The 144,179-nt window shown below is 37.4% G+C and overlaps 1 protein-coding gene across 1 annotated transcript; it reads left to right on the forward strand.

Annotated features, from left to right (window-relative positions):
• The first annotated feature begins 4,779 nt into the window (after positions 1-4,779).
• LOC149157953 (mitochondrial adenine nucleotide transporter ADNT1-like) lies at positions 4,780-92,864 on the forward strand. Its single transcript, XM_089436058.1, has 8 exons — positions 4,780-5,423; positions 16,344-16,392; positions 56,319-56,482; positions 72,034-72,071; positions 85,786-85,898; positions 86,077-86,190; positions 88,045-88,389; positions 92,319-92,864. Exons 1-8 carry the CDS (start codon positions 5,215-5,217, stop codon positions 92,400-92,402), a joined length of 1,116 nt encoding a protein of 371 aa, XP_089292184.1. The 5' UTR covers positions 4,780-5,214; the 3' UTR covers positions 92,403-92,864.
• Positions 92,865-144,179: the final 51,315 nt, after the last annotated feature.

Genomic DNA, 144,179 nt, shown 5'->3' on the forward strand with positions numbered 1-144,179 from the left:
AATTAATAACTTTTTTTTACTTGGACATAAAATTAATAACTTATGTGAAGGGGTTTATAATTTTTTTTTTTTATTAGAATGAGAGTGAAAATTATCCTATTTAATATCAACTTAAGAATATATAATAACAAGTGAAGGGGTTTATAATTTTTTTTTTTATTAGAATGAGAGTGAAAATTATCCTATTTAATATCAACTTAAGAATATATAATAACAAGTATTTATAAAAATATATAATAACAAGTATTTATAAATTTGGTTGCTTGAAATTAATATTTTTTTAGTTTTTATTAAATTAAACATTTTTATGTTTAAACATATTTTACTATTTCAAACTAATGTTAATTATTAAATTTAAATTTTAAATTAAATAATTTAATTATTTTTAATTTTGGTAAAGACTTACTGTATTGATGGTTTAATATCTATTTTAAAGATCTAAATAAAGATAGATATAAATAACAAATTTTAATATAAGTTAAAATCTGTACAATTTTGTCCATAAATTTTGGATAGATGTGATTGGGTGTTCTAATAAGACACTTGGTGTTAGAATAAGATACTCTTTGAATTGAAGTCACTGATTCAATTCCTAATTCCTCACCCTGATCCAGATAAGATAATATATTAGACATAATAAAAATATAATTCTTTCCAATTTACAAAACAAAAAAACAACTGTACAACTTTAAGATGGACCATATTAATTTTAGATTTTTAATTTTTAAAACCACCTAAAATCCATATTATATTAATTTGAATTTTCACAACCAAGCGAAACCCACATTCTATTTTATGCACGCCAAGATTAAAATATGTTACTTCAATATTTTCACGTTAGTGTAATTTATTTACTTTAATTATCTTTTAAGTAAATGCTTGTAAATTTAAACGAAAGTGTCCCCCGCTTTACACGTGACATTACATTTTCAATGAATTGTCTTATTCTTTTTAATGTATTATATGCTATTGTATTGTATTTTATATATATATATATATATATATATATATTATGGTGTATATAGAGTTGTGACATAATAATTTATTTATTTTTAATTGATTCGTTTATTTTATATTTTAATTTAAAAATTAGTTGTGTATTATTAGAAAGATTATTATTATTATTATTATTATTATTATTATTATTATTATTATTATTATTATTATTATTATTATTATTATTATTATTATTATTAATTTTTTTTTTTTTTTATTTTTTTTTTAATTTTTTTATTTTTTTATTTTAATGATGGTATTTAAAATAAATTTTAGAATTTTAATATATAAAATTGTTGTAGTTTAAATTATTTTTTTGTCTTGAAAATTATGGAAATCTAGGCGGGGTTTTTGTAAATTTAAGTTACAGTTGTCAAATTTTAAAATTTTGAGTGCCCCAGAGATTTTTGATAGCGATTTCTTGAATTTTTTCTGCCCAAATTCCAACCACTTTTGATAACAATTTATTTATTAAGAAATTAATATATATTTATTTTCATGTTTAAAATTTGGGTAGAGGATGTATAAATTTATAGTTTTTTTTTTAATCTCTTACCATGATAAATCGGTAATACACATCTTTAAATTTAATAGTCAAAGAAAGGGGTGTCATACACCAATTCGATATCCAAATTATTGTTTTAATTTAAAAGTTGGTAGTTTATTATAAAGATTAAAAATCTTATTATTTATATATTTTTAGCGAGTTGTCTTTAGTGAGATTTTTTGGAAGCTTTTATGGTCTATTTTTTCTAAAATCTGGCAGGAATTTATTGAAATCATAAGCTTGATGGATAACCCCTGCACAATCGAAGTACCCTAGGTGTTTTTCACAATGTTGAATCCATATATACAGTAAAAAACCAGTTTAAATAACACAAATCAAGATTTTACCTCACCTCACATTTTTCCACTGGATTCCTCGGGCGGAAAGTCCAAAAAGTCGCACTAGAAACCACTTCTATTTTAAGAATCATATTTAGAATAATTTTAGAATTTTTAATATATAAAATATTTGACATTAAGTTTTAAATTATGATAACAATTTATTTATTACAAATTTAAAATATATTTTATTTCATGTTCAAAATTCGGGTAGAGTATGCACACATTCATAGATTTATTTATTTATTTTTAAATGTTTTACCATGATAAATGCGTAATATACATCTTTAAATTTAATAATCAAATTACACTCCATTGTTTTATCACAAACAAATAAAAAGGTGTCACACACCAATTGAATACCCAAATTATTATTATAATTTAAAAGTTGCTAATTTATTGTAAAGATTAAAAGTCTTATTATTTATATATTTTAAGGATTCATATTTAAATAAATTCTAAAATTTTTAATATATAAAATTAATTGACATTAAGATTCTAAATTACGATAACAATTATTTATTAAAAGTTTAATATATATTTCTTTTCATATTCATAATTGGGATAATTGGGATAGTGTATGTACATATTCAAGGTTTTTTTTTTTTCATGATAAATGGATAATACACATCTTTAATCACATTACATAAATTACAAATTACTATGTGAAAGCTAATTTTTTTATTTCACAAACAAACAAAGAAAAAGGTGCCACACACCAATCCAATACCTAAATTATTATTTTAATTTGAAAGTTGGTAGTTTATTGTAAAGATTAGAAGTTTATTATTTATATATTTTAAGGACAATATTTAAGATAAATTTTAAAAATTTTAATATATAAATTTAATTGACATTAAGATTCTAAATTATGATAACAATTTATTTATACTAAATATTTTACAACGAAATCACATATCAATTTTAAAGTGGACCCGTTTTGAAGGTTCGTAGAACTAATAAATAATAAAGATGCTACATAGATGGATAGCTAAACCATAGAACTAATAAATAATAGAGATGCAAGATTAATGTCAACAGTGAATATATATATATATGTTAGAAAAAATAATAAAATCAAAACTAGAAAATAAAAATAATGAAAAATCTTGAAAATAAGAAATAATACTAGAAATAAAATTGAAAAGTAAATTAGGATTTTTAATTTTAATTTTATATTTGTATTAATTTTTTTTATTTTTTTTTTAATGTTCAAAACTAAAGTAGAGTATACATATTCATAGTTTTTTTTCTAAATCTTGTACCATAATAAATCAATGATACACATTTTTAAATTTAATAGTCAAATTACTGTGTGAAGATGAGTCTTTTATGATGTGTCATACACCAATTTCATACCTAAACCATGATCTAAAAAACAAATTATTATTATTAAATATAAATTTAAATAAAATAAACTAATAATCATTCTTTTCAATCATCATCCTCATTATATATATATATATATATATTGTTTGTCAAGTGGTCTGAGTTTATAAGAGATTTCTCTTACATCAAACTTGACCTATGCCTTGAGAAACCTCGACCTAAGGGACATCAAACTTGACCTATGGCTTGAGAAACCTCGAGCTAGGGACATTTAAGCCGTAAAAATCACCCAGAATTGCACCGCGCAATTCCCACACCTTGACCCGCACCCACCCTTAACATGACTAGAATCTAACCCACAAAATTTCAAACCGATAATCTGCACATAATAGAGTGACTTAACAATACACACTATCACCATCTATTTTACAAACCATAGACATTTTTATATTTTTATTTAATCTTTGAATAAACCTATTTTATTTTATAATAGAATATAAAATTATATACCTAATTATATACCTAACGTCCTAAACAAATAAGTGTAATTAAAATATAAAACTAAAAGTAAAAACGTCGATTTCCTAAAACTAGTCAATTCACGTAAGATCTAAGATTTGCTCCAATAATCGATAGATGAAGCTATATCCAACCTAATCGAAAGGGACTACTTTATCTTCTGGTCCAATTTTCAAGGAAAATAGGGATTCAGTAAAATAAAGAAAATTTAATTTAGATAAATTTTATTACAATTAATTGAGAATTAGATTGTAAAAATAATAAAATTAACATACATATATTCTCGTTTGTAAATTTAGATTGTAAAAATAATAAAATTAACATACATATATTCTCGTTTGTAAAAATAATAAAATTAAGCTACATATATTCTCAATTGTAAAAGTAATAAAATTAAGCTACATATATTCTCAATTGTAAAAATAATAAACTTAACATACATATTAAAAGTTTCCATGGTTATAAATAAATGAAATCAGCATTCAAATTTGACCTAACCAGTAACATGCTGAGTATCCCGTGAACAGTCTAGGGTTGAGGTTGGTGACTTTGACTAACGTGTTCACCTAAAAAAGAGTCAAGAAACACGCAACTGATGGTAAAAACAGATAAGAACGAACCAGGGTTCCGGGCATTGTGGAAACCGAGGTAAAAGTCTGTGATGAAATGTTAACCAGGGTAAAGTCTGTAATGAATTATTAACCACACCTTTCTGGTCTAATCTGATAATGATAATTATTTTTAGTATTTTTGTATGTGGAGAGGGGAAATGATTGATTAATGAAAGGTGCTGTACCATTCAGCGAGTTTATCTGCTACGGCATGATTCAAGCAGTGACATTTATAAGTTTTTTTTAAATGTTTGTTTCTCGTTGACGCGAAAGCGGGCAGCAAAAACGGCCCGAAAATCCACGGAAAACCATGAAAATGACGTGGAAATGATTCTATCCAGGCAATGGAAAAGAACACAGGTTCTCTCAATCTGACTCACCATAACAGACAAGCCATATCTCCCTTACGCTCTGTCTGACATTCCCATTTATCTCTGCGATACCAGCATTATTAATGAGCAAGTGTGACTGTATATAGCGATGTGATACCGTCAGTTAACAGAAATAGGAAGACCAGTGAGGGGGAGGGGGGAATCCCAAATGACGGAATCGACGAAGGGCGTCAATTAGGTATTAGGTAGGCCATATAAATGTAACATTATTTGGTGGGGGAAGCCAAAGAAGAAAGGAATAAAACAAAGGGAAGCCCTGGTGAGCGGCCGCGTGTATGGTTTCAATCCTTCCCGTGCGGAGGAGGGATCGATTCCACGACATTCAAGGAAGACAGAGAGGGCAGGCCAGAGTGGAGGAGGAGGTGGGGGCGATTTTTGAAGCCGCCGACGTTGGGTGGACGGGTGTATGTGCTTTTTAGGGTTGAGGGTTTTAGGGGCGAGTGAGTGAGGTTGTTTGGACTGGAATTGCAATTTCAACTGTAATGGCTTCCGATGATGTAGTGGGAGGGAGCAACGCAGTCGCATTCCGCCAAACTCCTCCGCTCTATGCAGAAAGCAAAGAAGCCGCTGTCTCCACGTTAGTGAATCTAGCCGAGGAAGCAAAGTTAGCGAGCGAAGGCGTGAAGGCACCTGGACATGCTGTTCTTACTGTCTGTAAATCACTATTTGCTGGTGGCGTAGCAGGTGGAGTGTATGTATCGAAAGCCTCCAAAATTTTTTCATCTTTATTTTTTGATTTTGTTCAAGTTAGTTTTGGACAAGATGCTTCCTATCATCGCTGTGCCGCTTTGGGTATATTACAATGCAGAATAGCTGGCTTACAACACTATAGGAAGATCCCTTGCAAGACTCTAGGAAGATCCCTTACAAAATCAAAATTAACTTTCGGTTGTCAATGAACGTAACCAATACAGTCCATGGTTTTCGGGGATGGTTCACGGCATGTCTAGCAATAGACATTTTTCCTAAAATATTTTCTCGTTGCCCATCTAAAATCCTCAATATGTATAATATAGTCAACATTGCAAAATTAACTTTTGGTTGCCTCTGAAACTAAGCAGTACTGTCCATCTTTTTCAGTGATGGTTCAGGGCGTGTCTATCAATGGACAAGTTCTTTGTTGATCTCCCATTTAAAAACTTCAAAAGTAAAAAATAAAGGTAACATTACTAAATTAGCTTTTGGTTGCCCGCTGAAATGAACCAGTACAGTCCATGGCGTCTCTGGCAATACATTTATTTATGTGATTTTGTTGATGTCCCATCTAAAACCCTTATTTTAAAGGCAACGTTACAATCTAACTTCCCAATGTGATACCCCGGTTGCTATGCCCGGCCACAGTGTGGTGAAGACATATTACTAGCAACCATGTAAGTTATTCGAGTGTTTTAAATGTTTCTACGATTTTCCAAAACCTATGTTGGAGGGATAATCTGCAGTATCTGCAGTGTGCATAAGTATGCATCTTGGCACCAATTTTCAGTATCTTTGCTCTGCCACAACCGGGAATTGAGCTTCACATTGTCTATGATTCCAAAGGTTGCTCTTTGCATTGAATTTAGTTGCCACACCCCTGCATGGTAGGTAAGCGCTTGGTGTGAAACCTTGCCAACCATTGTACTAAGTCCTTGGAAGCTTCTTTGACTCTGTTGAGTGGTCAGCATCCACCATCTATCATGAGGTGGGGCATTGTTTACAGCATGGCCTACTTAATTGCCACAGCGTCTATCATCAACTGGTTATCATCAGCCCTGTAGCAGCAGTGTGCCGGCCGCCTTTTTGACACTTCAAACCATGGTTGGAGATATAACAGTACCCACTTTCACCCAGCCGGTTATCTATGTCCCCACTTTCACCCAGCCGGTTATCTATGTCCTCACTTTCACCCAACCGGTTATCTGCTTACTCAGCCATTGTACTAAGATACTGTTCATGCTTGGCGTTGGGATCTTAATTTACAAGCAGGCATTGACTTGACTCTTGAGTTTTACTTTTCGATGCCTTTTTGCAGTACGCTTTTGGAGCTGATACCTACAGTATGGTAGTGCTGTTGGCATTTGATTCAAATATTGTGGTATAATGATTTCCAATCCTCAGGTCCAAAAGAAAGGCAGAACATTGGCCCGTGTTCAAATGCCCACTTAAAAAATCTGCTGTTTGGTATTCATGTGCCAGTACCAAATACCTGATTAGAAATGCCATTGGTATTGGGTCCATAACTTCAATAGTTATCTTGACTCAACTGTAGGCATTTGCAGCTGTATGTCCATAATGTCAGTAGCTACCTTGACTCAACTGTAGGCAGTTGCGGCTCTATTCCACATTACAATGCTTCTGCACTGTCATTTGCTCGACTGTATACACACAAAAACATTTCTTTATATCAAACTACTATGTTGGATGCATTGCATAACCCATTTTTTGATTCTTTTAGCTAAACATTTATCAGTGAAGTTTTATCCAGTCCAACGTTTTATGAAGTGGGGATGTGAAGCGTCATTTCCCAAAAATCTAGGAAGTGAAGCGTCTACTATATATATATATATTTGCATTTATATTAAAAAAAACATCCCAAATACCAAATTAGTTGTAGAAGACATGAAAACATGCATATTTTTACATAAATCAAAGATAGATATGGCATCCATGATTCCATTGTACATCAATGATTAATGATTCAAGCATCAACCATCTAGATTCTAGCAATTACAAACATACATCAAATTCTTAAGCATATCATAAAACATAAAACATTAGAAGATAAAATCATCAAACATTCAAGTAACTTATCTAGCAAGTGAGCAATTGTCAACGTGAGTCATGTCCGAAATTCAAATAATAATGTTTACAAAATAGGCCCACTTGGCCACCACCAAGACTCAAGTACACACTGAACTAGGAAGAGTAAGACAAAAAATTTCAAATTCACAACAAGACTACAAGTCTAATCTATGACAAAAGTAGTAAATTGTGAATATATCTACTAATCTCTCCTTCTTCCGCCACGAACAGCATGTGAGCCTCCACGTGGTGGCAATGAAGAAGATGGTGGCTCTGGAAGTTGTGGCACTGGCAATGGAACTGATGAAGATGAAGCCCCTATTGTTGGTGTTGAAGCATGGAACCTAAGAACCAAGGGATTAGATGGGGGTGGCGTCTAAACTCGATCATCATCATCCTGGATAAGAGCATCCTCCAATTGCTTTAATCGCAACACTCCATCCTCCAAATTGGGCTCCTCTGGATTTCTGTCTCAAACCTTAAGGTCTTTATTAGTCTTTGCATCATCACAGTTATGGGACAACAATCACAAGTTGTAGTGAACATAAACCAAGCTCTCTGCCCGGTCTAAACTTAGCCTGTTTCTTTTAACACTGTGGATGAAAGAGTAAGAGCTCCAACACCTCTCTGTAGAAGAAGTGTTTACCACTTGTGATAGCTCTCGCAATGCCAAAGTTTGTAGAAGTGGGGTAGCACCTCCATGTATGTTCCACCACTCAAGAGAAGAAAAATTCTCTTGATCTCTAATTGCATGCATGCTCCCAAATGGACCAATGCTAAGCGTATAGTTGCTCAAATGTTTCTGTATCATGGCAACCTCCTCCTCATCAGGGACTAATTTATCCATTGCTTTCATAGAACCTCTGGATCTAGGTGTGTTTTTCTCTAAGTTGCATGAAACGGGGAAATGGGTACGAGTTTCCGAAACGAGCATGGGTACGAAACGTGACCCCCCCAAATTTTGGAAACGGGGAAACACAATATATATATATATATATATATATATATATATATATATTAGGACATTTAAGAAATATGTGCAATCATAAAGCATATATGATACATTCTAAATTCTAATTTATTACATTATGATTAAATTGTCAATTGTCAATGCATAAACTATAAGTTTCTAAATTTACATCACATTTACTCATGAATGATCACATAATGAAAATAGCAATATCCAAAATCAACCACGAGAAATTTCTAATTTCTTATTTCGTGCTTGATTGGGAGTCTCCTCCTACATAGTTGAACGACCTTAGTGCTCTTGATTAAATACAAGTTCCATACCCTAGTAGCCTACGTGCTCTTGATTATTGGGAGTCTCCCCTGCATAGAGGGCTTGGTTCTCTTGATTAAATACAAGTTCGATACCCTAGTACATGACAAAATCCAATGGAAACATTGCAATCCCCCCAATCCTAAAATCCTGAAAAAAAGATAAGTCTGCTAGATTTTGAGTGAGATCTAAAATTCAACATTCTCCATATGAAATCCAATGAGGGCGAAACCACTCTCAAACATTCTGAGTCATTTCATGGTAATGTTAAAAATTTAAGTAAAAGGATGAAAATGAAAAATAAAGGAGAATGTCACTTTTACTTCAAGAATTTAACATTACCATGAACTGCATATCAACACTAGGGTCATAGGTTTGAACATTAGGCTGCCCCACTCAAAAAATCCTCTTTTTTATAACTTGAGAGGCATCTAGAAGCATCCAAAAGATATTTTAGTCGCCCAATAAAAGTCAAGTTAGAAGAGGAAACTCCACTGTACGACCTGGAAACGCGTTTCCGACCGTATTAGCCATGTTTCCTCCTCGAGAAATAGGCCAGTACGGCCGGAAACGAGTTTCCAGGCCGTACGATACGAGTTTCCTTGTTATCTGTTTTGTTTCCTGCAGGAAATGGACCCTTTTGCAACGTTTCCTGCAACTTAGGAACTTTTTCTCTTGCCCCCCCAGGTGCTGGTGTTGAGAGCCATGATGGATGATAATACTTAGGTGTAAGAGCATATGCTAAGGCATGCAATGGAACGTTTAGCATATCCCATCGTTTTCCACCTTTGCACGAATATAATTGTACAAGGTGATATCTCTATGCTCAACAATGTCTTTAATCTGCGCCAACATGCTATCCATTTGCTCATATTCCTCCCCAATTATTGGTCTATCTGAATCTGCAAACTTGATCATGTAATAAATTGGTTTGGTGAATTGCAAAACATATTTAATTTGTGACCAAAAGTATTGTCAAGAATAGTGTCCTTGTCTACATTAGCACCATATTTATCAGTGTTAATTTCCTCCCATGATTCAGAGGTCACCATATTAGTTAAAGCTTGTCTCACTTCATTAGCCTCTTAAAGGTGAGGTAATAACTTGCAAATCTTGTTTTTGCATAAGCAACTGCAACTTGGAGTAAATGCCATAAAAGTAGTTTACCCTTGTATGCCTTGTGATAAATGTAATGAGTTGCTTCCCTCTCTTGTAAACCTCATTAATCCATCCACATTTTTTATACTTCACAATATCATGCATCAAAAGGTTCAATGTGCAATGTGTCCACGAAGCACCTAGACCAAAAGATGTGTGGATGGGTATGCTCAATAATTTTTCTTGTCGCCTTACAATTCGCTGCATTATCATTGATCACTTGAACCACATTATTAGGACCAACATCTTTGATTGATTGCAATAGGAGATCTGCAATGTTTTGGGAAGTTGCACTGATGGAGAAGTCGTGACATGTAATAAACACTGCACCAATAGCAGAAACACCAAGAACATTTATCAAATGTTGGTTTCTAACATTTGTCTACCCATCTGATACAATGGATACCCCACAATCCACCCACTCATTTGTAAAACGTGTCAAAGCTCTTTGAACTTTTGCCTTTTCTCTTTCTAATAACATTGTTCTAGCTTTCTCATAGTTGGGGCTTTGTATCCTTTTGGGGTGTCATTGATGGCCTTAATCATATCATGCCAATAGGGAGAGCGAATCACATTGAATGGTACACCGCAAGCACAAAGAAACCGAACTATCTTTCCATCTACATCATCCCTCCCAACAAAATTCACGAAGATCCCCTATTGTTCTTCTACTTCTGGAGGTTGCAAAAGTACCATGAGGAGATGAGCTACCAAATCTAGAGGTGGCGCTTGATTCATAATGAGTTTTTTGTTTCTTGTTTTTTTGTTGTGCAACTTCCTCTATTTGGATGTATTTTCTTCTTTGTCCGGCTGAAACCTTTGGGCAAATTGTTATTCCCACGACACCCTTTTTGTCATCACTGTCCAACACCCCACAAAGATGCCTCCTCACACGGGTATATGAACCACTATATGGTTTTCCTCCATGACAACCATGAGGGCACAAAAACTTGTAGCTTCCACCACCTTTTCCCCCTTCAAGTTTGGTCACATAATTCCACAAGGGTGTCAATGCAGCTTTCCCCTCTAGCATTTCAATGTTCTCTTCATCCCGTTCCTCTTCAAAAACTTCTTCCTCTTCATACATTGGGTCACTCATATGGGGACCACTATCCTCTTGTTCTTCTTCCCTTCTATTCCTATTCCCGCTTGCCATCATGAAAACCAAAACTGGAATGATATATAGAAGCCAAAAGAACACCATTTTCGAATATGAATATAGATGGACAACCCACAATGAAATGAGCAAGAAGAAAGAAAGGGAAAGAGTAGGAGAGGGAGGAGAAAAAATACAAACAACAATGACAGAAAAATGAGGGGGTTTGGGGTTTGCACTTACCTTATCAACTCTTGTAGATGAAAAGCCATTCTTCACTCTTCCAAGCTCCTCCTTCTTCACTGTTCCTAGCTCCTCCTCCTTCATTCCTCCAAGCTTTCATCAAGACTATCTTCTCCAAGCTCTCTTCTCCTCTCCTCCTCTTCTCTTTTCTTCTCCAAGTCCTCTTCTCCTCTTTTCTCCAAGCTCTCCAAAAATAAAAGAGTGAGGAAATGAGCTGTATCCCCATGTATCATTTCCTTAACTCAACCTAAACCCACCCCTAACTCAATTTAGACAAAAAAAAGAAAAGTGTTTTTTTTTTTTGGGTCGGCCACGTGGAACCGCCCGTCGGCCATCAGATCCGCTTGGGATCCTTATGGATTCATGCCCGATCCAAGAACCGTGATGTCCAGCCCGATCCATGGTTATGGATTTCCAAATTGTGGATTCGAGAGTGGAACCCCCACGGATTTGTATGGGATGCGGATCTCGGTTTAGATCCGGGGGGAGGGGGCGTTTCGTGCAACACTGATCCAGTCTGACATGTAAATTGTTAGCATCCATCTGATCAGATCTTAGTCCATTTGCATAGGTTGCTAGAGGTATAGGGTGGAGGGGCCCAACTGAAGTGTCCATGCATTGGTGTTCACTTGCTGGGTATTTGAAGGGATGTGCAATGTTAGATAATTGCTGACACTCAACTGTCAAAATATACCAACTAGAAATGAGTTGACTTCCTTAGTTGTCCTTGATATGTGCATAAAATTGTGGCCTATCAATTATTCTGTTTCAAATCATTGGATCGCACATTTGGATGTTGCTTAGCAAGTAACAAAATGCTTCCATTAGACCCCCAACTTGGTGAGTCGTAATTGGGATAAGCAATTTATCTGTTTTGTTAGATTTTAAGCTTCTGTGGTTGTTTTTCGGAGTAGTATGATCCGGATTATCCACAGTATCATGTTCATTCTGTCGACGTTTCAAACCCCAAAGGGGGTCTTTAGAATATGATTGATAGTTCCTTGAGAGAAGAATCTTGCTACCAGAGTACAAATAAATAAATAAACCTAAATCTTGGTAAATTTCATATTGAAGGCAACATATGAATATTATAATAATTTAAGATTAATTATTTCAATTTTGATTTTAATATGGAGATTATTAATCATATTTATTTCCTTTGATTATAGGTTAGTTTTATTGTTTTAATTAGTTATCATTTCTCTTTTTATTAATTATTAATTTTCTCTTTTTATTTGTTTAACCAAAAAATATTTTAATTAATATAATTAATTCCTAAATTAATTTAATTAATTAATTTATAATTCTTTCTTTTTTAATATTTATTCAATATAATTAATTCCTCAATTAATTAAATTAATTAATTTATAATTCTTTCTATTGCTTTCATTTTTATTGTAGTTAATTAATCCTTAAGAAAGAAACATTATTGTTTAATTAATTCAATTAATTAGTTAATAATTTTATTTATTTGATCAATTAATTAACTAATTTAATTAATTTAATTCATAATTTTGTTTTATTTTATTAATATTATTTTCCTATTTTTATTTTAATTTTTATAATTTTATTTTATTTTATCAAATGTTATTTTCAGTTTTATTTTTATTTAATTTTTTAAAAAATTTAATTAATTAAAATTAAAATAATTTAATTATTTAAATTATTTTAATATAATCAATTAAAATAAAATAATTATCAAATTAATTAATTAATTAATTTAATTAATTAATTTGATTGATTAATTTAATTAATTAATTAGCTTAAAATTAATTAATTTATTAATTTTATTAATCCTCTAAATATCGAAAACCTATGATACTATGCTTCTAAAGGTTTCGAAGGATTTATATGTCTAATCAGGGGAAGCCAATTTCCACTAATCTCACTCCCATTGTCCCTATTGAGGTTTTGAGGAATTTTCATAATTTCGATGGCCTCTCTGATTTTTCTTTTTTGATAATTATCCTCTCTTGCAATTATTTTAGCGTCTTCTAGACACACATGATGTTTGGTTTTGGATGAGTGTTCTGCAAGGGCTGATGTACGTGATCTCCCATTCTTTATATCAGCTCCGTGCTCTTTAAGTCTTATTCTTAGAGACCGACCAGTTTCCCCAATATAACTCTTGCCACAAGAGCAATCAATCTTGTACACACCCTTGAGTTGTTGATGATCGATGTTATCCTTGACTGACCTCATCATTTGCCTTATTGTTCCACATGTTGTAAATTGAGTGTTTATGTTATTCTTTTTTAAAATTCTTGCAATCTTATCCGTAATCCCTTGGATGAATGGAAGGTATACTTTCCCACAATTTTCTTTCTCTTTCTTGTTTTCAGGAGGATTCTTAGAGTGGACCTTATCCTGAGCTCTTCTTATAATTTTTTAATATTAAACTCTTTGTATCCTAGGTCTTTGAAGACCGAGGTTAAATGTTCAATTTCCTCATTTAGGTGATCAGGGTCAGAAATCCTAAAAGCCCTAACAGCTAGAGTGTTTAAGACGCCAGATTTTTGGGAAGGATGATGGTATGAGTCAGCATGAAGATAGCTATCAGTATGAGTCTTCTTCCTATAGACCTGGTGCCCCAAAGTTCCATCCTCTTTTCTACTGATCAGAACATCAAGAAAGGGGATTTTACCGTCCTCTTCAAGCTCCATAGTAAACTTGATTTCAGGCGATATAGAGTTAAGATGATTGAAAAACTTCTCCAGTTCAGCCTTGCCATGAGTCCATTTTAAGTTTGTGTCATCAACGAATCTTTTCCACCAAGCTGGTTTCAACGAGTATGAGTCAAGGGCTTTTCTTTCAAAGTACTCCATGTATAGGTTGGCGACGATAGGTGAGAGCGGAGAACCCATGGCGACTCCCGATATTTGTTCATAATAATGGTCTTGAAAGCTGAAAAAAGTGGACTGTAAACAAATTTCTGCAAGCTTTGCTGTTTCAGGATCAGTGGCCATCTTTATAACATGAACAACTTCGTCCAGAGGAATCTTTGTAAACAAAGAAACCACGTCAAAACTTACTAGAATATCATCTTTATCCACCCTTTCATTCCTAATAAGATTTACAAAATCATTTGAGTCTTTTATAAAAGAGTTCGTGTTACCAACTAGAGGTTTTAGGATCTTAGCTACATACTTAGCTAATTCATAGGTCGGGGAACCAATGGTATTAACTATAGGTCTAAGAGGGACCCCCCCCTTGTGAATTTTTGGTAATCCATAGATTCGAGGTATAACTTCACAGGATGGGATCAACCTCTTTTTTATTTTATCTTCAAGGTTGGTTTCCATGATGGCTTTCTTGACTTGTTTTATTACCTTGGGAATAGGGTTGGAGCTGATTCTTCTATAACTCTCACAGTTTAAATGCTCATTCATCTTATGAATGTAATCTTCCTTATTTAACACAACAGTGGCCCCTCCTTTATCTGCCTTAAGAACAACTATCTTCTCATTATTACGAAGAGATCTAAGAGCCTCCCGTCCCTCTTTATTTAAATTACTCCTTGGCCGCTTAGATTTCAACATGACTAGGGAACATTCCTGTCTTAATATCTCCTTATTATTTAATGAGAGGCCCTGAGTCCCGTTCTCAATGTTGCAGATGATGCTTTCAAATGGAATGTTCTTAGGAGAAACCGCGAATCCCAATCCTTTACTAAGGGTATTAATCTCTTCAGGTGTGAGCATTATGGATGAGAGATTAACTACTCTCTTATCATGCTTCTTAGATCCTGCCTCATGCTGATTATCAACCGCAGCACTATCACTTATAATTTTACCTTCTATGTACTTTCTGCTCTTATATTTATAACCATTTACCTCATTTATGATTCTTGTAGCATTAGTGCTGCCATTTATTATGGTCCTAATACCATTTTTGTTTATGATTCCACTGTTCTCAACCCCAGAATTAACATTGCTGGAAATCACGCTGTAACCAGCCCTGTCATTCACAGCATTTTTAAAGAATTATGACTTTGAAACTGCAGGGCTTTAGTTTTCAGTCAACTTCTTCTAGTTACAGATAAAGTTATTCTTTCAGACGCCACTCATAATAGACGATAAAGCTAGTTACAGATAAAGTTATTCTTTCAGACGCCACTCATAATAGACGATAAAGTTATTCTTACAGATGCCACTCATATTTGCAACATAGCAAAATTTACGTGGGCGATAGAGCCAATTTTTTTCCTGGCAAATAGTGTATGTCTTCCTATACTATTTTACTTGGCATTTTAACTTAGATTTTGTTTTTTCTACGTGGTTCATGCTCCCCTGAAATCAGTGACCGCAACGTCCATGGAATAATTGCACCAGGCAGATCTACCCAAAATGATCACTTCCTGCCAGCTCAACCTGTGACCTCTCAATAGCATAGGTGCTTTAATGACAGGGACTCAACCAAAGTGAGCTAGCCCTCGGGGCTTGGATTTTAACTTAGATATTAGGGTGTTTTCTCTAAAAACTTATAGTTGGGTATTCAATTCTCATGGAATTTCACATTTGCAAGATATGACACTGTATCAACTCTTAAGTCAAATGCAGCTGTAACTTGCTTAGTGAATCTGGGCCTTCACTAATACTTATTCAGAGATCTTTGATTTGCTAATTGTCTCTTTACTCATGACTTGGCCTTGCCTACTTTTCTATTGAATGTGAGCCGTCTCCACCTTGGCCATGTATGGTAAAAACAAACCATGAACTCTAGATCATATCTGTTCTTTTTAATTGTTAATCAGTGAAGAGAGCATGGTGATTACCATTCCATATATTTAAGAAAAATGATTTTCAATGAAGTTTCAAACTGAATTGAAGCTGTTGCTATATGATGTTCAACCAAATTTTCTTGACCCATGTTCGTACAAGCTTTACATTTAGTTAAAAAACAACCGATTGCCATCTTAGTTGTAGTTGTTTTTTACTTCTACATTTGTTCATTTTTATCTGAATATAATGGCTTTACCCATGTAGCCTTTTTTATCAGAAATATTGGAACATGCTGTATCTGTCTCACTCATTCACATTTTTTATTTTCAGGTCTCGTACAGCTGTAGCCCCTTTAGAACGACTTAAAATTCTACTTCAGGTAGAGTATTTAGTGACTAATGTTAAATCATATGTATTGTGCTACTTTTGACATGTCCCTTATTTTCAAATTTCTAGTTGAAGGATGTCATTGCAGTGAAAGATGTTTTCTCAGTATGGTGGGTTAGTTAAAATTGTAGGAGCATTTCATAAGTTTTTTGACTCCTAAGCATTTCATTATTCTCAAAGCATTTAAACTGAATGATGTGTTGATTAACTTCCAAGGCTCTTATCATACCACAGTAATTCCTCAGTACTGAAATTTGTGTAACATTTAGTTAAAAATTATCATACCACAGTAATTCCTCAGTACTGAAATTTGTGCAACATTTAGTTAATAAAATGAAAGGATATCAATATCACAAATTACCAAAGCTTGAAAGTTATCAACCAGCCTGCTGAATACATCATGTATAGCACCTCAAGGGAAAACGTTTAGCATCTTTGACTAGAATACAAAAGTACAATGAGTACAATGCCCATAGACAAACTAAATTATAGATTGAATTTGTAGTATACAATTGTTTTTTCTTTATTTGAAAAAAGCTTTATATTTGATATTTCATAGAGGAAATCAAAACATACAGTAATAGCCTTTCAGCTCAAAAAGGTACAGCACCTGTCTTCCACTATCCTAGGAAAGTATTTATTAGTCTTCCCATAGAAGCTGACTGAACATGTCAAATCATCATTACATGCTTTGAGATAATGGTCTTCCAGACCCATAAGAATCTCTATCCTATTCAAATCAAATCCAGAACATCAATTTCTTCTTGAAGATTTAGAAAAGGAAATTTGTTAGTGTATGCTTGTTTTTGTATTGTAGTAATACAGTTAGTTCTATTGAATGGATTTTTCGCTGTTTGGATGTAGAAGTTAGCTAAATATACTATAAAATTTCAATATAATCCTTTACAAAACTCTCTTCATGTGTTTATGGTGAATCATGTAGAGGAGAGTGCTTATTAATGAAAAAATTAAAAAGAAAGTCCTGAAACATATGGAAAGTGCGGATGGAAGTTTTTGTTTTGATACATTTTGTTTAGGATGAATTGAGGTTGGTGTAGGAACTGAGTGGAAGTAGAAGTCTTTCTGCAAATTTGCTAGCGTCTGACTGTAAGGTGACTAGCTATTTTGGAATGGTTTGCTTCTTTTACTAACTATAGCTGTCCAGGTCAAGGTGCATAGAGTGTGTCAAGCTTGTATAACAACCTCTTTCAATGTGGTCAGCCTTTATGCTCATACATTCAACTTGTAAAGTTGTAATTGACTTAGTGAATTGATGATCTTTACAAAGTCCTTGTTGACATGGTACACAATGTCAAAAGCTGTGAATACTTGACATGTCTCTAACAAGGTAGTTGATGTATTGATTTGTGGTTGAGGTGAAATTCTTTTACTATGTACTTTGATCCCTTGTAATGAGCCTTAGGACTATCTCATGCAAGAATTCACGAGAATGTAGGCAACCATGTTGGTATATAGAGGAGATTAATATTTGATAATAGATAAAAGATGCAATGCTATGAAAATTGTCGAGTTGATGTACACAAATAAATATATAGGAAGGGACATGACCTGTCACATGATTTGAAGTTTTGAGGTCCTCCTAGGGATGCTTCACCATTGAAGCATAAGAGGAGATGAGATGAAAAGATTTTCAAAGCTCAAAGCAATACTAACATATTTTAGGTATATTGATCCATCTAAATTTAATTTTTAATGGAATTATCTATTGAAATGACATTAAAATAATGCTCTTGTCATTATCACTTCAAGAATTCTTTTGAAAATTGATCATATTATTATTTTGAGTACTCAGGCAGTGAATTTTTCAACTATTTATAAAATGATATGACTATTAATGTCTTGGCGAGTTAGAATGATTTTCATGATGGGGATGCCAAAAATGTTTAACTTTAAAATGTTTCAACTTTGTTTGTGTTCAAAAATGGCATTTCTATTGCAAATATAGAGATAACTGGAATATAAAGTTAAGCACAACAAAAATAAAGATTAAAAACACAAAAAATAGTTTTGGCACGTGCATACCCTTGGGTGGATTGCACATCCAAATGTAGATAATGGAGCAGGATTTCTCCACATAAACTTGTGGATTGTATTAAGTAACATGGTAGATACAAATGAGAATGGAAACCTCTATTTATACCAAAATAGGTAAAAGCCCAACCTTAAAACTTGAGTTACTAATAAAAGAGACGGGGCACTTATTACATTAAAGTGGCCTTTTACTAATATTGAAGTGTGGTGCTAAAAAGGCCTAGGATAAAAACCCTATCAAAAAATGAGCTTCCATACAAAATAACTTAATACCTTATGTTACGCCTTGTTGACCACTTTGTGTCAACGACCCCATAGCAATACACCCTTTTTTTTGCAAAAGGGATCTATCATGTTCGAGTGATCGCATCATTTAGATTTCATCATCAGTTGGTAGTTTGTTAAAGATGTAAACCCATTATGCATGGTTATAATGTAAATGATCTTAGCAAGACCATCATGTATGTAACGACCTAGGTAAGCATAGTATTTTGATGACGATTTCTACTTTAGGAGGTTTTTTGTCTCATTTATTCATCTATGTCTTTAGATACAAATGATCGACATAGTTTTTCCCTCCAACCTCACCCCAAAGCTAGGATGGATTTTGTCGTCAAGATATTAAGTGAGTCCTAGTGTTTTTTTATCGAGTCATTGTAAAAGTAATTTGGGAATAAACTTAGCTAATTGGCTAAATTATTTTATTATAGATTACGTGATCTACTAGATCATATTTTGTGTCGCAGAAATGGGTAAATTTTGAGGGTGTATGACGAATGGGTGTTCTCCCTTCATGTATTAAATTGTAAAATCTTCATGTAAAAAATATTTAGTGCATGGTCTCTCATAGTTAGACACCATGGTTGAATATTAGAGGGTTGGAAAAATTATTAATCCCCTCATCAGTTAATTAATTAAATTTTCTGGCAAAATTAAATTAAAATCCTTCGCTAGAAATTTAATTAATTTTGTGTCATAGGTAAAATTAAATTCTCCAATGGTGAAATTCGTGGGTTTTAAAGAAGTTAATTTTTGGAGGTCCTTGACCAAGGGAATATTGAGGAAATCAAGAAATTTTGGACCCTTGGGCCTTGGTGGTTAAGTCAAAGTCAAAATTTTGAGGAAATTAACTCAAAATAATTAATTTTGAGTTAATTAAAAATCAATTAAATGATAAATTCGATTTTTCCTCAAAAATTAAATAATTTCGATGGTGATGATTAAAGATTAATTAAATCTTTATGAACGATTGAGATTAATTTGACAAGGATCAAGCCAACTAGCCGTTGGAGATTTTACCTATAAATTAGAGGTCAGTGTCAGTCTGTCTTTTCATCCGATCTTTGAATCGTGTACTAAGCTCTCAAGCTCTCTTGTATACTTTTTTTGAATTAATGCAAAAGTCTTTGGGGTTTCAACGTGCGGTGGTGTTCCTCTTCATGAATTTATGGTAACATTGTTTTAATTCCTGCTTAATATTATGTGAAAACTATCAATCAATAGCTCTCTTAGAATAATCTGAATACAGGTATCTTATTCAGTTTGTGGGATCTAGGGTAACATTTTTAATTTTGAATGAAGTAGCATGTATCTTTATTTCTTCAAAATTTCATTGTTGTTCTATTTCTCTACTTGGTTGGATGGTTGATCTAGTGTTTGCAAGAGACCTCTCAGGTTTTCATTGAGCGTTTGGGGATAGTCCTTGGTTGGACAAGCCAACTCTCAGTATATATTTTCTGAAGAGTTTACTTCATATAAGCTCTAGGACTTATCTCAAGATAAATTCTTTTTCTGCAGGGTGTTTTTTTGGGCTAGTACCTCTCTAAAAACTAAAATTTATCTTTTAAATATTTGTGGAAAAATTGATAGATCTAGCTATTGAGAGCCTTAGAGAATCAGATCTGGGAGAGGAGTTGGACTCATACTCAGATTTGATAGATCTACAACCTTTGTGCATAGATCTATAAATTTTTTATTTCTGATCTTTTTTCTTTGTAACTTGGGTTTTTGGAGTTTTATTTATTTTTGTATGTATGGGTTATGGGTATTTTGTTTTTGGTTTTTTTGCAGGTGCAGATTTGAAAGAAAAGTTTAATTTGAAGCTAGATCTAGACCTTGGAGGGCAAGATCTTGCCTCAAGATCATTTGGCAGGGATTTTATTTAAAATTACTTTTAGTCCGAGGGTTTCAAATTCAGATTTGAGGTTTTTTTAGGAACAAATTTTAAAGTGGAAATATGTTGACTTGAAATTTAAATTTCTGGGCAATTTTTGTTTAAATATTTTCATAAATTTCTGGGATTCTACGGTTACCATTTGCTAGCCCGAAGCCCCTTAAAATTTTGTTGTGTCCTCTATCTGCATTTTTCCTCGTCTCTGCTTGCTAGCGTGCTCTTGTCTGCATCCTCCTTTTCCATGTCGTTTTCTCCTTTCTCCCTCTTTCGTGTGGGTTTCTCTCTGCTTGCGCTTTGGGATTTCTCCTCATCTCTGCGTTTTCCCTACTCGTCATACTCTCTACGATCGCTTACCTCCTCGGTCCCTTTCCCATGTCCGCTGTTAATCTGCAGTGCCTCCTCAACCCTCGCTTTCTTTTCTGCTCCTTCATCATTCCCTCGCTTCCATACTCCTCTCTGCAATCGCATCTCTCATTCTTCAACTTGCAACCTTCCCCTGCTACGTTCCTATCTGTTGCCTACAACTCCATCCCTTTCGCGACTTGCAAACCTGCGTATTTCCTTCCTTTGTCGCTGCTCGAGCTCCTTTGAGCTTTTCTCCCTCAACCCTGCGCTCCTCGAACTCTCTCCCTCGCTGTCGCTGTCAAGCCTGCATACAAACACTCTATTCACTTTTCATTTTTTTATTTTTAATGCTTTTGTGTTGATTTCGTTAGGGTTAGGCTTCTATTAATTCGGTTTTTTTTTAGGTTTGCTTTTCACATTTTGTTTTTGTTTTGACTTTTGTTTAATTTAAAAAGAAACTCTAAAATTTTGATTTTAATTTTTTTTAGTGTGTGACTTTGATTTTTTTAGGGATAGAATTTCATTTTATTTTTTATTTTATTTTTGCTGTTCCTTTTTGTTTTGATTTTTAACGACATTTTGATTTTGTTTGAGATAAAAACAAAAATTAAAAAAAATTCCATTTCCATTTTTTTAACGTGACTTTGATATTTTTAAAGAATTAAATCAAAAGAGAACTTTATGCTTTCACATTAAAATTTTAAGTTTTTATATGGCCTTTCGCCCATTAAAAATTTAATTCATTAAGTCTTTTGATTTTTTTTTTACATTTGTCACATTAATTTTATAAACTTTAGCACATTAAAATTTACCTAAGGAATAATTAAATTTATAATCTAAATTTCCTTTTTGGGTTTTTTTGTGTTAGGTGTTTGGGACTTTAAAATTTGAAGGGAAAGTTTTGTGGTATTAATTTTTTTTAAATTTCTCTATAGTCAAACACATTTAAATAATTTTTTAAATCGTCTCTAAAGATTGACTATAGGAAAACAACAATTTTTCCTGGATTTGGGTCATCTAAGAAAAATCATTTTAATTCTGGAATTGTTAAGTGTTTAGCATTTAAATTTCGTAGTTCTTCATGGTATTTAATTTTTTTCGAAATTTAATTGCTTAAGTCTTTGCATGCTAAGTTTTTTTGAACATTCCTAGATTGCTCTTCGTTTAAAGTAGCTCTAAGCGTGATTTAATTACTTGAATTATTTGATGTTTATTGCATGTTAAATATTTTGCAAATATTTGTAATTATTAAAGTACTCTATCATGGAATTGTGATAAATTGCATATCTTTTGTTTCCTAAACTGAGATTTTTTTGAGCATCAAATATTAAATTGTGAAGAAGCTTTTGTTCTCTTTGAGCTATAATTGCATTTGAAAGAATTTAGAAGATTTGAAGTAAGCTTGTGGTTTAATTGTGTTATTTTAAGAGGTTTATCTTTCAATCTTTGTCTAGTGAAGCGAACTTTTCATTTTGGTGATTAAGAGCTTTCATAGATTGTGACGTAAGCATTTCTAATCCTTGAATCTAACTTCATCTCATCTTCTAACCATATCGTGCACTTGCATATTAAGTTAGTTTTGCATAATTAAAATTTACTTTCAAACATAAGCTTGGTTGATAGAGAGATAGGTACCCATCCATCTTTGCTTGAGAAGTCTGTTTTTAATAGTAGTTAAAACGGTGACCTTGCAGTCGTCAGAGCCACAACTCTTTGCAGCGCCGGAGGCACCAAATATGTTAGATTTTCAGGATAGGTATCGTTAATCACACCTTAGTGTGCTTCACCTTATCTTCTCTGCCAATTACTACGAAATCAGGCTCAATATAGAAATGATCGAAGGGTTAAAACTTAGATAGGCATTTAACTAAAATTGACCAAGATTCCTGTATCTCACACTAGTTTTAGGATCTGCATTTCATATAAGATAGTTATTCATCCAAGCAACAGTTGCTAATCAATTACTTGGTTCTAAATTTCCTAGCAAGATTGTTGACTCCACAAGGCATTGGTAACAATTGTTAAAATCTAATCAAATCCTATAAGTCTTGCTAAATCTTAATCAAGTACTTGGTTGCTTCACTGTGTCTCCCGAACTGGTTGATTTCCAACTAGTTATGCTTCTTTCCATTTCCCTAGGGTCTACCCCCCTTAGTTTGCTGTAGGGAGACAACTTAAACGAAGAGATGGGGGATTAGGGTGACAACCCCTGATCTGAGCCATTGTCGTGTTGCCTGGACATTCTATGTGACAACATTTTTTGGCGCTATTGCCGGGGACCAATTTATTGGACCTTGGCTTTACGACAATTCTCATCTTCTATCCTTCATCTTTCATCTCAAGTGTCTGAGTTAGATTTTTGTCCAAGTGTCATCTCTACTTTAATCATTTCCTTAAAGTGTTTGCACTAGAAGAAATTCAAGTACCCTGATTAATCCCACTCGAGATCCTGAAAAGGATTTTAAAGTTCGATTAAACAGGCTCTCTTCTCGTGCACATCTTGATAATCTTAGACAAGAAGCTCTCTCTGATACCCATTCGCTTTTTTCAGATCCCATTCAGCAAGACATCATGGATGACTTGTATCTTCTTTGTAATTTTGCTAACATTCAGGGTTACCTGCATGGCCTTTCTAATACAGGGATGGATAAACTGCGTTCTTTTCAAGGCAATAATGCGGTAATCATTAAAGATCATCTTAATCGCTTTAGGCATTTCATTAACAAATGGGGTGGTGCTAATGTTGCTCATGAGGATGTAAGGATGAAGCTCTTTGTGCTCTCTTTGGAAGAGGATGCTTTAGATTGGTTCACTGAAAGACCTGATCATTCCTTCAATTCATTACAAGCTCTTACTAATGCCTTCAAGGAGAAGTTTGGAGATAAGAGGGAAGAAAGACATCTAGTTAAAGCCCTAAGTATCATAAAGAAAAAAGAAAATGAAACCGTTGAGGAATTTAACAGAAGGTTTAATGGTATTGTTAAGGAATTACCTCAAGATTATAAACCTCCTGATAAATTTCTCTGGGACTTCTACATTGATGCTTTTAACGCTGATACCTCTTATGAATTAAGATGTGCTAAACTTGTTGATTATAAGGAGTGTCAAAATTTAGCCGAAGAGCTTGAAAAGCATAAGAAGGTATCTGGGAAATCTGAGATTGCAGGATTAGATAGAGCTTCCACAAAGCTAAAAGAACCTAAGGGTATATAAGTTAAGGAATTTGAAGATGATCCTATGCATAAGTTACTTCAAAAGCTGGAAAGTATGGAGCTTAACAAAGCACAAGTAATCTCTAACCACGCTAAGGAGATAAGTACTCTGCAATCTAGGTTGGTCCAAATGGAAAGGTCACAAGCTTAAAGTTTCCAACCTAGAAATAATAACAATAGAAATAATAATGCTCGGCAAAGGAAAGGGCAATCCAGTGAGTAGAGACTGCCTAATCCGCTTGAATCTACTAATCTGGTCGATGAAGCTCCGCCTTATTGTAGGGCTTGTGATGCTCTTCATGAGGAGGCTACTTGCCCCACAGTTAAAAGAATTATGGATAGTGGAATGTTTGGGGCAAGTAATCAAATAAATGTTGTTGGTAAAGAATTTTCTTTGTCTATGGAAGATTGGATGGAGGTTAAGGAAAACAGTCAAGATGTTAGGCCTTCCACATCGTCCTTTAGTATAAATAATTTTGATCATGAAAAGGATGTAATGGTTAAATTATTTGGTGAAAAGCCTTCTCCAGAGCAAGTCATGGAAATTGCTAAAGATAAGGGTTTAACTTATCAAAGAAGGGATAAGGATCAAAGTGGAAATCAAATCCCCCCTCGAAGTTTTAACCCTGGTTCAAACTTTGGATTAGATGTCGATTTGGGAAGTTGGTTTAATAATGCAAAAATCTGGGTTCCTGTCACCGAGATTGTGAAGATTCGTTCCCAAAGAGATAAGTTATTAAAAGTTATTGAAGCTCCTCAAGTGAATGTTTCTCAACAAAAGGCACCTGAAATTGACTATCAAGATGCCCCTATATATTTGCAAAGTTTGGATTCAAATAACAAGGATCATCAACCATTCTTCATTACTTTGATGGTTAATGGATATAAATTGATCAATTGTATGCTGGATTCTGGTGCATCAACGTGTGTCATGACCAAGAGGGTCATGAAACAACTTAATTTAAGAGTTTCTAGGCCTTACTACAATATATGTGCCATGGATTCTAAGAAGATTGAAGTTCATGGGTTAATTAAGCATTTACAAGTTCATTTATCAGTTTACCCTGACATTATGATTGTTATGGACATTGTTGTTGTTGATGTGCTTGATGTTTGGGGTATGCTATTATCTGGAAAATGGGCCTTTGATCTAGGAGGAAGTATTCAGATGAATTGGTCATATGTTACGATTCCTTCTCCTAGAGGTGATGGGTTTGTAAGACTTAACAAAGACCTCGAACAACTTAATTTAAGAGTTTCTAGTCCTTACTACAATATATGTGCCATGGATTCTAAGAAGATTGAATTTCATGGGTTAATTAAGCATTTACAAGTTCGTTTATCAGTTTACCCTGACATTATGATTGTTATGGACATTGTTGTTGTTGATGTGCCTGATGCTTGGGGTATGCTATTATCTAGAAAATAAGCCTCCGATCTAGGAGGAAGTATTCAAATGAATTGGTCATATGCTACGATTCCTTCTCCTGGAGGTGATGGGTTTGTAAGACTTAACAGAGACCCCGAAAGAAGATTCCATGTTGAAGATCCTAAGAGACCCCGTAATGAGATAATTAAAGAACACTCGGACATTGGGAATTATGTTCTTCTGTCTAATTCCATAGTTCTTCTCGATGATAAGGTTGATGTAAAGATTGAGGATCTTAAGGATAAAGTATGGTACATGTATTTTGATGGTGCATCATCTAGGGATGGTAAAGGTGCTGAAATGTTCTTAAAATCTCCCCTTAGTCATGTTTTCAAATTTGCCTATAGATTGGAATTTGAAGCGACCAACAATGTTGCCGAATAGGAAGCTTTGTTGTTGGGTCTTGAATGGGCAAAGGCTTTAAGAGTTAAGTTGCTTAGTATCAAGGGAGATTCTGATTTAGTTATCATGCAGATTAAAAATAAATTTACATGTAAAAATCAAAGGTTAAGGAATTATCGAAATGATGTATGGGATACTATGGAATACTTCGATGCTCTTGATCTTGAAGCTATCCTAAGAGAGCAGAATAGTTTAGCAGATGAGCTTGCCGTAGCTGCTTCTACTTTGCAGTTATCTGATGAGTTGATCAAGGATAAGATAAAAATGGAAGTTATTTTCAGACCTTTTGTTCCAGATAATTCAAAGCATTGGCAAGTTTTTGATGATGAGAAACAAGTGATTCGTTTTCTTGATAATTTGGACGAGTTTGAAAATTTTCAAATAGATTCTAAGGAGGATGGATCTGATGATCATGAAGATATTATAAATCCTACTCTTAAGAATTTTGTTGCTTTAGAGCAACACATTGATCGACATGATGCCACAAAGATGAAAGAGGAAAATAAAATGGATCCAGGTGAATTCATTGAAGTAAACGTTGGTACCTCTAGTGATCCCAAGATTGTCAAAACTGGTAAGTGTACTAATGACATAAAAAGGAAAAAGTTAACCAATTTACTTCGTGAATATCGAGATGTTTTAGCATTTTCTTATGATGAATTAAAAGGTTATGGGGAAGATGTCATGAAACACACTATCCCTTTGAAAGATGAAAATGCTAAACCCTTTCGTCACATGCTTACACAAATAAATCCTAAGTTAGCCCCTTTAATTCAAAAAGAGTTTTCAAAGATGTTTGCACCCGGAATTATTGCTCAAACTAGGCATTCAACATGGTGTTCCAACCTGATGATTGTTAGGAAAACGAATGGCACAATTAAACTTTGTTTCGATTTTCAAAACCTTAATCTAGCATGTAAATAAGATAATTACCCTTTGCCAAACATGGAGTCAATGTTGCAAAGAGTAATTTGTTCTAGAATGTTGTCATTGCTAGATGGTTTTTCTGGATATAATCATGTATGGGTTAAGGGAGAGGATCGTCACAGAACTACATTCACCGCACCATGGGGTACTTTCAAATATATTAGAATGCCGTTTGGACTAACCAATGTTGGGGCTACTTTTGAAAGGGCTATGGATTATGCCTTTAAGGGTTTAATTGGGAAAATTATCAAAATTTATCAGGATGATCTTATTGTATTTTCTACGTATGTATTAGTCATTTAGGTCATCTTAGGTAAATTTTTGATAAATGTAGAGAGTATGGGATCTCCTTAAATCTGGCTAAGTTTGTTTTTGGAGTAACTGAAGGGAAATTACTTGGTCACATCATTTCTAAAGATGGGATCAAGATTGATCTTGAAAGAGTTGAGGTAATCCAAAAGATTCCTCTCCCTCATAATCTTAAATCCCTTCAGTCTTTTCTTGGAAAAACAAGTTTTTTTAGAAGATTTATTCCAAATTATGCAGAAGTAGCTATAAGCCTATTCAATGTTTTCTGAAGAAGGATGTAAATTTTTTATGGAAAGATTATGGCAAAAAGGCTTTTAAGGAAATCAAAGGTGCTATTGCCAAAGCTCCTGTTTTAGTTAGTCCTAATTATTCGAAGGATTTCATGATTTTCACTTTCGCTTCTGAAGATATCATTGTTGGTGTCTTATTACAGAAAAATAAGGATGGTCATGAGCAACCTATTGCTTTCATGAGTAGAGCGCTTCAAAATTTTGAATTAAATTACACTACCATGGAAAAGCAAGCCTATGCCTTAGTTAAATCTCTTAATTATTTCAGAAATTATGTGGGTTATTCCAAAATCATTGCTTTTGTACCACATTCTATGGTTAAAGATATATTAACTCAAACTGATTACTTAGGGACTCGTGCTAGATGGGTTACTAAAATCCAAGAATATGACTTAGAGATTAGACCCACCAAGTTAGTCAAAGGTCAAGGCTTCGCTGAAATGATGATTGGAGGTAATGAGAAAGCTCTTGGTTTGATTTGTCGTAACAATTCATCTTCTCTTGAGCTGCAAAGATTAGGAGAGCATGAGTGGTACAAGGATATTATTTATTACTTGTTAAATTTTACATGTCCTAACCATTTAGTTGCTCATAAGAGAAGGGTTCTTAGATTAAAAGCTACTAAGTATTGCCTCATGAAGGATGACCTTGGATGGAGAAATCCTGAGGGCATAGTACTTAGGTGTGTTGATGAAATTGAATCCAAGAAGTTAATTTCTGAGTTTCATTCAGGATTTTGTGGTGGTCATTATGCTGCTAAAATTATTGCCCACAAAATTTTGAGAGCTGGTTGTTATTGGCCTTCAATTTTTTCTGATGTGCATAAGTTTGTTATAAGTTGTCAAGCTTGTCAACTGTTCACTGGGAAACAAAAGCTTGTTGCCCTGCCCTTACAACCTGTGGTTGTGGAGGCACCTTTTCAACATTGGGGTCTGGACTTCGTTGGGAAGTTTCATGAACATTCTAGCAATGGCTACTTATGGATTTTGACTGCTACTGATTATTTCACTAAATGGGTAGAAGCCATCCTTGCTAAGAATGCCACTGAAAAGGTCATTATGGACTTCATTGAAAATAATAACATTACTAGATTTGATGTCTCTGCTAAGATCACTATTGATAATGCCAAGGCGTTTAGTTCTTCAAAGTTTTCATCTTTTTGTTTCAAGTATGGCATTGTCTTATTTCATTCATCTAATTACTATCCTCATTCATTAATTATTTTGCTGTTCCTTTTTGTTTTTATTTTTTATGACACTTTGATTTTGTTTGAGATGAAAACAAAAATAAAAAAAAAATTCTATTTCCATTTTTTAATGTGACTTTGATATTTCTAAACAATTAAATCCCAAGAGAACTTTGTGCTCTCACATTAAAATTTTAAATTTTTATGTGGCCTTTTGATTTATAAAGTCTTTTGATTCATTAAGTCTTAAAAATTTAATTCATTAAGTCTTTTGATTAATTTTTACATTTGTAACATTAATTTTATAAACCTTAGTACTTAAAATTTTTCCAAAGGAATAATAAAATTTTTAATATAAACATCTAAAATTCCTTGGTGTTTTTTTTTTTTAGGGGTTTGGGACTTTAAAGTTTATAGGGAAAAATTGTGGTATTAATTTTTTTTTAATTTCTCTATAGTCAAACACGTTTAAATAATCTTTTAAGTCGTCTCTAAAGATTGACTATAGGAAAACAACAATTTTTATTGTTGTTGTTGTTGTTTTTTTTGCTTTTTGGATTTGGGTCATCTAAGAAAAAATATTTTAATTTTGGAATTGTTAAGTGTTTAACATTTAAATTTCGTAGTTCTTCATGGTATTTAATTTTTGCGAAATTTAATTGCTTAAGTCATTGCATGATAAGGTTTTTGAACATTCTTAGATTGCTCTTCATTTAAAGTAGCTCTAAGCGTGATTTAATTACTTGAATTATTTGATTTTTATTGCATGTTAAATATTTTGCGAATATTTCGAGTAATTATTAAAGTACTCTGTCATGGAATTGTGATGAATTGCATATCTTTTGTTTCCTAAAATATTGAAGTAGGTCAATGGGACTATGATAGGTACAATGATGTTGGTATAAAGCGGGAGTGCTAAAGTGGCTCTTGTATAAGATAAAAAATTAGAAAGAAAATGAGCATAATACATACTTATATAAATCCCTAGACAATCAACTCCAAAGAATGAAGAGGTAATCCAAGAGAAGGATGTACAAGATGAGTGGCTCATTGATCTATGGCGTTGCTTGTATGAGGTGATCCTGGATCACTAGAGCTCTCTCTCCTAAGTTCTAACATCTAAGGTTGAATGGAGAAAACTTAGCATAGATGTTTGCCCTGAAGATTAATGGGGTGGGGGCTCAAGCGCGTATTTGTGTGAGTGTTTGTAGGGAAGAGCCCATCGCCGAGGTCTAGAAGGTTTCAATGTGATGGATTGGAAGAATAACGTCAAAGGTTTCAATGTGCGACTGAAATGATTGTTGGAATGAGGTTTGGTCTATGGGCACCTATGGGATCTCACCAGGATAGGAATGGAGCCCGGTGTCCTCACTGATCTAGAATCATTTGTCTCCATCTGCTGCATGGTGCCTTGAGTCGGGAGCATCATAAAAAAGGAGGTAAGTTGTCGAGTGGAAGTTGATCTTTGGAGTGGATGTGGCTGAAGGATGGAAGCATGGAAATAAAGAGCCTCTTGCATGTATAAGGCCAAGCATTTCTAGTCGGGGTATCTAAAGAATTGACCAAGTGTTTGTATCTCATGGAAAAGACAGTGGAATTTCCCTCAGATCTCATAATAAATTGGACATCAGAAGATGAAGTGTTCCTTATTATCTACCATCCTAGAGATTGCACAATTAGCATATCCTGTTCCAACGACTAATCTGGTGGGCGCTCTCAATCCGTAATCTTTGAGACCTAACTCTAAATTGGCCCAGGGGTATTCAAAAAGCATGCATCTAGTGGCAATATGTATAATGATGTCAATTAATAAGTACATCTCTTATAACCATCAAGTGCTCAACGTAGAAGGCCATCTTTCGGCGTAACCCACCTTGAGGGTTAATCCAAGTGACCCTCACAAAGTGCTTGTAGATGTTCTCTTTGATGATCCTATTTAACTCTTGTGTAGATAGAAGGTGACCAAGTGCATCCAACGAATATTTGAAAGGGGGGAGGCAACCAATTATAATGCCAATGGATGTTAGAAGATTTGAGACACCAATGTACCAACATCGGGAATGAACTAGAGAATTGATGGATGTAATGGACATCGATGAGCAGTAGGCCAAGTATGGGCACTGGTCCCGTCCCTTTGTAGTATCAACTAAGCTCCAAATATAGTGACCCTCACAAAGTGCTTGTAGATGTTCTCTTTGATGATCCTATTTAACTCTTGTGTAGATAGAAGGTGACCAAGTGCATCCAACGAATATTTGAAAGGGGGGAGGCAACCAATTATAATGCCAATGGATGTTAGAAGATTTGAGACACCAATGTACCAACATTGGGAATGAACTAGAGAATTGATGGATGTAATGGACATCGATGAGCAGTAGGCCAAGTATGGGTACTGGTCCCATCCCTTTGTAGTATCAACTAAGCTCCAAATACAGTGTAAGAGAGAGATGAGGACAAACACTATCTTGAGCCAAAAGGGATAAGCTCCAAACTCTTTAGGAATGATGGGCTGGGGGATTGATTGCTTACGCTTGATGATGCAATGAAGAAGGGTGGTTTGTCTCTCTTTGCTAAAGACCAATTTGACTCTAATAACCTAGGACCTGACACCTCAAAACAATTTAATTATAATTTACATGCATCCATTCTTGGAGGGTGAATTTTGTGTGGATCTTTTGCATGTTGACCTAGTTATCGTGCATATTCTTAGTAGTATGCCTTCTCTTGGAGACTATTGATTTAATCTCTTTCCTATTATTGGATGAAGGCGAGTTCTCCTTGATAGGCTTGTGTCCACTTGTGACATGTTCAACCATGGATTGAAGAAGGTTCTAACTATTGCAATTTTATGATTTCTTTAACTTGTCATGGAGTTAATTAGCAAAAAATATTTCTTTATTTTTTTTTTGTTTGTTGTTTAATTTGTTCCACTGGAAAAATCGTAATCTTTCATTATAATTGAAAAATTACATGTTGTAGATGCTTTTCAGCATATGCTGCATTGGCCCTTAGCCATCTCTGTGAGCCATAATAAAAAATGGTGCTCAGTTTTTGTCAAAAAAAGATGCATATATCATCCATCACCATGCAGGGTGCTCGGTTTTCTGTCTAAATAAAAATATAAACATGGCTACTATCTACATTAAATAACATACACCATGCAGGGCGATGTCCTTTCTGTATGTTTTGGAGATAAAAACTAAATAGAAATACTGAAATAAATATATACATATGATAAGTCTGTGCATGTTCATCTGAAATTTACCCAAAAAACTCAAAATTAGGGACTATCTGCCCTATGATAAGTCTAATCATTGTATGCCCTGTGATAGTAGCGGTACTCATTTGTGCCTCTTTGCTCCTGAATCATCCACTCTCCTCGGGGAAGTAACGTGGCCTCCTTGGAAAGCCCGTCAGCATTGCAGTTATGTTCCCTGTAAATATGTTGACATGAGATAGAATTAAACTGAGCTTTGAACAAGTTCACTTCATCCAGAATATTACTGAGAGTATGTGCATGACAAACAGTAATATTATTGAACCAATTTACAATGATTTTTGAGTCTCCATAAATGTTTAGATCCGTGCAACTATGACCAAGTGAAAAATATAGCAGATGACAGAGTGTAATAAGTTCTGCGAAATTATTTGTCCCAAGTCCAAGCCCCATCTTGACCTTACAAAAGTGCTGATCAATGAGATTTAGAATGAAACCGCCACCACATCCTTGGTGCTGTGCAGCATCGTCAAAAAAAGCCCAGGGAGAGTTTTTATCTATAGGAGCACGGGCATGTGGTCTCCTAGGCCGAGGTTGGTTGGGTTCAGGCAGATCGTGAAAAGCCGATGTAATCTAGGCCGAGATATGCGGCCACCTAGCAGCTCTGTCATCAAAGATGATGCGATTTCGGGCCAGCCAGATATGCCAGCAAATGAGAAGGGGAAGGCATAATTGTTTTGTGCCATGATGCAAATTGCACCAATTTTCCTAGGCTTGGCAAATATTTTCACCCTCCCATTTTCCGGACAAATGAATCGAGGAGGAGACAATCTGCTAGAGATTGCTCAGAGTTTCACATTGTAGAAATAAGTGATCTGTCGATTCAGAAGATTTTTTGCATAAAACACATCAGTGAGGGCCATGGAAAGAGTGATGTGATAGTGATTCCCCTGTGGGGACCTTGTTCTTGAGAACACCAAAAGAACAGTCTAGTTCTCGGGGGAGAACCAAGCTTCCAAATGCTCTTTCACCATACTGGTGTCTGCTCAGGCTGTTTGTGCGAAATGAGGCTGAGGTAGCCGACCTTTGGGGTATAAATGCCGTTCTCTGCTAGGCATCAAACAAGTTCATCAGGTCCTTCCTTTATCGTGATGTGAGATTCACTTAGAGCATTTATATAATCTTGCCACTCCCGGTGCCATTGAGGAGGAATATCAAGTTGTTGGGCAGATTTCCATCCTTGAGAGAAAATGGTGGTATTCATCTTATCAGCTATGTGTGCAAGTACCTTCATATCATGTGAATTAAGGTGTTGGATGAGATCTCTCGGTAGCTGGAATCTTCCTCCTCCCCCAGTCCAGGGATCCAATCCTATGCGAGCTTTAGATCTATCATTAATTCTCCAGACTAGATTGTTCCTGATGCTAGGCAGGGAATGCAGTAGAGCCTTCCAGACGGATGATATACCTGTTCTTGGCCAGCTAGGCATGCGAACCCAATCCATGATTGGGAGAGGCCAAATGTACTTGTAATAGGAGACAAAGGTCCATAGATTCTGCCCTGTCAATAATATCCAGCCCATTTTTGCAGCCAGGGCTTGTGCAAATAGAGCTAGGTCTTTTAGGCCCCAACCTCCCCATTTTTTGGGCAAAGCAATCTTGGTCCAACTGACCCAAGCAAAAATCTTTTTATCTTGTTGACCATTCCAGAGGTATCTGCTACAAATCTGTTGAAGACGGGAGAGAATATTCCTGGGAATCCAAGCCAATGCCATCCAGAAAACAGGGGTGGCCTCAAGAACAGATTTAATGAGCACCAATCTGCCTGCTCTGGATAAGTATCTGTGACTCCAATTTGAGAGCTTATTTTCCAGCTTGGTAACCAGCCAGACCCAGTCTGCTATTTTTTGACTGAGGGGCTTTATCCAAAAACCCAGGCATTTGAAACCACAATCAAGGGGAATGATACAATAAGGAAAGTAGTGCTGAGCAAACCGAGACTCATTGATGGAAGTGAGGGCTAAAGTGATGGTGGATTTCCCATGATTAGCTTGCATGCCAGTAGCCTTCGAGAAAAGGGAAAGGATTTTTGAGAAGGTGACAGAGTCTCTAATGCTTCCATCAAGGAAAATGAGAACATCGTCCACAAAAAGGAGATGTGTAAGGTAGCAGAAATCATTTATCTTGAGGCCACAAATACTGCCATCTCTTTTAGCTTTTTCAAGTAATCTGCTGAGCCCATCCATGACAATCAGAAAGAGTAAGCGGGAGAGGGGGAAATCTTGTTTGAGGTCTTGCTTAGCATGAAAAAAAAGGGAGGCAGATCCATTGATGAGGACACTGAAAGTTGGAGTGGAGATGCAGGCCATAATCCATGTGAAGAAAGCATGGGGGAAGCCAAGATGGATGAGGAGCATCTTGATGTAGAGCCAACTGACTCGATCAAAAGCTTTAGCCAGGTCGATCTTTAGGATAATTCCTTTTATATTTTTGGTCCTGATCGAATGAATGGCCTCTTGGGCCGTGCCAATGGCTTCGTGAATCTGTCGATGCTCAAGGAAAGCAAATTGTTCAGGGGCAATATGGCGAGAGAGGATGGGCCGGATACGATTTGCAATGACTTTTGCAATGATCTTATACAGACAATTGCATAAGGAGATGGGCCTAAAGTCATTGAAAGAGGAGGGGGAATCAAATTTAGGAATAAGGGCAATGAAGGTTGAATTGACAACATTGTATATGGAACCAGAGGTTCTACACTCTTCCATGACTTTTAACAGATCATCCCCCAAGAGTTCATAGAAAGCAAGATAAAATTCAATCGTCCAACCATCCGGTCCAGGGCTTTTGTCTTTTTTGAACCATTTTAACGTCCCTTCAAGTTCGCCAGGAGTAACAAGAGAGTTTAGCTCTTCTGCCTCATCTTCGTTTACAAAACGAGGGAAGTGACCAACAACATTGATGATATCAGCAAGATTTGACCCAGGCGGGGATTTAAAGAGTTGCTTGAAATGAGAGGTGCCAAGATGGGAGAGTTTGTTGAAGGTGTCTGCTACTCCTCCATCAGGCAGGGGTAAGTTCCAAATGGTGTTAGAAACTTTTCTACCTTTAGCATAGTTCTGGAAAAATTTTGTGTTGTCATCGCCCGCTTATAACCAGATAGCCCTACTCTTGAGTCGCCAAGATTCCTCTCTCTCCTTCATAATCCTTGCCTTTTGATTTTCTAGCTCGATCAGGGGACCTTTTTCAGATGCATATGTAAACCCTAGGTTGCGATCATCTGACAGTGCACATAATTCAGACTCAATTTGAGTTAAATTGTGATCCTCCCTCTGATTTTTCTCTTTGGCCCAGTTGATGGTAAGGTGCTTGAGCTGGGACAGGCTATGGCAAAAACCCTTTGTTAAAGATTCATGTCTCGCAATAGGGTTAGCTTTCCAAAAATCCGAGACCAAATTGATGAAACTAGGGTCTTGTAGCCAAACATGATTAAATTTGTAGGGAGCTTTGGGTTTGGGATGGGGACCAAGGACTTCAAGATATATGGGAGAGTGATCTGAGATGCCCCCGGAACCCACCCATTGTTTATAATGATGCAGCTGATTCATGAGGGGAACCTTTATCAAAAAACGAATCCAACCTTTTGGCAAGTGCAACTTCCCCCACCCTCCTTCTGTTTCTCCAAGTGGGGAGTGGCTTATTCATGGGAACATCTGCAAGGTTATGCTGTTCCAGAAGGTTTGTCATGAAACCTGTAATAGTGTCCACTTGAGCTTGAGATTCCCATGATTCCCCAAAACCAATGGAGAAATTGAGATCACCCCCAAGAATTATGTGATCTGGAGATACAATCGAGAGATTGAGCAGATGTTGCCAGAAAATCTCTCTCTGATGGCATGGGCCATATACATTGATAACCCTAAGGTCAAGGCCGAGCTTCGCCGAGAATAAATCCAAACCAATAAACCCAGGTCCTCCCCAGGTTGCTAACACTTTGATGGTGCGAGGATTGTGCCCTATGGCTAAACCCCCCGATCGACCCAAAGCATCTATGGCGAAAAATTGCCATCCAGGTAGTAGGGAGGCTAAAGTACTGGAGATAAATTCGGCCTTGGCTAGGGATTCTTGTAGCATGATGATATCAGTAGGTTCAACTTCAAATAATCCGTGCAGGGCTAGTTTATTGGAGGCACTAGCCATGCCTCTACAATTAAATGAGAGGCACTTCATGGGGGAACCCTGCCCGGGGTATTTAGTGCTCTAAGAACCCCTTCCAAAGTGGATTGTCTTCCAGAGGTGACCTCTGCCCCAACCCTTTGAATGGCCTTTGTAAAATGAGATTTCCTCCCACGGGATGAATGGATGACTGATCCAGGTTGGGAGAGTCCCAATCCTGAGAGGGGGGTTGGATGACCATCAATGTGAGAATGGGAGCAGAGATTGTAATTGCGGGATGAATTCATCTCGGCAGAGGATGGGGAGGATGAGGTGGATAGCGAAGGAGGTAAGGATGGAGCAGTGGTGGCGATGATGGATTGTGTAGGTGCTAGTGAACAGTGAACCACAGAAGTATTGATGGTAGATGAGTCAAGATAAGTGCTGAATGAAAATGAGGAAGGGTAAGAGGTCAGAGGAATACCCGAAATTTTAACGGCCTCGGCAGTTTCACGTGCTCTTGTTAAGGGGGTGATGGCGTTTTGTACTCTCCTGCTACAGTTCGCGGAGTGCTGTTGCTGACCGGTCCCTGTGGAGCCGAAACAGGAGAGCAATTCTGAGTAGATGCAGCTGGCCCCATTGATGAAGGTGGTGCCCTCGGAGGATCCTCTAATTTTTTGATAAGTGGGCAATCCTTGAAGATGTGCCCCACTTTGTGACATCTTATACATTGAAATGGAACTCCTTAATAGTCCAGGATCTGCACCCGTGTGTATTTCCCCCATTGTAGAGTGATTTTTTCTTCCAGACCTTCTCGCGTGTCTAGGTGAACCAGAATGCGAGCTAGGGTTCGATTCTTTAATTGAACGAAGGTCTTATCATGGTCCAGGTATGTGCCAAGGGCATTTCCAATTCTGACGAAGACATCCTTACCAGTACTGCAGTGGGAGACCAGGTAAGCGAACCCATAGAGGTCCCGCCCCAATTTGCTCTCGCTCCGGGTCGAAAAAGGGGCTCCATCTCTTGAGGAGGACTAGAGCCATCTCAATATGCCAGTACCTAGCGAGGACTAGGTCTGTATAATTTTCTTTGGCGAAATGAAGAGCAAACCAGCCCCTAGGCAGTACCTGCACCTCTGGCAGATCTTTGAGCATGCTCCCAAATTTCTCGCACCTACAGGGTAAGTCTGTCCGTTGAGTATGCCTTGCCACGAACATGTCCAACCAGCACTGTACTAGCCATATACGCTGCTTCCCCAATAGTGGTACCTTCGCCAAATCGGATGGTGATGTCCTTTGTAGTTGCCTTCACACACTTGGTTTTTCGCTTCCCTGTTCGCGACGCGGATGGATGGTCCAACAACGGGTCTGGTGCGACAACTCCTTCCTGAGGCAGATGGGCCGTTGATTTGACCTTAACCGCAGGTGTTTCAAAACAATCCGACAGAGAATTTGCAGAGATGGGAGGGTTTTGGCCACAAGGTGCCGGGGTTTCCTTAGGTTGTGCCGGAAATAGAGTCGAGCTTGACAGATGGAGGTGGTTTACCGGAGAGTTCGGCTCGAAAGAGGGTAATGGCGGAGAAATTGCAGTGAGGATGTGAAGGGTTCCCGGAGATAAAGGAGGACAATTGAGAGCGGGAGAATCAATTGATAATGACCCAAAGACAAGCGAGGATGTACTGTGTCCAGGGAAAGAGACCATCGGAGCAGTGCAGGACGGAACTGAAATGGACGGAAGAGGTGAACTTGAGATCGGATAATTAGGCTTAGGGTTACCAAAAATTACCCGGTCGGGAAATCAGCCCTTAGAGTAATCAAGCTCCTCAATCTCCATGACATCCCCTATGCTGTAAGCAAGTGACCGCTGGCAGATGGCGACAACTGCGAAGGGAACGGAGGAACGAAAAACTGTCGGTCGATCGGGTGCCTGCTGATGGTGAAAGTCGTGCTGCAGTAAAAACTAGGGTTTTTACCCTAAACCCCTGCTGTGCCTCCTAGCCTCGCGCTCCATCCTCTCCAGATTGTTAGCTTCCTAAAAAATATTTCTTTATTGTATGAGAGAAGAGACTCATTTAATAAAGAGGAGCTTCCTCTCCATTGTAATGTTTGTTTTATTTTGGGTTTGAGGATCTCTCCCCGTGGACTTCATTTGTACACCATATTCTTAGAACCTTGTGGAGGATCAAAGGTATAATTTAATTTTATGTGGGGCTTTCATTGTGCACTTATATTTCACATACCGATTTCTTTGTTAGGAAATTCTTGTAGTGTGTTACAAATGCTTTGTAGTGAACTATGTGTCATTTGGATAGAGTAATATAAGGATTTATCCATCTTATTGCTATTGCTGTTATGTTTATCTCGCATCTAATAAACTCAAATTTTGCTAGATTAACATAATGCCACGGTCATAACAATGCTTAAATATGGCTCTAGCCTTCAAAGGTAATTTTATGCAATATAAATATCAATGTTGTGAACATCGCGATCAGGAGTAAATCGACAAGGGTGCGAAATCGGAAAAAATCGGTAAAAATTCAGCAAATACAAAAATACTCAATTTTTTTTTTCAATTTTTTTAATATATAAAGCATCCACAACATAAAATAAATGCATTAACACATAAATATGAAAAAAGAACTAATATATAAGATGCGTAATATCATGTCTAGCGCTACATCACACATAACAGTGAATCACGTCTTGAATACTAAGTCCTAAGTCCCAACTCAACCTCAAAATTTAAAAAGAAATATAATAATGTATCTCATATCACGAGTCATAATGTCATATACAATGAAATGAACCAAATAAGTAATACTACTGATTTCCTCTACCCCTCTTGCGAGAAAATGTAATAGCTTTCCCTCTAGATGAAGAAGGTAGTGGGGCTGACAGTGGACTCTGCTGTGCTTTAGACGTTGAAGAACTAGGAGCTATAGGAGGTAGACCACATCCTCTACTGTTGACAGGGGTAGGTGGTGTCACTTCCGCCTCTTGTTGCTGCTCCTCTATCCCCTCCTCTACATCTTTCTCTAACCAATTAGGGGCCGACTCCATGATAGGCCTCTTGGCCTCAACCCTCCATGCAGCATTGGTGTCAATCCCATCCAATGAGCTGGCCTGCACATCAGGGGTTTTCTTAAGTTGTCTCACCCACAACCAAAGATTGTAGTAGATGTAGACCATGTCATTAAGTCACTGGGACTCCAACCTGTACAAGGGTCATAAATTAATAAATTATAAATAATAAATTAATAAATTTAATGAATTCAAAAAATTAATTGGAATATTTTAACCTGTTGTGCTTCCGGGTGTGTATTTTTTTCAAAAATACTCTAGTTGCGCCCGCATCCCGAGGAGCTACATGTTTAGCTGAGCACTCGAATGGTAACCCTTTGGAGATTGGGTACTCTGTGACCATAGCTTCTCCCCCATGCATCTACACAAAATGAAATTTGAAAGTTGAAGCTAAGTATGAACTTGAAGAGACAATGAATTTTGAAGCAAAGTAAATCTTACCTAGCATTTTAGTCTTCCTATCAGGGTTCAACAAAATCTTCGTTGTTGGTGGCGATAATAGCTATTCAACGCTCAAACCCTCCTTGGCAGCTTGCACATAGCTCTCCCCTTCCTTCTCCAGCAATCAGAAGTGAAAATGATTGAAAAAAAACAAAATCGGACTTTTATAGACGCGCGGAATTTTTTGACCGTCGCTGGGCGATATTTTGCATCGTCGCACGATATTTTGCCGATATCTCGGAAATATCGCGATATTTCGGCTCGCTGAAAATATCGCGATATTTACGAAAATCGCCAATATTTCGGCGATATTATATGCACTGGAAAAAACCCAACTGCATGTATAGGGCGATGGAGTTGATTGTTCCATATTTGATCAATGATTTCCCAAATGGGCCCATACTTAGCCACTCTACCCTTATATATCGCCTTTATTTGCTCCTTTGCTAGATCCATAGCCTCATAAATGAAGCCCATAGCCAATCTTTCCCCATCCACCAAACGCAACACCTTAACCAGTGGTTCAACAACCTTCACAATCTTCTTCCAAAATATTTTTTCATTAACTTTCTTTCTCACATATTTGCCATCCTGTTTATGAGACCATTGACATTCATTCCATTCATCACTGAAAACACCCTTTGCAAGTTTCTATGTTGGGAAAGCATAGATTGCAATGTCAAAAAATGAGTTACAAATCTAGTGATGGCAGGCCTAATAATATCCCTGCCCCCTGTGTGTTTCCTCATCACGCTCAAATTCCATGAGTGATTGTAGATGTATTTTGTTATGCTTTTGGCATGCTCTACAATGTTCTTGACCCAATCTATTTTGCCAATATCCTCGAGCATGAGGTCTATGCAATGTGTAGCACAGGGGGTCCAAAAGATGGTTTTGTGTTGAACATAGTTTGAGGCATTATCCGTGATGATTTGAACAACATTAGTCACCCCACCTCTTCAACAACCTCATCCAAAAGTTAAAACAACAAGTGTGCATCTTTCACCCTATTAGATGCATCAACTAATTTTAGAAACATGGTTCCTTGTAGGCAAAAGATAAGAAAGTTTATGATGGTACTATTCCTTCGATCAATCCATCCATTTGACATGATGGTACATCCTGTTTTTGACCATGAGCTTTTGAAACCTTTCAAATATTCATCAATGGAGGAAACTTCTTTTTGTAAAAGAGATCCCCGTAACTCATGTATAGTAGGGCCTTTGAAGCTCTTTCTAGCAACAAATATGGCATCAAACATAGGTTCATAATATGGTGAACAAGGGATATCAACATCATACCACCATCTAGCTATGTAATCACAAGCAATCTCTCTCAATTCTTTCTTCCAATGGTCATCTAAAGTGGGTTTCATTTGACCTTTATTAGCTTGAGGACCATGTGCACTATCAGAGGGAGAGGAGAGGGAGAGGAGGGTGTGAAATAACTTTTGATATCACCCTTCTTTTTCATTTTACCCTTACCCTTTCCTTGAATAGACTCCAAAGGGGGAGGAACATAACGAAAGGGGTTGGATTCATCAGTGCAAGGGATAGATGAAGAGTCCTCATAATCAAAATTGGGGTTGGAAGCCATCATGTGTTTTATACTCCTCTTCCTCCCAATTTGAACCTCTATTTCTTTTTGCCTAGCTTTTTCTTCCTCAAACTTCTCAAATTTATCTAGCAACTCCTTCCTAATCTCCCCAATTTGTTCTGCTGGTGCTTCACATGGAGTAATTTGGCCTCTAACACCAACCAAGTGTTGTTTCAACCTATGAATGCCCCCTCCACCTCCCTTAATTTTTCTATGACAAAATTTGCAATGCATTTGATTATCAATCATTTTAGCATATGCCCAAGCAACATCTTTCATTCTAGGAGCCATTTTCTGATATTTGGACTTGGAAATGAAAGGAAAAAAATCTGAAAATGAAAAAAAAATGCTTCAATGTTCATTTCTTAAACAAAAATTACTCTTTTCAATTTCTAGATTTGCACAAAAAAGGAAGCAAAAACAGATTTTAGAAGTGAAAAAACAAATACCTTTAGGCACAAATCGCCTCCTCAATGCTACTCGAACAAACCAACAACTCAACGCTACTCCAATTGCTGCCCAAGAAGCTTATCACTGCTGCTCCAATGATTGCCCAAGACTCCTCACTTTGCTCCAAAAACCAACTCCACAACTCGTCATAAACTCCTCACAAATTCTCAGACAAATGCAATGAGATAGCTGTGAGGAAATGTGATGGAGTTGGGTAGCTTTTATAGGCTTGGGAGAGGTAGATGGCCTTAAAGAAAACCTAAAACCAAATTATAATTCTGTTTGGGGTCTGATTTTCCCTCCAAAACAAGTCGCTAGGCGTCATTGGCCGGTTCGACCGGTTTAACATGGACTCAGTCACTCCATAATCGCTCCCAATTTGGAAGCTTTTCTCTGCCATTGATAGCATCAATAAAGTCTTCCCAAGACTTGGGAAAACCAAACAATGCAAAGCTGACAAGGCCTCTATCTGAGACCGTCTCCCCAACTCTAGCTACCTCGTCCCTCACTTGGTATGAGACCATAGACTCAGACTTCGCCATCTAGATGTTTTTGAGTTTGTCCTTGAGTACTAGTCTCCTGGCATCACTTGAACCTTGGTACAATGCTATGATGGCCGTCCACATGGCTTGAGCGGTCTTCTTCTCGGACATGTGAGGTATATGTTGTCCTTGATATTCCCTCAAGGATAATTCTTCTAGCTTTAACATCTTTCTTGTTGTGCTGAGCCAGTTGTTGAGGGTCAACTAGTTGGGCTAGTGGATTGTCCACAAACTTCCAAACACCTTGCTCCTTTAGCACTACACCAATCCTCTCCCTACAAGAACAAAAATTTGAGGCCTCATCTAGGCGGTCCTCAAACCTCAACCTCAAGTACACCATGCTCTTGTTCGAACTGATTTGAAAAGCCTTAGCACTAAGCTGTTTCAGGAAAACCCTAGCGCTGAGCTGTTTCAGGAGAACCCTAACATTGGTCTTGATTGGTAAACTGCGCCTTTGCTGCCTTTAACCTGCGCTTGAGGAAGTAAATATTGGTTTTGGTCTTCAATCAAAGGCTGAGCTCTGATACCGTGCTAGTTTTTAAATACCCAACAACTAATTTAGTGAATTTGCAACAATGAAAGAAACTGAAACTGAAACCTTCAAATACATTCACCAAACATATTGAGTATTCTAACCAAGCATGCACAACGGAAATAAACTTTGAATACAATCACAACATAAAACGCAATGACAGTAGAGATACCTAGGAAACCCCAACTGGGGAAAGCCTGCAATGTGTGTGTTCTTTATTTCTTCTTCAACAATTGCTCTATTCAGGTAATTACAATGATGAGGGAGAAACTTCTCTTTCACTCGACAACCTTTGGAAAACCCTGAACGCCTAAACTGGACTATGCCTTGTCCTCTCGGCTTGCCCTTCCCATGCGTTGTATGAAATTTGTATAGATCCATATGGCCTTTTGGGCCGCCTTTTTGCGTTGATAAATTTGCCCTGGTTGAAGGATGTAGAATATTTTGAAGTATCCAGTTCTTCCTCAGAATCGGAAGAAAATGAATTACCAGATATAAAAAGACTTGCACTAGATTCTGATTCTACCGACTCTGATGAGACATTTATTACTGACATAAAAATGTTTCATTTTTTAGATAGTGTACAGGTAAAGATAGCAGAGGTCAAAGCTGAGCTGGCACAACTTGATCCAGTACAATTTACAGCCAGGAGAAGGTTAACAGAGAAACTTGAAAGCCTAGAAAGTCAGCTACCTTCTTCCAGAAGATCCAGAAAAAATTTCTCAGATGACGAATTCAGTGAGAAAGAGTTTGATTCAATGTTCAAACCTTTGATGATTACAGATGAGTCACAAGGATCAGGTATGGATACAATCACAACTCTTAAAAAGAAAATTGCAGATCTAGAGTCATCCATTCATCATACAAGAACATAAATGATTCAGTTATCATCTAAACTTCAAATGCTTATTGGTAATTATGATGATTGTAATTCAAAGCTAACAAGCTTGTTGATGAAGAATGTTTCAGAAGAGATTCCCTCAAAATCCACAAATGTTGATATGATAAGTATTATGGGAATTGGAGATAGAGTGATTATTCCAATTAAGATCAAATTGCCCAAAGTTAAGGAATACACTCTAGATGCTCAGATTGATTCTGGAGCAATGAGTAGTTGTTGCAAATTTGGCGCCATTCCTGCATATTATTGGCAACCTACAAAATTACAATTCAGGGCTATTACAAAAGACTTGATGGAGATTAACCATATAGCTCCTGATTTTCCAATTTGTTTGAATGATGTTCAAGTATTTGTGACGTTGTACAGTTTTGATACCGGTACAGATTTTTTGTTAGGACAAGATTTTTTGAAGAAATTACTTCCTGTTACTTTTGATATAGATTCTGTTACTTTTTCTACAACAAAAGGTCCAGTGACAGTACCTGCTTCCAATGACTACACAGTTAACGTACAGCCTGTTGAAGAAGACCAAATTCAATGCAGTCTACAGGATTTGTCAAAAATTCACAAAATTGTCAAAAATGCTGAGATTCATGGTCCAAAAACATTACAGAATATTTCGGACAAGCTTCGTAAAGATTGTACAGCAAGTAGTCCAGATGCTTTTTGGACAAGGGAAAAATAATTTGTGGCACTTCCTTATAAAGAAGGATATGTTCCTAGACCACAAAAGGCAAGTGCTAATCACATGAGTCCACAAGAGCAAGATTTATGCAAATAGGAGATTACTCAATTGCTGCAACAACAACTTATTGAGCCATGTAAAAGCCCTTGGGCTTGCCCAGCTTTTTTTGCGAACAAGCATAGTGAGCATAAGAGAGGTAAGAAAAGGCTTGTTATCAATTACAAGCTCTTGAATGATGCATTGCTCCCTATCAGGTATCCTCTGCCTAATAAAGAACTCCTCCTTGCAAAAATTGCCAATGCTAATGTTTTCAGTAAATTTGATTTGAAGAGTGGGTTTTGGCAAATTGGCATTATCCCTGCAGACAGGTACAAAACAACTTTTACAGTCCCTCATGGACAGTATCAATGGACTGTAATGCCTTTTGGATTAAAAAATGCTCCCTCTGAGTTTCAAAAAAGGATGGAAGACATTTTTGGAGGGGTAGAGTTCATAATTGTGTATATAGATGATTTACTTGTTTTCAGCAGAGATGTAAATAGTCACAAGATGCATTTAGAAAAGTTCTATGAAATGGTGTACAGACATGGACTTGTTCTTTCTGATTCTGACGAGAAGTTTCAAATTGGTAAAGTCAGAATTGATTTCTTAGGACTGCATATAGAACAAGGTCATATTGGGCTTCAATCACATGTTCTGACTTATTTATTAAAGTTTCCAGATGTCATTTCAGATGTTAAGAGTTTGCAGAGGTTTCTTGGTTGTCTGAATTATATCAGACAGTTTTATGAGAAACAATCAGATGATACTAAGACTTTGCAGAAAAGGCTAAAGAAGAAGACAATTGGGTGGACAAAAGAGATGATAGAAGCAGTCAGAAACATTAAAACTAAAATCAGTGAATTGCCAAAACTTAAACTTCCTGACACTAATCTTCCCTTTATTCTTGAAACAGAGGCTTCACATCACACTTGGGCTGCGGTTTTGTTACAAAAGCATGGAAGGAAAGAGTTAGTCCGTGCATATATGCTTCAGGCACATTTGATGACACATAAATAAAGTATCCTTCTTCTCACAAGGAGATACTTGCAGTAAAAAGAGGGATCAAAAGATTTCATCTATTTCTTAAAAGTGTCAGATTCATTGTTCGCACAGATCTCAAACACATGAAAGGAATTTTGGCAAATAAAAGATTGTTAGAACAAGGTAATACCAGAGTCCTCAGATGGGCACTATGGCTTGAAGGATTTGATTTTGATATTGTGTACAAATTTGGTGCTGAGAATTATCTTGTAGATATGTTGACAAGAGGAGCTGAGACTAAGGAGGTTAAAATGTTCAGGCCTCTTCGTGAAGATGAAGCTTCGTCAAGTAGCAGTTCAGTCCAGTCTAATAGGGTTAGTCCAGTCGTCTTTTGTAGTTTGTGTCAGTATGAGTTTTGTTGGAGTTGTTTTGTAAAAGGAGTCAAGTCTTTGCCTTTAGGTCTTCAGCAGCATATATTACAAAGATGGTTTGATTATGAAGAAGCTATGTGGTCTTATACTAGAGAGTTACCATATAGAAATAGGTCATGGCGTGTGTACTATGGATTATCTAGAGAGTTTGTATATTTTGGTTTCATTCAGAATACTGATTGGACATGGAATGATTATTTCACAATTCATCAGAGAGCTAGGATTCATGGGTCCGTTAGAGTCATATTTTATGCAATTGACATAGATAGTGGTATAAATTGGTGGAGTCCTTGGTTCAAGTTATTTTTGTATAAGCATATGCCTAGAGTGTGTTGGATGCTAGATCATGATTACCAAAGTACCATCAGTGCTCTAATTTGGGAATTGCATGTTGCTACACACAATGACTATGTCATAGAGTTCGAGTTTGCCCATCAAGACACAGTTGTAGTACCAGATGAAAGAGATGAATCTTTTAGTCTCTTTGTGAGTTTTCAAGGGTGGATCATTGTTGATGAAGAATACAGACCACATAATATGTATTCTTTTCCTTTCTATTGTTGTTTCAGAGAAGTTGGTCCACCTTGGTTGGATGGCTCCATACCACATGAGATATTTGCTCCTGAACCAGAAGAATTATTAGAAGCTGAACAGTTTGCCAGGCATAATCGTGAGCATATCAGACATGATCATGAGCATGATTATGAAGATAGAGAGAATAATGATTGATAGCAAAAATCACTCATTTGATATCTTTGCATATCTTACTTTTGGTTTCCGTGGGATTTGCTCCAGCGAAAATCTCCACTGTGTATCTAAAAAGCCGATGTCCTAGATTTCGGCTTGATTGTACTATTTACTTTATTAGATTGTGTCAGATTCGGTCCCCATATGGCTTAGCCTCCAAGGGACGAGATAACAAGTGATTGTCCTCACTTGACCGAATCTTTAGATTGTTCATTACTTTTAGTACACTTTACCTTTTACTATTAGTCCTTTGGATATGATTTCCTGCGTGATATTCATACCAAAAGTAGATTCTCATTAGTCCAGGTTTCCGGTAAAAGTTTTAACCGGGTAACTGCCTAATAGGTTATATATACTGGGGTTGTAAGAAGGGAGGGGCATTCGAAGTTTTTTTAGTTTTTTGGGTTGAGTCGGAACTCCCTGATTTGCATCTGCGAGAATCATCTCGATCTGCTTGCATCACGGAGATCTAACTCCAAAAGTTTAAATGTCTTCTGGGTTTTGATGTAATGTTGTTTTGAAATATTAATAGAAAAGTTGCTCTATGTGAAGGGTTCTTGGAGTAGAAGTGACACCAGACATAGCTAGAATTTAAGGAAATTGTGGAGCAGATGATTGGCCATTTTCTATCAGATTTTTAAGACTAACATAATTCTTAGGGAGTCTTAGGCTTTCAAGAGAAGGGAAACCTTTTAACCTTTCTTTCATCAATTCTGTTTTTTCTGTGGCTAAGTTTATTCCTTTCTGTATTCTTTCAAACTTAGTTGCATCCAAAATTTTCTATTCCTTTGAAAAGAATACCTTTTAACCCTTCATCAGATTCAGAAGTAAACCTTAATTTTGAACTGGACACATCTACTTCTCTATAGTGTGGAGGAGAAGCAGGAGTAGGAAGAGCATCTCTTAAATGATCTAGAGATCTAGAAATAATACCCATGTTTGACTGAATATCATTTAACCTCTGTGTATGCTCATTTTGTGTTCCCAATACCTCATTATAACCAATATGCAGTTTCTTAATATGTTCCTTTATTTCTAACACATCTCTGGCTATATCATCTATGTTTCGCAACATACAAACAATCTGATAGTTTGTATAATTATGCATCTTTTTTGAATCACTTTGATCTGAATCTGTAATATTCTTCATTTGCAACCATTGTAAATCTGCTTTCATTGTTCCATTTCTAAATGTTCTCCTAACATTTCCAGGTTCTAGATGCCGTTCATTTATCTTTGTAGATAACTCTTGTTGGGCTCTAGGAAGAGTAAAACTATTGAATGGCTTATTTTCCTTGCCCTCTCTGTGTTGGTCTGAGTGCCCTAATACTGAACACAATGGCTGCAAATGCCGAGGAGAAGACAGAGAATTCTAATTCTCTAAATCAATGTCTCCACCAGCTGCATTATCTCCTCTTTATAACTTTGACCTCAACCCACCTAGCAGTCCCAAAGGCTGAGAATATTTTTTAACGCAAGGCTAAGATCAAATTATAATTTGACTTTGGAAATTTTTTTCCTAAGTCAATACATAGGAAATAAATAAACCTGCAGTAGTGGAAATCTGTGGGTCCCTCTTTCAGTCTAGGAATCATAGACTAAGCAGAACCCTTGTTCTAACTCCATTCAACATGTATTCAAGCCATAGTTAGGAAAAGCTATGCTTTTGTTCCTGATTGTACTTCCATAACTATTTTGGATGTTGTGTTGATTGAGGAAACACAACTTAATTATCTTTGAAAGTTTGAATTGTTTTTCTTTGGAATTGTATTATGCAACGTTTGATGAGGACTTCTTCAATATCAGGGGTGGTAGGTGTTGTGGGGGGGTGGATTCATTATTGATCCCAAAGGAAAAATTGAAGCAAACTTTGCATGGGGGCTAAGGAAATCCTCTAATAGCCAACTGAAGCACATGCCTTGCTACAAAGATTTCGAATAGTGGCTGACCTCCAAGTTCAGTTGTAGGAGACTCAAATGCAATAGTCGTCAGATAATCTTGAAACTTGAAATCCCTCCCAACTAATTATTCTCTTGTATATATTTTAGCTGGGGCTTTATAAGGAGGTTGACTATTTCAAAAGATTTCATTTTAACAGGTTTTGATGGAGACTAACCAGTGAGCAAACATGTATCCCAATGGCCTCGCTGAGTTAAAGGGTGGTAATTATGATTAATGGGACTATAGAACATCAAACCATACCTTAATTAACTTGTAGTGAATCCAACAGAGAGATGCATTGCGTTAAATTTCATCGTGTCATGTATATCTTAAGTGACTCGTGAGTAATTTGACTAGACTAGTGGTGTATTCCCTTTGCATGCTCGGCTTCATGGCGAAGCACAAATTTGAAGCAATGACTGGTGGTTATAATTTTTGTTCGCATAATCAACTTGTCTCATGGCACTTGGATCCTAGCTCTAGAGCTTTGATTATTAGCTAGTAAGAGGAATGATGATTATCTTATGGATTTGTACTTGTTTGATTTGGTAATTTTTAGCTCAGGAGGTGTTATTGGCGGAGCTCTATCACTGTGTTTCTCCATCATAAAGGAATTTATCCAATATATATTCAGGATTGACCAACCTAGGGTGTGTTTTTTTTCATTGTTTTTGTTCTCAGGCAGTGAGGACTCCAACTGTGGTTGCTCGACCTCTGAGGGGTCTAGGGCCGTTAAACTCCAAAACTCTTAGTCTGATTCAGGAAATTCTAAAGGAGGTCCTGTGGGTAGAAGCACAATTTGTCTTGTTTTTGATATACAATTTGCCCTTCGACTTAATCTCGTTTCTTGGTTCTTTGTTTGTTAGTGGGTCTGGTCTCTGTTTTGTTTTAATTGATTATGAGGAGTTGCAAGAAGTAAAATAAGGGTGCTGCAAAATTATGAGGAGCAAATACAGTATAGGAGGACCTTCCTTTTCTTAGTCATCACTACAAAGGTACATGATAATGAGCATCATGTTGTTTCTTAGTTTGCATCAATTATAGTCTCATTAGTACATAGAAAGAATAGATGCCACTCTAGAAGCGTAATGTAGTATATTGAGAAATATGGTCTTAAATTTGAGGCAAAGGGAGCCCAGTTCAGGGCTACAAATTAGAGAATGTTAGTAAAGTTGTCCATGGGGAATCAAAGTAAATCAAAAGTTTGCACTGAGTGGTTGAAGATATGGAGATTGGATAGCAAGACATACTACCATCAAATATTGGCTTGGAAGAGGAGGTTGCCAGTAGTCATGTGTTTCATTATTTATTATGTTTTTTAAAGCTATTAGTATTCTAGGAGTTTTTTTTTTTATAGGATTTATAGTTGCAGCATGAATTGAGATTTTTTGCCTACAGACATGTTACCCACCACTTTGTGGGTGATATCCATAGGAGAAAATTTTCTCCTAGATGGTCCTTAGCCGACAACCAGTAGCCCTTTGCAGCCACCAGATAGCTCGATGTGCCAATTCTCCGCCACCTGAGCCAGTCATGTGGTCCCTCGCCCATCCACTATGATCGTATGTTTGAAGGTGGGCCTTCCAACCGCAAAGGTATGGCTTTTCATGGTGTATTTGGGTATTTTTGTTTACCTATCATGGACACTTTTGGGCATGGATTAGTGGGGGGGATTCAACAGAAAGAGTGGACTAGGTCTGTACTCTTGTCTCCTCTGCCCGATTTGATCGTTAACCTTGTATCCTAGTCCCATGGGATCTCCTTTATTGGCTACTAAGCTTTAGGGATGTCACTACATGGGAAACCCCGATTTTGGTTGCGTGGTATTGCTTCCTAATGCCATATATCACTCTCCTTTTGCTCATTACAACTCCATTCATCATTTTTCCCAATTCGGGTTCACATTTGTCCACTGGGTCCACAAGGAGTTAGCCTCCCTCTCCCCTTGTCCGCACCTTGGGTCAGGCTTGGAACGAAGCCCCAAAGGTTGATGCATCTAAAAAGAAAGGAAAAAGCATAATTTGGCCACTCTCAATAGGAAATGTACCATAAAATGCAAAAGATGGCTGAGACATATAAATTTAACACGTGGGCAAAAGCTAAACATGAGCGCTACGCCTTACATATGGCCATCACCCTAGTTCCTACGGGCCCTATATGAACCCCCTCAATCATTAAGGAACCCATGATTGTCCTAACCCCCGCTGGGCAATGAACCCCCTTACCACCTTAAGGGGGTATCCTCCACATCATGCTCTCATCCCTTGGAGCCCCAAGTAGCTATGAAGAAAAATCAATCAAAGGTAAGAGACATATGAAGAAGGGTGGAAAAACGAAGGCCGGGGTAACTCATGTACCACGATTGCTCCCTCCTACACTCATATACCCAAGTGTGGGCTTCCCTTATTGCAACTACCCTTGTACTATGGCATGTGGCTTAGAGCCTTCCCTTGACCCCCACTCCATTCCATCATTATATCACATGCCTCCTACCACTTGATGGATGTACCATGGACATGTCACCCCCCTTTAAAGGTTGAAACCACCTAATAGAGTCCTTGGTTAACCCTTTTATTGAGCTTGGAGACACTTGTACATGCTAAAGCCCGCTATGGAAGGGCATGCCACTATAAAGCATCCACTTGTTTTCCATGATTTGTAAGCTCTTTTACTTGATTACTCTAATGATTTGTTGTACTGGAAGGTGAGGGGACGCATTGGAGCTTATACAGGATTGTAGGTGGGTCTCCATTTGAGGTTTGGTCTCCCTATACAGGGTCCAAGCACTCTAGAGGATCATGTTGGCACTTGTAGGGTGAGCGTTGAGAGCAATGGGTGTCCACCATAACAAAGAGTAGATTGCTACTTCATGGATCCCTCAACACCATTCATTGATTGCTCGTGTTCCACCTTTTTGGACGAGGATGATGCACCTGGACCACCATGCCCAACTAGCTTCACACTTGCACTATACCCTTGGTAGATGCTTCAGGGCCCAGATGAGGATGTGTTTCACCATGGGAGATAGAGGGAGGGCTTATGTTATCACTATACCCTTGGTAGATGCTTAAGGGCTCAGATGAGAATGTGTCTCACAATGGGAGATAGAGGGAGGGCTTATGTTATCATTCTAGCCCTTACAGATGGTATACATGCATTATCGATCCACTTGGAGAACCATGAGGATTCCATTGCGCCCCTGCACCCACTTGGGTACACCACATTTGATTTGCTTGGATATCAAGGGACCACCCCCTTGATCACTATGTTTGGAGCCTATTCTCTCACCTTGGCAAACTTTGGACTCCACTAGGCCTCTTCGATGGCCCAACGACTCATTGTATCTACTATTTTGCCCTCTTGAGAGGCTTATCTTTGTATTATGGAGCTATCTTGGTGGGGTTGTCACCAAGTTTTGTTGTTCTTGCACATTATTTTATTATTAAGGGGGATTATTAGGCTAATAGGCTCTTCAAACCCCCTTGTGGATTGTATAGATAGATGAGAAGCTCATTCATTTCTCTCATCGTCACTTGGATTGGATCTTTTTCTCTTCTTGAGAATTTCACATTTCCTTTTGGAGGACGAGTTTGGTTTCATGGATGAATTTTGATGTTTGGTTACTATCTCTTGGTCTTGGAGCTTCGAATTATGTCTTGAATTGATGATTGGATATACTCACTATACAAGTGCTCTTTTTCATGCTTATCTTTACATTTATCGTGTCACATGAATAATGTATGGAATATTCACTCTCTAGATTTGAAATTGCTCTAAATTAATGTGAAATTGTGAAATTTTGGATTTTTGAGGTGTTGCGTATATTACATGTGTCTTGTATGGTGAATGAATGTTCCTAGAGGTAAAAATATGTTTGATATTGCCTTGATTAGTCATCAAATCTTGCACATTGAAGTATAAATACTTTTTGCAACTGAGTTTATGCCCTAGATACCATACAAAGTTGCTTAAGGTCTCCTTGATTGGGTGAAAGTTTCTCCAAACTTTGAAATTTCTTTGCCTCCATCTCTCCCTAAAGGCAAGGCACTAATCTAGTCCTTGGTGGTCACTTAAGCGGATAGCTTCTTCACCTTTTTCTCCTCTTTTCTAAGCCCTAACCTAGTATGCCTCCTAGGGCATCACCTAAAATCATTTCTAGCCAATGAAAATCCTTGAAAATTGGTGAGCTTCTACGCTGGGGTCTTCTTGAGGGGTCCTCCAATTTTGAGCTCAATCTGACGGTGGAATCTTGAGATATTGCATCCCTAGCCCGAAGACCGTTCTGCCCCCTATGTTCCCTTGGTTAGTGTCTTCATTTGGATCATTGCATTTGGATTCCAAGAGAAAATCATTCCTTTGATCCTGTTCTCCTCCGCAAGCTGGTCAAGTCCATCTATCATTGACCAAATCCACACGCATTTTTCTATCTTATGTTAATGCTTAGAGGGTGATATTAATGACAAAGATCCCAAGATAGGCAATGATTATGATGATATGTAAGTATTTGTTGTAGCATGATTTTTTTGGATGCTAGAGGCCATCTAGAGCCTATTTGTTGATGTATTTTTGGTTCAGAGATGGATTGCACCTGATGCGATTTTGGTTGTGCACCCTTACATGCTATATAAATGAGAACTTGTAATTTGTGGACCTGTGGTCGATGAAGATTATATCTACTAGGTGAATGATATTATATGGTTTAATCCGTTTTTTGATGTTTTTTTTTTATCACTAATTCATCATTATACATGTTTTTGTTGACATATATGCATCAAAATATATAAAACTAAATATTATATAAAATTTGCTCCCAAAATCGCTCCTGACCCGGGACCTTTTGAAAATGTCGCTACCTACTTGCGCTCCTGCTCCGATAACTAGCTGGTCGAATGTCTTGGCTGCTAGCATACGTAGAATAAGTGAAGACAAGTGTGGCTTAGTGGGGGACAAATCTCCCACAAAACTGAGCTAATCAACCAATCAAATATCAAGTGTATCCTCTGTTATCCAATGAAATCAGTCAATGATGCTTTACGTATCCTCCTTTCTGCTGTCTATAACAAGTGAGTGAGATGATTGGCTGGCAGTGGAGAAGGTGGGGGACAAGGCCTGTCCCTTGTGGCAATGCTGCCCTCCTCTAAACTGAATTTAAATCTGCCTCAATAAGATGTCAAAGCCTGTCCCTTGTGGCAATGCTGCCCTCCTCTAAACTGAGTTTAAATCCACCTCAATAAGATGTCAAACTAGTGCTGCGTTGACTGTCCAAACTAGCAGCATATAATATCTGGTTGATACATCTTCCATGTGAGCCAACATGTGATTTAAGTGGGAACAAGATCTGATGCGCTGTACCCCACTAACTGATGGTAGATCCATAGGCTTCTTAACTGGCAGAGCGTACTTCTTAAGACTGTTGTGTTAACTTCTTGTGGATAGGTGGATTTTAAGTGTAGTTTAAAGTGGAGACACACTCCACATTCAACTGAAGTGTCAACCACTTAACTTGCTCATCCCAATCTGCATGCTATCCAAGAGGTTTTGTCCAACTGATATGGCAGTACGTGTGGAGTAAGGTGGAGACAAACTCCACTAACTGTTCTTGCAGCCTTGCAGCCTTGCTTTAACTATCTGGTCGAATGTCTTGGCTGCTAGCATACGTAGAATAAGTGAAGACAAGTGTGGCTTAGTGGGGGACAAATCTCCCACAAAACTGAGCTAATCAACCAATCAAATATCAAGTTTATCCTCTGTTATCCAATGAAATCAGTCAATGATGCTTTACGTATCCTCCTTTCTGCTGTCTATAACAAGTGAGTGAGATGATTGGCTGGCAGTGGAGAAGGTGGGGGACAAGGCCTGTCCCTTGTGGCAATGCTGCCCTCCTCTAAACTGAATTTAAATCCGCCTCAATAAGATGTCAAAGCCTGTCCCTTGTGGCAATGCTGCCCTCCTCTAAACTGAATTTAAATCTGCCTCAATAAGATGTCAAACTAGTGCTGCGTTGACTGTCCAAACTAGCAGCATATAATATCTGGTTGATACATCTTCCATCTGAGCCAACATGTGATTTAAGTGGGAACAAGATCTGATGTGCTGTACCCCACTAACTGATGGTAGATCCATAGGCTTCTTAACTGGCAGAGCGTACTTCTTAAGACTGTTGTGTTAACTTCTTGTGGATAGGTGGATTTTAAGTGTAGTTTAAAGTGGAGACACACTCCACATTCAACTGAAGTGTCAACCACTTAACTTGCTCATCCCAATCTGCATGCTATCCAAGAGGTTTTGTCCAACTGATATGGCAGTACGTGTGGAGTAAGGTGGAGACAAACTCCACTAACTGTTCTTGAACTCCCGTTGAACTGAAGTGACAATCAGTCAACACTTTATCCAAATCTTCGTTGATTTACTGGAGATTCTGGCCCTGCAGATAAGGCAAATCGAGCCCCCTAACTGACAATACTGACAGTGAACTCGTGGCTTAGTTGGCTGGGAACTTGACCTCCAATGAGGACCCACTTTAATGTGTTGATTAGGCTGCCAAATCAGCCCCAAGTGAACATTTGAGTGATCTTTGTCTTGACTTCTATTTTCCATGTCATTTCTTACTTGGTGACACATTTATTTTGTCCACCATTTATTAAGTTTTTCAATTTTTATGCCACTTTTTGCCATTAACATAAGAAAAGTGGGTTTTGAGGGGGAAGAAGTCATTTTTTGACACTCAAAGGTGGCTTTAGGAGAATGTTGGGGTGGAGAGCATGATTTTTAAGTACTTATACGTCCCCAACATTTTCTAAACTCACTTATTTACAATTTTAAAAGGAATCTAATTCAAAATCCCATACTGTGAGAATTTTTAATAAATTAAAAAATCATATAAAAAGTTACTCAAATTTCACGACACTTTAGATATGTCCTAGTATGGTACTATACATCGACTCTAGGCACTAGGATGGACCCAAGGCTTGATCGTCAAGCCATCACTCCAGCTTTGGAGGCGTGTGAGTGAAAAACCTCAGCCAATTATTCATTGTTGAAAAGCGAGAATAATTAACTAAGTGAAAAAACACTCTAGTGTACTCACTTGGTGATTGAGTTCTAGGTCACCTAAGCGTTTTACAAAAAGTCATCATTATAGCGACATTTAATAAAGTTCCCCGCTATCGAGGAAAGCAATGCATGCAAAAATAAAAAATGAGGAGTTACAACCATCTTGCCTCAGGTCCTGTCATATGGTGGAATCACCTTGGACTTAATTAACCCTTTACTTAGACTCACAATAGGTACAACATCATAGCTGGGATCTGTGCTATTACCATCATGTGCACGGGTAGAAAGTTGGGAAGGATAACTTAAGGGTTGGGCCACATAACCCTCATCCCATACCCCATTCAGCATTCAAGATTTCAACATCCACTAGGACAGAATTTGCGAGGGGTCAGTTGGTGAAAATTGTTTGACCTTCTGGTGGATCTTTAGAGAAATCCACTTACTGCTAATCCAACCCCATGATCTGCTTACTAGTGGCACCCAACATCCCAGAAAACTGTCCTACGGAACCCTAGCTCCATTCAGTGTACTACTTGACCTATCTCTTTTAAAATGTTTGGAAAATTTTCTCCCACCTTCAAGCATTTAAGTGAGCGTGAGGAATCTTACCAGCCCCAATCACCCCACGAGAGGCAAACATGTCACACGTGGGATTTGAACCTTGTTGGGAAGGATAACAAATTTTCCTTTTAACTACCCAAGGTAGGCCCAATTGACAATTTTCTGTATTATTATTTACTATAATTATGTTCTAGGATCTTCATTAATTTCAAAGTGGCTCATTTTTTTCTGTTCTACAGGTTCAAAATCCTCTTCACCGCAAATACAATGGTACAATTCAAGGATTACGCTATATATGGAATACTGAAGGAATTCGTGGACTTTTTAAAGGAAATGGTACCAATTGTGCCAGGATAGTACCAAATTCTGCAGTAAAATTTTACAGCTATGAACAGGCTTCAAGGTGCTTGCCATTTTATTTCACACTGTCATCTTGTTGCAATTTTTGTGGCCTTGTTTTTCATATTATCAAGAGGTCCAATACTCGTGCTCTCTGAAAGTCAAAATATTTGAGTATTTAGAACAACATTGTTAATTGTACCGTTATTTGATTTATCTATGAGATCTTTAAAAGCTATAAAGTATTTTACAATTTTTTTCTGAAATAGTTAGGTAGACTCCTTTAATTCCTTCAGTTTACTTTTAAATTGTAGCTGGGGTTTTCTGCTATTATTTTAGCAGATAAATTCTTTATTCCTGTGAAATATGAGAAACATAGTAGTAAAAAATGACATTCAGCTGCAAGATTCTGTTTAAATTCATCACTTTCGTTGGGTGATTTAAATGAATGTTTTATACATTTCTACATTTTGAGACCTTGCCAAACTTTGAAGCATAATAAAATTTCTGGGTTTCAATATTTGGAAAATGTAAGATGCCATTCTCTAATTCTTTCTTTTTCCTTTCAGATTGAGATTAAGCTTTTTTGTTAACTATTTAGAAGAATATTATATTAAGTTATTTTTTTACCATATCAGTGTAGGACAAACAGGGCCTGATAATTGACCTTGTATATATGTTTGATGATGTTTACTGAAGATAGAATACCTCCATGCAGCTTTTTTAGCAAAATTATATTTTGGCAAGTCTGTTGGTGGCAACAGCTATATAGCTTCAAATTGAATGATTAGTTTATTAGTGTACAACAAATTACCATAAACAGGGACTTCCTGATTGTAAGAAATTCAGCCCAATCATCTGTTGTTTCCAGTTTGGCAATACTATAAATGATTAGTAGTAGGGTGAGTTCAATACTTTGTAACTGTTGGCATAACTGTCGGCATGCTCAAGACAAACTGACAAAACTCAGTCCCTAAATAGTAGTGGGCTTAGTTCAACTATGCACTTTACCTTTTGTGTTTTCTTGATCTATCCTAAATAATTTATAGGTGATGTGGTCAAACCTGGTCATTGACCTAATCTGTATATTTTTATTGTAAGCCTATTAGACTGTGTTAAAGATGATATACTCTCCACCAGTTTTATACATGTTTAAAAACGAGTTGATGTGATCAAACCTGGTCATTGACCTAATCTGTATATTTTTATTGTAAGCCTATTAGACTGTGTTAAAGATGATATACTCTCCACCAGTTTTATACATGTTTAAAAACGAGTTGATGTGATCAAACCTGGTCATTGACCTAATCTGTATATTTTATTGTAAGCCTATTAGACTTCGTTAAAGATGATACACTCTCCACCAGTTTTATACATGTTTTAAAAACTAATACAATATAAAGTGTACATATGTGTACATTGCATACTTGGTATGAAGTATTCCTTCTTTTATGTGAGTGATTTTTGCATTGTTGTTGTATGCTCATATCAAGTGGTATCAAGGCCATAAGATTAAACCACTGGAGGTTTTTGAGAAATTCACCGTTTCGGCCTCCTTTGGAATTTCTTGTTGCCTGTGACTCTCTGTGATCTCTCCAAATGTTTTAAGTAATTTGTAGGCATGTTGACACCACCATCTCTTATTTCTTCCAAGCCATGGCACACAATTAACTTATTATTGCTGTGGCTTTGGTATCCTATTTTTTTGTATTTGCACATGTTACCTTTGAAAGAATTCTGTGGATGCTTTTTCGTGGCAATTTCTTGTTATGATTGGTACAACTGTTGGTTTTTGTGCCCATAACGTTTTATTTATTCGTACCTTCAATACAAATCATGGAACTGCTGCCAAAATCTGCAGTATGCTTTGACCTAACACCACTGTAATGCTTGTATCACTAATTTTGGTTTTGGATTGCCTCATATTACCTTTTTGCCTCGATGACTTACTGCATCTCTTCTGGGAGCTATGCCAATTCTCAGGCTTCCATCATTGCAGAATCAACTACATTTTTCCACTCAAAAGGTTTTCACCCCTTGGAAAGAGTGTCCAGACTCCACAGTTCTTGCATCTACCTATGGACACCATCACAATCCCTCCTAAGTCACATGACACAAGGACATGAGACACGGAGGACACGTAAATACCAGTATTTGACACGAAACGCAATGACCCCGGAAACAGGACACGAGGGACACGTTATATATATATATATATACTGAAATATAGTGCTTGATCCATATAGATATGAATCATGATGATATTTATTTGGTATTTAGTATACACTATTTACTATTTAGTATTTAGTAATTTACTAGTTAGTTTATTAATTTACTACATCAATGATGTTCACAGTTCAATGTTCATTGTTCATGTTATAATTTTTGTTATTAATTCAAACAAGTTTGATCATGTTCAAACTTCACATAAGGTAGTTTATGAACTATAAATTTATATGTGTTCAAACTTCATTGTTGACCAGAGCGTTAATTGAGCTTTCCCTCCCATTAGACCTCGAAGGTGTAGTGAGCAATGAATCCGTGATTTTTATTTCAACACACGATCTATATGTGGTCACTCGTGTATAATTAAGTTAAGTTCGGTAGGTTATAATTCAACTTACAAGAAATTTAAGTGCTCCAAACTCTCAGCAAAGCATGTGAATGCTTGTCTCCTACATCTCCAGGTCCAGGTCGATGTGAATTTGTGAGCATTGCGTTCAAATCTGATGGAATTCCTCACACTGCACAACTAATTGGATTCCAGCGACTAGCAAACTCAACTTCGGTGGCGAACAATGACAAAAAAAAAAACCAAAAAAAAACTATGTTGCAGATTTTAAATGTCACTTTTCATGGGACACATGTCCTAAGAACCAAAAACATTAGGGCACGTTTTCGACACGTCCAAAACACGTGTCTCGATTGGAGGACATGAAGAAAAACGTTTTCGACACGTTTTAGGGTGGTTTTCATGTCCGACACGTGAAATATGGGACACGAGACCCTGAGGGATGTGTCCTGTGACTTAGAATCCCTCTTATTCTGTCCTGTCAAATCATACTCCTCAGACGACTGCAAATGTTGAGAATTGTAGGAAATTGTGTTATGTAGCCTCACCCTGTTTCAATTTGTTTTGCACATCAAGTTTAATGCCCAAACCCCATTGTTCATCGCTGAGATTTAAACTTGTTACTTGAATATAAATTCAGTTAAAAAACTAGAAGCTACCACTTCTTTTTCACAACAGCTGATAAATTTCACAAGCATGAACACAATTTAAACACTCATTTTTGGTCAGTCAGACCCTGAAAAAACCCTGAAGGGAAAACCAGTAGGACGAGGATTTTTATTTGCTTTTCTCAGAGAAATTTACAGCATTAATTACACAACAGGGGTACTTATCTCCCTCCTAGAAATTTGTGCCAGCTCCTAGAAAACAGTGCAGTTATCTAGAAATTTGTGCCACTGTCCAGATTGTCTGCCTTTGATTCTCGTGTCACTGTCGAGACTGACTGCCCTCGATTTCCATGCCACTGTTCAGATGTTCTGCCATCGAAAATTGTGCCACAGGTTGACTTTCTGCCCTAAAAAATTGTGCCACAGATCCACAAACCCTCGAAATTTGCATTGACAGACTGACTTTTCCTCTAAAATTGTGCCTGTCTGACAAATTACTCCACGAAATTCAGCCCGGTCAGACCATCAATAAATACGCTGAGTCCCTGTCGAATTCTGCGCTGAATCTGCCTTGAAAAACACACTGAAGAGACTGCTGTACCTCCTATATCTTCTCAGTATGCATGCCAACCTTCCAGACTAGGAAATCGTGCTGCTGTACAATCTCTCACACTGCGAAAATTTGCTATCTCAGCCTTCTGGTTGCTCCTCTTCTCTTCTCCAAAACTACACATGAAGAATGAATCTCCTTTTGTCTTTTCCCCCCTTTTTAGTCTCCATAAGGATGAGAAGACCTATCCCTAAGATCAAGGGCTGAGATTAGATCTCAGCTTATCTTGATCAAGGGTGGAGATCTAATCTCACATCGATCCCCTCTCATGTCACCCCATTCATTAATGACCCCCTCTATTCAATTTAATAACTTGTTGTACCATGTACTTTTGCCTCATAAAGACACTTTAATATTATAGAAGTACAATGTACTTTTAGACCTCATAAAGCGACTAAAATGTCACATGACTAATGATCTCGTAAAGTTACACTAAAATGGTGGGATCACTTGTTTTCCTAGGTTTATGCAAAGAGCACTAGGAAACACCTCCTTTGTACCTTTTTCAACATTCCCTCTTATCGAGGAAGGTGTTTCTCACCACTCCCGTCTTATCTCTGAAGTAGACATACTTGCCCTTGGCAAGGACTTGATGAGAATGTTTGCAACTTGTTCATCAGTGGATATGTACTCTAGCTTCATTGCCCCTTTTTGAACACAATCTCGAATGAAGTGGTATTTGATCTCAATATGCTTTGACCTATCATGAAATATTGGATTCTCCATGAGTTTAATACAACTTTGATTATCAGAGTAAATCGTAGTCGGTCTTAGCCGCTGATCAATTAAGCCATACAACATCTTGCGAAATCAAATGGCCTCACAATTGGCTTGACTAGGTGCAATGTACTTAGCCTTTGCGGAACTAAATGCCACTGATCTCTATTTGCTGCTGAACCGCGACACCACTGTTGAACCCAACATGAAACATCCAAATGTACTCTTCCTTTCACTAGCATTGCTTGCTCAATCTAAGTCTGTACAACTTGTCAACCTGACTCCATCCCCTTGGAAATAGTCCAGTCCATTATCCACTGTGCCTTGTAGGTACCATAACACATGTTTCGCAGCCATCCAATGCATCCCCTTGGGCTCTACCATAAATTGACTCAACGTGTTGAGTGCGAAACAGATATATGGTCTAGTGTTGACCAAATACATCAATGACCCGATCAACTGACAATATAAAGTGGGGTCTACCAACATGGAATCAGAACCATGTGGCTTCTTCTAGTTGGTAATCATCTGTGTGGCCATAGGCCTGTAGTCCTCCATACAAAATCTCTTCAGTATGCCCCCCGCCTACCTTCCCTAGCCCAAGAAGATATGCCCATCCTCTTGCCAAAACTCCAACCCCAGAAAATAGTCCATTAGTTATATATTAGTCATCTCAAACTTTGAAGCAAGATCTCTCTTGGATTGCTTAATGAGCTTCTCCTCTACTGTAATGAAAAATCATCAACATAAAATAGAAGAATGAGCGGATCCTCAACAACCATAATGTAATATAGGTTCAACTCTGCATCACTCTTCTTGAAACCCATGTGTTGCAAGTAGGAGTCAATCCTCAAGTACCATGTTCTTGGTGCCTGCTTCAGACCATATAAGGCATACATGAGACTCTCTCCCATGCACCTCAAAGGCTTGTGGTTGCTCAATATAAACCTTTGTATCCTTGGAGGTCGAATTTCCTTGCCCATGCCGATTTGTACTTTTGTGAAGATGAGGTTTCACATTAAAAATAAAATTTTTCCTTGTGCAAATTAAATTCTTCCAAGGGCTAGTAGGGTCTCCAAAGGGTGAGGAGGGCTTCCCAAAGGAGGGAATTTCTCCCCGAGCTGCCAAATTTCAACACTCCCTCTTAGCTAGGGAGGAATTTCAGACTGCATCATAAATCTCATCTTGATTATCTCGTCATCATGGTCGTTTTATCATATCATATCTCGACTCTGCTCATTTGCTAAACACTCTTGAATCTAAAGAAGAAGAATCATCTTAGGGGAGATAAATCTGCTGCCCTATATCCAATGATAATAGGCAATGTACCTAACCTGCCCTGATTGACAAGGATCACACATCCTATTGCCTGTTGATCTTCCCACCTTGACCCTCAAGAATCAAGTGGTAAAACACCTGCATCCTTTAACTTGGGGAGGATACCCAACTTACCAGAGGACACTCTCAAGTCTCTCTGAGGCTCCTCATACATTGGCCAAATGGGTGGCAATCCCAACAAGCCCAACTTGTGGGTAGGATGCATATTGGGGTATACTTTGTCAAGTCCTAAATAAATGGTAGGGGAGGATAACCAACTTGTCATAAATGACAAGGATCGCGTACACCCTACATTGATAATAGGCATGATACCCAATGTGTCATAAATGACAAGGATCACACATCCTATGGTCTAGAGTTTCCTCAACCCTAGGAGTTCTCTTGGTCAATTCCTCTCCCTAGGAGCTCAAGCAGGGGGGAAGAGAATAACTTAGTGTTCTTGATCAATCGCGACCCTTTCCCGAGAGGGTGACATCCACCAGTCCAAGTTGCTCTCTGAAGACCAAGAACTTTCCTTTCGACAAAGCCTTGGTAAGAATATTAGCTATTTGCTCATCAATCGAAATGTGATGGAGTCTTATGACTCTTGTCTACACCATATCTCGGATGTAGTGATACCTAATCTCAATGTGCTTGGACTTGTCATTGAACACGAGATTCTCTGCCAGTGGGATCCCACTCTTGTTGTTGTAATATATGACGATCATATCCAGACCCTGCTCAAACATCTCTCCAAAGAGCTTCCTCAACCATACTGCCTCACAAGTAGCCATGCTAAGAGGCAGAGCATCAAGGTTGGTAACAAGGTTCTTGAAAGGATACTTTAGTCAAGGGTCTGTGTCATGGTTTTGGTACTTATCAATTGAAGATCTAGAAGAAGAATTTTGATCGGGTTTTCCTCTCATGAGGTGAGAGGTTTTGGCCCTGGCTAGAGAAGCTTACATACTATGTCACTTGTCTTTTATTATGCATTTTGGTAATTGCCTTGATGAAAGAACACAATAATAAGCTAACGAAGAAAAGACTATAAGATAAGAAGTAAAAGTGCATCATAAGCAATTATCAAGCACATAAATTGTTAACTTTGAATGCCCTAGATTTCTCATCATGGTATCAAAGCTTAGGTGTTGAAGACAATAAGGGGCAGTGGAAGCAAGTAGACACACGTGAATCAATCTTCAAATAAAGCATCAAAGCAAGTCGAAGGCTATCAACGAGATCAAGATCTACATCAAAGAAACCGTAGATTGAAGAAGGCAGGAAGAAAGACCGAAACCCTAGAAGCACTTCAGATATCATCACATCATCAAAGGAGTGAAAGCTCTTCAACTCAAGAAGGATTGTGAATCAAGCTCTCTCTCATCAATCACTCAAGAAGAAGCGACCTCTATCAACATCGAGATTAAGGAGGAAGCAAACAAAATCTTACAAGTAAGTCTACGACTATATCTGATAATATCAAAATGTATTTATGCACAGAAAGCAATAAATTGGTTGGGGCTGTAAATTTCCTTGCATGGAAGAAAAGCACTGAGCTAAATCCTATTGAGAATTGAGGTCATGGATCACATTAAGGGATCATTAACCCAACCTCCAAAAGAAAATACTCAAGCTCATGCTAGATACATGAAGGGTGAAGTGAGAGCCCGAAGGATTTTTATAGAATCTATAAAAGACTCTCTAATCCCATATGTATCAAAATTGGAGACTGCAAAAGCTATATATAACAAGTTGGTAGAGTTGTTTTCCATAAGTACCGCAGGAGAAGTAATCTCCTTAAGGCAAGAACTCTACAAACTTAAGATATCCAAGGAAGATGGAATAGCCTCATACTTCATGAGGATATAAGAAATTCGAGATCAACTACAAGAACTAGGAGAAGTTATGTTTGATAGAGAGATAACCACAATGGTACTAAATGCACTACTGGAAGAGTGGGGAAACTACTTCAAGTCTATATGGGAAGAAAGAGACTACTCCATTTCAAGATCTATGGTCACTTTGTAAGATCGAAGGAACCAGATTGAAGGTAAAGATTGGTGTTGGATCAAATGAGCAGAATCAAGCATATGTTGCTATGACTAGAAGAAAAAGGAAATTTGGAAAGTTTGGTCCTCAAAAGAAAACAAGGAACATGGATAAAGTAAGATGCTATGGATGTCAAGAACTTGGGCACTATAAAAGAGATTGTCCTAACCGTAGTAAGGACAAGAGGAATAGGGAAGAAGCCCACATTACTGAAGAAGTGAAAGAGCCTTAGTCAAAGAAACTTAAGAATGAAGAAGTAAAAGATCTCTACTATGATTGAGATGATCTTCTTCATTAGAAGGTACCTTTCACTTGTAAGCTATAGATAGGATGCAGTGTAAATAAAATAGAATGCATCAGATTAGAAATAACATTGTGATAGAAGCATTAGAAGTAAGAGATCGTGACATGGAAGTAGAAAGTATGTCTGGAATAAATTGTTTACAAAGAATAAGAAGCTCTTAGGAAACCTCATTGATACTTATAGAAAGAAGCAGAGGTCATCATCAACTGGGACCATCATAGTCGATAAAGGAAACCTCTGTCAGATGAGGATATAAAAGATCCTCAAGTTTTTCTGATGGAATCCTCATCAAAGGATTCACCGATCTAGAAAAGAAAGCAAATGTTTCATCAGGAATTCCAACTTATGGGATTCAAGTGATGATGGTATGATGACATAACAGGAAAGTAGGTCTGAAGGATAAAGTCCTTTCGAATGAAGCTACTACAAGAAGTCTAGATGACTGAAAGAAAGATGAGGTATGTATGCTTGCATTGATTACTATGAAAGTCATGTCATGTGGTTGCAAATAATATGGATCACTATTCCCATCCTGGGAAATATGATCAAGAAAAGAAAGGATCTCCTCCTCCAAAAGATTGCAGCAAAAGCATAAGTCACACTAGATGAAATCAACATAATATGTCCTCATATGAATCATGAGGAAGTTGACTACAATCAAGGAACTCTGATTGAAAGCTCCTGGGAATAAAATGTGCGATAAAAGAAAGGAAGAGATCGAGATAATATGCAACAAAGGTAGAAGGCGTTCAACATCCGAAGTCCAAGCAGATTTGAATCTCTCGGAAGGATGTGATGACTCTAATAAAAGTCGGAAAAAGATAGAGACCCTTGACAATGAATATTAGTGGGAGATGTGTCAATTTGCATGCAAGATGATGATACTTACAGGAAGATGTCATGGTGAAAGATCATCACAAAGGCAATTTTGATTTAAAGTGTTCAGTGATTATTTTGAACTAACATCTAGTTGGGCTTATGTAGGACTGTCGAAGGGAAGATCTGTAAATGACTTCCAAGCAGACCATCTAGAAGGATGTAATGTTCTTCTGAAAATATGGCATGAAAGAAGAATAACATGAAGCAAAGCTAGATGGAAAATCTGATGGATCAATTTCTGATGAGTTAAGGACATCACTGACTCATGGATAAAAGTATGGATGATATGTGCCCTATGTAGAAGTTCCCAAAGATGAAGACTCCTTGACGAAGAAGAAATTCATGGCATCGAATGAAGGAGCTCTTCAAGCAACTAGTTGTTTCAGGATCTCAACATGAGGAGCTGCGATAGGTCCCTGGTTAAGAGGGAGCATGAAAAGAAGTTTCTTACTTGGAAGAAACTTGAAAAATTCCTAAGTAGGTAGCTTAGGTACATTCCTTTGTGATAGGAATGAGTACATTCCTTTAATGGAATATGTCCTCCTGGTTTGAAAAAGGAGAGATAAACATGTTCTTTTCTTCACTTGGGAAGGAAAAATGGAGGATTGTGTAATCATTTGGCACCCAATGCGCTTTGAGGATGAGATAGGGCATCCAATAGTAAGAGTAGTCGTGGAGCACCGATATTCTTTGTGGGATTGGGGATTCCTGGAAAAGAATAGTCCTTATGGAACATATCCTGAGTGAACCCGAGTGGGGTATGATCCTAGAGAGACAATGATGAGTATGTCTATAAATCATTGGTCTCGCCAGCATTGTGCTCTAATATTGTGGAGAGATAGAGCTGTTAGTCAAGGCCTTGCTATATAACAATGCTGGTTGATATGATGCTATAAAAATGAGTTATAATTCCGAATTCTTCTTATGAGAGATTCTTCAGATTGAGTAAGTCCAAGTACCATTATGAATACCTCCCTAGTTAAGAGGGAGTGTTGAAAAATGTAACTAGGTTCAGTCTTCATAATGACATGTAATTATGATTTTATGTAATGAAATGTAAATAAGAAAAAAATAAAATTATTATATTGACTTGCTTCATGGGTTCCATGAGCAAGGGATTTTGTTTTTGGGTTAAGATTCCCATTGAGAGTCTTTAGGATTTATTTGTCATCTCGTCATAAAATGTTCATTGTCATGTAAATGAAGTCATGTTACACTTTGTAAGAGGTCAATATTGTCTATATGAAGTATCCTCCAAGAACTTGTCACCTAACCTCTTCAAGAAGCTGCTAGATAAAGTCAGCCTAACTCTATCTGTCAAGTCGACCTAAAGGTCAAGTGAAGAAGTGTATAAATAGCCCTACTCGGCCTCATTTGGTGACACACAATTCAGACAAGAAGTTCAATCTGAATTTGGTCTAAACAGAAGTGCGAAGAGAGGCTAAAAAGGAGTGTGAAGAAGGAGCAACAAAAAGAAGTGCGAAGTTTCTTCTGGGTATAACAAAGTTTCTTCTGGGCAGTGCGAAGTTAGGGCAACAAAGCTTAATCTGGGGCAACAAGAGAAGGATTCATCTGGGTGATCTAAGTAGAGATCGAGTTTCTCTAGAAAATGACCTAGAGATCGAGTTTCTCTAGAGAGGACCTAGAGACTGAGATTCTCTAGGGAAGTTGAGAAGAAGTAGTGGAAAAGATAGAGATTGAGTTTCTCTAGAAGGAGCTGAGGAGAAGCAGTTCCAGATCAAAAGGAAAGGCAAAGGAAGGAGGAGGCAAAACATCAAGGTCGGTGATAAGGTTCTTGAAAGGATACTATAGTCAAGGGTCCGTGTCATGGTCTTGGTACTTATCAATTGAAGATCTAGAAGAAGAATTTTGATCGGGTTTTCCTCTCATGAGGTGGGAGGTTTTGGCTCTGGCTGGAGAAGCCTACATACTATGTCACTTGTCTTTTATTATGCATTTTGGTAATTGTCTTGATGAAAGAACACATTAATAAGCTAACGAAGAAAAGACTATAAGATAAGAAGTAAAAGTGCATCACAAGCAATTAACAAGTAGAGAAATTGTTAACTTTGAATGCCCAAGATTTCTCAACAAACATATCCCTAGTGTCAACATGGCTACTTGCTTTCCTTGAAAGTCCCTCTTGCAGCAACATGTATCTCAACATCTTGTAAGGTATCTCGAAGCCATAGTGGTTTCTTCCTGGCAAGAGGATCACACGGAGGGGGATCAAGGGGTCCATGCGATCATCAACGAAATCAGACTTAGGCCTAGGCACAAAAGGGCCTTCTAGAATATCCATGACATCATATTTATTTTCAACATTAGTAGGGGGAGGAGTGTCCCTTGCTTTCCCAAGGGCAACATCTTCATCAAATATCACATCGCTGTTAAACTCTATATTCTTTTGACCAGGTACATAGATTCTATAAGCTTTAGAATTTTCACAATATCCAACAAACGTACCTTTCTTTCCAGAAGCTTCCACCTTGTTCCTCTTGTCCTTCGGCACATGAAAGTAGACAGGGCAACCAAAGATCCTCAAATGTCCAACATCTGGCCTTACACTTGTGAAAACTTCTTCAGGAGTTCTATCACCCAAGGCTTGATGAGGAGTCCTGTTTTGAACATAGACAGCTGTGTTAGTAGCTTCGCCGCATAAAAACTTTGGAAACTTTTAATCGTGCAACATAGCTTGGCATGATTGTCATGCTCTTTCTTTTAACCACTCCATTTTGTTCGGGGTTGTAAGGTACAATAGTCTCCTTATTGATTCCAACTCTCTTGCAAAAGTCAATGAACTCATTTGAAATGAATTCCCCTCCATTGTCAGACCTGAAGACTTTGATTCTCTTTCTAGTTTGATTCTCTATGAACGCCTTGAAGTCCTTGAAGATATCAAATGCCTCATTCTTGTGCTTCAAGAAGAATATCCAATTTTTGTGAGAGAAGTTATCCACAAAGATTACATAGTATAAGTAGCCACCAAGAGATTTCACCGGCATGGGTCCACATAGATTAGAATGTATGAGTTGAAGTATCTCATTAGTCTTGCTTCTACTAGAAGGGAATGGTCCCCTCGACTTCTTTCCATTAGCACATTCTAGACATATTCCATCATGATTTGCTTGAACCTCAGGCATTCCAGAAACCATCTTCATCACCTTAGGCAAGGCATCATAGTGAAGGTGAGCGAATCTTCGGTGCCATAATTCACATTGATGATTGCTATCGTGAACCAATGCTTGGATTGGTCTCCCATTGACTTTATATAGGTCTTCGATTCTAGATCCCAAAGTGAAAGCATCCCTTAAGCGAGATTCCATAGGCCAGGTAAGGACCTTTCCATTTATAAAAGCAACCTTCATTCCTTTGTCCTCCAAGGTAGATATAGACACTAGATTCCTTTTCAATCTCGACACATATATAACATCTTGAAGATGTATAGTTTCACCATAGTCCAAATGAAATGAAACAAAACCAAATCCCTTCATAGGATAGGTATAATTGTCCCCTAGAATGATCTTCAAATTTGTCTGACTTCACGATACCTAGTGAAGTGTCGAGAGGCCCCACTATCTACCAACCAATTATCAAACAAAATTGGAGGAGAGGAACTAGAAAGAGCAGAAATAAGAAAATATTCAGTTTGAGTAGTAGTTGCATTATTTTCATACATTGAGTTCCTTGATCTCTTTTGAGGATGGTGGCCTTCTTCACGTTTAGTAGGAGCCTCTCTTCTTCTTCTATCATAGAACCTATTGTTGTTGAAGCCACGATTGTTGTTGTGGGGAGCATTTCCATTTTTCGGACAGTCTTTGGCAAAGTGGCCATACTTATGGCATTTGAAACATTCAACTTTGAAATATAAACAATCAAATGATCTCTCAATGAATCAAATACTAATCTTCCTAGCTTTGATCTCACCTTTCTTGTACTTAGCTTTGAGAGCAACAAATGCGTTCTCCGGAGGCTCAGGTACCTTGCCTTCAACATATTCCAAGAGATCATTTTCATCCAAAGTCATCCAACCTGGTTCTCCAAAACTGCATAGTTAGATGAGTTATTCAACTTCTCTTCAATCTTAAAGTATGAGGTAGACATCTTGACCAAGTCAAATAAGCTCCTTCAAAGGTGATTGCTCGTCTCCTTGTGCTTGTCTTTACCTCAACTCTGATACCATGTTAATTTTCTTGTGTTCTATGCTTGACACATTCACTTATTACAGTTCTTCTTCAATTAGCAATCAATTTCCAATATAATTTCAATCTTCCAACAACAATAAACAATTGTAGATAGAATAGTAAACCAAATGCACAATAGAAGACAACCAAGAACAATAGAGACATAGTAGTTTGGTCAAAGACCAGGGAAAAACCCCACATGGGGGAAAACCCTGTCCAAATTCTTCTTTTATTAGGTTGTCATCAAATGTTCAGCAGAGAGATACAATGTCCAAGTACATCAACAATGAGTCAAAAGTCAAAGCCTTGACTAGACAAATCAACCATCCAATTTCCAATCAAAGATGAGCCAAAAAGTCAAATTTGGTCAAAAGTCAAATCTACAAAATCTGGTCAAAGTCAACAGCAGTAGCAGCAGCCCTAACCAGTCAATGGTCAAATGTGCACCAACCAGTTTGGTCAAACAGTCAGAGAGTGTGCTCTTCTTTCCTTGGCCAAACCTTGTCAAAGCAGCTTCAAGTTTTTGGTCAAAGGAGAGAGAAAGTCATTGTTCAGATCTGTGGTCAACCCTTGTCAAACCTGCGGTCAGCCTTGGTCAGCTAGCCAGGAAAAGTTTGGTCTCTTTCCCAGTCAATGCGGCCTTCCAAATCAGAGATAAATTCAAAATTTCCAAGTCAAATGAAGTCAAAGCTGCCCTACCATAGAAAGTCAACGAACCAAACAGAAATGTCTTCCTTCCCTTCGCATGTTTGAACTTGCACCTGCAATTTGAGATCTAGATGAACCAAAGAAAAGAAGATGTGAATGTGTGATGATGCCTCCAAGTGATGCCAAGTGTGGTCTATTTCTACATGTCCTTGAAGTCGGAAGTCGGAAGTCAAATTTCCTTGCCCAGGCTGACTTGTACTTTTGTAAAGATGAGGGTTTCACATTAAAAATAATATTTTTCCTTGTGCAAATTAAATTCTTCCAAGGACTAGTTGGGTCTCCAAAGGGTGAGGAGGGCTTCCCAAAGGAGGGAATTTCTCCTTTAGCTGCCAAATTTCAACGAAGGGAACTGGAGAAGGGATGCTCATTATGGATGATTGTGTAGGGGAAATTCAACATGTTAGTACCTTCAATGTGAGGATACATATGGGTGATGACAATTTGATGGAGCACCAATTGTGGGTTCCAGATATAGAGAAGAACAGCAATGAATATTTTTTTTTTATGAAGACATGGAATGCATCCATGTTACGTACATAGAGAACCTGTGGACATTGTGGCTTGTTACACAGATGAGTGGTGAATAGATGGCAAAGAAGGTGGTATAGGTGATGAAAAAACTAATAAACATGATGTTGAAATCAATAAAGGCTACCTAGTTTGATTAGCTTCTCAGGTGAGGCTCTAGAGAAAGGGAACTGAACAAGGGATGCTCATTAGGGATGATTGTGTAGGCCCTAGGGGAAATTCAACATGTTAGTACCTTCAATGTGAGGATACATAAGGGTGATGACAATTTGATGGAGCACCAATTGTGGGTTACAGATATGTAGGAGAGTAGCAACGAATAATTTTTGTATTATGAACACATGGAATGTGGAATGTATCCATGTTATGCTCATAGAGAACTTGTGGACATTGCGGCTTGTTACATAGATGATTGGTGGATAGATGTGTACCATACACTATCTTCTCATCATCAAATTTTATAGTCAGCTTATATTTAAGATGTATTTCTTTCTCATACAAGTGTTGAGTTGTAAAGATTTTGAACTTTTGTGTTGTGGGTAAAGGTCTCAAAATACTATTTTCATGTTAAGGGTTGGGGTATTTTAGTGTTAAGGGCGTGGGGGTGGCCATGGTGGTGGGGTGGGCTGTTGAAGTAATAATACTCCAACATTATTATTTTTAGGAGACATAAATGTCAGTATCTAGAAATTAATAGTCAGATTGAATGTAAGATGATTAACCTTAATGCTAGTATGGTAGTTTAACTACATAGTATTTAGCATAGTTCAACAGTTTAAAATTGCATCTAGCATGATGTATTCAATTTGAATAGATATGATTATTACTGTCTTACCGTCTGTTATATTTCTCCGTCTTCTTTTGCAAATTCTACATATATGATGAATTTTACACATATTTCTTCATTATGTTATTTCTGTTCTTTCCTTGTGTATGTCACTTATTATTTACTGTTCTCGTGGTCTAAAATGAAAATTCTTTGCCACTAGACATCATGAAAGGCAGTGGTTTTGCATTACTTCGTTTGATTGTGTTGATAAACTTGGACGTCTTTTTTTGTATAAGCTTGTGAGAATATAGTTAATAAAACAAAATATCAGGGAAATTCTCTTGATGATGCAATTTTTTCCTGTGTGCAGTGCAATTCTCTGGTTTTATAGGCGACAGACAGGCAATGGTAAGAGATTATCAGCCTTTTTCACATAGTGGAGGCCATTTAGATCATGTTGATTATGTTTCAAAAACTAATCTTTGTTTAGAAACTAAAATCTAAGGTGCCATAATGCTGCAGGTCCTTTAGAAAGTTCTTTTATTAAGGTTTTGGTTTTGAACTTCAAATGTTTGCAACTATATCAGGCTGAGTTATTAGCTTAGAATTCTGCTTGTCAACATTAATTCTGCTACTTATTCATATTTGTTAGATTATAATGCTTACATATGTAATAATTTCAAGTTGTTAGGAATTAAGCTAAGTTGCTTGATGGTCGAGATAATCACTCGACCACCTTGTCTTGAATAAGTAGTTGTAAGATCTTATAACCATTTGTAATATCTATAAAAGAGATACGCAATTCGAATGATGAACCAGAACTAATATTGAATATCTTCTTCGAGTTCCTTTAGCTGTTCATTCTACATTGTGGTTATTATTGTGCCTCCGCCTTATTCTGATATAGTATCAGAGCCACACTCCCATTGAAGAACATTTCTGTCTGGTGGCCAATATTGCTGTCCAGGTGAAAGAGGAGATGCGCTTTTGAAGATGCAATAAATGCTGTAAAACATCAGAAATCAGTGGTTTCCTGTGTTGTCCTCAATGGATGCAACTACCTCTCAAGGCAACTAGAATCCAGTGCTTGATATTGTTGATAATCTCTGCTTCGTTTAGGAAGTCCACATCCCCTTCGACAGAGCAATTTATGATTCCAGTAGTATGGGACACAGATATAGCCAAGCAAATTCCATAGATCGGAAGACACAATACTTTTACAACCTTTCCAATGTAGTAAATATAAGAGGTCTGGAGATTTCATCTGTGGAAGTGTTCACGGCATGTTCTTTTTTGCATGCTATCTAAACTTACATTTACACGTGGTCTGAGCACCATGACCTAGGTTTCCATGAGCACTAATTATGGAGGAGGTTCATTCACATAATGGGAAGGAATCCATTCGTGTTGTGGACTGAAACTGAATCTCTGACACTGTGGCTAATATTCGGAGCAATTATGGTATTGGCAGACTTGTCTTTCCTGTAAAGGAGGAATGAGACCGACAATACAATCCAGATGGTTGTCCAGATATAAATCTGTAAAAAGTACAATCAATATAATCAGGAGGACTAGAAGGGTCCATACTTTGAAGATAAAAAGGGATGCAATGGAAGAGTATCTTTTCAATAGTCCAGGATGCTGGTGGATCAAGAAACTATACCTCCTTGGGGTTATGAGACATGTATGTGGGGATTGCTTTCCAATAATTATGGAGAGATACAAGATATGGAATTTTGGTATCATACCTTCATGACGTTTACAAGACATTGCAAGTGCAAATGATGTCCAATGATGTTGGGAAAAGTGGATCACCATTGGAGACTATATCTCTTAGTGGATTAGGGAGTAGCTTAAAGGAGTCTTACTAGTCCAAACATTGTTTTCAAAGATGAAGCCTCTAAAGGATGTCTGGTTCTATTTTTAGTTGTGTTAATGTATGTTTGCTTTTGGTGAGTTTTATTTTCAGCTGTGTAAGCCTTAAGAAGGGGTGGTTAGATTTTTTTTGTTTGCTAAGTGGTGTGAGTCCTGAGATGATTGCACACTTAACCTTTGGCTTGAGAAACCACGATCTAGGGGCATCTAAGCCATCAAAATCACCTTGGGATCACACCCGACCTGGGCCACACCAACTCTTAACATAGTTCGATATTTTCCCATGAAGTTTTGAATCAATGACCTTCACATCATAGAGTGCCTTAACAGAAAATCTCATTACTGTCTATTCTACGCCCCGTGGGCTAAGAAGGGGTTGTTAGATTATAAGGCTTATAGATGTAATATTATCCAACTGTTAGGCATTAAGCTATTCTTGCATGATTAGTCCAAACATTGTTTTCAAAGGTCAAGCCTGTGAAGGATGTCTGGTTCTATTTTTAGTTGTGTTAATGTATGTTTGCTTTTGTTGAGTTTTATTTTCAGTTGTGTAAAGCCTTAAGAATGGGTGGTTAGATTTTTTTTGTTTGCTAAGTGGTGCGAGTCCTGAGATGATTGCACACTTAACCTTTGGCTTGAGAAACCGCGATCTAGGGGCATCTAAGCCCGTCGAAATCACCCGGAGATCGTACCTGGCCTGGGCCACACCAACTCTTAACATAGATATTTGCCCATGAAGTTTTGAACCAGTGACCTTCACATCACGAAGTGCCTTAACAGAACACCCCATTACTGTCTATTCTACACCCCGTGGACTAAGAAGGGGTTGTTAAATTATAAGGCTTATGGATGTAATATTATCCAACTGTTAGGCATTAAGCTATTCTTGCATGATTAGTCCAAACATTGTTTTCAAAGGTCAGGCCTCTGAAGGATGTCTGGTTCTATTTTTAGTTGTGTTAGTGTATGTTTGCTTTTGTTGAGTTTTATTTTCAGTTGTGTAAGCCTTAAGAAGGTGTTGTTAGATTTTTTTTTGTTTGCTAAGTGGTGTGAGTCATAAGATGATTGCACGCTTAACCTTTGGCTTGGGAAACCACGACCTAGGGGCATCTAAGCCGTCAAAATCACTCAGGGATCGCACCCAACATAGGTCACACCAACTCTTAACATGGATGGATATTTGCCCACAAAGTTTCAAACCGGTGACCTTCACATCACAAAGTGCCTTAACAGAACACCCCATCATTGTCTATTCTACGCCCCGTGGGCTAAGAAGGGGTTGTCAGATTATAAGGCTTATGGATGTAGTATTGTCCAACTGTTAGGCATGAAGCTATTCTTGCATGATGTTTGAGATCATCATTGAATCACCTCTCAAATAAGTAGTAGATTTATCTTATAACCATTTGTAATATCTATAAAAGAAACATAAACTTTTGTAATGATTAACTGGAGCTAATATTGAATATCTTCTTTGAGTTCCTCCCGCTTTTATTTCTTCACCATGGTTATTATTGTGCGTCCATTGTTATTTTGATATGTTTATGCTTGTACCTCCAATTTTTTGTATGTTTTATTAATGAATTTATCATTTTTTTCCTTCCATTTTGTAGAGGCGATATCTTTATTTTAAATTTTTAGAGCATTTTGATTTTGATATCAGTGAAACGATTGCAAGGCATGCTTAAACTCTTCGTTTTGTTTTTCACACTCAAGCTTATATTCTGCTTGAGTTTGGTGGATTTAGACATAAAGTATGTTAATAACATGCAAGTTATTTGGAAGGGTTAAGTTTCATAATTATTTGATATATTTATTAACTCTATCAAGTTGCTAGCTTAATTGGTAAGCAATAATGAAGGTAAGATGTACATATTGTAGATGTTCTCCTTTCTTCTTTGGTAGATATGCATTCACCATAGAGTGTTTGGTAGACGTTGCTATGGGATGATTTGTGAAATATGGTCGGAAACCCTAAATTATCAAAACATCATTAAATTAGTTGAAATTATAAAATGATTAACCACAATAAACACTTATGAAAATCCTAATTTTTACATAATAAATGTAATTTTTCAAATCTCCAAGATTAACCACTTCCAGTGAGTACTTCCATTCAAGTGCTCCATACTAGTACATTTGCATTATGGCCTATGTGATGGATATCATTTTGATCTGATTTAAGCTGCATTGTTTATACCAACACTTGCAAAAAAAATAACGATTATAATTATGTAATATTGCAGTAGAAAATTGCTAAGAAATCTAGGACATTAGCATTAGGTGATTTTTCTCAATTAGTAACTGCTTGTGAGAGACTTTTTCTTCTTTAGATTAGAATTTACTAATTACTTAAGTTATTATTGTTCTTTCTCATCAAACAGTTACCAATGCATGAACATAAATAGAAAAGAGACACAAAATGTAGGCTATCAGACAGCGCCAAAACCTCTCACTCTTTGAGAGGAAAACCTGCACAAATTCTTCCTATAGAGATTCCAATTGATGAATACCAAGACCAAGACCCATGACCTAGTAGCCTCTCCAAGACCAAGACACAAGTCCTCTTCCATGTATTCGTTTACTCTTTCTTGATTCCTTCTACTTTAGATTTCGCATCATATGTGATGACACCCAATTGTGATCACTGTGCTTGTGAAGGGTGTCGAATTTCTCCTTTAGCAGTTATACCGAATCCTGCTGCCCTTTTGAGATACCACTGAGACCTTGTTCCTTGTAACAACAACTAGACCTTGTCACACACTTGTGACCTTCCTCTTGTGCAACACCAAACATAAGAAACTTTTGTCACTTGTTTCCCTTCTAGTCACTGCAATGTATCCATACGAAACTCAGAAAGAGATCCAAATGTCTGTTGACTGAGATTAGCCCTTTCATCTCTTCCTCGTTGCCCCTTCTTTGTCTATTCGAATTGCTCTCATGACTTGACATCCGAACTTGTTACTTATTCACTATCATTGTGATTTGAATCTCAAAGGGATTCAAGTTCCCTTTTCTCTCATTGAACTGTGGCCTTTACCGAATTATAGCCTTCATCGAAATGGTTATCTGAATCAGAGGTGATTCCGAACTTGTCTTCTATAATAGTCATCCGAAAAAACTCAGAGAAAGATGTTCGAAATTTTGTGTTTGGGGAATAGGCCAAGGTGCCTATTTATAGTGGTTTGTCAGTCATATTAAGCCGACATATTTATATGAATAGGTGTGTCTCCATAATGAGATGTCGACATGAGTTTGTTACTTTATCTTGAAGCCGACATGAAGAGAGGACTTTGTGCTTGTCGTTGGAGGGCTATATAGATTCATATATATTTGACGCATGCCCAAGAAGGGCTCTTCATACATGACATTGACTATTTGACTTCAATGAAAAATCCTAAGGCTCTTAATGGGAGCCATCTAAACAAAATCTCTTGCTCATGAAACCCATGAAGCAAGCATCACAAAAATAATTTTATTTTCTTCTTTTCATCATTTACAAAATTCACAATTACATGTCATTATGAAGACCGAACCTAGTTACACTTTTCAACACTCCCTGTTAACTAGGGAGGTATTCATAATGGTACTTGGTCATTCTCAATTTGAAGAATTTCTCATAAGAAGAGTCGGATTGGTAACCCATCTATATAGCATCATATCAACCAACATTGTCACATAACAAGGCCTTGACTAACAACTCTATCTCTCCATGAGATCTGTGCACAATGATAGCGAGACCAATGATGTATAGACACCTCTCAAGGTACATACTACATATTCCACCCTGGTGTTCAAAGAGTATGACCTTCCATGGGACTATTCTTATCTTTGCTACCCAACCCAAATATCTGTCCTCCTTGACTCCTCTTATTTCAGATGCCCTATATCATCTTCAAAGAGGATCAGATGCCAAATGATTACCCAATCCTCTACGCTGTCTTCCCAATTGAAGACAAGAATAATGTGTCTATCTCTCCCTCTCAATTAGGGAGAACATATGAATTCGTAAGCTCCTTCTTGGCTCAGGAATTTCAGGCTCCCTCTTAATTACAACAACTCCTCAACCAGCTGCTTGAAGAGCTCCTTCCTTCGATGTCATGAATTTCTTTGTCAAGAAGTCTTCATCTCTTGTGGCTTCTTCATAGGGCACGAACCATCCATCACTTTCATCCATGAGTTAGTCATGTCATCATTCATTTCATCAGAAAGTGATCCATCAGTCTACATCTGGTCTTGCTTCCTTCTTCATGTAGTATCCTTCAGAAGGATCTTACATCCTTCTACATGGTCCTTTAGGAAGACATCCACATTTCTTCCCTTGGCAACCCTGCATAAGCCCATCCAGATAATTGTTCAAAATAAGAAATGAACATTTAAATCAGAGTTACATTTGTGATGGTCTTTCATCATGACATCTTCCTGCAGGTATCGACATCCTGCATACATGTGACACATCAGAGTGGCCTCATTCCTCAACAGAATCACCCCCCGATAATTGATAACCACGCATGTTTGGCAACAATTTCGATCTCACGGCTTGCTCTTCAGTAATGATGTTGACCAACGCACTGTATAGCTTGATCATTAATCATATTGCACACTAACAAAGGTGCACAACATCTTTCAATGCACACTATCTTTGCATGTGAATTCATTCACGCATAGATATTCCCGATCAACCTCCACTCTGTCACGAACAGAAGGCACTGGAACCACACACACAAAGGTAGTCCTGATGATGAACAATTGCTGCCTCTCAAATATGCGGCGCCAGAATGCCTCAGCTATCTATATTTCACATGAATTTTAATTCGCCTAGCAATAAAAACTCGTCCATGTGAATCCAACAATCTCGGCTGGCTCAGCCTTCTATCATGACAATTAGTCGAGTGGCAATTTTGGTCCCCACGACAACTTCACGTAGCCGCTTAAAACACCTGTCCTTCATGCAAAACTCTGGCTAGGATAAGAAGTTTATCAACAAAATAGTCTTTCATGCACAGGGCGCACGAATTCAACTGCATGCACCCAGGTATTGGACTTTATACCAATCTCTGACTAGAACATACAACGATTCATCGCATTTCATTATGCACAGGCGCATTTTTGACAATCGACTTTCAGCTTATAATTTATCCATTCAACACGTAGCACCAAATCTTATTTAATTGCTTCCTGCTCAAATCCTTCCTTCCAACCTTAGTTCTCCTCATGCGGGCTGTCACACACTAGCACGACTTCAGAGTTGTTGTCGCACAACGCTTTATGACGTCCAAAATGCGCTTGACTCCAACAAATAAAGGCAGAGTTACTCTCTGTTCATTTGTTCCAGGCAATTTGAACTCCTAGACAACCATTCATTCGCACACCGACGTTTCATCTCATGCACAACAGCTGCTACAGGCTACGCAAACAGATCTGAGGAAGGTCAATTCATGCACTGGCGTGCTCAAGTTAGCATTTGGCATTTCAGCAACTCGGAAACCAACTCGGATTTGATCAGAAATGCGGATGGCTCTATGTTCAGTGATGAATGCTACCAATAAGAAATTTAGGAATTTGCCCTTTCTTCCAGGAATTTGATCCTTGAATAAACGTGGCTTCTGAAATTACAAAGATCAGCTTCAAGGGGTGCGAGCTTCGTGGGCTATGATCCGGCCCGATTTTACTCTTGACGTGGGCAATCCATCCAAGTCTCCTCCGCGTTGCCGGATGCACTGAGTTCATTCGCCACCTGTAATTACTTTTGGCCCTGTGATTGCAGATTGCAGATTGCAGAGAAATGCAACCTTCCAGAATGTTAAAGTCGACCCCTTGACTTTATAAATTTGTCTTTGAATAGTTTGGGCCAAATTATTTTATAAAATTATTCAATCATAAAAAATTGTAGAGCCGTTAATATTCGGAGACAATTTTGTGCACACCATTACTTCAGGAAATTGATAATCTTAGCTAACTTCATGATCTTGCAAGCTTCCTCACAGTTGGCCAAGATCATGCTCTTATACCACTGTAATGTTCCAAACGGGATATTTTTTCTAAATTTGCAGAAATTGAACTCAACCCAAATTTCACCATTAAATTATCATTCATTTAACAGAATTTTGCCATGTAAAATATAATAGATAAAGTGCATGCAATTCCATAAAAAAATAGGCTCAAAATAATCTCAGCTTTATTATCATATAAATTGGGGTTTACATGCTGATGCAATTAAATAGCTGCGATGGGAAACTGGCCTCAAGAATCTGCTCCCATACTGCGTTGGCCCTCCAAAACTTAACTGAAATATCACTGCTGAGCTCTCTTGTGAATTCTAGATGAGTTCGCCAAGGGGAGTTGGGTACTCACCCAATCTCATTGAATCACCCGAGGTTTTTTGTCCCGGGGCTACTGCTGGAGTAGAGAACCGGGTTTTGATGGATCCCTCTAGAAGCTCCTATTTTATTATTATTTTAATCATTGAACACATTTCCCTTAATTAAAATATATATTTTTTTAATGTGGGAAAATGGTAAATTGGCCACCATGCTTCCTCAAGCCACCAAAAATCCCTTCAAGCCATCCCATCCTATAGGTCTTCTCGTTTTGGTTCCAATGAGCTATTACACTGTGTTCTGCCAAGTATTCCTCTGGAAATGCCACCTTGCGTAATTAATGGAGTCAGGCCCATTAATAACTCGTTTTTTTGAAAGTTGTCGAAATGTAATGGAACGAAAGGAAAACTATGTGGATGATGGAATATACCAAGCGGATGCCATCGAACCTCATAAAAACTCCCCAAAACCCCCTGAAACACCTCCCGAAGCCCCTTGGGCCCGCTAATGAAGTAAACCTGCACCTGTGACCTGTTTTCCCTAGCCCTGAAAGTCCATCCTAACCATGCCACGAGAAACACCAGAAAAAGGAACATTAAAAGCTTCTTTTGTTGATGGTGATTGATGAGGATGTTTTGATGCTTCCTTGGATGATCTTCTTCAAGGATAAGGAGGGGATCCTTGCTGCAATGATAGGGAGCTTGCCTTATAGCTTTTGAAGATGATGATAATGCCTTCTCGCCTTCAAGATACTTCGACTTCTTTGGTAGTGAATGAGTGCAGATCATAAATGCTTCTAGGGTTTCGACTTTCTCCAAGATGATGTGATCTTCGTCCTTGAAGTCCTTCTCTTGGATGTCTATACTTTGGGCTACCTTGCATTGTAGATTTCTTTGAATTGATGAGGGTCTTTGTGGTCTTTTGACAGTGACTAGAGGATCCAACACTTTCTTTGGTGTAGACTTCTAGTTGCCTTGATTTGATTGATGATCCCAAGACTTCCTTTTGAAGTAGTCTTTCTTCTTCATTGTAGATTTTGATTTCACTTTGATATCCTTTAACTTGCTTTGATGCCTTCCTTGAAACTCGATTCTTGAGTATCTCTTTGATTAGATGCCCTTCCTTAACAATCAACTTTGCTCTGATACCATGTTGAGAAATCTAGGGCATTAACATTAGGTGATTTCTCTCAATTAGTAACTGCTTATGAGAGATATTTTCTTCTTTAGATTAGGATTTACTAATTGCATAAGTTATTAGTGTTCTTTTTCATCAAACAACTACCAATGCATGAACATAAATAGACAAAGAGACACAGAATGTAGGCTATCAGCCAGGGCCAAAACCTCACTCTTTGAGAGGAAAACCCACACAAATTCTTTTTATAGAGATTCCAATTGACGAATACCAAGACCCTTGACCTAGTAGCCTCTCCAAGACCAAGACACAAGTCCTCTTCCATGTTTTCGTTTATTCTTTCTCGATTCCTTCTACTTTAGATTTCGCATCATATGTGATGACACCCAACTGTGATCACTGTGCTTGTCAAGGGTGTCAAACTTCTCCTTCAGCAGTAATACCGAATCCTGCTGCCCTTTTTAGATACCACTGAGACCTTGTTCCTTGTAACAACAACTAGACCTTGTCACACACTTGTGACCTTCCTCTTGTGCAACACCGAACATAAGAAACTCTTGTCACTTGTATCCCTTCTAGTCACTGCAATATATCCATCCGAAACTCAGAAAGAGATCCAAACTTCTGTTGACTGAGATCAGCCTTTATCTCTTCCTTGCTGTCCCTTCTTTGTCTATCTGAATTGCTCTCATAACTTGACATCCAAACTTGTCACTTCTTCACTGTTACTGTGATCTGAATCTTAGAGGGATCTGTGTCCCCTTTTCTCTCACTGAACTGTGGCCTTTACCGAACTGTAGCCTTCACTGAAATGGTTATCTGAATCAGAGGTAATCCGAACTTGTCTTCTATCGCAATCATCCGAAAAAACTCGGAGAAAGATGTTTGAAATTCTTTGTTTGGGGAATAGGCCGAGGTGCCTATTTATAGTGGTCTGTCTGTCATATTAAGCCGACATAAATATTATGAATAGGTGTGTCTCCATAATGAGAAGCTGACATGAGTTTGTTACCTTATCTTGAAGCCGGCATGAAGAGAGGACTTTGTGCTTGTTGTTGGAGGGCTATATAGACTCATATACTTGACACATGCCCAAGAAGGGCTCTTCATACATGACATTGACTCTGACTTTAATGACAAATCCTAAGGCTCTCAATGGGAGCCACAACAAAATTTCTTGCTCATGAAACCCATGAAGCAAGCATCACAAAAACAATTTTATTTTCTTTTCATCATTTTCAAAAATCACATTTACATGTCATTATGAAGACCGAACCTAGTTGCACTTTTCAATAAAAATAACCTAAGTCACATGACATGAGGATACAAGACAAGGAATATATAGAAACGTGAGTATTTGACACGAGACATGTCTATCCTTGAAAGGAGACATGAACGGCATGTTATATATGCTACATATGTTCAAAATATGTGGTCAAAAGGTGGAATAATTGAAATGCTCCACTCTGTGTTTTAGCATATGGCCTTGCACCCAAATATTATTCTCCCTCTTGGTGGAGAAAACCACACATGGATCCAGAGGTATAATGTGGCTAGATGCTTTCATTAGACAAACGGTAGAGAATTTTTTAAGTAAAAAACGGGCTCCAAAACAGAAAATGCACTATTAACATTATTTTTAAAAGAACCAGTCGGGTTCAAGATGATGATGTCAAACATAAGGGTAAATAATTTTGGAGGGAAAGAAAGAGAACAACTTTTGTAATCGTATTTTCCACTTATCTTCTTACAGGTTTATTCAATTTTCAAGTGTAGGCACTTATTGAATGCAAAATTAAAGTCTACATTCAACTAGTATGCACATTGCATACTTTTAATAGACTGACAGTGAGATTAATTGGAAATACATGAAAAATTATGTTTTTTAAGTAAGAATTACTACTTTTCACCCTTAGGAGTAGATAATCTACTCAATTATAATTCACCCTACAAGAAAGAACTACTAAGATAGGCCAAGAGCGAAGGAAAGCCTATATTAAGGTGCTCATTCTTTTCTATCTATTAGATGTTTACTGTCAAAAGAAAGCTCTTATTTATTTATTTCTTTAATGGGAGATAGGCTATAACATTGACATATGATTGTAGGAGCTTCAACTAGAAGGAAAGATAGACTTTGTATTGAAAAAATTCCATGAAAGTGGGGCAGACGATAGATTTGCCTTAAAGGTCCTTATCAGGCATTTCTATTGTATAAAGTATGCCTCCTTTTTGCTTTCTCTTTGTATGTCTAATGACTTTATGAGGAGGGACCGTTTCTTAATGGGATTTTTCTATGACTTGCCTTATGACTTGCTTACCTTCGTACAGCCATGCCTATCAGATGGAAAAATTAGCTCTTTAACCATGAGGTGTTCTAAAGCCCAGACCCACATGCTTAGGTGCTTAGTGAACCCATGATGCCTACTGAATCCATGTCAAGAACCAATTTTCCCTTAACACCTTTCCCACGGTGCTTAATATGAACACATGCCAACTATCTGATCGGACACTATAGGGAAAACGATTGAGGAGCTGGTTGAGAGAATATTGCAAAACATCAAAGAGGTTAGGAGCAGTTTTCCAACATATCGCCCAGGGGCAATATTTAAGCAACTAATTGTAATTTGTATGCTAATAGTAACCGTACTATGTGCTAAGGTGAACCATTTGTTAAGAATGCAAAAAAACGTTTTTTTTCGACTTTTTGTAACTGGGCATAATGGTTGATAATTCAATCCCGGCCAGCTTCAATATCGAATGGGCAAGGTGAAATACCAGTGAATGGCCAATACATTGAAATTGCCCCTATTATTATTTAAGGCTAGATACCTGCCCTTTTATTTTTAAAGAGACACATTTATTTATTTATTTCCCGTTTATCTCAGCATGGGTCTATTAAAAGTATTCAGTGTGTGTACTCTTTGGACTGAGAATCTAATTTTGTATCCAATAAGTGCTTATACTTGAAATTTGAATAAACATACAAGGAGATTCATCAAAAATATGATTTAAGAAAGGTAGTTTTTATTATTTTCCTTAGGAGGCTCATTTTAGACTTTAAATCTTTTCTAATGTTGGTCCCGACTTCCTGGTGATGACGAGTGTGCTCAAGTACAAAGCAGATTGAAGCAAGTGCATTAGTGAACATGTAGTTCTCAATAGTTTGAATCCTATCATATGGTGGAACATGTATGGTGCCTCTACCACAGGTTGTGAGTGCTTTTTTGGTAGAGAGCTGTTGGAACACATACAACTTCATCCACACATGAAGACAAACAACCGAATGTAGACTGGGCAGAAAGCTTGGTTTATGTGCAGCACAACTTGAGGTTGTTGTCCCACTATTGTGAGGTGGCAAAGAAATATGGAACATATATGACTTGGGACACAATCCAAAGGAGGTTAATTTGGAGGATGGAGACACAGCTTTTTAGTGTTTGGAGGCTGAAGTTTTGGCTGATAAGACTCATGACCTTGATCATGTAATAGAGATCCGACCTTTGTCCTCATCCACTACCATTGTCGGCACTAATGTTTTGAGATATTGCAGCTTTAGCTTCACAACCTCCCGCATTGTGTAGGGGTCGTGTAGCTCATAGTTGTTTTCCATGACCATTTCGACCTACTAGTCCTGTTGCTCCTAGATCACGGTAAAACAAAGTGGAAGTTTCTTATGGCAAGAGGATAGCTTAGGAGATAGTAAAATCATTTGTCTTTTTCTGTTTAGAAGTAGTTTCTAGAACTTAGAGTCCTTTGTCTTTTTTATGGCCTATTTGAAGAGTTTAAGTTTGGAATTTGAACTGCTGATTGCATATTACAACTCTTTTCTTATAGCAAGAGGATAGCTAAGGAGATAGTAAAATTATGTCTTTTTTCTGTTAAGAAGGTAGTTTCTAGAACTTAGAGTCCTTTGTCTTTTTTATGGCCTGTTTGAAGAGTTTAAGTTTGGAATTTGAACTGCTGATTGCATATTACAACTCTTTGGTTGTGAGTATGATACTCTGTTTCATTTCATGTTTGATTTTACTTGTCACAGTTTGTTGATAGAAATGTTATCTGTTACAACTTGCAAGTTATCTGTTGAAGCTTGAATGTTGATGTCATTTTTGACCATTTGATGACATGTTACAACAGCTGGATGATTATGTATATGTATACCATATAGCTGATGCTTTAATGGTCATCATTAATCCAGTAGTTAAATCTATGGTTTCATACTTTCTTCAACTTATTTGACATTCTGCATGCTTATTTTATAAATATACATGATAATATATTAAAATATATACTATATAAAAATGCTCCCTTTATGCTCCATTCCTAGAAGCTTTTGAAAATTGGCGCTCTGTGCTCCTGGTTATCTACTGCTTCCAGTAGTGTAGATCTACACAATTTAAAAAACACTTGTAAACATGCTTCTATCTCATCCTTACGTAATATTTTACTAGCGTGAAAAACAGAATGTGATCTTTTCCATTTACTGCTTGTTAGCTCTCAAATTATAAGAATGATTTTATAAGAAATGACATGGGTCTGCCAATCTGGATGCAGGTTTTTGGTTTATTCTGTGTGTGTGTGTGTGTGCGTGATATATAATGCTTGATTGTTTTGTGTGTTATATGAATTTGTTTGGCTTTGTGGGTAGTTAAAAATTTTGGGCCAGTTTGAGCGTGTCTTTTTAATCCCTTTTGTATTTCCCCTCGTAGAATGCTGGAAAGCTGCTACTATGTTAAATCGGAATTGTAGTGTGATTACATGAATTAAAATACCCTTTGTTGACCATGTTGCAGAAGATGCAGAGCTAACACCAGTTCTACGTTTAGGAGCAGGAGCATGTGCAGGAATAATTGCTATGTCTGCAACATATCCAATGGACATGGTTCGCGGAAGGTTAACTGTACAGGTCTGCTGAAACTGAAACTATGTTCTTTTTGTGTTCTGGCATTTAAATTTTTAATATGATAGGAGATGATATGGCAAAAGTGGTGCTTATCTTTGTCCTTCAGGTGTGCATAACTTACGAAGTTTTCACTGGCCATGGTGAAAATATCTCTCAACCTCACGAGTGTTTTTATTTGCAGACAGAAAACTCACCTTATCAGTACCGTGGAATGTTCCATGCATTGTCAACTGTCTTGCGTGAGGAAGGTCCAAGAGCTTTATACAAAGGCTGGTTTCCTTCTGTGATTGGAGTGGTGAGTGAGAAATTTTGCAGTTGACTTTACTAGGATTGTTTTGGAGAAATGCTAGTTTGGAAGGATGATATTTCTTATACATAATTAGAGTACACAAACTGAATTACTTAAGCTCTCAAGTCTTGATTGTAATTAATAATCGACCTCTTGAAGTAAACACAGTTGTTTATAAAATGCAAACTGCTATAAACCAGTGATATGTGAGGATGTGCTTTGTGTTCTGTGTCTACCTGGAATGGAAGTATGTTACTGGGACATTCTCCAGTGTCCCCCCAATCTGCAGTGGACATCTCAGGGATGTGCCTTACATACAGGTGACATCTGGGCATCCTCTTGTTCCTACAGTTGATGATAAGCCATCCTCTACAGCCTGCCCCTCCCCATACCATACAAAGGGTATTACTATTCACTTAATTTTTTAGGGCATGCCGTCTTTGATAGTGTAACGCTGTCTATTGATACCACTGATGTGATTTTGTTGACCTTTGATGTAATATAAGTCTTAATATGCATTTTACTGGAAGAATGCTTACGGGACCTTAGATGCACTTTGGAATTGGTAGAAAGTACCTACCATCCACACTTTTTTGCCTTTGAAACATCTCTGTTCAGTGTTCACGCAAACCAGTCTTTAGTCTCCATATTTTGCTCAAACTAGTTTTTTGTAAGTGAGTAGTGGAAAAAAGATCCTCACCTTGCTTTAAGGAAACAAAATTAGTTTTCTGTTTGTTTGTTTGTTTGTGTTTTCATGAAAACACCCATATAGGGGGGACGTCCTGGACTACTCTGTAATATCAGGATACTCTAGCAAACCTAGGGTGCTTGGCAACACGAACCCCTTCTACCAGGGCATCACATTTCTGCAGAGGATGTCCCTGGTAAAGTCCCCATGTTAGGGACCTTACTGCAGATGGAAGAGGATGTCCATGATGAAGTCCCTGCTTGCAAGTATATCCTGTTGCTTCTATTATTTAAACAGCTGTTTTAACATTTTGGAGGTTTATTGCATGCTCTCTTTCATGATTTTATAGACCTGGTTTTTTGTGGACCTGAATATTAGATCCTCTTTATAAGTGGTTTACCTTATTATCATTGTCTTGTTTGCCTATTTGAGATTGTGCTACTGTTTGGTTTAACATTCAATATCATGTAATTTTCATATTGTGATATCCCCACTATAGTGTTTTTTTAAATGAAAATTACATTATCTTTTCTTGTAGGAGACACAGTTCTTTAATTTTTTACCTTCAGTGTTGATTTAGGAGTTTTTGCATTCCCACTTTGTATCTTTACTGTATGTATTCTTTTAGTCCCATTGACCCACCTTTGCTGTCATTTATTGGACATTAATAAAATAATCTTTAGTTTCTTTCCAATCTTATGCATATATTGTTGACCTATTCCAAAAGGTGCTACATTTTCTCAATTGGTGTTCTATTGCAGTGGTTTTCAAATTTTGGCTTATTTTGTAAGCATTGTGGAAGGTAATCTTTTCTTTTGCTCTACTAATCTGCATTGGAACCCAAGCCATGTAATTTACATCGCATATAATGTTGAAAATATTTTTAGTTTCTGGCTTGTTTGCATTATAATGAGTAACTTGTTTTGTTCATCTTTTTTCTAAAAATTGTTTCTCTATAACACAAATTTGTGAGTATATAAACTCAGTTACTGTTTTTTTTTTATCGCACTTCAAATTATATTTCACTTTGCTTTAAGATGAACCAAGGTTTTTAAAATTTTATTTTTCATTCTGGTCTCTGATTTCTAAATTCTAAGCCAATTACAGCAAGATGTCTCTGACCTGGAAGCTGCATACATTGGTTTTGTGACATTTTTTTTTCCAATTTTCAGATTCCATATGTCGGGCTGAATTTCTCAGTTTACGAGTCTCTGAAGGACTGGTTAGTCAAATCCAGACCCTTCGGTCTTGTTGAGGGGGAAGATTTGGGCGTGGTCACTAAATTGGCTTGTGGAGCTGCAGCAGGAACTGTTGGACAAACTGTAGCTTATCCTCTTGATGTAATACGGAGAAGAATGCAAATGGTTGGGTGGAAAGATGCTTCTTCTGTTGTAACTGGAGATGGGAGAAGCAAAGCTCCACTTCAATACTCTGGTATGGTTGATGCTTTCAGACAAACTGTAAGGAATGAAGGTTTTGGTGCGTTGTATAGGGGTTTGGTTCCGAATTCAGTGAAGGTGTGTATAGAGATGACTTTTCTCTACTGTCTTCAATTTATGGTCTGTTTCTTTGAATTTATTCTTAGTGTATTTTTAATGGACTATATTGATTTGCACTAGATTAAAAAATCCAGCTGACATAGAGTAGTTAATGAGAGTTTAAATGGAAATTAGTTGTAAAAGGCACCTGTTTAAATTCATAATTGTTGTCAGTTAAGTATTGTGTTAGGTAGGAAAATGGCCCTTGCTTTAGATGTGATATGACCAAGTGGTATCTCTTCCATCTCTCCCAAAGACTTGCACCTGGTCTCATCCCTGAGATAGCTGCAGTCGTGGTCTGTTATGGGTTGAAATTTGCACCCATATTTTTTTTGTATGAACACGGAGAGCATGTCTGGTAAGTTTTGAAAAGTTTATTCATTATTGATATATTTTTGGGTATTAACATGGAGAGCAAAACAACTAGGTTGGAATGGGTCAGCATTCTAATAAGTACGGTGGGCTATTCTCATTTAATAATTAATCTTTATGTAGGAAGAAGAATGGCTGGTGTGATACCTCTAGGCTCTAGCCGATATAAGGGACTACCCGTATAAGTAAATAATAGGACACCCAGGAATTGGCAATTTCTTGGACTCATTCTTATTATTTATTTTATTTATGAGGAAAACCTTGCGTCTCCCTTTCCCCCAACCTCTCTTCCTCAAAATATCCAGATGGAGAGTGGCCAAACCACACCAGTCACAATAGCGGCTGGTAACCCTGAGAGATTTGATCAGTTTCCCTGTTGGAAATATGCCTTAAGCGGATGGTTCAACTGATTCAGCTGATCTTTGGGGCCCATTCATTTTATCTTTTAATCCATCTCCCTACCATACTTTTTTTCTTTTTCTTTTTGATTTAGGGGTTTATTGTGAAGAGCTTCTAACGATTCTTCCACTTTTCATACTTTATTTTGATTTCTATCATTTAACTATTTGTTTAAGAATAATATTTCAAATTAGTTGTGTGTAAGTTCTTGCATCTTTCTCATTTCAAGAGTGCTCTATCAATCAAAATCTTCACTTCCTAGATTCAAACCTATGGTGTTTTTTTAAAACGCAGTGCAATGGAATCTATAATAAGATAAACTTTTTTCAACACTTTTTCAACACTTGGCCCATCCCATTCTCTTGTAAAAGTACAATGATCCATCTATATATTTGAAGCATCTTGGGCCAAATTTGAAGGTTAATATATAACAGATGTATCTCTCTATCTATGATTTAGTGCTGAAGCCGAAACTTTATGATCATATGGTTCTGGATTTCTTCTATAAAACACTTGATGTCCCACCTCAATCTGACTTGAACCGAGAGATATGGTCTTCTTTTTGAATTTTTTTATTTTAATATCATTTAGAAGCATTAGAACTGACACAAAGCTTCTGGGCACTACAAGCAGCTTGCCTGTGCGTGTATAAGGGGTGAGCCATAAACATAAGCACTTCTGTTTGGCTAAGCTGCTGCAATAGGGGGGTACCATTCCCTTTCTGTTAAGTCACCAAGGGCTTGAACTTGCCCCCATCTGCTTGTTTGTACCTTGGGGGGAAATTGAACCATGGCTGCTGGCCTGATATGAGATGATCTTCACTGCTAAACCGCAGCCCCATTGGCAAGATATGCAGTTTTCACTGCAAGTGGGCAAAATTTTCAGCAACAATTAGGGCTTTTCATGGCCTCAAACATGAGATCTGAATTATCTCTCAACTGTAGATGAAAATGGTCCAAATGGACTAAATATTTTACTTTTTTTGGTCTTCCAAATACTTTCTGAATCGGTTGATTTGGATATATGCACAGTTGAAGATGACTTACTATACTGAATCCTTCTTTCAGACTGTTTTAGAGTCTGACTTTTGTGTAATATCTCCGAACTCCATGCCAAATCCTGTGTAAGTTAAAACTGAAAAGCTTGAAAACTTAGCTTTCCAATGAATCCCTTTGCTTTGAATTTATAATTGCCCATCAAAAGTCACGTGCAATTGATGATGGCCTTCTACTTTTGACCATTCTTCAGGATTTGGTTAAGAGCCTGATCATGTGCAGACTACAACTCATAAAATTCTGTGCCAATTCCTGTGAATTTCGAAGACATGGCAACCTGAAATATCTGTTTTCCAACAAATTGAGTCTCACTGAATTTGAATGATTATGAAATGTCATGAATATGGGAAGATATGGTACTCCTTTAAGGCTCAAAGCACTGGTCCAGGATCTACCCTACTCGGATATTGCTTGGTCCAGGATCTACCCTACTTTGATATTGGTCATAAATTAAGATTATTGAAAAATAACCACAAAAGGTAACACATTTAAATAATCATATACTTCTTCTTGAGTGAATGCAATAATTTTCTATATATACTAATTTATCTATCATTCCTCATTGTTGAGAAACCAATTATAGTGTAGTAGATTAAAGCTTGATTCTTCTTCTTGATAATTACATGTGAATGTTATCTGCTTTCTTATGTTCTCTTCATCAAGCAATCTTACAAATTTTCAAGACAAAAGGATCACAAAGAGACAAAGAACACCAGAAATTAAGCTCAAGTCTCCTCCAATCAAGTCAAAGTCAACGGTGGTCAAATCTGTGAAATCTGGTCAACTCCTGAAATTTCGGGCCTGCAGCACCTCAGAAAAATTCGCACATGTGAGCAGAACTAGGGCAGAGAAATCGATGTGATGATGAATGAGTGAATGATCTCCAAAGTGGTCAAGTTGACATGCCCAGGAGGGTTGAATAGCTGCCCCTTTAGGCCGACTTGACCAAAGAGGGTAGACTTGGTTTTGTGGATGACATTTTGACTCTTTGACTCGAGACAAAAATAATTTTCCTTTTCTTACCAGAAGTCCAAATGGGACTTTGACTCATAATAAATTTTCTTTTTACTCAATTGACCCTATAAGCATGAATAACACTTTGACTAAAAATAAAATAATAATGATGAATATAATAAATGATTATAATAAATATATCAATGTTACATGTGAATTACATTATGAAGACCAACACTAGTTATATTTCCAACACAAATGTAGGCCTTAGTTTCTGGTTGACCTATTTACGTATATACGTGGCCCCCTATTTTGGTTAGAGGGATCACACCAATGGCTCTGAATCCAATTTGTTAGTGTTTTCATATTATTTGATTTAATAAATGCTAATGGTGGGTCTTTGAAAATTTCAACATTCATCACATTCTTGTTCGTAAGCCTCTGTGGTTAGAGTTTGAGGAAGAGAGTGCATCCGGAATATGATCCATAGTTCCATTTTTAAGTTGATGTTTCGAGTCCAGAACAGGACCCATCATCAGGACATAATGGTTGAGACGAGGAGGGGCGTCCTCCTCTCAACCATTATGTCCTGATGATGGGTCCTGTTCGGGACTCGAAATGTCCACTTAAAAATGGAACTGTGGATCATATTCCGGCTACACTTTCTTCTTCAGATTCATCACATTGTTAACTTCATTAACTTCATGGATGATGTGGCTTATGAAATATTTTTATATATATTTGCACCCCAGTATGTCCAACATTTAGATCTTGAATGGCATATTAGAGAATGATTATACCTCGTAAAAAAGTTAACGCCCATGGAAGCACTTTAAAACTGCCACCTAAGAACTTTCATATGTAGTGCATTTCTTGATAATAGAGTTTATTAGTAGGTACCAAATTTGTGTTCAACTTATAACATCCAAAGGGCCAAAGGGTCCATAGAATGGTGGATACTTATATATCCATGACATTAGTTAATTTTAAAGCGAAAAGAGACTGGCAACATTGTGGTCATAGCCGGTACAATTTTAGTTCGTTGATTGAAATCTATCTCAAATCCTTGTTAATTTTATGGAATCTGATAGAGATTAAAATCCCATATTCTTTGCTCTGATCTGACAGGTGGTGCCGTCAATATCAATTGCGTTTGTGACATATGAAGTTCTGAAGGATCTTCTGGATGTGCAATTGAAAATTAAAGATTAAAGATTTTATTTTCATGTGGTGATATTTGGAGAGCGTTCTTTGATTTATTCCAAGGAATAAACTATCTTCATTATTGTTTATTTGTGTAAAATGGGGCCGTTATTTTTCTTAATGGCTGTATCTATATCTTTGAAGGCATATCCGATCATTAGATTGTAGAAGTTTAAAATGCCCGAAGATCAATAAATCTTGTAATTGAGACATTGGAGTTAGCACATTCCAGCAGTTTTGCTTTGCCGAGGAAACATATATTTAAAATTTTAGTGTTTTTATGGCTATATAATCAATTGCCAATTATATCGCTTCCCAGGCGTTGTGCCTACAGAGGGGATTCGAAATTGTTGTGTTGCCTCGGTCCTGTTTTTTGTGCTAAGATATTCAAGTTCCCTGTTTGCTAGATAAAAGGATGCTCTGTATGATTGATAATAATGTGATCGTTTTAGGCTTCTATGCTGTTCTTGAGATCCTGCCTTCGTCTCTTTCTCTGATTTGCTGTTGCATAATTCCATAATATTCTGCTTCATGTTATATGAGTCCTCTCTTTTATCATATATTAACTAATAAATTATAATATTAAGCATGTTCTGTCTTTTTCGAGTTCTATTCTAGTCTTCACCATAGCTTACTTGCATTGGTAATTTAGCAATGTCATTCCGTTATTTGTTCTCTGTTTCATTCCTTTCTCTTTCTTATTTCCCTTACCAAGTTCTCTATAAGCCAAATGCTCAAATTATGACGCCAAGTGCGAAATTGTAGCGATTATTTTCTTGTTGAGGAATACATATTACTTTTAAATAAGTGCCATCTCTTTCTGGTGAATTTGCCTCATAAGCAGTAAATTGTAATGTTCAATCTTTGTTTTGCTTCTCATGGGCTTTTAATGCTGATTGCTAATATTGTTACTTGATAGAATAATTTTCTTTTCAATCTTTTACCACTGAACACTAGAATGAATGGATTTGTTTCAGGGTTTCAACTTTCTATTCATTCTCTGAGAATATTACATTGAGTGCTTTTTCCTGTTATGAGGATTTTCGGTGTCCTCGTATATCTGCACCATGTTAGACGAAGTTTTGTTCTAACATCACTCCTTATTTTGAATTGTTCCGGTTGTGATTCGTCCTTGGGTTTGATGCTCAAAAATTCATTAGAACTGAGTTTTGATCAATTGGGTTTATAATCTGGGATAAATCCTTACTACTGGTTATCATGTTTTTTAACCCCGTGGAAGTAATTATCTGGATTTGGTTAAATGTTGGATCCTTGAAATGATCGAAATGTCTTGGTTGTGCTACTGCTGATCCGCTTTTAATATGTTTGACGCCATTCGTTCATATTCAGTAACATGACAAATGTACTAGCTAGTATCTACTGAACATGCATTCATGAATTAGGAACTACTGAACACTAGAATGAATAGATTTGTTTCAGGGTTTCTATTCATTCTCTGAGAATATTACATTGAATGCTTTCTCCTGTTATAAGGATTTACGGTGTCCTCGTATGTCTGCACCATGTTAGACGAATTTTTATTCTAACATCACTCCTTATTTTGAATTGTTCCGGTTGTGATTCGTCCTTGGGTTTGATGCTCTAAAATTCATTAGAACTGAGTTTTGATCGATAGGGTTTATAATTTGGGATAAATCCTCACTACTGGTCATCATGTATTTTAACCCCGTGGAAGTAATTATCTGGATTTGGTTAAATGTTGGACCCTTGAAATGCTCGAAATGTCTTGGTTGTGCTACTGCTGATCCGCTTTTAATATGATTGACGCCATTCGTTCATATTCAGTAACATGACAAATGTACTAGCTAGTAGCTATACATGCATTCATGAATTAGAAACCGAAGATTTGGTGGTGGATAAAAAGATTATGCTGCTAAGCTAGAGCATTAGAGCTAAGTTGGCCATTGAAGTGCTTGCTCCTAATTGGTTTTGGTGGTATAATAGATTTTCTCCATAGAAAACCATTATTAACAGTAACCTATACTAGAGCCTTTCACAAAGAAATGTTTTTCTTCATATGCATTGCGACATCTCATACCAATTACAAACGATAACGATTTATGTTTTTGAAGGGGAGTTCACCCCAAGTCGAGAAACTGAGAATCTGACAACATGGAATGCTATGAATTGGATCTTAGTTGTGAAATTTATTTTTGTAAGAACATGGATGTAAAACCAGGGTTTTGGTTTCCTAGAGTTTACCATAATGTAGAAGCGAAGCAATGAAGCTGAGCTTGTCTAGAAAAAATTGGAGTCGTAACTAACAATTTTTTTCGTAAGGCCATTGAGCATATACATAAATTGACAATTATGAAAATGCCATTGGGCAGATAAATACATTGAACAATTATGAAAATGCCATTTGAGCATATACACACCGACAGGAAGATGCCAAGAAGCGGGCTAAAATAAAATTAGATAGATTTTCTAGATGTTACAAAATATTGGATTCAACAAAGAAAACGAGGCATTATTAATGGAAGGCAATGAACAGTTTTTCGCTGGACTCTGGTTACTTTTTACTAGTGGCATTGGGGTAGTAGTATTTTAAATATGATTCCGGTGATACTAAATTAGCAAATTAACAAATGCCAATGAAATCATTTTTGCAAAATTTAGATTTTCAAAGATCACGTCTTGTTTTAGTTTTCAAAACAAAAGAGATGTATCATATATTGTACAAAATATTATACTCACTGCGATTATATGTGTGACCATGTTGATATATTATACACTGCGATTATATGTGTGACCATGTTAATATATTATACACTGCGATTATATGTGTGACCATGTGTGACCATGTTGACAAATCAATAGGGCAGCAATTAGGGTGATTTCTCTATTTCTTGTGACTATATGTTGGTTTCTTATTACTTCTGTTATGTTTTTTTCATCAAACAATTAGAAAATCATAACCATGATCATAAAAAGACAATGAACACGATATACGCTCCAAGCTAGGGCAAAATCCCTCCAAGGGGAAAACCCAATCAAATCTTCACTTACAGAATTAGATCAAATTGAGAAAACCAAGACCCAAAATTCAAGACCAAGACCCAAGTCAGACCTCCTTTTAAGTTCTTCCAAAAAATCAAAGTCATCTCAAGTCAACAATAGTCAAAGCCTTCCAAATCTGATCAAACTTCGGATTTTTGGCCCTTGCAATTCTTGAAATTTTTGCATGTTTGGCAAAGTTTTTCCTTTGACCTTTGCACTCTCTCTTGACCTTTTAGCTAGTACTACTCTTTTTTTGGCGTAGAAGTCAAGCTTGCTTGAGATGATCCAAATGAGGTCGAATTGTCCTCTATTTATACACATCTAGGAGGTCGAATGGGTCCCTTTTAGGGTCAACTTGTCTATGCAGGGCCGACTTGGCCTTGTGGAGACGAAAATGACTTTTGACTTTCAACTTGTCTATGCAGGGCCTACTTGGCCTTGTGGAGACGAAAATGACTTTTGACTTAAATAAAATCCTTTTCCACTTTCAAAAGTCCAAATGAGACTTGACTCAAGTATAATGGAATGACTCGTGACATATTCTTTTGACTCTAAAACCTAGAAGCATGAAGAACATGCTTGATCTAAATAGCAATTTGACTTGAGAATGAAAAATAAAATTTCTTTTTCTTCTTTTGCTTTCATATGAAATATACAATGACATAAGTACAATGATAATTATGAAGACTGAACCTAGTTACGTTTTCCAACACTCTCTTAACTAGGGAGGTATTCATAATTACATAACCATTTCAAGGATACTCTTAAATTGAAATATTCTCATAAGAAAAGTTGGATTGATAAGCCATCATCAAACATCATCATCATAACCAATATTGCCAAATTGCAATATAGAAAGACTTTGACTAACAAGCTCCAACTCTCCACTAGATTAGAGCATAATGTTGGGAGGAACACTTGGACACCAACACCACATCCTCTTCAAGGCACATACCCCATCCGAATGTTCACTAGGTATGCACTTCCAGGACTGTTCCTACCTTGGATTCCCAAACCTCAAAGAATGTCGATCTTCTTTGACTACTCTTATCTTAGATACCCCATCTTATCCTCAGAGTATCAGTGCACGAGACTACTTCCTATCTTGGATTCCCAATCCGTAATGAGTACCAATCCCAAATTCTTATCCAATTCTCCATTCTCCCTACCAGTGCTTTCACTGGATTTATGGTTGTTAGTCTTGCGCTAGTGCATGACACATGGAGGATACAGTGTCCCACATCACTCCCTCTCAACCAGGGAGGAAATCCTTGGTCCCTCTTAACTAGGGAGACACAACCTTAAACATCATTTTGCTTTTTTCATTAACTAGTTCTTTTGTTGAGATCTTAGTTGTAGCTGTATGGCTCCTTTCTTGCATCATCATATCATACTTGAGCTTTGACCTTCCTAGACGTCATGGAGCCAAACTCTTTCTCAATTTATCTTTGTGACAGGGTTCTTGCCATCAACCTTTTAAATCACTTTCCATTAATAATTAGTTATAGTAGCTTCATCATCAAAAGTATCTTGTGAAACCAATCAATGTAGAGCTAATCATAGTTCCATCTTCATTTGGGAAAATGAATTTCTTCATTTTCAAATCCAACATGACCAACATGCTATCTCGTGACTTGCTACCTTTTATGCCTTTATGGTGTACACATTTTTGCAATCTATTCTTTTAAGCCATTACTCGTGCTGTCGTCTCAATCCATGTGCTTTTTGAATTGAGTTTAAACCAAACATTTGTATATTCAACTATTATCTTTCTAGTTTATATTTATGCAATATGTTCTTTCAGTTAACTAAATCATATCCCAAACAAATCATCAATATCAAAGTTACCAAATCATGATAGTCTCTTGACAAGATGTCAAATTCCTCTACTTGCTTCATCTGAGATCAACATCCCTTCGCATGGTTTATCTTCATATTGGACTAGAATCCTTCTCCGTGCTCTTCCCCTTTTAATCATCAATCAATGTGTCCAACTAACCAATTAGCAAGCTTCAACATCATATCCATCAGTGTTTACAACTCCCTCTATAGTTATCATTGCTAGCTTTCTTATGTTCTTCAAGGGTCCATATCAGATGTTGATGAAATATCACCATGTGTTTTGCCCATCCATCATGCCTCTATATATTGAGTAACGATATGGAAGAGTCTCGACTTTTCCAATCTAACCAAGACATATCATGCTCATGCTTACAAGTATATTTATGCATGTAGCTCTTCCCTACAATACTTTCTAAAGTCATGAATCTAATTTCTAATGAAGAGCTCTTTTGTAGAGAAATTCATACCTCTTCCATTCATATAGCCATTTAGATAACTTCCTTTTGAACAAACTAATTCTCTCTTTGAAGATGATGTCTAAGATGGTATTCCTTTTCTAACATGAGAAATGCTCCAATTATGCCTTCATGTTGCAACTCGACTAGACTGCGTTTGATACTGCTTCCATGATCTTCTAGTGGAATGTACTCTCACAATGATTCTTCCATATACTGAAGAACCTTCTCGTAATAATGGTCATGTTACTATTTGGGATACTTGTGATCCTTTCTTGCTAAAACACTGTTTCTATAACAACATGATGCCAAAAATTAGCTACATGAATTGCGGAGTGCTAAATGGTCCAAATCCTTCTATCCTTGCTTGGCTAGATGACTGTTATCAATGAGATGCAACTCACTGTGTAGAATCTAATCCTTCCAATACTATATGCTTCCTTCCATGATGCCATAATCCGAAAAAACCACCACTCTAACAAATGTAATTGCATATGCTACTTTGTCTTATTCTAATAAAAGAGAAAACAAGTTGCTACTAAACTTGGTAGTGGTGGAGTTCTTCAATGATAGAGATCCTTAGGATCTTCACTCTTCGACTTCTTTTCAGGGTCTTTATTATCTTCACCTATGTGAGGTGCACTCTTTTTGTTCCTCTTATTGGTTCTCCTGTTTTGAGGATCCTTAGGACAATCCCTTTTAAAGTGTCTATATTCATTGCATCCAAAGCATTGTATTTTGGATATATCCCGTCCTCCACGTCGCTGATTGTTGTTGTTGTTTAACTTTTGACGAGATTCAAACTTTCCAAACTTTCCATTATCCTTCTTTGATCTAGCAACAAAAGCTTGAGACTTTTTATAGGGTTCAGTGTCATTTTTGGCTTTCAATATTCTCTTCTAGAATACACAAAGACCCCAACTCATCGAAGTTTGAAGTTTCCTTCTTGAATATATGCTTGTTGCAAAACTACTCCATGTTGAAGAATCAAGGGCAATTATGTATAGTAGGATTCTTCTAGATTTGATAACAATTTGTGAAGCTCTTTTACTATTTATCTTGTTGGCTTAATCTTCCTCTTCTTTTTCTTATTAATGAATGTGTGTCTGCTTCATCAAACTGCTACCAAAAACATAAGAACAAGAACACAAGATGTTGGCTTTTTGCCAGGGCAAAGCCTCTCTCTCTCTTAGAGAGGAATACCCTTTCGTAAGTTTATCTTATTGAAGCTTCTTATTGATCAATGCTAATCCCTAGACCCTTAATAAGAATACCCTGCAAGAATAAGTCAAGTCCTTCCTCCTTGCACTTCGTTCCTCAACACTTTGTCCTCCTTTTGGCACTTCGTTCTTCTTACAACTGTTGATAGTCCTTGTTGCACTTGCTCTTAAAGAGACACTTATCCCTGATCTTTAGTGAGACCCTTTACTTGTGATGATCCCTTCCTTCCTCTTGACCAATCGAGCTCCTTCTTCAAGGTGTAGTTGTAGACTTGATATGATTGTGCTGCAGTCCTAAATTCTTGCATGTGTGGGAGGTTTCCTTGAGTATTTGGTTCCTTTCTTCTTCGATTGAGAGTCTCTTCTTCGCTCTAGTGGGAGGCCTTATAGGCCTAAGTTTCAAGCCCAAACAATGAGAAGTATGACACTATTATGTTATCGCTGTTATGATCGCAGAGATGCTTCCTTTTCTTGCACGCGACTGTGCTTTACCCTAGAAACAGTGCTCCAATCTTCGGTGATGACTTATCCTTCTTCGATGCACTAGAGGCTCCTTATACTCGTCCTTTTTCACCCTTTTCTTGGTCTTCTTTGCTCGCTAATTTCAGAGGTGGATTGCTTTTTGTTTGAGGGAGTGGACAACCTCTATATATAGAGCACTGTCCCTCCTTTAGGCCGACTTGAGGTAGACATGATGGCTGTAGGCTGACTTGAGTTTCCTTCATCATTTTTTCTCCTTTGATGATGTCGTTGCATGGAGAGGACTCGTCTTTGCTTGGAGGGGATAATCTTTGACTCTTATACAAATATGTACATGATGTAACATGCCCTTAAGGGTCTTCAAGCTTTCTTTTGATTCTTTGACTTACCTATAGCACTATAACATGTGTTAGACCTATTTCAATGAGTAAGAAACTCATTGATAAATATAACAAAATTAATATTTCTTTTCTTGAATAAATACAAATAAAAGTACAGTTATGAAGACCGAACTTAGTTACACTTTCTTCAACACTCCCTCTTAACTAGGGACGTATTCATAAATCATTACAAGGTGTTTGGCTATTTTTCAATCTTGAAGAATTCACATAAGAGAAACCGGATTGGCAATCCATCTGTTATAGCAGCACAGTGACCAACATTGTTCATAGCAAGGCCTTGACTAATAACTCTATCTCTCATAAGATCAAAGCACAATGTTGGCGAGACCAATGGCTTGTAGACACCTTAGTCATTGTCTCTCAGGGTACATACCCACCCGGGTGTTCATTGAGTATGACCTTCTAAGACTATTCTTGTCTTGGGTTCCCAGTCCTCAAAGAATATCGGTCCTCTTGCCTACTCTTGTCTCGGATGACCTACACATTCTCAAAGAGCATCAAATGCCAAATGATTACCCACTCCTCCCATTCTTTCTTCCCAAGTGAATACAATAATGTTGTGCTTATCTATTCCTCTTAATTGAGGAATACATTCCCAAGTTTCCTCTGACAAGGAACTTGCCCAAGCTCCTTTGTAGTTGGGAACTTGTTAGAACTCCCTCTTAGCTAGGGACTTGTCCATTCATCAACAACTTCATTTTCGCGGGTCCTTCAGCTGCTTGATCTCCTTCTTTCCTTCAATGTCATGAAGTCTTTGTTTGAACTTCTTCTTGGTAGGTTAGTGACCATCGACCACTTTTCTTCTTGATTTGTCATGTCATTGCTTCCTTCGTGGAAAGTGGCCTTCCGATGTATACCGGGGCCTTTTGTCACCTAGCTACTCCTTTGTCATATTGTCTATGCTTTAGAATACTTATCACATGGATGCTTAGTTGTACTTGCTTGTTCCCATACTTCGATTTAGTAGCCCTTCATGACTTCATTCTGATATTGCTTCAACGTCAAATAGTGCTTTTGCTAGATGGCTTCTTTATCATGACATCTTTGTAGAGTTGAATCAGTTATCTGTACCTTAATATACCCAAGGCCTTAATGGGTGTCAGGGGTCCTTTGATCTTTTTCTTCCTTTGTCAGAGTTGTCAGGCCTTCTTTCGAGAGATGTCTTATGCCAGATCTTTGTCAGATAATGATTCTTCGTGTCCATGGTGTTCTTACACTCTTGATCTCTTTCTTCATTTGCTTCTTCTTGGATTGTTTAGTCAACAAACTCATACTCCTTATGAGAGCACTTCTTCTTTACCTGCTTCTTGGATTAGTCAACAACCTCATACTTCTTGTGAGAGCATTTTCTTCATGTTGACCTTCAATTGATTGTAGTACATGCTTTCGAGCATGTCTTTGGTGAAAGACATCCTTTTATACTTTATCATGTTTTAGAACATTTACCATGATTAAATGATACATATGATGACATGACTTAAACTTTGATGCATACATACCTCATCTTGATTTTGCTTTGATCATCTTGGCTTCATTTGATGGTTCTTCTTGATTGGTGTAGCCTTTCTTGCTTCATATTTTCTTGCATGCATATCATCCTTTCTTGAATCCCATGAATGGGACTCCCAATGAGAAATCTGCGCTTATTTATCAACCTTCTTTTGAGGATTCTATTAGAGGATCTTGAAGACCCTTATCTTGCAAATGTTTCTTCCTTTTGATGATAGAGGCCTTCAATTTTCTCAATCATGATTAATTATTCTTTCATTGTGGATGAGGTCCTATAATAGGTATGCTCCTTCTATATGAATATCTTGAGCAATATCTACACCATGCTCCTATATTCTATAAGATATCTTTGACCATGCATTCTATTCTATTTCTACATGCTCCTATACATTCCTCATCTTGATTTTGCTTTGATCATCTTGACTTCATTTGATGGTTCTTCTTGATTGGTGTAGCCTTTCTTGCTTCATCTTTTCTTGCATGCATATAATCCTTTCTTGAATCCCATGAACGAGACTCCCAATGAGACTTCTGCTCTTATGTATTAACCTTCTTTTGAGGATTCTATTAGAGGATCTTGAAGGCCCTTATCGTGCAAATGTTTCTTCCTTTTGATGATAAAGGCCTTCTAATATTCTCAATCACGATCAATTATTCTTTCATTGTGGATGAGGTCCTATAATAGGTATGCTCCTTGTATACGAATAACTTGAGCTATATCTGCACCATGCTCCTATATTCTAGAAGATATCTTTAACCATGCATTCTATTCTATTTCTACATGTTCCTATATTAAAAATTTTGAAAGAAGACTTTAAGTAAAGAGGTTGACTTAGTCATAGTAGAGATATGGAGGATCTTCCTTATTTTTCTTCTTGTCTTCTTCTTTCACTTCTTGAGTTACATAAGTTTTTTCCCTTTTTCATTTGTTGTTGTTGTCCTTCTTAAGTTTAGGACAATCCCTTTTGTAGTGTCCATATTCTTGGCATCCAAAGCATTGGAATTTGGACATATCTCTATTGCTTGTTCTTCGTGGACCAATTTTGCCAAATTTTCCCTTTCTCTATTCTTCATAATATTTATCACATGGATGCTTAGTTGTACTTGCTTGTTCCGATACTTTGATTTAGTAAACCTTCATGACTTCATCCTAATATTGCTTCAACATCAAATAGTGATTTTGCTGGATGGGTTTTTCACCATGACATCTTTGTAGAGTTGAATTAGTTATCTGTACCTTAATATCTCCAAGGCCATCATGGGTATCAAGGGTCCTTTGATCTTTTTCTTCCTTTGTCAGAGTTGTCATGCCTTCTTTCGGGAGAGGTCTTATACCAGATCTTTGTCAGATAATGATTTTTCGTGTCCATGGTGTTCTTACATGCTTGATATATTTCTTCATTTGCTTCTTCTTGGATTGTTTAGTCAACAGCCTCATACTCCTTATGAGAGCACTTCTTCTTTACTTGCTTGTTAGATTAGTCAACAACCTCATACTTCTTATGAGGGCATTTTCTTCATGTTGACCTTCATTTGATTGTAGTACATGCTTTCAAGCATGTCTTTGGTGAAATAGATCCTTTTATACTTGATCATGTTTTAGAACATTTCCAATGATTCAATAATACATATGATGACATGACTTAAACTTTGATGCATATATACTTCATCTTGATTATGCTTTGATAATCTTGGCTTCATTTGATGGTTCTTCTTGATTGGTGTAGCCTTTCTTGCTTGCGTATCATCCTTTCATGAATCCCATGAATGGGACTCCCAATGAGACATTTGCTCTTATTTATCAACCTTCTTTTGAAGATTCTATTAGAGGATCTTGAGGACTCTTATCCTGCAAATGTTTCTTCCTTTTGATGATAGAGGCCTTCTAAGATTCTCAATCATGATCAATTATTCTTTCATTGTGGATGAGTTCATATCTACACCATGCTCCTATATTCTAGAAGATATCTTTAACCATGCATTCCATTCTATTTCTACATGCTCCTATACTACTCAAAATTTTGAAAGACGACTTTAAGTAAAGAGGTTGACTTAGTCATAGTAGAGATATGGAGGATCTTCCTTATTCTTCTTCTTGTCTTCTTCTTTCACTTCTTGAGTTACACGAGCTTTTTCCCTTTTTCATTTGTTGTTGTTGTCCTTCTTAAGTTTATGACAATCCCTTTTGTAGTGTCCATATTCTTGGCATCCAAAGCATTGGAATTTGGACATATCTCTATTGCTTGCTCTTCTGGACCAATTTTGCCAAATTTTCCCTTTCTCTATGCTTCATAATATTTATCACATGGATGCTTAGTTGTACTTGCTTGTTCCCGTACTTTGATTTAGTAACCCTTCATGACTTCATCCTGATATTGCTTCAACATCAAATAGTGCTTTTTCTAGATGGATTCTTCACCATGACATCTTTGTAGAGTTGAATCAGTTATTTGTACTTTAATATCTCCAAGGCCTTCATGGGTATCAAGGGTCCTATGATCTTTTTCTTCCTTTGTCAGAGTTGTCATGCCTTCTTTCGGGAGATGTCTTATACCGGATCTTTGTCAGATAATGATTTTTCGTGTCCATGGTGTTCTTACATGCTTGATATCTTTCTTCATTTGCTTCTTCTTGGATTGTTTAGTCAACAACCTCATACTCCTTATGAGAGCACTTTTTCATTACCTGCTTGTTAGATTAGTCAACAACCTCATACTTCTTATGAGGGCATTTTCTTCATGTTGACCTTCATTTGATTGTAGTACATGCTTTTGAGCATGTCTTTGGTGAAATAGACCCTTTTATACTTGATCATGTTTTAGAACATTTCTAATGATTCAATAATACATATGATGACATGACTTAAACTTTGATGCATATATACCTCATCTTGATTATGCTTTGATAATCTTGGCTTCATTTGATGGTTCTTCTTGATTGGTGTAGCCTTTCTTGCTTGCATATCATCCTTTCATGAATCCCATGAATGGGACTCACAATGAGGCATTTGCTCTTATTTATCAACCTTCTTTTGAAGATTCTATGAGAGGATCTTGAAGACTCTTATCCTGCAAATGTTTATTCCTTTTGATGATAGAGGCATTCTAAGATTCTCAATCATGATCAATTATTCTTTCATTGTGGATGAGTTCATATAGTAGGTATGCTCCTTCTATACGAATAGCTTGAGCTATATCTACACCATGCTCCTATATTCTAGAAGATATCTTTAACCATGCATTCTATTATATTTCTACATGCTCCTATACTACTCAAAACTTTGAAAGAAGACTTTAAGTAAAGAGGTTGACTTAGTCATAGTAGAGATCTGGAATATCTTCCTTCTTCTGCGTCTTGTCTTCTTCTTTCACTTCTTTAGTTACATGAGCTTCTTCCCTTTTTCTTTTGTTGTTGTTGTCCTTCTTAAGTTTAGGACAATCCCTTTTGTAGTGTCCATATTCTTGGCATCCAAAGCATTGGACTTTGGACATATCTCTATTGCGTGTTCTTCGTGGACCAAATTTGCCAAATTTTCCCTTTCTCTTAGCCATGGACTTTGGACATCATCCTTTGCTTTGAGTATAGTTTCCTCTATCTTGCACAAAGACCATGGTTCACTTAGTGGGGTATCTTCCTTCTTGGCATATATGCTTGATGTGAAGTTACCCCAATCCTTAGGTAGAGAATTGAGTACTACAGTTGTCATTTTTCTGTTAGACATGACTTCTACTAGCTCTTGAAGTTGATCCCTCATCTCAGAGATCTTCATGAAATAGGGAGATATTCCTTCCTTTGATATCCTCATCTTGTACAAATAATTTTGTAGAGATATCACGTCTCCAACTGTGCTTACCAAGAATAACTCTATTAGCTTTTCATAGATTTCTTTTGATGTTTCAAATTTGGAGACATAAGGAATGAGAGAGTCCTTGATAGGTTCTATTAGAATCTTTTGAGCTCTTGTCTCATCCTTATTGTACTTGGCCAAGGCTTGAGTTTGTTCCTTAGCGATGATAGTGATATTCCTTTTGATGTGATCTAGAAATTCATTTTCTTTGAGAAGTAAATCTATCCTATTTTTCCATGCAAGGAAGTTATTGGTCCCAACCAATTTGTTGCTTTCCTTGCAAAAATACATTGATGTATATTCAGAAGGGGACATATAGTTACTTGATAGAGTTTGAGATGTAGTGGACTTACTTTCTTCTTGAAGACTTGATGGCTTGCCTTCCTTCGATTTTGATGTTCTTCAAGTTGCTTTCTCCATATGGACTTGCTTGATGATGAGATTTGCTTGATGACTTGTAGCTCGATGTGGGTCCCTCTTTGATTTTATCTTCTTGTAGGTGCCTTTATACAAGGTTTTTCTTGTTGCTTTGTAGTTCTCTTTGATGGATAGTAGATGGTAGACTTTTCTTATCCTTGATGTGATTGAGACTTCTTGGCTTGATGCTTCAACCTTGTAGATGTTCTTGAGATGTCCTTCCTTGATGAGTCACCTTATGAGTGTTCTTGAGATGCCCTTCCCTTGATGTGTCACCTTAGCTCTGATACCATGTTGAAGAATCAAGGGCAATTATGTATAGTAGGATTCTTCTAGATTTGATGACAATTTGTGAAGCTCTTTTACTATTTATCTTGTTAGCTTTATCTTCTTCTTCTTCTTATTAATGCATGTGTTTTTACTTCATCAAATTGCTACCAAAAACATAAGAACAAGAACACAAGATGTTGGCTCTTTGCCAGGGAAAAACCTCTCTCTCTTAGAGAGGAAAACCCTTTCGCGAGTTTCTCTTATTGAAGCTTCTTATTGATCAATTCCAAACCCTAGAATCTTGATAAGAATATCTTCCAAGAACAAGTCAAGTCCTTCCTCCTTCCTGCACTTCGTTACCTGACACTTCGTCCTCCTTCTTTCGGCACTTCGTTATTCTTACAACTGTTGATAGTCCTTGTTGCACTTGCTTTAGAAGAGACACTTATCCTTGATCTTTAGTGAGACCCTTTACTTGTGATGATCCCTTACTTCCTTTTGACCAACCAAGTTCCTTCTTCAAGGTGTATTTGCAAACTTGATATGATTGTCTTGCAACCCTAAATTCTCACACGTGTGGGACGTTTCCTTGAGTATTTGGTTAATTTCTTTTTCAATTGAGAGAGTCTCTTCTTCACTCTCGTAGGAGGCCTTATAGGCCTAAGTTTAAGCCCAAACAATGAGAAGTATGAGACTGTTATGTTGTTGCTGTTGTGACCACAAATATGCCTCCTTTTCTCGCACGTGTGACTGTGTGTTACCCTGGAAACAATCCTCCAACCTTCGGTGATGACTTCTCCTTCTTCGTTGCATTAGAGGCTCCTTATACTCGTCCTTTTTCACCCTTTTCTCGGTCTTCCTTGCTCGCTGATTTTAGAGGTGGATTTATTTTCATTTGAGGGAGTGGACAACATCTATATATAAAGGACTGTCCCTCCTTTAGGCCGACTTGAGGCCGACATGATGACTATAGGCCTGCCTGAGTTTCCTTCATCATTTTTTCTCCTTTGATGATTGCGTTGCATGGAGAGGACTTGTCTTTGCTTGGAGGGATATTCTTTGACTCTTATACAAATATGTACATGGTGTAACATGCCCTTAAGGGTCTTCAAACTTTCTTTTGACTCTTTGACTTACCTATAACACTTTAACATGTGTTAGACCTATTTCAATGAGAAAGAAACTCATTGATAAATATAACAAAAATAATAATTCTTTTCTTGAATAAATACAAATATCAAAAGTACATTTATGAAGACCGAACCTAGTTACACTTTCTTCAGCACTCCATTCTAAAGGTAAATCATTGAGTACACAAGTAGTTAATTTCGAATCAGAAATAATTTCTCCAAGCTGTTGTAGTTGATCCTTCAATTGCGAGATCTTTATAAGATACGAGGCCAAGTCTTCATCCTTTGATAAACCTTTTTTGTAAAGTTGATTCCTCAAAGATATTTTCTGACCAGTCATACTAAAAAAATATAGTTTTACCAACGTGTCATATATTGCTTTAGATGTGCCCAAATTTGCAACAAATGGAATATGATAATCTTCGATGGATTTAATAAGAATCCTTTGAGCCATAATGGTAGAAATTACAATGTATATTTGAAACTGCTCATGAAGTTTTAGTCAAAATGACAAGACACAAACCTACTCTATTGTTATGCAGAAAAGAATTCACAATCTAGAACAAAAAATTTAGATATGCAATAAGATTTAACACATGCAACAAGTACTTTTCTCGAGGAAAGAAAACTGCTAAAAACCCCAATTCCTGTTTGCATTAAATCAAAAGAATAGAGATGTATTACAATTGCTTTGCTCAACAGAGCACAATTTGCATAGCCTATCTCTCTGCTCACTAAAAGACTCTGACCCAGACTTAGTCAAATTTTTCTTCTGCTTGAGCTCCTATTTCCTTGTGCTTTTTTTTGAGAAAGTAGGCCCCTATTATTTAGGAAATTCCTCAAATTGATTGCACAATTCCTTTAGGATGATCATCTGACTACATGCAACACCTGTACACTCAAGACTAGTTTACAATTGATGTTACATTGCCTTGGAATCTCCACCAAGTCTGGGGAACTCAAATTCTCTGCATGCACTAACTATTTTGGGCTAATTGATCAGTTAAATGAATGATCACTGAGTTTGACTGAAGTCCCACTGCTTAATTGACCTTCCACTAGTTCCTCCAAAAGTTGAAATTAGTTTAACTGAAAACAACATGAGATAATTGACCTTGATTGCTACAAATTAGTAATCACACATGCTGAATTGAACTCTAACTCCAACTCAAATTTACTGAGTAAAATGGGTGACACAAGCCATGTCACACAATTTAACATCATCCATGTTGTCTGCTGATGTGGAAATTCAAATTTTCAAAATTTAATCAAGGCAAAATCAAATTGAGAATTTCTTGCTGCATTTTTTAACACTCCCTCTAAGCAAAAAGGGGATTATCAAGCACCCCTATCTCGCACTTGTGGAACTCAAGCTTTCCTCTTGAAAAGGTCTTTGTCAAAATGTCAACATCTTGTTCCTCTGTTGGAATATATAACAACAACATTATCTGCCTCTGCCCATAGTCCCGTACATGGTGATACTGAATATCCATATGCTTGAATTGATTGTGAAAAACAAGATTCTCAGAGAGCTTAATGAAACCTTGATTATCAAAGTAGATCACAATTGGATCCATCATCCGACCAAACAATCCAACAAGTATATTTCTCAACCTGATCGCTTCACATGCTGTTTGACTTGCAACCATGTATTTTGCTTCTGTCGAGCTGAGCGCCATAGATCATTGCTTCCTACTATACTAGGAAATTGTTGCGGACCCAACACTGAAAATTCCACCTGATGTACACTTTTGGTTTGATGGACTCCCCGCCTAATCTGTATCTGTGAAGCCACACAACTTTACTCCTTTTGTTCGTTTGTACCATAGTCCAAACTGGGTAGTGTCGCTGAGGTAACATAGAACATGCTTATTTTCCCTCCAAAATAATTTGGTTGGCTTAACCATAACTTGGCTCAACTGGTTCACTACGTAACACATATCTGGTCGTGTGTTCACAAGGTACATCAATGAACCCACTAGTTGTCGATAAATAGTAGCATCCACTTACTCACCTGAAGTGACATCCTCCTTCCTCCAGTTGGTCGCTAGAGGTGTCTCCATGGGTTTGCAAATCTACATGCAAAACCTTTGTAGTATCTCATTTGCATACTTTTCTTGAGAGACAAACAGTTCCCCATCGCCTTGACATACTTCCAACCTGAGGAAGTAGTGCACGAGACCCATGTCCTTATTTCAATATCTCTTGTAAGGTCCTCTTTGCAAGATCTGATCAACCGTTCATCACTAGTTAAAATCAAGTCATCCATATATAAGACAATAATAAAAAATTTACCTTCTATCAAAATATGAAAGAGGTTTTCATTCGCTTCACTTTCGTTGAAGCCCAAACCGATGAGATAGCTATCGATCCTGGTGTACCAAGCACAAGGTGCTTGCTTGAGTCTGTACATCGCTCACTTGAGTTTGCACACATGAGACTCTCGATCAAAAGTCTCAAAGTCTTTTGGTTGCTCGATGTACACCTCCTCCTCAATAAATCCATTGAGGAATATTGTTTTTACATCCATATGGTGGATCTTACATCCCATCTACATAGCCAGAGCAAGAATTGATATAATGGATGAATACCTTGGTACAAGAGAAAAGGTATCCTCATAGTCAATCCTTTCAACTTGAGAGTACCCTTTGGCCACAAATCTGACCTTGCACTTCTCTATGCTTCTGTCTGTTTCCTGCTTAACCTTGAAGATCCATCGTGAACCCACAACTCATTTATATGCTGGCCTTGGGACCACTTGCCAAACACTATTCTTTACAATGGATTCATATTCCTCCACCATTGCATAAACCCATTTATGTTTTTCTACTGCTTCCTCGAAAGAGGATGGCTTAGTCTCCACAAACTCAGTCACTAGAGCCATGTAGCTAGTGTACTGATCTGGTGACCTCTACTTGCATTGATTTGAAGGAGCACCCACATTCTCCCTCACATCCCGCACAAGTCTCTCAACTTCCCTTGTCCTTTTTCTGCCTTTTCTGGATGGTTCTGCTTGAGTGGCTGTCTCCACTCTCTGCTCAACAATTTGTGGCTACTCCACAACTTCTTGAGGTTCCTCCTTTGAAGCTAAAATTTCCTCCTCTGGTGGGATCTAAATCTACCTCTCAAGAGAGCACCACACCACTTTCTCCTCATATAATTTTACATCCCTTTGCACAACTGTCATTATGAGGGATTGCAAGTACACATGGTAGTTGTGGGGTCCTATTATTTATAGGATCAAATGATGATTGAATGATTTATTTCAATATTTTGGACTGTAAATAATATTACATACTGCAAATGATTTCCAAAAAAATACATAAAAATGAAAATAAAAAATGAAAAAAGGGCATAAATAGAAAAAAGAAAGAAAAAAAAAAGAAATGATAAAATAACCCCACAAAAAAAAGAATAAATGTGAAAATGATGCTAGTTGAAATGCCACTGATAGTCCAATAATTTTGTAGAGAATAAAATCATGAAATTGGGTGCAACTTGTTTAAAATGCCACCATACTTCTTTTTGTTTGAAATATATAGTTTAATCATGTTCAAGTGAATTTCAATTTATGTAAATTAGAATAGATTGAATAACTTAGCCAAACAGTGTAATCTTGGATGAGATTAGATAGGTAGAATAGGTGAATAAATTAATCCAACAGTTTAATATGGATTAATGCAGTTGTTAGATTGGTTTAGTTGTTGGATAGATATTTTTAAGTTATTTAAAAATGGAAAAATAAACAAGGTTTGCACTCTCAAATGCACCCTCATTGGTTTAAGTTACATTAGTTTAGGGAAAATTGGATTATTATGTAAATAGTTGACAATGGATATTTTTGTCCCAAGTTTGGACTTTATTATAAAAAGATATGACCGAGATATAATGTGGAACCACCAGCGTTAAATTCTGCACACCTTACCTCCCCTGATCACGACCCCGCTTTAATCCAACAACTCTTAAGCCTTTTCACACCCCCACGCTATGATTCTCTTTAACGGCGAGGGGGGGGGTCCGAAAAAAAGTTTCCCCTGCCACTATGTGTCTTCCCCTCATGATTTCAGACCACCACCACCCCCCCTCTAATACCACAAACATCTTAGACCCCCCTCCGAAAGCGGTTTCCTCCATCTTGCCACAACCTGCCTTCTCGCCAACGTTCACCAGCCACGTCCCTACTCAACTGCCACTCCACTACTGCCACGTATCCCTCCGCGTATCACTTCTTTCCAACAGCTCCACGCCTTCGTTCGGCTATCCCTTGCCGCCACGTAGACGACCGTTACATTTTTCCATTGCGGCTCCCTCCCGTTGCCTTTGTCCTGTCGCTAAGTAAATGCCCTCGAACAACCATTTGGCCAACGTTCCTGCTCTAGTTACAGTCTATAAAGCCTCACTGTTTCCCACGATCACAACCTTTTCTAGTTTTCCAACTGTTACAACGCTCTCGCCCTCTGTGTTCTTGCCTATCAACTACTGTTTACATAGGAATTGCCTCCATATTCTCTTCCCACGAAATTTATTGTGATCATCTGCAAATTCCCCTGTCTCCCTCTGCATTGTCATTTTTCTACCACGATGGCCCCAAAAACTGCCACTGTGGTAAACCCCATGCTCAATCCCCCTGTGGATTTAAACCACATTCCCCTTGTTGACAAAGATTACAAGATTGCCAACACACAATGTGAATTCGACCTCTTCGAATTACATTGTTGGTTTTGTGATACTTACCTTGACCACTCTAACGAAATTAACCTCTCGCAATCTAGACTATCCCTGTTCGTCTTTTCCCAATCCTACTACTTCCCTGAATTTTTCCTTAACTGTCATGCCTCTTACCTCTCAAGTAAGAGGGCTATCATCTCCCCTAGTAGTGAAATCCTTTTCACTATCACCTCTGAGAGTATAAACCAAATGTCGCAGCCCCCCTAAAGTAATTCTCTGACTCCCTTTTCCCTTGAGGCTCTCAAAGAAATCTATCAGAAACTTACCTTCCCAAGAGAGCCAAGATTTTTGAGGTCTTCCTACTAGAAGATTCTCAAATCCCCAGGAATAATCCTCCTTATCCCTCTTCTATTTTCCCTCAAAGAACCAAACATATTATCTTTGTCTTGTCCTACTTTCTTGGTTAATTTTAAGATGAATGGGTAGATGAGCCTATCTTAGGCTTTCTATCCACCCTTTTGTAGAAGAAGGACTATCAGTCACCTTTGACTATGGTCACTTCCTTGCAAATGTAATTCATGAACAATTATTTCAGTTTTTAACTGAAGGAATGTTCATACATTCTTCAATTATTATGTATATGTTCATTTTCTTCCAGACAGACATGTTTCCCTTTACAGTACAGAAGCTCAATTAGCAAGGAGAGCCTTAGTCCATTATTTTCTAGACTTATATCATCCGAAAACAATCACAAGAATTCAATTTTGCAGAGTTTATTGATCAGTTTGTGTATCCATCAACTTGTTTGTTGAGTGGCGAGCCAAATCCAAGAACCAATGAGGATATACAGAAAGTGTTACATCTTAGTGAGTAGGTGAAGACAGGAGATTGGTACCTATACCAATCATTTACAAAGATTAGAGTTTATGGCTTAGATCTGCGACCATATAAGTTGCCCAAGTACCTTCCAATGAGGATGTTTTCCTTGGATTACATCAGGAAAATAATCCACTTAGACAACATCCATTTTGTGGAAGCTAGAAATAAATCTTTGTTCAAAATTAAGACACATATAAGACCTTTTATTTGTAACAGAGCATCAAGAGTGGAAGCAGACCTCCTGCTGAAACAAATGAATTTCCCTCTTAGCTTTACATGGTCTTATGACCCCTTTGGGGTAATTTCTAAGCTAAGAGTGGAACAGAAGGCAACTCCTTATGTGCATACCCAAAGACCAGAAATAGAGAAGTACATGAACCAACAGAATTGGGTAGAGAACACATTGCAGGAGGCCGAAGGGCAAATGATTTCCCGGGCTGCCTCAGAGACCTCTATATCCAGAGAAAAGACCGAGAAGAGACCAAGAGAGGAGGAATCTCCTTCAGTCACAGAAGTCTCAGCCAAAGAATTCAAGATATATACAAAGAAGATTAAGACAGGCTCTAAGATAGACTTCCCACTATTGGAGGGAACACAAGGTACTATTGTACTTTATGGAATTCAAACTTTGAAGTTTGACAACAGTACCACCGATTCTCCATCATCCTCGACTACTAAAGGGACTCCAACTACAACACCTCACACACCAGAGACATTCAATGAACAAAGGTAGCTGGATATTTTCCAGAAATATAAAGAAATTAAACAAAGGAATGAAGCCCTTCATGACAACATTTCTCCTCAATTTAGGAAGTAGTCTTCCTCAATCCAGCACAGGATCATTTCAGCCTATGAAACAGAGAAAGGGAGAATGCATATGACATTCTTACAGGCACAGGTTCCACAACCAAAATCAACAGTTGACTTCAAGTAGACTACCTTTGAATTTGAGGAAAAGGTTGTTCATCCTGTGGATCAGATGGATATGCACATGCAGACAGAAGAAATGGTCTAATCAACTTTCACACATACTACCCTCACTGCTTCCAAATTACAAATTTCTTGAAATAATGTTCAATCTTAGCTTAAACTGGAGAAAGTTTCCTTCCTGGCTAAAGACAACACAATTAAATATTTGGAGGAAATGGTGATCAAAGTAGGTTTTGACCCTGGTAATTCAAAGGCCATGGAAGAAATCATTAAGGAGAAGAATGCTAACATAGCATCCCTGAAGAAGCAATTGAAGCTGCCTGCGACTGAAGATCCCCAAGCAAAGGAGTTAGGAAAGACAAAGTTATAGAAAGAAGAAATGCTCAAGCTACTAGTGGAGCAGAGTGCACAGATAAAGGAGATGGAAGCAGAGATGGATAAGTTGATAAAAGAGGAGAAGAGTTCACAACTTGCAGTAGTTCCTCTTGATGCATTACCAATTGCATCCCTACTTCAAACAGGAATTCCTACAATAGTTACAATAGTAGGAACATCCTCTTCTACAATACTTCCCACATCAATTGCAGATGATTCAATTAAGTTGGTCGAATCCCTGGAAACCATGTCTATACAGGTAGAAGAAATAAAGAAATTAAGAGAGGATATGAAAGTCCTACAGGAGAAGAGCAATAGATATGAGAATTCTCTCATGACAGAGATGCAGAAATCCCAAACATTGTCCCAGAGTTTGCAGCAGATGGAAAAAGACACTGCCATGGGTAATACCTTGGCCCAGGTCAAAGAAAATATTTGGAAACGGATCAATGAAGATATGAATCTATCTTTCCTAAATAGGTGGGAAACTAAAGAGTCCTCTTCAGATCCTTAATGAATACAAAAACCTCAAGAGAGGACCTAATGAAATTGTAGAAGAATACTGTGACATATTTAATAAGGTTTACAATGCAATACCAACTACCATTAAACCTCCTCCAGGCTTGGCCCTTATACATTTCCCAGAAGGATTCGACGTTGATATGGATTATCAACTACGAGAAAGAGATCCCACGACCTTAAAGGAAATGCAAGCAAATGCACTCAAAGTTGAGGCTAATTTATTAGCCAAAAAAGCTAAATTGAAAGCTGACAAAAGGGTTACTATCAAAGAGGAACCTTCATCTTCTTCTACCACTGATTATAAAATAGATAGTTTACTTAGAACTGTGGAGAAAATGATGGATAGAATAAGCATAACTGATAGGGCTCCTCCTAGAGAAAACCAAATTGGTCAAATCAGAAACCCAAACTTTAGAAGAAACCAACCCCAAATCAAACAAAGAGACCCAAAAGGTCCAGATCAGCAGGTAAGACCTCCTTTCCAAGAGAACTACATAGATGAGGAGGCAGAGATAGCTGATGATATAGATGATACTCAAATAAATTTAATGGGAGTAAATGATAATGATTCTACTTTTCTTACTCAAGAAGAACAAGACCTTTTTCTACTATCCCAGGATGAAATAGAACTTGAAGAATCAGAAGAGTATAAAAAGGGTTTTGAAAATGCAATTATGGAAGTCCATAAACAATACAATCTGAGGAGTAGGAAAACACCCAATACTCCATCTAAAAAGTCAGTTGATACACCTGCTAGGAAGAACATTGATATTCTTGCTAGAAAGAATATTAAGGTTCCAATCCAAAAAATACCTGACATTGCATCCAAATCAATTCAAACAAATGATCCCTCCACTAGCCAACAAAGAGACATATCCCAAAAGGATTTGGCTGATAAACAAGAGGCTTTCAATTTAAACAAAACTGAGATATCATTTAATATTGGACGTGAATTGGCAAAGCTCAAAATACCCATTCCCTTTACAAAACTGATGAACAAAACGACATACAGATCACAAGTAATGAAATCTTTAAGCATATGAGAAAATACTAATACAATCAATGTATCAGATGATCAACCAGAAAAACTGTTTGGCACGAAAGTCGATGGTAAAATCCAAGATGGAGATGTACCACCATTTTACATTAGCTTGAACATTCATGACAAAATCTTACACAACACTATGCTTGACTCAAGGGCCTCTCATAATCTCATGCCTAAAGTAATCATGGAAAAATTGGGATTAGATATTACTAGAAGATATAAATATTTGTATTCATTTGATTCTAGTCAAGTAAAGTTCCTTGGACTTATTAAGGATTTATGTGTCAACTTAATCCAAATACCTGCCAAAAGTGTGGTAATGGACATAGTTTTTGCTGACATACCTCCTAAATATGGCATGCTGCTTTCTCGTTCATGGGGAGCTAAACTCCAGGGAACCCTACAAATGGATATGTCCTACGCTACAATTCCAGTATTTGGTAAGAATAGGAGACTATACAGGGAAAAACTCATGAAATTCATGGTCACAACTTAGGAGAGACCTAATAATTATCCCTTATATTCTGTTCATTCAGACCTTGACTCATTTATTCTATATAATGATGGAAATGTACAGGAACAAATTCCTAATCAAAACACTGCGTTATGTCACACTGAGGAATGCCAAACATTAATCAGTGAACATGATAACTCAGATGAAGCTTTATGGAATTTGAGTTTTGATGGATCTGTTAGTAAAGAAGGGTCAGGAGTAGGTGTATGGGTTTCTAATTCATACACTGATCACTCAAAGGGTCATTCCTATAAATTAAATTTCCAGTGTTATAATAATGTAGCAGAGTACGAAGCCTTAATCTTAGGGTTACAACTTTTAAAGAAGATGGGTGCTAAACAAATTTCCATCCATGGAGATTCTGAGTTGGTAATAAAACAAATTAAAGGAGAATATTCTGCTAAACATCCTAGGATGAGAGCCTATAGGAATGCTGTGTTGGATTTTCTAGAATCTTTCATTGAATATAGTCTGTTTGTGGTTTCGAGAGATCAAAATATTATGCCTGATGGTCTGGCTACTTCGACAAGTACTTGTAAATTACCATTTCGTCCTACTTGCTAATATACTGTCGAAGTAAAGAACAAACCTACTGTACCTGATAACATTAGATACTGGCAGGTTTTTGGAAATGATGCCCAGATTGAATCTTTTTTGCAGTCTAAGGATGAGTTTTAAGATGCTGTTGACAAATAATCCTTGTGATTGGGTAAATATATGTAAATATATAAATGAGAAATGTGAACAGTCATCGGGAGATGAACTGAACAATCTCTCCCTCATGTATATAACAGACCTACCTGATTAAATGAATAATACGAATCAGTTTTGCTTTGTGGAGTTACTACCTGGCCTGACATGGTATCAGAGCCAACCCTTTTTTAGCTTTTGTGTCCCTTGTAACTCCTTGTCTGCTCTCCATATAGCTGAGCAGCTCCTCCATAAAATTAGCTGCTCTTGACATGGTAGATGCCCCACTGTCCATACTGTCCATACTACCCTCCACTATCCAGTGCTGTCCATCCTGTCTGACTGTCCAAACATTTCAAAAAAAAAGGGGCGCTGTCCTGACAAGCATTGTCCTGTGCATTAAAGTTTTTTGAAATGCCCTGACTTGCACCTGCCGCCTCCATTGCATGAATTGATTCCCTATTCTGATTACTCGCTCTCCCCTGATACCAGGAGCAGCGTTATTCCCACAGACGGCGGTCTTCACCTTAGGTCCTGCGCTGGAGTGTCAGGCTCGTTTGCATTGGAATTGAGAGCTGTTTCGGATAAACATGGTGAACCCGACGTGAAGCGAGAAGACTGTTTTGCGGTGAGAAGACTGTCTGCTGGAAATTGCAAGAGTGCAACGGAGCCGACCATTTGAGCGCTAACAAATGCAAATGAACCAAGACCTCGTTCTAGTGGCGGAGCGGAAGAGTGATGGTGCCACTCGGAATGGTATTTTTGATGGTGTTTAAACTATAACAGTATGATACCTCTGCTCACATACACAGTCATAAATATTTTTTGAACGCAGCCATATGTACTGTTTGAACATATACGCAACCATAAATATTTTTTTGACAAATTCATTCATCATGCTCTGTCTGCCTTGGATGTAGCAATCTCTGCTCTAATCTAATATTCGAGTTCTGAAAAAAAATATCGGCAATCTTGCAATTAAGTTCTGTAATTCTAGAGCTCTGAATTGGTTGAAGATGTCGAGGCCTTACAACAATGTGCACGTTGACGTGTATGAACGCTGACATGGTGGCGCAGCGGAAGCGTTTTGTCTCTTCATTAAAGCATTTCACAGATTCAGAATTTATGGTGAGAGCTGGTTATTTATTCATCTTCATCGTCGTACGGGCTGAATATAAGTCGTATGATCCTTTTTTTGTGGTTGTCATATGTTAATTGAGTTTTGAAGAAGTTGAAAGGGTATCGACCGTTGCTGCTCCAACTTTGTAGAGCTCGCGGTTGATGCCGTTGTTGCTCCAACTTTGTAGAGCTCACGGTTGATGCCGTTGTTGCTCCAACTTTGTAGAGCTCACGGTAAATGATTGATTATTGACTGTGATATGAATTAAACAACCAAAATCGTTTCCCACAGACAGCGTCACAGTGTTTTCCTTGATGCTCTCTGCTCCATATAAACGCTGCTGCCTTGCTTTGAAGAACGCTGGTATTGACTAACTAGATTGCGCCTTTAAAAAAAAAAGTCTTTTTATCTGATCAATCTGTTGTCCGAACTTTAAAAGAAGCCATGACTCATTCCTACATCGCAGTTTTGAATGGATGAAGTTGTATGAAATGATGGCATTAGGGCTTATGTTGTTTGTTGATAACATGACATATATTGCATGATTGCACTTGATTCCATTTTTTGGAAAGTCATAGGAATATTGTAATTATTTTTGGGCTCAGTTCAAATTTTATAATGGAGAAGTTTGTTGAAAAAGTGAAGGGTTTGGAAAAGAAGACAACTCTTCTTGCACACGCAGAGGATAATCTTGCTCAAGATTCTTCCAGAGCAAGAGGTAGAAGAGATTTCAGAGGCAGGGGGGCAGAGACTCTCGAGGAGAAAAGACAGATTTGCACTGCATTCACTGCAAAAGAAATGGATCACATGATGCCTCTACATGCAAGCTACCATGGGACAAAATTGAGTAGAAAAGAAATCAACAGAAAGGTAAAACTGATGATACAGAAAAAGGTAAAGCACCTGAATCCGCTCACTATGTTGAGGCACAATGTAACATTGGAGTAATTGAAGATTTATTTAATGCTTCACTTGCTTCTTGGAAAAATGATTGGTTGCTTGATTCAGGAGCAACCTGTCACATGACTCATAGAAAAGATTTTTTTGAAGATTTCACTGACAATGTTGATGGAGCAGTATACTTTGCAGATCAATCAAAAAAATCAAGCACATCAGGCTTAAACTGCCTGGTCTTCCAGACTTTCTTTTGGATCATGTTCTATATCTCCCACAGCTCAAGAGAAACTTGCTGTCCTTGGTCCACATCCGCCAGCAAGGTCACTCCATTCATATGTTTGATGGCAAGCTTGAGGTAAGAAAAGCATATGACCAATCACTTGTCATGAGGGGAATAGAAGAAGAAAGACTTCTCAAACTGCAAGGAACATTTGCTCATGCACAAAATTTCTCATACAATTCTCATCATGAAGAAGGTACACTTCCATCAAGTTTATTATGGCATGCTAGATTTGGACATTTGAACTATGACAGTGTCCGCTTATTGAAGAAAAATGGTGTTGCTGGTTTGCCTACAATTCCTAGAAAACTTAAGCAATGTGATGCTTGCATTCTAGGAAAGCATAGCAAACAGTCTTTTCATAATTCAAATTCAAGAGCTCATAGGAAACTTGAACTCATTCATTCAGATTTATGTGGTCCAATGCCTGTTCCTTCTGCAAATGGAAATAAATATATCATGACATTTATTGATGACTACACCAGAATGTGTTGGGTTTATTTATTGAAGAACAAACCTGATGCTTTTCAAACATTCAAGAATTTTCATAAATGGATTGAAAATGATGCACAATCTCATATTGGGTCTATTCACACTGATAATGGAAAATAATACACATCAAATGAATTTGAAAACTATCTTCACCAACATGGGATCAAACATCAAACAACTGTGCCTTATAATCCCCAACAGAATGGTGTAGCTGAAAGAATGAATAGAACAATCTTAAACATGGTATGATCCATGCTCTTCTTCAAAAATGTAAAGATAATGTTTTGGGTTGATGTTGTTCTATGTGCTGCACATATAAAGAATAGATGTCCATCTAATGCTATAAGAAACAAGACTCCATATGAAATGTGGTATGGACATGTTCCTTCGGTAAAGAATCTCAGGGTCTTTGGTTCCACTTGTTATGCCTTGATACCAAAGGTACATAGAAAATAACTTGGTGCTAGAAGTCGTAAGTGTATCTTCCTGGGGTACTCAAACACCTCCAAAGCATACTGTCTCTATGATGAAGTAAATAACAAGTTTGTTGTATCTAGAGATGTAATTTTTCTTGAATCATCCAAAACTGACAATGTTGTTGAGTGGCAACTTGATCGCTTGGATAGATTCGCAAAAGCAAAATCATTTCAAGAATTTGATAATCAGATTACACATCTTGAAGGGGGGATTCCTATACTAGATCAACATGTGGAATCTTCTTCTGAAGAACACTCTCCCCCGCATGAAACTCCAACAACGGATGATGCTTTAAGTGATGTAATTGATAGAATTGGGAGACTCAATCTTGATTCAGTCCCAACTCAATCAACGGAGTAGCCTGGACCATCTGAGAAAGGTCCCCCAAAGTGGCTGACAAAGACACTTGAAAGTGTTCATCCTGATGAAGTTGGAAAGACAGGAACCAGAAATTCAAACCGGAAAAATGGAGGTGATGTAGATGACTCTAATTCACCTGTTGATATGGATGTTTCTTATGATTGTGAATTGAACTTGTCTACAGATTTTGAACCAACTTCCTTCAAAGAAGTTGCGTCTCATGATGAATGGAAAGAAGCGATGCAAAAGGAGTCTGATGCCCTCATAAAGAACGACACTTGGAAGCTGGTTGATCCTCCATTAGGAACCAAACCAATTGGCTGCAAGTGGGTCTACAGAAACAAGTATAAAGCTGATGGCTCACTTGACAAGCACAAAGCTAGGCTTGTGGCAAAAGGTTTTGCACAGAAGGAAGGGGTCGATTATGAGGAGACTTTTGCCCCCACAACAAAATGGGCTACCATCCGGACACTCTTTGCACTAGCAGCTCAGAACAGTTGGAAAGTCCATCAAATGGATGTAAAAACTGCTTTCTTGAATGGAGATCTAAAAGAGAATGTTTTTATGTCCCAGCTTGAAGGATTTGTTGTGAAAGGACATGAAAATAAAGTATGCAAACTTGTGAAGTCCCTGTATGGCCTCAAACAAACACCGCGAGCTTGGTATGAAAAACTAACTGAGCATCTTCTGAAACTCATTTTCAAACATTTTGATCTTGATGATGCAACTTTATTTGTCAAAAAAGTTGGAAAAACAGTTGTATATCTTGTGGTATATGTAGATTATCTTTTAATGACAGGGAACAATGAAAGCTACATTGCATCTATAAAGAAGGAATTGGGGAAAAGTTTTGAAATGATTGATTTGGGCTATGTTCATTACTATCTTGGCATTGAAGTAACCCAACATCCAAAGTCCATATTTCTTTCTCAAAAGAAATACATTGGAGATTTGTTGAATAGGTTTGGCATGACAGAGTGCAATCCTCTTACTACTCCAATGGAACAAAACTTAAAGCTCACATCTATTGAAGGAAAAGAATTTGAGGATGCAACAAAGTATAGACAGCTTGTAGGAAGTCTCAACTTAGACCTAACTACTACCAGATCAGACATTTCATTTGCTGTTGGAATCCTCTCCAGGTTTATGCAAAAGCCTTGTGAGGGACATTGGTCTGCTGCAAAAAAAGTTCTAAGGTACTTGAAGGGAACTCAAGACTTTGGAATCAAGTATACACAGGTGGACGACTTCAGCTTGATTGGATACTCTGATTCAGACTTCGATGGAGACAAAGAAACTGGAGTATCTACTTCAGGATATGCTATGAGTCTTGGATCAGGAGCTGTCTCCTGGAGATCACGCAAACAATTAGTTCCAGCAGATTCCACAACAGAAGCAGAATACGTGGCAGCGGCTGAAGCAACAAAAGTAATTGTGTGGCTCAGTAAAATTCTTGAAGATTTGCAGGTAAAACAAGTACAATCAACTCCACTCATGATTGACAATACCTCTGCAATAAAGTTGGCCAAGAACCCAAAGTTCCATGATCGAACGAAGCACATCAATACTAAATATCATCTGATTTGACATCATGTTGAGGCCAAAACAATCCATCTCCGCCATTGTTCCACAATGAGCAAATTGCAGACATCTTCACCAAAGCGCTTGGAAGAGAAAAGCTTGAACGATTCAGAACAATGCTTGGACTCACCAACATCCCTTCAGATTAAGGGGGGGAATGTTGACACCTAATCCTTGTGATTGGGTAAATATATGTAAATAAATAAATTAGAAATGTGAACAGTCATCGGGAGATGAACTGAACAATCTCTCCCTCATGTATATAACAGACCTACCTGATTGAATGAATAATACGAATCAGTTTTGCTTTGTGGAGTTACTACCTGGCCTGACAGATGCTTATATAGATACATAATTTTATTTAGCAGATACTGTACATAATAGTGTGAATAAATTAGAATTAAGAGAAATAGATCAAGATAAACACGAAACAAAAATTTTGCAACTGAAAGACAATGTTTTGCCCAGGGGATTAGCTCGATTAGAAGATTTGTTTGACTTTAATGATGTAGCTAAGAAGCCTAAAATTTAACCCACTGGAGCTGGAGTTGAGAAATATAATATTGGCACTGAACAAGAACCTAAGTGAATCAAATTGTCCAAATATTTACCCTTAACAGAAAAGCTAAAGTACATTGAATTGTTCAAAGAATTCATAGATGTCTTTGCTTAGAGTTATGAGGATTTGAAATCCTATGACACCAATATTATACAACATAAGATTCCCTTAAAAGAAGATCATAAATATTTTAAACATAAATTAAGGAGAATCAACCCAATGCTTATGCCTCTTATTGAAAAAGAGGTTAAAAGAATGTATGATGCAAAGATCATAGTGCCCTTAAGATATTCCAAATGGGTGTCTAATTTGGTTCTGACTAGGAAAAAGACTGGTGAAATCAGACTCTGTATTGATTTCCGGAATCTGAATAAAGCCTCTTTAAAAGATAATTACCCTTTGCCCAAGATGGACCACATTCTACAAAAGGTGGTTGGATCTAGTAGAATTTCCCTGTTAGATGGTTTTTCTGGTTATAATCAAGTCTTAGTACACCTGGAAGACCAAGAGACGAAAACATTTACTACACCCTGGGGCACTTTCATGTATGTGAAAATGCCTTTTGGTCTAATGAATGCTGGTGCTACTTTCAGAGAGCAATGGACTTTACCTTTGTGGATGAAATGGATCATTTTATAGTCATATACCTTGATGACATCACTGTTTTTTCGAAAACAAATGAGGAACACTTAAATAACCTAAGAAGAGTTTTTGAAAAACGTGGGAGATTTGGTATTTCCCTCAACCCTAAGAAAACATTCTTTGATTTACAAGAAGGAAAACTGTTGGGACACATAATTTCAAAGGAAGGAATCAAGATAGATCCTAGCTAAATCGAAGCTATATTAAAAATTAATCCCCCTAGAAATGTAAAGGAAGTTCAATATGTTATTGGACAGATTAATTTTCTGAGGAGATTCATTCCTAACCTAGCAGAGCTTTTAAAAAATATAAACAACATGTTGAAGAAAGACACTGATGTGAAATGGAACATTGAAGCAAAACAATCATTTGGCAAGGTAAAACAGGGTTTAACTCAGGCTCCTCTATTAATTAGTATAGATTTCAAAAAATATTTCTGATTTTCTCATTTGCTTCTGAGCATACAATTGTTGCAGTTCTCTTATAGAAGAATAATGAAGGCCATGAACAACCTATTGCTTTCTTTAGCAAATCTTTGAGAGATGTTGCATTAAAATATGACATCATGGAAAAACAAGCTTTTTCCCTGGTAAAGGCAATAAAAGATTTTAGAGTGTACATCCTTCATTCACATATAATTGACTTTGTGCCAAATGCAGTGGTTAAATATATGCTAACCCAAAACGATCCTGATGGGAAGAGGGGTAAGTGGATTGCCATTATATTAGAATATGACATTGAAATCCGACCTACCAAACTCATTAAGGGTAAGGGGTTAGCAAAGTTAATGGCCGAATCTAATTAATATTGCTTTGGATATAGCAATATTCAATGAACTAGATGAGCTAGCGACTCCATAGGTAGCAAAAGATTTTGTTACCTCTCCCTGGTATGGAGACATTACTTTTTTTCTACATAATTTACAAGCTCCTCCTGGTTTGACTAAAACGAAAGCTAGATTTATTAAACTCAAAGCTATGAAATTTTGTATTCTGTGTAAAAATTTGTATTGGAAAGATGTTGGTGGAATTTTACTAAATTGTTTGTTGAAAAATGAAGCAGATAAAGTGATGCAGGAATTTCATGAAGGAGACTACAGTGGACACCTGTACTGGAAGTCTACTGCCAACAAGATCCTAAGAGCAAGATTTTATTGGCCAACCTTATTTTTTGATGTCCAAAAGAGAGTCACATCATGCCACAAATGACAAATATTCGAAGGCAAAAGGAAACTATTGCCTTTACCCTTAAAGCCCATATCTATTGAAACTCTTTTCCAACAATGGGGCCTTGACTTTATAGGAGAAATTCACCCTTCCTCTTCTACCCAACATAAGTGGATTCTTACAACCATTGATTACTTTACAAAATGGATAGAATCCATACCTACTAGACAAGCCTATGACGCAGTAATCATTAAATTCCTAGAGACCAATATCCTTTCAAAATTTAGGTGCCCTAGGAAAATCATTACATATAATGTTGTAGCATTAAGGTCAAAGAGGATGGTATATTTTTGCAACAAATATCAAATAACTTTGAGACATTCTACAACCTATTACCCTCAGCGAAATGAACTGGCAAAATCTTCCAACACAAACTTGGTTAATATTATAAACATGATAACAAGAAATCATGGTATGATAAACTTGTGAATGCATTATGGGCAGACAAACTTACTACCGAGAAGTCAATCGGCATGTCTCTATACTAGCTAGTTTGTGGAATATATGTTGTTTTTCCAACCTCGTTGGGAATTCCTGTTTTGAAAATGCTTCAAGAATTAGAGGTTGAACCAAATGATTTACAGAGGAGAATAAATCAAAAAATTCACTTGTAGCAGTCAAGAGAGGAGGTCCATAACATACCTCAGTTAATCCAGGAAAGTATTAAGAATACATTTCACATAAGAACTAAGGCTGATGACTTTCAGATTGACAATCATGTTCTGAAATGGGATTCCAAAAGAGAAGAGAAAGGCAAGCATGGTAAGTATGACAATTTATGGATGGGACCTTACATTATTCATGCTTATAGAGGTAATAATGCATTTTTTCTGAAGGACATGGATGGAATAGAGCTACCTGGAGGACCTGTCAATGGAAAGATGCTGAAACATTATGTTTTTAGCAATAAAAAAAGTTTTCATCACACCCATTATATATACCGTTTACTATGTACTGTTAGGAGTGGGTAGCTTATGTCTGAAAGTTAAAGCTCATGGAGAAGGCCCTAAGATTTTAGTCATTTTGTCACCATAACTACAACAATTACAAAAAAAATAAGATGTAGTCAAACACTGAAGACAAGGATTCAAGGCTACTAGTCTACTGTTCTTGACACCTCACAAGGAGAGTGACATCCCCAACTGGAGCCACTGTTAGGGTCCTATAATTTATAGGATCAAATGATGATTGAATGATTTCTTTCAATATATAAGATTGTAAATAATATTGCATACTGCAAATGATTTCCAAAAGAAGATATAAAAATGAAAATAAAAAATGAAAAGAGGGTATAAATAGAAAAGATAGAAAAATAAAAAGAAATAATAAAAGAACCCCACAAAAAAAGAATAAATGTGAAAGTGATGCCAGTTGAAGTGCCACTGATAGTCCAATAATTTTGTAGAGAATAAAATCATGAAATTGTGTGCAAATTGTTTAAAATGCCACAATACTTCTTTTTGTTTGAAACATACAATTTCATCATGTTCAAACAAATTTCAATTTATGTGAATTAGAATAGAGTGAATAACTTAGCAAAATGGTGTAATCTTGGCTGAGATTAGATAGGTAGAATAGGTGAATAAATTAATCCAACAGTTTAATATGGATTAATGCAGTTGTTAGATTAGTTTAGTTGTTGGATAGATATTTTTAAGTTATTTAAGAATGGAAAAATAAACAGGGTTTGCACTCTCAAATGCACTCTCATTGGTTTAAGTTACATTAGTTTAGGGAAAGTTGGATTTATTATGTAAATAGTTGACAATGACTATTTTTGTCCAAAGTTTGGACTTTATTATAAAATATATGCCCGAGATATAATGTGGAACCATCGGCGTTAAATTCTGCACACCTTACCTCCCTCGATCACGACCTCTCTTTATTCCAACGACTCTTAAGCCTTTTCAGATCCCCTCGCTATGATTCTCTTTAACAGTGAGATGGGGGGTATGAAAATAAGTTTCCTCTCCGCTACGTGCCTTCCCCTCATTATTTAGGACCCCCCTAATACCACAAACAACTTAGACTCCCCTCCAAAAGAGGTTTCCTCCATCCTGTCGCAACCCCCCTTCCCGCCAACATTCACTCGCCATGTCCTTGCTCAACCTCCACTCCACTACTGCCACGTATCCCTCCGCCTATTACTTCTTGCCAATGGCTCTACGCCTTCGTCTGCCTATCCCGTGCCGCCATGCCAACGGTCGTTACATTTTTCTGTTGCAGCCCCCTCCCGTTGCCTCCATCCTGTCAATGATTAAATGCCATCGAACAAACGTTTGGCTAACAATCCCACTCCAGTTACACTCTATAAAGCCTCGACGTTTCCCGTGATCACAACCTTTTCTAGTTTTCCAACTGTTACAGTGCTCCCGCCCTCTGCATTCTTGCCTATCATCTATTGTTTACAGAGGAATGGCCTCCATATTTTCTTCCTACGAAATTTGTTGTGATCATATGCAAATCTCGTCTGTCTCCCTTTGCATTGTTATTTGTCTACCACAATGGCCCCAAAAACTTCCAATGTGGTAAACCCCTTGCTCACTCCACCTATGGATTTAGACCACATTCCCCTTGCTGAAAGAGATTACAAGATTGCCAAGACACAATGTGAATTCGACCTCTTCGAATTATGCTGTTGGTTTCGTGACACTTATCTTGATCATTCTGAAAAAATTAACCTGTGGCAATCTAGACTACCTCTGTTCATCTTTCCCCAGTCCTATTACTTCCCTGAAATTTTCCTCAAGTGTCATGCTTCTTACCTCTCAAGTAAGAGGGCTATTATCTTCCCTAGTGGTGAAATCCTTTTCACTATCACCTCTAAAAGTATAAACCAAATGTTGCAGGTCCCCTATAGTGATTCTTTGACTCCATTTTACCTTGAGGCTCTCAAAGAAATCTATCAGAAACTAACCTTCCCCTGAGAGCCAGGATTTTTGAGGTCTTCTTGCCAGAAGATTCTCAACTTCCTAGGAACAATCCCCCTTATACCACTTCTAGTTTCCCTCAAAGAACCAAACATATTATCTCTGTCTTGTCCTACCTTCTTGGTTACTTTTAAGATGAATGGGTAGATGAGCCTATTTTAGGTTTTTTATCCACCATTTTTATAGAAGAAGGACTATCAGTCACCTTTGACTATGGTCACTTCCTTGCAAATGTAATTCACGAACAATTCCTTCAGCTTTTAATTGAAAGAATGTTTAGATATTCTTCAATTATTATGTATATGTTCATTTTCTTCCAGACAGATAGGTTTCCCTTTGCAGTACAGAAGCTCAATCAACAAGGAGAGCCTCAACCCATTATTTTCTAGACTTCTATCATCAGAAAACAATCACAAGAATTTAGTTTTGCAGAGTTTATTGATCAGTTTGTGTATCCAACAACTTGTTTGCTAAGTGGCCAATAGATTCCAAGAATCAGTGAGGATATTCAGAAAGTGTTACAACTTAGTGAATAGGTGAAGACAAGAGATTGGTACCTATACCAATCATTTACAAAGATCAGAGTTTATGGCTCAGAGCTGCCACCATATAAGCTTCCCAAGTACCTTCCAATGAGGATATTTTCCTTGGAGTACATCAGGAAAATAATCTGTAACAACCCCAAAATTAAAACATGTAATTAATTAGATTAATCATGCGATTTACAATCAACACCCAATTTATCAACTAATTGACGTCAAATTTCAATAAATGAGTAGAGACTACTTACCTGTGGTGATGATGCTTCTCACTTGTGATTTCAGGGTTGAATGCTAGTTGAATTCTGCTAACTGCAACAAAGTTTTGGGGACGACTCTCCACGCAACTGTAGGTTCAATTGCACAAAATCTTGCTACAACTGGCCACCCCCGAACCCTCAATCAACGTACCACTGCCAAGGAATCCTTCGTCTAACAACACTATTCTCCCAAGAGAATGGATCATGGAATGATGGAATGCCTCTCATCTTCCTCACCATCTATTAAATAGAGCAAACCTTGGAAGGGGAACCACATGCACACACTCCATGTGTCAACATGCAACTTTATTGCTTTCCTGTTTTATTCTTTTGTTTTTACTTTTTGATAGCTTTACTGATTTTTACTACTTTTTTGTTTTATTTCTATTTATATTTATTTAGAGCTTTAGTATTGTTATTTATTATTTTATTATTTCTTATTATTTATTTACTATTAATTTTTTTTTATTTATTTATTGTTTATTATTTATTTTTTTGTATTTTAATATTATTTATTATTTATTATTAAGGGACATTACATACTCCCCCACTTTAAGGAATTTCGTCCCAAAGTTAAGTTGAATTATTTAACATTTTATTTTGTTATTTATTACTTCATGTTTGCCCTACACCCTCTGCTGAACTAGTATAACCAGCAGGCATCGAAAGTTTCACAACACCCGGGAATCCCAAGGAATCTCTGTCCTTTTTCCTACTTTCGGAACCAGGCATAAGCCTCCCCGGTCTGTATCCTAGTCCAAGGCTGGCCCCAAGGCTCGCGCCTGACTCAGACCTCATCTTCCCCAAGGCATGCATCCGGTATGGTACTCAATGACTCCGGGCATCTCACAAGGTTGGCCCACTCCCTCCACAACTCACTAAGGTGCACAACCCTAGGCATCGAAGTCCTTACACCTCCACCAGACTTCGACATCCCAATCCAATAACACGGACCTAGCCTAGAACATCAGGGACTTGGCCTCCTCAAGATGGTCCCATAGCCCTTCAAGAGCTATCCATCACGAGCTACATAAGACAAAGGAACCACTAGCATATGTAGTGTTGATTGAGTTTGTCCCTAGCCCATATGGTGTTACTTTATTCTCCCTCGTGCGTATGGGCTCGCACGAGATCATCAAATCAACCGGCCCTCTCGGCCCATTTGTGGAGTCTTGTCAATCATCACACCTCAACATGCAACCAATGCATTAACTATACCATCATAGTATCATAAAAAATAATCCACATGCCAAGTCTTGCACGTCATCATGAGAACATTCATCATTGTTAATCACAACATATGAATAATAACAAACTGCATGCTCATGCATGTCATAAATTTGTATGCAACTATCACATGCTTCACCTCATGAAATACCATCACAAGTTATAACATCAACATATTTGCATCAAAGGCATATCATGACTTCACATAATAAATGAACCATATGTCAATAAACCTCATATTATAGCATCATAATTCCTATGCCACGTTATGCATATCATATCCATCATGAGTATTCAACATTAAATACCTATCATCACGTAGTAAATGAATATGTCAGTATACCTCGACATAACTTCATAATGCTTGTGCATATCATCATCATCATAAGGATACATCATCACTATAAGAACCACATGTGGATCATTATCCTCCTACCATTATATCACGAAACCTCATGTAACATTATAATCAACATCATAACAGTTAATTAAACTAAACTAAAATCATAGTCTACGATTTAGATGTATCATAAAGTTTAAACAATAAAACATGATTTAGATGCTCCATAAAAGTATCTATATTAGCTAAATAAGCACTCCTAATTAGTTCACCACAACAATTAAAATAAACTTTAAAAAATTAAATCTTAAATAATCTTCATATTTATTATTCACAACTAATATTCAAAAAATCTACATCACTAAAAATAAACTATCAAATAACAAAAACAAAATAAATTATAAATAATCCTTAAAAATTAACCTCCACTCTTCTTCATCTTCATCTTTAAATCTTGACTCTTAATGTAATTAAGAATAATCCTTTAAAAAATTAACCTCCACTCTTCCTCATCTTCATCTTTATATCTTGACCCTTATCTTACATTAAAAGAAACAAACTTATAACTAAATAAAAACACTTTTAGATTATGCTTTAACACCTCAACAAATGATAAATGTCCTATCCACCGCATAAAATATGATAAATTTTACTGTATTCAAAAAAATAAATTTATAATAAATAATAAATAATAATAAATAATAAATAATAAATACTAAATAATATAATATAATATTAAAATGCAAGAAAATAAATAATAAACAATAAATAAAAAATGGTAATAGTAAATAAATAATAAAAAATAATAAAATAATAAATAACAACACTAAAGCTCTAAATAAATATAAATAGAAATAAAACAAGAAATTAGTAAAAATCAATAAAGCTATCAAAAAGTAAAAACAAAAGAATAAAACAAGAAAGCAATAAAGTTGCATGTTGACACATGGAGTGTGTGCATGTGGTTCTCCTTCCAAGGTTTGCTCTATTTAATAGATGGTGAGGAAGATGAGAGGCATTCCATGATTCCACGATTCCATGATCCATTCTCTTGGGAGAATAGTGTTGTTAGACGAAGTATTCCTTGGCAGTGGTACGTTGATTGAGGGCTTGGGGGTGGCCAGTTGTAGCAATATTTTGTGCAATTGAGCCTACGGTTGGGTGGAGAGTTGTTCCCAAAACTTTGTTGCAGTTAGCAGAATTCAACTAGTGTTCAACCCTGAAATCACAAGTGAGAAGCATCATCACCACAAGTAAGTAGTCTCTACTCATTTATTGAAATTTGACGTCAATTAGTTGATAAATTGCATGTTGATTATAAATCGTATGATAATCTAATTAATTACATGTTTTAATTTCAGGGCTGTTACATAATGCACTTAGACAACATCCATTTTATGGTAGCTAATAGGAAGTCTCAGTTCAGAATTAAGACATTGATAGGACCTTTTATCTGTAACAACAGAGCAACATGAGAGGAAGCAAACCTCCTGCTGAAACATATGAATTTCCCTCTCATATTTACATGGTCTTATGACCCCCTTGGGGTAATTTCTAAGCTAAGAGTGGAACAGAAGGAAACTCCTTATGTGCATACCCAAAGACCAGAAATAAAGAAGTACATGAACCAACAGAATTGGGTAGAGAACACATTACAGGAGGCCGAAGAGCAGGTTCTTTCCAGGACTGCCTCAAAGACTCCTATACCCAGAGAAAAGACTGAGAAGAGACTGAGAGAGGAGGAATCTCCTTCATTCACAGAAGTCTCAGATAAAGAATTCAAGATATATACAAAGAAGATTAAGATAGGCTCTAAGATAGACTTCCCACTACTGGAGGAAACACATGGTACCATTGTACTCTTTGGACTTCAAACTTTGAAGTTTGACAACAGTACCACCGATTCTCCATCATCCTCGACTACTAAAGAGACTCCAGCTACAACACCTCACACACCAGAGACATTCAATGAACATAGGTAGCTGGATTTTCCAGAAATATAAAGAAAACAAATAGAGGAATGAAGCCCTTCATGACAACATTTCTTCTCAATTCAGGAAGTAGTCTTGCTCAATCTAGCACAGGATCATTTCAACCTATGACACAGAGAAAGGGAGAATGCATATGTAATTCTTACAGGCACAGGTTCCACAACCAAAATCAGTAGTTGACTTCAAGTAGACTACCTTTGAGTTTGAGGCAAAGGATGTTCATCCTTTGGATTAGATGGATATGCACAGGCAGACAGGAGAAATGGTCTAATCAACCTTCACACAGACTGTCCTCACTGCTTCCAAATTACAACTTTCTTTAAATAATTTTCAATCTTAGCTTAAACTGGAGAAATTTTGCTCCCTGGCTAAAGAAAATAGAATTAAATATTTGGAGAAAATGGTGATCAAAGCAAGTTTTGATCCTGATAATTCAAAGGCTATGGAATAAATCATTAAGAAGAAGAATGCTAACATAACAGCCTTGAAGAAGCAATTGAAGCTGCGTACGACTGAAGATCCCCAAGAAAAGGAGTTAGGAGAGACAGAGTTACAGAAAGAATAAATGCTTAAGCTACTGGTGGAGCAGAGTGCATAGATCAAGGAGATGGAAGCAGAGATGGATAAGTTGATAAAAGAGGAGAAGAGTTTACAACTTGCAGTAGTTCCTCTTAATGCAGTACCATTTGCATCCCTACTTCAAATAGGAATTCCTACAACAGTTACAAGAGTATGAATATCCTCTTCTACAGTACTTCCCACATCAACTGCAGATGATTCAATTAAGTTGGTTGAATCCCTGGAAACCATGTCTATACAGGGAGAAGAAATAAAGAAATTAAGAGAGGATATGGAAGTCCTACAGGAGAAGAGCAATAGATATGAGAATTCTCTCATGACAGAGATGCAAAAATCCCAGACATTGTCCTAGAGATTGCAGCAGATGGAAAAATACACTGCTGTGGGTAATACCTTAGCCTAGGTCAAACAAAATATTTGGAAACAGATCAATGAAGATATGATAAATATTCGGCCTTCTATACAAATTATATTTGAACATCAGGAACTGATTGAGAGATCCAATGAAGCCATTGAACAATTCAGAAAACAGCTAGGTGACAAACCTAGTGAAGCTACTGAGCTCATCAAATTACTTAACTCTAAAAACAAACAGGAATTAGAAGAGATGGAGATTGAAGATAAAACATAAACTATACTGGAAGTGAGGAAGGTGTTGACTAAAAGAAATTTGGTAAGGCAGCTTGAAGAAAAGTGTCAGACTCTGGACATTGGCGTATAAAGATTCTTAAAAAAACTAGAAGCCCTCTATAAGAAGGGACTTCCTAATTTATTGGTAATAAATGATAAGCTCAGTACATGGTCTGATTACAGTGAGAAATTAATGATCAAGGCTAAATACAGTTCCAAAGTTACAGGTGGAAGAATCAACATGACAAGAAAAACATTCTTGGAAGCGTTGACATATGACCTGGACCTTCAATATGAAATTATACACATATTCATTTCCAAACCAACATTTGCTAAATATACTGAAGTTGATGAGGTTTACAGCAGTTAATGAAGACAACTATCCCAAGTGAGTAGTGCTGGGATAAATTATGTGAATTACTGGAATAAGTAGAGGATTTTATTGTACAAATCAACATCAACAACACAACAGGATTCAGAGGGCTAGACAGTGGGCAATCCCACAAATCGGGTGCCAACACTTCAAACAGTTCAAATTTTCATAATTATTTGTAATAAGTTAGATAGATTCAATTTAGGAATTCTGAAATACATCCTAGTCGGTTTTGACATGATTTTTTGTAAATATATTATAAATACTTCTCTTTTAGAAGTATCAAGGGTTGATTTCTGTGTGTATTTCTGCATTTCAGAACATTATTGTACTATTTTCATTTGATGGGCTGATCAGTAATAAAAAGGAAATTCTTCACAGGTTCATGTGTTATACTATCTAGTGATTTTCTTCTTTCATTGTTAATGTTTTATTACTTTGTTTCCATCCTTATGTTTTTTGAAATCTGAATTATTTTACAGAAAATTGATGAACATACTTTGTTGAAAAATACACTTTGCTTCTAGTTGTAGGTAATTTCTATGTTTTATTCTGATATCATGTTAAGGAATTATTAATTGCTTTTTAACTTCTATTGAACTTATATCTTTTCCTCCATTCCATTTCACTTAAATATAAAGGATCCATCTAGTTTAGTTACCTTGCCTTGTGAAACTCATTTTTTAAGTTGAAACAGACCCCCTTTGAACTGTAGACTCCATAGACCAATGGAAGGTTCCGACACTTAATCAACCAATCAATTTAAAACCAAACTCTGAACACTCATAAATAGCCTATGTAGAAATTTCTGTTTTCCCACCCCGGTTTTCAGTTTCTCCTTATTTCTCCCATATAGTTAAATGCCCTTTCCCATAACCATACATTTAACAAGCTGAAAAAAAATAAATTTGCTGAAAACACAAATTCTGGAAATTTTACAGAATGCTGGAAATTGCAGAAATAAAAATCAGCAGTAATAAACAGCCATTAAAACACATTTAAACACTGAGATTTTTGGTCAAAGTGACCCTAGAAAAACCTCTACAACTCTTAGGGAAAACCAGTTTGAGAGCTCTTCTTTATTTCTGAAAATTGCCTTTTACAGTGAGAAATTTTCAGCAAAAAATCAGCAAGCAAATTTACAACTTATCTCTTTTCCCATGCTTCACAGCAAACTGGAAATTATAGCAAACAGGACAGCAATAAATGTTGTACAGTCCCCTCGATTTTCGTGCCCACTTTCGGCATTAAATGCTACTATATGGCCCTTGTTTTGCGTGCAGAAAAACCAACAAACTGCTCCTCGATTTTTGTGCAAACCTCTCCTCGAAAATCGTGCCAAAATCTGCCTTTCACTGTGTGCTGAATCAGCTGTACAAATCTGCTCAACTGCTGCCTTGGAATTTGTGCCAAGCTGCTGTCTCCTTCTCCTCCCTGCTTAGAAATCTCTCTTGCTCTCTTGCTCTCCTTCTCCCAATCTGCTCATGAAAGAATTGAATCGAATGTGATCTTTTCCTCCCTTAATATAACTCCAAATGACTTTTGGGTGACCCAAGTGACTTTTGGGTGATCTCTAAATCCAATGGCTGAAATAGATTTAGATCAATGGTTGAGATTAAATGCTCATTTAAATCTCACTTTTTATTTTTTAATTCACCCCACTTTAATAAAGACCCACTTAGTCATTTATTTCCAAAGTCACTTTTCCTTTCTAGTTTTTCATTGACTTCATAAAAGTCACTTTAAAATTAGACTTAGTAACTTCATCACTTAAAGTCACTTTTAAATTAGATTTAACTTTATAAAATTATAAAGTCACTTTAGGAGAAAAATTAAATTCTTTTAGACACTTTTCCCTAGGCCAAAGATCAAAGCCTAAGGGAACCACCTGTCCTCCGGTACCAAATTTCAACACTCCCTCTTACCGAGGAAGGTGTTCCTCACCACAGCCATCTTGTCTCTGAAGTAGACATGCTTGCCCTGTGGTAAGGCTTTGGTAAGGATATCTGCAACCTGCTCATCAGTGGAAATATACTCAAGCTTCACAACTCCCTTCTGAACATAGTTTCTGATGAAATGATATCTGATCCCGATATGCTTTGACCTGTCATGAAATACTGGATTCTCCGTGAGTTTAATGCAACTCTGATTATCACAGTAAATCACTGAAGGTCTCAACGACTGACCAAACAAGCCAAACAACATCTTGCGAAGCCAAATAGCCTCACAACTAGCTAGACTCGCTGCCATATATCTGCTTCCGCTGAACTCAGTGCTACTGACTGCTGCTTCCGGCTGAACCATGACTCTACTGCTGAACCCAACCCAAAACAACACCCTGAAGTGCTCTTCTTATTAGAAGCACAACCTGCCCAATTAGAATTAGTGTATCCTGCCAATCTCACTCCATCTCCCTGCCTGTAGTCCAGACCATAATCCACTGTCCCCTACAAGTATCGCAAAATGTGTTTTGCAGCCACCTAGTGAACCTTCCTAGGCTCACACATAAACTGACTCATCGTGTTGACTGCAAAACAGATATCTGGTCTAGTGTTGACCAAATACATCAAGGAACCAATCAGCTACCTGTACAATGTGGGATCCACCAACTCGGAATATGAAGCATGAAGCTTCTTCCAGTTGGTGATCATTGGTGTCGACATGGGTCTACAATCCTCCATGTGGAATCTGCTAAGGATGTCCACAATATACTTCCCCTGCCCCAGGAAGAAATGCCCGTCCTCCTGCCACACCTCCAAACCCAAAAAGTAATGCATCAAGCCGATGTCCTTCATCTCAAACTCCGTCGCAAGATCTCTCTTGCAGTGCTCTATGAGTCTCTCTGCACCTGTAATGATCAAGTCATCTACATACAACACCAGAATGAGAGGCTCCTCACCAATCACAATAAAGTAAAGGTTCAGATCTGCCTCACTCTTTGTGAAACCCATCCCCTGCAAATATGTGTCTATCCTGGAGTACCAAGCTCTGGGAGCTTGCTTTAGGCCATAAAGGGCCTTCTTCAGTCTGCACACATGGGACTCCTTCCCATGCACCTCAAAGCCCTGTGGCTGCTCAATGTACACCTCCTCCTGTATGAAGCCATTGAGAAATGCGGTCTTCACATCCATCTGGTGGATCTTCCAACCCATCTCTGCTGCTATCGATATAATGGAGCGGATCGAAGTATATCGAGCCACGGGAGTGAAGGTATCCTCATAATCAACTCCCTCTACCTGGGAGAACCCTCTAGCCACAAACCTCGCTTTGAATTTCTCAATGCTGCCATCTGCAGCATGCTTTACCTTGTAAAGCCATCTGGAAGTAACCACGGATTTGCCCTCAGGCCTCGGCACCACCTCCCAAACATCATTCTTCATGATAGAAGAATACTCCTCCTGCATGGCCTCTCTCCAGACCTGCTGGCTAGATGCCTCCTCATAGCTAGAAGGCTCAGAGTCAAGGATGCTGGTAACCATCGCCATATAGCTACAAAACCTCTCAGGTGGTCTACTCTCTCTGACCGGCCTCTTCAAATCAGCAACAGATGTGGCATCTCTCAAGGTGTCCTGAAGCCACTTGGGCTTTCTCTTCCCTGAGCATGCTTCTCCCATAGGAGAATGAAACTCCTCCTCCTCATCACCATCAGTAGCCTGAACTTATGACTGTCTGTCTGCTGTCCTCCTGCCTGCACCTGAACATGTAGAAGTTGAGGCACCTTGTGAACTGTCCATCAATGGACTCCCTAGTGAACTGCTCTGCATGCTACTCGGAGCACCACCCCTCTGGCTCGGCGAGCCACTGCTCACTGACGGACCTGACATCCTCATAGATGTACTTCTGGATCCTCCTGATCCCTGCCCACTGGATCCCTGCGACTGACTCAACTGCTGCTGAGGGTCTGGCTGATCCAGATACTCTAACTCCCGTGACCTCCTAAAGGCCCTGTCCCCCTCGAACTTCACATCCCGTCTGACAACAACTCTCCTCTGTGCATGAATGTAAATCCGAAAGACCTTTGAGGTCTCACTGTAGCCCACAAAGATACCCTTCTCTGTGGTGGGCTCTAGTTTGGTCCTCTTCTCCTTGGGTATATAGGAGTATGTAATGCATCCAAAGATATGAAGATGACCAATATCAGGCTTCTTCCCAGAGAAAGCCTCCTCCGGAGTCGTGTGCCCCAAGGCACGATGCGGACTCCTGTTCTGCAAGTAAACAGCTGTGTTGCAGGCCTCTGCCCACAAGAACAATGGCAACCCCTGATCATGTAACATGGCTTTGGCAGCCCCTATGATGGATCTGTTCTTCCTCTCCGCAACCCCGTTCTGCTGGGGGTTGTAAGGAACAGTGAACTCCCTCCTAATGCCTGCCTCCGCACAATAGTCAACAAACTCTCCAAGGGTGTACTCTCCTCCATTGTCCGACCTCAGGGACTTGATCTTTCGACCTGTCTGAGTCTCCACAAGAGCTCTGAACTCCTGAAACCGCTTGAAGACCTCACTCTTGGTCTTCAAAAAATAAATCCAGGTCCTCCTGGAGTGATCTTCGATGAATAAAACATAGTACTCATATCCACTCAAGGAAACATGAGACATCCGATCGCTCACATCAGAATGAATCAAATCAAGTATCCCCGTCGCTCTACTGTCACTGCTGGGAAAAGGGGATTTGGAAAATTTGCCCATCGCACAACGTCTGCAAGTATCAAAGTGATCAGTACTGAAATCTGGCACACCTGTAGTGATCTCCCGCAATGTCCTCAAGGCTCCATGATACATATGTCCCATCCTGCAGTGCCAAATCTCACACAGCTCAGAACTGCTAGCTTTGCTGTCGGTACTACTGCTCAATTCCAAAAGGGGCTGGAATGCAAACTTGTACACCTTTGCATGACGTACACCTATCACTCTAGCTGAATCAGCTGGAGTGCCCCTAGGATACATCAACACCTGTCCTCCCCTGAACAGTACCTCATATCCTTTGTCCTCCAAAGATGAGACGGATATGAGGTTCTTCCTCATCCCTGGCACATAAAGAACCTCTGACACCTTCAAGGGAGGTTTGGACTCCCTCTGAAATGTCACTGTCCCCACCCCGACTGCTCTAACAACTTTGTCATCACCGAGTACTACCTCAATATCAGTGCCACTCTGTGAAAGCTCTGAGAAGTACTCACGGACTCCTGTCATATGACGTGAAGCCCCACTGTCCACATACCAGATACCTGAAGATGCTCCGCTAATCGAGGGAAAAGCATGCTCCCTCTGAACCTGTGTGGCAGGTGATCCTGCACTAGAGGACTCACATGTAGTGAACACAAACTCTCGGTCAAAACGACCAGCAAAGTCCTCAATCTCTGCTGAAGCTGCCACGTCCTGGTTCTTCCCCTTCTTCTTCTTCTTCGGACACACAACTGCATAGTGTCCCATCTTTTGACCATTCTAACACTTTGCCTTGGAATAGTCCTTCTGTGTGTTCCCCTGTTTACCTTTACCTTTGCCTTTGCCCCCACCATTGCTTGTGGAAGCCTGCTTCTTCCCTTTGCCTTTCTTGCCTCCTGCCACCAGTGCTACATCCTCATCCTACTCAACTGGCTTGGCTGCCCCAAGCTGACCTTTCCTGATCTCTGTCTGAATGCAATCATCCCAAAACCTCTCCCATGTGGGAAGGGTATCACGTGCACAAACCCCATCAGCAAAGTTCAACCATGAACGGGGGAGATCATTCACTGCAATCCGCACCAACTCAGTGGATGGAATGGCCTCTCCAATCGCTGCCAACTCATCTCTCACATTAGTAATCTTTGTGAGATATCCAACTGCACTATCATTACCCATCTTAATGTTCTTCAGCTTCTCCTTCAGGACCATCTTCCGGTTCTCATTGGTACTCTGGTAGAGATTAGACAATGTTGTCCACATCTCATGGGCATTGCTCTTTCCTCTCACATGAGGAATGCAATGGTCTTTGATTCCGTCTAGAATCAGCCTCTTACCCTTGTTGTTCTTTTTATTATAAGCATCCAACTGAGTAGCATCAGTAGGCAGAACAACGGGGTTCTGTGTGGTATGCACCATGATATCCCAGACTTATGCCTCCTCAAAGATACTCTGCATTCTCTCCTTCCAAACGCTGTAATTTATATACCCATCCAGCCTATCCTCCACCCTCAATCTCAATGACATCCTGCTGTCCTAAAACTAAAAAATAACACTGCTGTAGTAAAGATAAAACTGCTGTTTATGAAAAAAATCAGCTTGTTGGAATTTTCTGAGTGAAAAATCAGCAACTGTAATTTTTCCTTTTGCTGTCCCAAACTGCCCTTCAGCACTCAAGCTTTGATACCATGTAGAAATTTTTGTTTTCCCACCCCGGTTTTTAGTTTCTCCTTATTTCTCCCATATAGTTAAATGCCCTTTCCCATAACCATACATTTAACAAGCTGAAAAAAATAAATTTGCTGAAAACACAAATTCTGGAAATTTTACAGAATGCTGGAAATTGCAGAAATAAAAATCAGCAGTAATAAACAACCATTAAAACACATTTAAACATTGAGATTTTTGGTCAATGTGACCCTGGAAAAACCCCCTACAACTCTTGGGGAAAACCAGTTTGAGAGCTCTTCTTTATTTCTGAAAATTGCCTTTTACAGTGAGAAATTTTCAGCAAAAAAATCAGCAAGCAAATTTACAATTTATCTCTTTTCCCATGCTTCACAACAAACTGGAAATTACAGCAAACAGGACAACAATAAATGTTGTACGGTCTCCTCGATTTTCGTGCCCACTTTCAGCATTAAATGCTGCTGTATGGCCCTCGTTTTGCGTGCAGAAAAACCAGAAAAATTCTCCTCGATTTTTGTGCAAACCTCTCCTCGAAAATCGTGCCAAAATCTGCCTTTCACTGTGTGCTGAATCAGCTGTACAAATCTGCTCAACTGCTGCCTTGGAATGTGTGCCAAGCTGCTGTCTCCTTCTCCTCCCTGCTCAGAAATCTCTCTTGCTCTCTTGCTCTCCTTCTCCCAATCTGCTCATGAAAGAATGGAATCGAATGTGATCTTTTCCTCATTTTCCTCCCTTAATATAACTCCAAATGACTTTTGGGTGACCCAAGTGACTTTTGGGTGATCTCTAAATCCAATGGCTGAAATAGATTTAGATCAATGGCTGAGATTAAATGCTCATTTAAATCTCACTTTTTATTTTTTAATTCACCCCACTTTAATAAAGACCCACTTAGTCATTTATTTCCAAAGTCACTTTTCCTTTCTAATTTTTCATTGACTTTATAAAAGTCACTTTAAAATTAGACTTAGTAACTTTATCACTTAAAGTCACTTTTAAATTAGTTTTAACTTTATAAAATTATAAAGTCACTTTAGGAGAAAAATTAAATTCTTTTGGACACTTTTCCCTAGGCCAAAGATCAAAGCCTAAGGGAACCACCTGTCCTCCGGTACCAAATTTCAACAGCCTAATATTTAATACAACAAAGTTAAATCTTACAGAGAGAGCCCTCTTTGAAGCTGGCAGGGCTAGATCCCAGATTCCAAAGTAGGTTTGTGGTTAACTTTGTGATTTTCTTTTGCAACCTCAGAAAATTACGGATTGCTAACACCCCCAATTTTCTGTTAGCTCTAGCTTCTTCCTTGATTCTTTGGAGACATAACAGTAAATAGAGGCTCCAAAAATCTTGAAGTGTGATACATCTAACTTTTTGCCTCCTCCAATGCAATCATGCTAAGAATCTAATGAGAACTCCAGTTCTGTAAATAGACTGTTGTGTTGCATGCCTCAACCCACAAATGCAGAGGTAGGCCTTGGTCATGAAATGTCACCCTCGTTGCTCCCACAATACTACAATTATTTCTCTTAGCCATCCCATTCTCTTGTGGGTTGTGGGGTGCTATCAACTCTCGTTGAATTCCTTCTCTTGCACACTTTTTTTTTAAATTCATTTGACATGTACTCACCTCTATTATCACTCCTAAGAGCCTTCACCTTCTTGCCGATTTGTTTCTCAACCAGTGCCTGGAATTCGACAAACTTGGAGAATGTCTCATCTTTCTTTCGCATGAAGAAGATCCAACACTTCCGTGAGATGTGATCGATAAAAATGACAAAATATTTGTGTCTGGCAGTGGAGGCTGTCGAGAAAGGTGTACAAACATCAAAGTGATCCTTTCAAGGATTGAATGAATTTGCTATCCTGATCATGGAATGTGGATTTTGCGTACTTCCCTAGAGTACATCCTTTGCATACATCCTGCTGCTCAAGTGCTCCTTTGGGGAGGTCTGTGGTTATTTGTTGCATAATATTCAGGGTGCCATGATGCAGATGGCCAAGTCTTCTGTGCCAAATTTCACTGACATCATGACTCTGCACCTTCTCTGCCTTTGTGCTCAATGCATCATAGTATTCCACATCTTAGCTTATGTAGGTTCTTCACATGAACCCTGATTTGCTTCACCTGTCCCGTGGTTATGTGTATTGGGAATTCCTTTCCTTTGTTGAAGATCACATCATAACCACAGTCTTCCAAAATTTCAACAAGGATGAGATTTTTCTTTAGGCCTGAAATGAACATGACATCCTTGAGCCCGAGGGGGGATCCCGACTCCCTTTGAAAGGTGACCGTACCAATCCCAGTCATGCTATACCTTCTGACCTTCCCCATCTCGAGGTGTATCTGCAAATTGCTTTCTTCCAAGTCACTGAAAATATCTCTACACCCTGTCATGTGGAACGATGCACCTGAGTTCAAGTACAACACACTTCTCATCACTATGCTGGCCATGCATGTGATAAGGGTAAAGTCAAGCTCGAATTGTGATGCCAAACCTTCACCTACTGCTCCTCCTATGGTCTTCTTGCTTGCCTTTTTGTGCGGACACTTCATGGCATAGTGCCCGACTTAATGACAATTCAAGGATTTAATTTTGGACAAATATTTCTTCTTGCCCCCTTGATCAGATTATGGTTTGGCTTGAGATTGCTTCCCTTTTTCCTTCTTTTCCTTTCCATCCAATGCAAATTTTTCTTCATCCTCACCCTTGGATGAAGTCCCATCTCTGGTATTTATCCTTATATCCTCTTGTACCAAATCAGACCATAAGTGCTCCCAATTTGGAAGTTTCTCCCTCCCATTCACTAAATCTTGATGGTTATGCCAGCTCTTGGGAAGGCCCAAAAGGGCTATGTTTACCAAGTCTCTTTAAGGGACACTAACATTGACCCCACCAAGTTCATCATGACACTATGTAAACTTTCTCAGATACTGCAGAATTGTGTCATTCTTCCACATCTTGATAGTTCGAAGTTTATCCTTGAGCGACAAATTACTGCGGTCACTGTTATTACCAAATAATTATGACAATGTTTTCCACATTGCGAACAGAGTTTATTTTCCGTGGAGATTTTAGAAAATGTGATCTCGTACTCCCTCCAAGATTATTCTCCTCACTTTGGCTACACCTTTCTTCTATTGAGCAAGGTTTTTGGCATTAGAATTCGGTGGTTTTGCAACATCTATCTTGATGTATTTTAGCAATCCCTTGTCATCCAATACCACCTCCATGCGATCCTTCCATGCAACAAAATTAGAGGTGCCTTCCAAGGCATATTCTAGCCTTAGTCTATTGAAGATCATCTTCTCAGCTTTGAATAAATCATGCTGCACTGAGCTCCAAATTCGAACCTCCTGAGAAACAACTTCGAAATTTATGATCTAATGTGAATCCTACTCTGATACCATGTAGAGTTTACGATGTAGCTTTGAAACTTATTATGAAGTTTTAATCAAAATCACAAGACATAAACCTACTCTACTGCTCTCTAGAAAGTAATTCACAATCTAGAACAAAAATTTTAGACATGCAATAAAAAATAACACACATGCAACAAGTATTTTTCTCAGGGAAAGTAAACTGCTAAATACCCCAATACATGCTTAAATTAAATAAGAAGAATAGAGATGTATTACAATTGCTTTGCTCAATTGAGCACAACCTGCAAATGCATAACCTATCTCTCTGCTCACTGAAAGACTCTGACCCAGACTTAGTCAAATTTTGCCTCTGCTTGAGCTCCTATTTCCTTCTGCCGTTCCTTGAGAAATTAGGCCCCTATTATTTAGGAAATTCCTCAAATTGATTGCGTAATTCTTTTAGGCTGATCATTTGACTGCATGTAACACTTGTACACTCAAGACTAGTCTAGCACTGATGTTACACTGTCTTAGAATCTCCACTAAGCCTGGGGAGCTTGAATTCTATGTATGCACTAGCTATTTTGGGTTGATTGATCAGTTAACTAGATGGTCACTGAGTTTGACTCAAGTTCCACTACTTAACTGACCTTCCACTAGTTTCTCAAAAAGTTGGAACTAGTTTAACTGAAAAGAACCTGAGATAAGTGACCTTGATTGCTACAAATTAGCAATCACACATGCTAAACTAAACTCTAACTTTTCCAACTCTAACTTATTGAGAAAACTAGGTGACACAAGCCATATCACACAAGTTAACATCATCCAAGTTCTCTGCTGATGTGGAAATTCGAACTTTCTCACTTTAATCAAGGGCAAAATCAAATTGAGAATTTCTTGCTGCATTTTTCAACAACTTCTCCTTTAGTATACTTGGTCCATTCTTGAGTCTTATCCTTCTATGGTTCTGTAACTTTGCCTAGAACATGGTCCATGACTTCATTTTCTATGAGCACCAAATCAATTATCTTCTTCCTTGCTTGAAAGTTCGCTGATCCATTGAGCTTATTGCCTTATTTACAAAATCAAGTCCTTTTATTTGAACATTGAGACATAGAGAGTAATATAGTACTTGTCAAGAGAGTGACCTACTTGATGATGATGTCTTCACATACCTTTATTCTCCCAATATTTCCAAGTGACTTCAAATATGTCCTATAATCATGACTTCTAGGTGCAATAACAACTTCAAACTGCTTCAAAGATGAATGGTGATGTTTCCAATAGTGTAGATGATGCTCCAAAAATATTGATGCTTCTTGAGTGATGACTTCTAGAGAGATTCCTTCCAAAATGATT

The sequence above is a fragment of the Pinus tabuliformis genome, chromosome 5_2 (genome assembly GCF_031772625.1).
Source record: "Pinus tabuliformis cultivar Carrire ecotype Pingquan chromosome 5_2, CPIR1, whole genome shotgun sequence".
Taxonomy (NCBI): Eukaryota; Viridiplantae; Streptophyta; class Pinopsida; order Pinales; family Pinaceae; genus Pinus; species Pinus tabuliformis.

What these genes read in the sequence shown, in the direction of transcription:
- LOC149157953 (XM_089436058.1), top strand. Translation starts at nt 5,215, where the DNA reads ATGGCTTCCGATGATGTAGTGGGAGGGAGCAACGCAGTCGCATTCCGC. An exon ending in GACTTAAAATTCTACTTCAG is followed by an intron (nt 16,393 to 56,318) that starts GTAGAGTATTTA and finishes TCTGTTCTACAG; the next exon opens with GTTCAAAATCCTCTTCACCG. An exon ending in TTCCTTCTGTGATTGGAGTG is followed by an intron (nt 86,191 to 88,044) that starts GTGAGTGAGAAA and finishes TCCAATTTTCAG; the next exon opens with ATTCCATATGTCGGGCTGAA.